The 119,628-nt window shown below is 44.9% G+C and overlaps 1 protein-coding gene, 1 non-coding gene and 1 pseudogene across 4 annotated transcripts; 1 reads left to right on the forward strand and 2 right to left on the reverse strand.

The window, feature by feature from the left end:
• Nucleotides 1-2,517: 2,517 nt before the first annotated feature.
• Nucleotides 2,518-2,711, reverse strand: LOC144499311 (U2 spliceosomal RNA). The gene has a single exon (XR_013498809.1). It is a non-coding gene; the product is annotated as a U2 spliceosomal RNA (small nuclear RNA).
• Nucleotides 2,712-3,465: 754 nt separating this feature from the next.
• Nucleotides 3,466-3,616, reverse strand: LOC144499395 (U2 spliceosomal RNA; annotated as a pseudogene).
• Nucleotides 3,617-26,053: 22,437 nt separating this feature from the next.
• On the forward strand, nt 26,054-102,973 carry ddx11 (DEAD/H (Asp-Glu-Ala-Asp/His) box helicase 11). Of its 3 annotated transcripts, none has more exons than XM_078220282.1 (27): nt 26,054-26,481; nt 27,422-27,565; nt 34,664-34,906; nt 36,461-36,547; nt 43,325-43,482; nt 44,542-44,584; nt 45,399-45,506; nt 48,119-48,206; nt 51,812-52,023; nt 54,221-54,373; nt 58,142-58,188; nt 63,758-63,837; nt 64,612-64,656; nt 66,013-66,080; nt 68,088-68,126; nt 69,829-69,958; nt 70,895-71,029; nt 74,430-74,542; nt 79,858-79,930; nt 83,895-83,998; nt 89,460-89,609; nt 91,913-91,981; nt 92,676-92,776; nt 97,142-97,226; nt 100,455-100,530; nt 101,142-101,296; nt 101,525-102,973. In XM_078220282.1, the coding sequence occupies exons 2-27, from the start codon at nt 27,425-27,427 to the stop codon at nt 101,564-101,566; spliced, it is 2,745 nt and encodes a 914-aa protein (XP_078076408.1). In that variant the 5' UTR covers nt 26,054-26,481; nt 27,422-27,424; the 3' UTR covers nt 101,567-102,973. The 3 variants fall into 3 exon arrangements, with proteins under 3 accessions (XP_078076408.1, XP_078076411.1, XP_078076410.1); XM_078220285.1 differs by having other exon boundaries at nt 26,060-26,481; nt 63,761-63,837; XM_078220284.1 differs by having other exon boundaries at nt 26,061-26,180.
• The last annotated feature ends 16,655 nt before the right edge of the window (nt 102,974-119,628 follow it).

Consider the following 119,628-nt stretch of genomic DNA (forward strand, 5'->3'; position numbering starts at 1 on the left):
AGAGATCTTGGGGTCCATGTCCTCAGATCTCTAAAGGTTGCCACTCAAGTGGATAGAGCTGTGGAGAAGGCCTATAGTGTGTTAGCTTTTATTAACAGGGGGTTGGAGTTTAAGAGCCGTGGGGTTATGCTGCAACTGTACAGGACCTTGGTGAGACCACATTTGGAATATTGTGTGCAGTTCTGGTCACCTCACTATAAGAAGGATGTGGAAGCGCTGGAAAGAGTGCAGAGGAGATTTACCAGGATGCTGCCTGGTTTGGAGGGTAGGTCTTATGAGGAAAGGTTGAGGGAGCTAGGGCTGTTCTCTCTGGAGCGGAGGAGGCTGAGGGGAGACTTAATAGAGGTTTATAAAATGATGAAGGGGATAGATAGAGTGAACGTTCAAAGACTATTTCCTCGGGTGGATGGAGCTATTACAAGGGGGCATAACTATAGGGTTCGTGGTGGGAGATATAGGAAGGATATCAGAGGTAGGTTCTTTACGCAGAGAGTGGTTGGGGTGTGGAATGGACTGCCTGCAGTGATAGTGGAGTCAGACACTTTAGGAACATTTAAGCGGTTATTGGATAGGCACATGGAGCACACCAGGATGATAGGGAGTGGGATAGCTTGATCTTGGTTTCAGATAAAGCTCAGCACAACATCGTGGGCCGAAGGGCCTGTTCTGTGCTGTACTGTTCTATGTTCTAATATTCAAGATGTTTTTCTTTGACAAAGAGAATTAAACAATGTGTTAATTCATTAGGCTTTGAGGGAAACAAACTACTGTTGGCATATGAATTACCATCGATCTAGGTAGGAATATAATTTGGATTTTAAAAACGCAGAGGTAAACTCTCTGTGGAAAAATAGTCAAGGAAACCCATAGCTTTACTGAAACTTAGCATGTGCAGAATATGGTGCCCAGCCAACTAACCAAGGACAGAGAGGGACAAGGGGCTGGGCATGACCTGCTGAATCCCGTTTTCAGGGGTTTACATAAGACCATAAGACATAGGAGCAGAATTAGGCCACTCTGCCCATCGAGTCTGCTCCGCCATTCAATCATGGCTGATATTTTCTCATCGCCATTCTCCTGCCTTTTCCCCATAACCCCTGGTCCTCTTATTAATCAAGAACCTATCTATCTCTGTCTTAAAGACATTCAATGACCTGGCCTCCACAGCCTTCTGCGGCAAAGAGTTCCACAGATTCACCACTCTCTGGCTGAAGAAATTCCTCCTCATCTCTGTTTGAAAGGATCGTCCCTTCAGCTTGAAGTTGTGCCCTCTGGTTCTAGTTTTTCCTACGACTGGAAACATCCTCTCCACGTCCACTCTATCCAAGCCTCGCAGTATCCTGTAAGTTTCAATAAAATCCCCCCTCATCCTTCTAAACTCCAACGAGTACAGACCCAGAGTCCTCAACCGTTCCTCATACGACAAGTTCTTCATGTCAGGGATCATACTTGTGAGCCTCCTCTGGACTCTTTCCAAGGCCAGCACATCCTTCCTTATTTATGGGGTCCAAAACTGCTCAGAATACTCCAATACCTGACACAGGTAATAATAGAAACACTCTCTCTTCTGTTGTAAAACTATCAGCCCTGGCTTTCATCCCCTGCTGGGCTGTAACCCCACACATTTACCATGGCTAACACACCTAACCTATACATTGTTTGAAACTAAGGGGCAATTTAGCAAAGCTAATCCACTTAACCTGCACATATCTAGTGAAGAATTTGGTTAGCTCCTCTATTATTCTACTAGTTACAAGGGTTCTTAAGGATATGGCTTCAGGGAATCAGATGGATATATCAATGATGGTGAGCAAATATTGATTTGCACTTTGTCTTCCTGCCAACAGCCCTACGCAATCGATTAGGACCTTGTGAAAAAGTTCTTCAAATGCTGGAGTCGAGAGCAAAAGCATTGGTTTGATTACTGCTTGCTGTTTCCCTATTCCCTTCAGGAGAACAGTGACCATGACACCGCACAATCCTGCCACAGCAATCTCTGCAAGACGTGCCAGATCATCGACACTGATGCCATCATCACACGTGGGAACACCATCCACCAGGTACACGGTACATACTCTTGCGACTCGGCCAACATTGTCTACCTGATACGCTGCAGGAAAGGATGTCCAGAGGTATGACACATCGGCAAGACCATGTAGTCGCTACGACAACGGATGAATGAACACCACTTGACAATCACCAGGCAGGAGTGTTCTCTTCCTGTTGGGGACCACTTCAGCAGTCATGGGCATTCAGCCTCTGATCTTCAGGTAAGCGTTCTCCAAGGTGGCCTTCACAACACATGACAACGTAGAATCGCTGAGCAAAAACTGATCGCCAAGTTTTGCACACATGAGGATGGCCTCAACTGGGATCTTGGGTTTATTTTATACTTTTCCAATTCAATCAAATCAAATCCAATTCAGAGTCTCAACAAGTTGAGACATTTCAGATCCAGGCTGACAAGACAGGGCAAGCGACCAAACCACCCTGTCCTGGGCCCGATCTACATGAGCCAAGCTGATTGGAGAAGGGGGAAGGTTCCTCCTCCAAGACTTGGGCTCATTTGCATCTTAGCCAAAAGGCCGAGATGCCGCTTTTAAAAATTGCTTCATATGAAACATATGACGCTTCAGTGTAACCTAATGACCTCAACCAAGTGCAGGCGATCCATACTACACTTGATCTTAGCCAAAAGGCCGAGAAGCGATCTTGGGTTTATGTCACACTATCTATAACCTCCATGACTTGCCTGGGCTTGCAAAATCTCACTAACTGTCCTGGCTGGAGACAATTCAAACCTCTTTAACCTGTGCTTAACCCTCTCTCCACTCGCATTGTCTGTACCTGTAAAGACTTGATTACCTGTAAAGACTCGCATTCCAACCATTATCTTGTAAATTGAGTCTGGGTCTACGTATGCCCTGTTTGTGAACACAAGTCCTCATTCACCTGAAGAAGAAGCAACACTCCGAAAGCTTCTGCTACCAAATAAACCTGTTGGACTTTAACCTGGTGTTGTGAGACTTCTTACTGTCCCTATTACCTGACAGAGGTAACAAGTTTGACAAAAGGTGACTACATCTTTGTGTACTCTGGGCCAATAAAACTGTCTTTGGATTTTGTCTTAGGTTTTCTTTATTCCGAGGTGTCCCCCTAATGGAATGTCATGAAATACCCTCAGAACCTCTTTCATGTACTCGGAAGGTAATACAATTTTGTGTACTTCTGCCCATTTGTCCTCTGCACTAACATGTGGTGAGTCACTTTCACATTAATACATGGTAACATTCAGGAATGCATTGAGTTTCCATGGTAACATTCTGTACATGGTAATATATTCAGGGATGCATTGAGTTTCCAATGCTGAGTTAGCTATCTAATAGAGATTTTTAAAATTTATTTATCCAATTCAATCAAATCAAGTCCAATTCAGAGTCTCAACTCATTCCCGATCCAAGCTGACAAGACAGGGCTCTCACCTCCTGTCTTGGAAAGGCCGAGATGCCGCTTTTAAAAATTGCTTCAAATGAAGCTAAAATGTAACCTAATGACTTCAACCAAGCACAGCATGTCGATACTACACTTGATCTTAGCCAAAAGGCCAAGAAGCGATACTCTAATTTTGAGTCACTCTGCCGCAATTCAATCAACTTCTGAGTTGAACACATCGGTCTCTTTCTCTGTGTCTGCCTCATTCTCATTTAGCTTGCTGAAAATGGTATCAGATAATTTGATCCCACTGGCCTCATCCTGGGCTCACAACTCCTCTCACTCTTGTCTTAACTGATGAGCCTGTGATTGCCTCACTATTCAATTCGGAAATGCCTCAGGATGGTGATGCGCGACAATCAAGCACGTGGAACAAGGCTTCAGCTATTGAAGGCTTTTATTAGCAAACAATGGAACTAACTAACACGAGTACACCAGTTCAGACTGGAGGGGTCCTGCCGGAGCAGAGGGTCTTATACCTCTCCCCCGGAGGCGGGGCCCGACCGGGATGTGCCATAACAACATTTACCACAGGTAAACACCCTAACCCAACAACATTATACAACCCCCACAGTGGCAACACCCTAACCCAACAGTAACATAAGAACAACCCCCAGTGGTAACCAACAATGGTTCACCACATTCACCCCTCCTTTAAAAACAAAGGCCGGCGGGGCGCAAAACAGGTCATATATGTACAAAATTCACAAGTCCAGACGGTCTGGAGGACCGCACCGTCGCTGTGATCTCCTCAACACCGGTTGCGACACCGGAGCAGGTGCTTGCGGTGACGTTCTCTCCAAAACAGCGTCTGGCTGTCCCCTCGAGGACTCCCGGGCCGGTTGACCCTGGTGAGGCGATGGTGCAGGGGATCCTGGAACCTTCTGTGGTGGCGCCGATCTCCGAGTCTCAGGCAAGCTGTACATGGGAGTATAACTGTTATGCACTGGTCCCGGTGCTGACCGCGCCACGTCTGGGGAAGAAATAAGTAATAGGGGATTCGTGACAGGGGGTATGGGAGCAACAGGAGTTGCTACGTCCCCTGCGGGCGCCAGGTCTCGAATGGAGACTGTGTCCTCTCGCCCGTCAGGATATGCCACATAGGCATACTGAGGGTTGGCGTGGAGGAGTTGGACCGGTTCGACCAAGGGGTCGGACCTGCGGGCCCTCACATGTCGCCGCAGAAGGACGGGTCCTGGGTACGTCAACCAGGCTGGTAATGAGACCCCCGAGGACGACTTCCGAGGGAATGAGAACATCCTCTCGTGGGGAGTAGCATTGGTTGCCGTACACAGGAGGGAGCAGATAGAATGAAGCGCATTTGGAAGGACCTCCTGCCAACGGGAGACTGGAAGGCACCTGGATTTCAGCGCCAGTAGGACAGCCTTCCAGACTGTAGCATTCTCCCTTTCCACCTGTCCGTTACCCCTAGGGTTGTAGCTCGTGGTTCTACTAGAGGCAATCCCGTATGAGAGCAGGAATTGCCTCAAGTCGTTGCTCATGAACGACGAGCCCCTGTCGCTATGTATGTAGCAGGGGTACCCGAACAGGGTAAAAAGCTCACTGAATGCCTTAATCACGGTGGCAGTCGACGTGTCCGCACAGGGGACAACAAACGGGAACCGGGAGTACTCATCTATTATATTGAGAAAATAGACATTCCGGTCCGTTGAGGGAAGGGGACCCTTAAAATCCACACTCAGCCTCTCGAAGGGGCGAGTGGCCTTGACCAATTGTGCCCGATCCGGTCGATAAAAGTGCGGTTTGCATTCCGCGCAAATCCGACAGCTTCTCGTCACTGACCTGACATCTTCCACCGAGTAGGGCAGGTTGCGGGCTTTTACGAAGTGGTAGAGTCGGGTGACTCCAGGATGACACAGGTCATTGTGGAGGGCCTTCAAGCGGTCCTCCTGCATGATGGCACATGTTCCGCGCGAGAGGGCATCCGAGGGCTCATTGAGCTTCCCTGGACGATACATAATATCGTAATTATAGGTGGAGAGCTCAATTCTCCACCGCAAGATCTTATCGTTCTTGATCTTGCCCCTCTGCGTGTTACTGAACATAAACGCCACGGATCGTTGATCCGTGATCAGAGTGAACCGCTTCCCCGCCAGGTAATGGCGCCAGTGTCTGACTGCCTCCACAATGGCCTGGGCCTCCTTCTCCACCGCTGAGTGCCGAATTTCGGGGCCTTGAAGGGTGCGGGAAAAAAACGCGACGGGCCTGCCTGCCTGGTTTAGTGTGGCGGCTAGGGCGAAATCAGATGCGTCACTCTCCACCTGGAAAGGGATGGATTCATCCACCGCGTGCATCGTGGCTTTCGCAATGTCGCTTTTCAAAGCCTTGAAGGCCAATTGGGCCTCCGGCGTGAGTGGGAAGGTCGTGGACTTGATAAGCGGACGGGCTTTGTCCGCGTAGTTGGGGACCCACTGCGCATAATATGAAAAGAAACCGAGGCATCTCCTCAGTGCTTTTGTGTTAGCGGGCAAGGGAAGTTCAGTAAGGGGGCGCATACGGTCTGGATCAGGGCCAATGACCCCGTTTTCCACCACGTATCCAAGGATAGCTAGCCTGCGCGTACGGAATACGCACTTCTCCCTGTTATAGGTCAGATTCAGGCGAGATGCAGTGCGCAGAAAGTGTTGGAGATTCGTGTCATGGTCCTGCTGGTCATGGCCGCAGATGGTGACGTTATCCAGGTATGGGAAGGTAGCCCGCAACCCGTTCTGGTCCACCATTCGGTCCATAGCACGCTGGAAGACCGAGACCCCATTGGTGACACCAAATGGAACCCTGAGAAAATGGTATAGACGACCATCCGCCTCAAAAGCCGTGTATTGTCGGTCCTCTGGGCGGATGGGGAGTTGATGGTAGGCGGACTTAAGGTCTATGGTAGAGAACACTCGGTACTGCGCAATCTGATTGACCATATCAGAAATGCGCGGGAGAGGATACGCATCCAGCTGCGTATAACGGTTAATGGTCTGACTGTAGTCGATGACCATCCGAGGTTTGTTCCCGCTTTTAACTACCACGACCTGCGCTCTCCACGGACTAGCACTGGCCTGTATGATCCCTTCCTTGAGGAGCCGCTGAACCTCAGATCTGATAAAGATCCGGTCTTCAGCGCTGTAACGCCTACTCTTAGTAGCGATGGGCTTGCAGCCTGGTACCAGATTCTTAAATAAAGAAGGTGTGGTGATTTTTAGTGTGGAAAGATTGCATGCGGGGCGCTTTGGGCAATTTGGAGGCTGCGGCTGATTCCCTACTGCCAGTGAAGGGAGTGGCCCACCGTACTGTAGGATCACACTCTTCATGTGGACCATAAAATTTAGTCCGAGGAGAATTGGCGCACAAAGGTGCGGTAACACAAGGAGCCTGTATTGCTCATAAATTGTGCCCTGTACCTCTAGGGTTACCATACACCGTCCTTGGATCGGTACAGACCGGGACCGTGATGCCATGGAAATTGTCTGCTTGGCAGGTAGAACCCGGAGTCCACACCTTTTTGCAGTGTCAGGGTGTATGAAACTCTCGGTGCTCCCACTGTCAAACAGACAATACACAGTACGACCATTTACCTTGATGTTCATCATGGAATTATCAAGCCTGTGGTGCTTTGTCTGGTCCAGGGAGATCGACGCCACCGTTGGCCCCTGGGCGTCACTGCATGCAGCCGATGTTGATGCTGAGGACCCCTGCTGGTCGCTCCTAGTCGTCGTTGACCATGATGGCCGCCCCCATGAATCGCACGTGGGTGAGGGCGCCAAACGTAGCGACTCCTGGTGGTCTTCCTCCTCCTCCGTCAGCCACGATGGCGCCGTCCTGGATTCGCACGTGGTCGGACCTCGTGGGTACTGCGACGCTGAAGGAGATTGTCTCTGCTCTGGAGGGTTACAAGCTGCACTGCCGTTTTTGGGCTTCGACCTGCAAACTTTAGCATAGTGGCCCTTTTTACCACATTGGCTGCAGATTGCCGTTTTTGCAGGACACTGTTGCCGTGAATGCTTGGCCCCGCCGCAAAAATAGCACCGCTGGCCGCCTGGAGCTGCCGCCGTCGTCGGATCGATATGGGAGCGTGAGCCCGTGGGGCGAGGAGGGATTTGAGCTTGCTCTTGCCACGTTGTCTCCACGTGGTCTTCGGGGTACAGAGCCAAGCTTTTCGACGCTGCTTCCAGCATCTCAGCCATCTCCATCGCTTGGGTCAAGTTGAGGTTCCCTTTCTCCAGTAACTTAAGCCGGATGTACGAGGACCCTACCCCTGCTACGAACGCATCTCGGGCGAGGTCGTACATATATTGTTCGGCTGATACATCTTTACAATCGCAACCCCTGGCAAGCTGCAGGAGCTCATTGGCGTAGTCCTCCATGGTTTCGCCCGACTGCCGACGTCGTGTAGCGAGGAGGTAACGAGCGTGTATCTCGTTGGGTGGTCTCGTGTATCGTTTCTTCAAGAGCTCGATGGCCCTCGGGTAAGTGGTGGCCGCACGAATCGCAAGATAAATCGTGTCGCTTACCCTTGCGTGGAGGACCTGGAGTTTGTCGTTGTCTGTAGTAACAGCTACAGAGGCTGCCAGGTAGTCTTCGAAACACTTCCACCAGTGGTCGAAGGTGTTAGCGGCACCGACCGCACGTGGGTCCAGCGCCAGACGTTCTGGTTTTAATATTTGTTCCATACTCCCTTTTTACTGTTGAGAGTTTTATGTTTGCTAATAAAATTGATGCGCGACAATCAAGCACGTGGAACAAGGCTTCAGCTATTGAAGGCTTTTATTAGCAAACAATGGAACTAGCTAACACGAGTACACCAGTTCAGACTGGAGGGGTCCTGCCGGAGCAGAGGGTCTTATACCTCTCCCCCGGAGGCGGGGCCCGACCGGGATGTGCCATAACAACATTTACCACAGGTAAACACCCTAACCCAACAACATTATACAACCCCCACAGTGGCAACACCCTAACCCAACAGTAACATAAGAACAACCCCCAGTGGTAACCAACAATGGTTCACCACAGATGGTCAATTTGGAATTTCTCTGTGGCTGGATCTGCTACCGGCTGTTCAGCTACAGTGGGCATCACTAGCATCTGTGATCCTACTATGTCATTCTCTAGGATGAATTGAATGTCTGCAATAGGCAAGGTTTCCACCATGCCTACCACGACTTCCCCTAAGCTCAAGCTACTCTTTAAACTCATTTTTACTAAAGGAATTTCACTCATTTCCATGTGAATGCTGCTGACCAGTACCTTTTCCTTCGTCCCTTCTGGACAACAAATATCTTGATCCCAGAGCCTCAGGGACTGACTTGGACCTCTATCTATAAAATTTTAACGTCTTTTTCCAGTCTATTCTGTGTCAGTGCGCGTGTCTGCCACCTGCTGGTCACTGTCCTTGTACAGGTGCACACAGTTTGGTCCCTATGACCTGCCCTTCCCCTTGTGCACCAATCCAACTGACTTCTCTTGTTCTCCAGTGTCAAAACTAATTTTTCCCTGTTTGAGATTGAGAACACCAACTGAGTGACTGTTTAATCTCCAGCATTGTGCTTTTGTGTGCCCAGTTTATTACAGTGAAAACATCTAACTTTTTTCATCTTTCTCACCTCTCCAAGTAGACTCAGTTTTATTTTGAGGTGAGGCCTCACTGACGTTTCTGACTTCACTTGCCTGACTGTCCTTTCTCGCAGCTACCCATTTTATATGTTTCTCCGATTTAAAAAAGGGTTGAAAGAAAGACCTTGGTTAATGGACCAGGTCAACGTTTCCTGCAAGCTCCACGACTTGTCTAGAAGTTCTAACTTTCTGTTCCTCAACTTGAGTTTGACTCATTGTAGGTAATGAATCTTTAAATTCCTCCAACTGAATTATCTCTCTAAGGGCTTCTGAGATTTCTGCTATTTATAATGCACCTATCCATCTATCAAATAACTTTGTTTAACCTTTTCAAATTCAATGCAAGTCTGTCCAGACTGTTTTCTTACAGCTCAAAACTTTTGTCTGTAAGCCTCAGTTTTATGAAAAAAGGGAAATGCTGTCAAAGCTGTTTAGCATGTGCTCGATAGCATGTCTTTTTCAGCAGTACACAGGATCTACATTGCTAAACAACTATAAATAGAAGCTCTTTCTTTGCTTCACATTTCTAAATATTAAAATCCATCTACCCGCTGTGTTCGTCTGCAGTTTTCTCAATTCTCATCACAATTTACCATGATCTCCCCATCAAATATGCTGTTTGCAAATTTAGATTTCTGTTCCCTTCATTTGTAAGTCCAGATCTTGGATATGCAAATGAGAGCAGCTGCAGAACTGATTTGTGTGAAATTGCTTTTCGATAAAGTAACATTCAGTACACTTTGCCATTATTTCATTGGCTGAAAAAAGTGGTTTTGCAATGTCTGCGGGGCGTGGAGACGCAAGAGAAAAACTAGCCTTTCTTTTAAAACCCCAACAAATATATCTTTCAATCTGAAAGAAAACATTATTGCACCTTTTGTGTTCCACCTCCCTGGCATCTCCCTGTTCATTTGAACATTTTCCTTTAATGTCATATGTCATCTTTACCACAAGACCACAACATGTGGCACCTTGGCAAATACATGTTTGAAAATAAGTATGCCACATCCGCTGCATTTTCTTTAAGTATTCTTTGTTATTTTTATAACAAATTGTGAACGAGTAAATGTCAGATTTGGTTCAGTAATATCGCACTCACCTCACAGAGTCATAGAGGTTTACAACATAGAAACAGGCCCTTCGGCCCAACTTGTCCATGCAGCTCTGTTTTAAACCCCTAAGCTAGTCCAATTGCCCACATTTGGCCCATATCCCTAACAAACAAAGAACAAAGAACAATGCATCACAGGAACAGGCCCTTCGGCCCTCCAAGCCCGTGCTGCTCCCTGGTCCAAACTAGACCATTCTTTTGTATCCCTCCATTCCCACTCCGTTCATATGGCTATCTAGATAAGTCTTAAACGTTCCCAGTGTGTCCGCCTCCACCACCTTGCCTGGCAGCGCATTCCAGGCCCCCACCACCCTCTGTGTAAAATATGTCCTTCTGATATCTGTGTTAAACCTCCCCCCCTTCACCTTGAACCTATGACCCCTCGTGAACGTCACCACCGACCTGGGGAAAAGCTTCCCACCGTTCACCCTATCTATGCCTTTCATAATTTTATACACGTCTATTAAGTCTCCCCTCATCCTCCGTCTTTCCAGGGAGAACAACCCCAGTTTACCCAATCTCTCCTCATAACTAAGCCGTTCCATACCAGCCAACATCCTGGTAAACCTCCTCTGTACTCTCTCCAAAGCCTCCACTTCCTTCTGGTAGTGTGGCGACCAGAACTGGACGCAGTATTCCAAATGCGGCCGAACCAACGTTCTATACATCTGCAACATCAGACCCCAACTTTTATACTCTATGCCCCGTCCTATAAAGGCAAGCATGCCATATGCCTTCTTGACCACCTTCTCCACCTGTGACGTCACCTTCAAGGATCTGTGGACTTGCACACCCAGGTCCCTCTGCGTATCTACACCCTTTATGGTTCTGCCATTTATCGCATAGCTCTTCCCGACATTATTTCTACCAAAATGCATCACTTCCCATTTATCAGGATTGAACTCCATCTGCCATTTCTTTGCCCAAATTTCCAGCCTATCTATATCCTTCTGTAGCTTCTGACAATGCTTCTCACTATCTGCAAGTTCTGCCAATTTTGTGTTGTCCGCAAACTTACTGATCACCCCAGTTACACCTTCTTCCAGATCGTTTATATAAATCACAAACAGCAGAGGTCCCAATACAGAGCCCTGCGGAACACCACTAGTCACAGGCCTCCAGCCGGAAAAAGACCCTTCCACTACCACCCTCTGTCTTCTGTGACCAAGCCAGTTCTCCACCCATCTAGTCACCTCCCCCTTTATCCCATGAGATCCAACCTTTTTCACCAGCCTATCATGAGGGACTTTGTCAAACGCTTTACTAAAGTCCATATAGACGACATCCACGGCCCTTCCCCCGTCAACCATTCTGGTCACTTTTTCAAAAAACTCCACCAGGTTAGTGAGGCATGACCTCCCTCTCACAAAACCATGCTGACTATCGTTAATGAGTTTATTCCTTTCTAAATGCGCATACATCCTATCTCTAAGAATCTTCTCCAACAACTTCCCCACCACGGACGTCAAGCTCACCGGCCTATAATTACGCGGGTTATCCTTCCTACCCTTCTTAAATAACGGGACCACATTAGCTGTCCTCCAATCCTCTGGGACCTCACCTGCGTCCAGTGACGAGACAAAGATTTGCGTCCGAGGCCCAGCGATTTCATCTCTCATCTCCCTGAGCAGCCTTGGATAGATTCCATCAGGCCCTGGGGATTTGTCAGTCTTTATATTCTCTAACAAACCTAACACTTCCTCCCTTGTAATGGAGATTTTCTCCAACGGTTCAACACTCCCCTCTGAGACACTCCCAGTCAACACATCCCTCTCCTTTGTGAATACCGACGCAAAGTATTCATTTAGGATCTCCCCTACTTCTTTGGGCTCCAAGCATAATTCCCCACTTTTGTCCCTGAGAGGTCCGATTTTTTCCCTGACAACCCTTTTGTTCCTAACATATGAATAAAATGCCTTGGGATTCTCCTTAATCCTGTCTGCCAAGGACATTTCATGACCCCTTTTTGCCCTTCTAATTCCCCATTTGAGTTCTCTCCTACTTTCTTTGTACTCCTCCGTTTTTAGCTGCCTGGACCGAACATACGCCTCTCTTTTCTTTTTGACCAGTCCCTCAATTTCCCTGGTTATCCACGGTTCTCGAATCCTACCCTTCCTATCCTTCTTTTTTACAGGCACATGCCTGTCCTGTAGACCTAACAACTGTTCCTTAAAAGACTCCCACATGCCAGATGTGGATTTACCCTCAAGCAGCCTCTCCCAATCAAGAGCTGCCAATTTCTGCCTAATCCCACTAAAGTTAGCCTTCCCCCAATCCAACACCTTACCCTTGGGACACCACTCATCCTTTTCCATCACTATCCTAAAGCTAACAGAATTGTGGTCATTATTTGCCGCATGTTCCCCTACCAAAACTTTGAAAACCTGACCGGGCTCATTCCCCAGTACTAGGTCCAGTATAGCCCCCTCTCTAGTCGGGCTATCTACATATTGTTCCAAAGAACCCTCCTGTACGCATTTTACAAATTCCTTCCCATTCAGAGTCCCAGCTCTCAGCGATTTCCAGTCTATACCAGGGAAATTGAAGTCTCCCACTACAACAACCCTATTTTTCCTGCACCTATCCAGTATCTCCTGACATATCCGTTCTTCCACTTCCCTTGGGCTGTTGGGGGGCCTGTAGTATACCCCCAACATAGTGACTGCGCCCTTCCTGTTTCTAAGCTCCACCCAGAGTGACTCGTTACACGACCCCTCTGAATTGTCCTCCCTCTGCACCGCAGTAATATGCTCTCCAACTAATACTGCTACTCCCCCACCTCTTTTGGCCCCTCCTCTGTCTCGCCTAAAACACTTGTACCCCGGAATATTCAGCTGCCAGTCCTGTCCCTCTTTCAACCAAGTCTCTGTCACCGCAACCACATCCAAATTCCTCGTGAGCATTAAGGCCCTAAGTTCGTCTGTCTTACCTGCTACGCTCCTTGCATTGAAGTATAAGCACTCCAGACCTCCAGGCCCAGTGGGGTCATCCTCCCCCAGAGTGCTCTTCTTCTTTGCCAGCCTTGTCCCAGCCCCAAGCTCGTCCCCAGCCTCTACACTTGTAGACCTAATATTTTGATCCCCACCCCCCTGCCATACTAGTTTAAACCCCCCCGAACTGCACTAGCAAAACTCCTAGCCAGGATATTCGTGCCCTTCCAACTTAGTTGTGTCCCGTCCTTCTTGTACAGGTGCCATCCTCTCCTGAAAACTTCCCATTGATCTAGGAAAATGAAGCCCTCCCTCCTGGACCAGTCCTTTAGCCAAGCATTCAATTGTACTAACTCCCTATTCTTAGCCTCACTGGCACGAGGCATTGGGAGCAGCCCAGAGATGGCCACCCTGGAGGCCCTACTTTTTAGTCTATTTCCCAACTCCCTGAATTGCTCTCGTAGGATCCCCCTGCTCTTCCTATCTACGTCATTTGCACCAATGTGTACAATGACATCCGTTTCTTTATCTTCCCCTTTTAAGATGCCTCCTATCCGCTCGGTGACATCCATTACCCCAGCACCAGGTAGGCAGACTACCATCCTGGAGTCCCGCTCACACCCACAGAATCACCTGTCCGTGCCTCTAACCGACGCATCCCCCACCACTATTGCTCTCCTAACCCCTCTCTTTCCTTTCCGGGCCACAGAGCCTGACTCTGTGCCAGTGACCTGGTCACTGTGGCTTACCCCTGGAGAGTCATCCTCCTCCACACTATCCAAAACAATATACTTGTTTTGGAGTGGGACAACCACAGGTGACCCCTCCACTAATTGCTCACTCCCCTCCCCTCTCACACCTGTCGCCGAGCCCTTCCTATTATGAGAGACAGCTACTGGAGAACTCTCTGGTACATTACCCTTCTGACCTTTACTCCTCCTAACTGTGACCCACGTGTCTTCCTCCCGATGCCCCGGTGTAACTCATGTCAATTATTCTCTCATTCTCCCTGCCTAGACCAAGGTCAGCAATCTGCAGCTCCAGTTCCGTGACGCGGTCCCTCAGGAGCTGCAGTTCCACGCACCTGGCGCAAATGTGGTCCTCCGGGAGGCTAGGTGTTTCCAGGAACTCCCACATCCCACACCGGAAGCACCAAACTGGTCTATCACTCATAGTTACCCTTATCCTATTTAAGTTTGGATAAAAATAACTTACCTTGCCTCGCCCTTTCTGCCTAGGCCCTGTGAGCCAAAGCCCTGACAGCTATATACCCATCTTACCCATGTAACTGCCTAAATGCTTTTTAAAAGACAAAATTATACCCACATCTACTAATACCTCTGGCAGCTTGTTCCAGACACTCACCACCCTCTGTGTGAAAAGATTGCCCCTCTGGACCCTTTTGTATCTCTCCCCTCTCACCTTAAACCTATGCCCTCTAGTTTTAGACTCCCCTACCTTTGGGAAAAGATATTGACTATCTAGCTGATCTATGCCCCTCATTATTTTATAGACTTCTATAAGATCACCCCTCAGCCTTCTGCACTCCAGAGAAAAAGGTCCCAGTCTATCCAGCCTCTCCTTATAACTCAATCCATCAAGTCCCGGTAGCATCCTAGTAAATCTTTTCTGCACTCTTTCTAATTTAATAATATTCTTTCTATAATAGGGTGACCAGAACTGTAGACAGTATTCCAAATGTGGCCTTACCAATGTCTTGTATAATGTCAACAAGACGTTCCAACTCCTGTATTCAATGTTGTGACCAATGAAACCAAGCATGCTGAATGCCTTCTTCACCACTCTGTCCACCTGTGATTCCACTTTCAAGGAGCTATGAACCTGTACCCGTAGATCTCTTTGTTCTGTAACTCTCCCCAACGCCCTACCATGAACTGAGTAAGTCCTGCCCTGGTTCAATCTACCAAAATGCATCACCTCGCATTTATCTAAATTGAACTCCATCTGCCATTCGTCAGCCCACTAGCCCAATTGATCAAGATCCCGTTGCAATCCGAGATAACCTTCTTCACTGTCCACTATGCCACTAATCTTGGTGTCATCTGCAAACTTACTCACCATGCCCCCTATATTCTCATCTAAATCATTAATATTAATGACAAATAACAGTGGAACCAGCACTGATCTCTGAGGCACACTGCTGGTCACAGGCCTCCAGTTTGAAAACCCTCTATAACTACCCTCTGGCTTCTGTCATCAAGCCAATTTTGTATCCATTTAGATACCTCACTCTGGATCCCGTGAGATTTAACCTTATGCAACAACCTATCATGCGGTACCTTGTCAAAGGCCTTGCTAAAGTCCATGTAGACAACATCAACTGCACTGCCCTCATCTACATTCTTGGTTACCCCTGCAAAAAACTCAGTCAAATTTGTGAGACATGATTTTCCACTCACAAAGCCATGCTGACTGTCCCTAATCAGTCCTTGTAGTCCCTAATCAGTCCTAAATGCCTGTAGATCCTGTCTCTCAAAATACCTTCCAACAACTTACCCACCACAGATGTGAGGCTTTTCCCTGCAGCCCTTTTTAAACAAAGGCACAACATTTGCCACCCTCCAATCTTCAGGCACCTCACCCGTGACTATCGATGATTCAAATATCTCTTCCAGGGGACCCGCAATTTCCTCCCTCGCCTTCCACAATGTCCTGGGATACACTTCATTAGGTCCGGGGAATTTATCTACCTTGATGCGCTTTAAGACTTCCAGCACCTCCTTCTCTGTAATATGTACACTCCTCAAGACATCACTATTTATTTCCCCAAGTTCCCTAATATCCATGCTTTTCTCAACAGTAAATACTGATGAGAAATATTCATTTAGGATCTCACCCATCTCTTGTGGATGCGCACATAGATGATCTTGTTGATCCTTAAGAGGCCCTACTCTCTCCCTAGTTACTCTTTTGGCCTTTATGTATTTGTAGAAGCTCTTTGGATTCTCCTTTGCCTTATCTGCCAAAACAGTCTCGTGTCTCCTTTTTGCCCTCCTGATTTCTCTCCTAACTCTACTCCTACACCCTCTATACTCTTCAAGGGATTCACTTGATCCCAGCTGCCTGTGCACATCATGTGCCTCCTTCTTCTTCTTGACCAAGGCCTCAATATCCCAAGTCATCCAGGATTCTTCAAATATGATGCTCACTGGCTTTGATTAACTCCTGCACTCAGTTATTTAATTCCATTTACCAGCATTTCATAGATTGTGAAGCTGAGACCACCTGCCCAACAGTGTCTAGTGGATTGGATGGCATTTAAAAAGATGCCAGAGCCAGCCCTCAAACACCAACAAATACAGGTCAACTCCTCATTCACATCTTCTGTGGGATCTTGCTATGTACAAAATGGATCGCATGTCTGCCGACATAACCACAGTCACCTGACTCCACATCAGTGAAAAGGCTGTGATGAAAATAGGACCATTAAGAGATAGACAGGACAGAGAGCTGGCAGAAATATTAAATAATTATTTTAGTATTTGCCAGGGAACAGGTAGACATAACACTGAGTGCTGAGATGAGCATATTTAAAATCCAAAAAAGGCAATGTGCTGAATAAACTGATCAAACTCAAGAAGGATAAAAACTCTGCTCCAGATGGATTGAGTTCACATATTTCAGAAGAATCTAGGGAAAGAGTCATTAATACACATATTTAATAATTCATGAAACAATGTATAGTACCAGAGGACTGGCAGAGCGCTAGCATAATTCCAATACTTAGGAAGGGGGATAGGATGTCTGGGGATTTATGGACTGTTCAGGTTCACATTGATGATAGGAAAAATAATAGAATCCCTACTAAAGGAGAGAATAGGAGAACATTTTGAAGCAAAAAAATCTAATAATAAATAGTCAACATGGAGTTCAAAAGGGAAAATCCTGATTGATCAACCTTATGAATTTTTTGAATAGGTAACAAAGACAATGGTAATGTAGATGCAATGTATCTGGATTTTCCAAAATACACCATAATAGACTAATGAATAAGATCATAGAATGTGAAGGCAGGAGACAAGTTACAGAATGAATTGTGTGGGACAGGGGAACTGAGCTCTGAAGGAGGTTGTCCAGGGGACCAGGAAAATTAGCACATCAGTAGCAGCACCCTCACTGTGGACTAGCAGTATATATGAAATAGGCAGCGCAGTCAAAAGGTGGATGTTTCACTATAATCTATCAACAGGACACAGCTGAATGTCCTTGCTAACAGCACCAAAACTGTAATAATGACACAATTAAGTGACCATTGTCTGAACGGACATTCCATCCATCGATCACTGAAGATTATGACATTATCAATGGGACACGATGAAACAACTATTGTCTTGGGCCCACCTCTTTGTATCATATGTAAATAAATTTACCAATGTGCGTGACTAGAAACGATTATCTTTACTAGAAGTTGTAAGAAATGCCCTATAAAAATGGTTGACTGTCCACAATAGTAAGAAGTTTAACAACACCAGGTTAAAGTCCAACAGGTTTATTTGGTAGCAAAAGCCACACAAGCTTTCGAAGCTCTAAGCCCCTTCTTCAGGTGAGTGGGAATTCTGTTCACAAACAGAGTTTACAAAGACACAGACTCAATTTACATGAATAATGGTTGGAATGCGAATACTTACAACTAATCAAGTCTTTAAGAAACAAAACAATGGGAGTGGAGAGAGCATCAAGACAGGCTAAAAAGATGTGTATTGTCTCCAGACAAGACAGCCAGTGAAACTCTGCAGGTCCACGCAACTGTGGGCGTTACAAATAGTGTGACATGAACCCAATATCCCGGTTGAGGCCGTCCGCGTGTATTTGTAACTATTTGTAACTCCCACAGTTGCGTGGACCTGCAGAGTTTCACTGGCTGTCTTGTCTGGAGACAATACACATCTTTTTAGCCTGTCTTGATGCTCTCTCCACTCCCATTGTTTTGTTTCTTAAAGACTTGATTAGTTGTAAGTATTCGCATTCCAACCATTATTCATGTAAATTGAGTCTGTGTCTTTATAAACTCTGTTTGTGAACAGAATTCCCACTCACCTGAAGAAGGGGCTTAGAGCTTCGAAAGCTTGTGTGGCTTTTGCTACCAAATAAACCTGTTGGACTTTAACCTGGTGTTGTTAAACTTCTTACTGTGTTTACCCCAGTCCAACGCCGGCATCTCCACATCATGTCCACAATAGAGCAGAGCAGACTGAAGAAGCCTTGGGAATTCTCCAGTTCTCTCCTTATCAATAAGAAGGCAATAAAGGATCCATCACTCATGAACTCTGTGTCTGAATATCTTTTTAGCTCTAACTATTGCAAGCTGGCTCCAAGGTAGAATGTGGAGATGCCGGTGTTGGACTGGGGTAAACACAGTAAGAAGTTTAACAACACCAGGTTAAAGTCCAACAGGTTTATTTGGTAGCAAAAGCCACACAAGCTTTCGGAGCTCTTAGCCCCTTCTTCAGGTGAGTGGGAATTCTGTTCACAAACAGAGCTTATAAAGACACAGACTCAAATTACATGAATAATGGTTGGAATGCGAATACTTACAACTAATCAAGTCTTTAAGAAACGAAACAATGGGAGTGGAGAGAGCATCAAGATAGGCTAAAAAGATGTGTATTGTCTCCAGACAAGACAGCCAGTGAAACTCTGCAGGTCCACGCAACTGTGGGAGTTACAAATAGTGTGACATGAACCCAATATCCCGGTTGAGTACGTCCTCGTGTGTGAGGAACTTGGCTATCAGTTTCTGCTCAGCGACTCTGCGCTGTCGTGTGTCACGAAGGCCGCCTTGGAGAACGCTTACCCGAATATCAGAGGCCGAATGCCCATGACCGCTGAAGTGCTCCCCAACAGGAAGAGAACAGTCTTGCCTGGTGATTGTCGAGCGGTGTTCATTTATCCGTTGTCGCAGCGTCTGTATAGTTTCCCCAATGTACCATGCCTCGGGACATCCTTTCTTGCAGCGTATCAGGTAGACAACGTTGGCCGAATTGCAAGAGTATGTACCGTGTACCTGGTGGATGGTGTTCTCACGTGAGATGATGGCATCTGTGTCGATGATCCGGCACGTCTTGCAGAGGTTGCTGTGGCAGGGTTGTGTGGTGTCATGGTCACTGTTCTCCTGAAGGCTGGGTAGTTTGCTGCGGACAATGGTCTGTTTGAGGTTGTGCGGTTGTTTGAAGGCAAGAAGTGGGGGTGTGGGGATGGCCTTGGCGAGATGTTCGTCTTCATCAATGACATGTTGAAGGCTCCGGAGGAGATGCCGTAGCTTCTCCGCTCCGGGGAAGTACTGGACAACGAAGGGTACTCTGTCCACTGTGTCCCGTGTTTGTCTTCTGAGGAGGTCGGTGCGGTTTTTTGCTGTGGCGCGTTGGAACTGTTGATCAATGAGTCTAGCGCCATATCCTGTTCTTATGAGGGCATCTTTCAGCGTCTGGAGGTGTCTGTTGTGATCCTCCTCATCCGAGCAGATCCTGTGTATACGGAGGGCTTGTCCGTAGGGGATGGCTTCTTTAACGTGTTTAGGGTGGAAGCTGGAGAAGTGGAGCATCGTGAGGTTATCCGTGGGCTTGCGGTACAGTGAGGTGCTGAGGTGACCGTCCTTAATGGAGATGCGTGTGTCCAAGAATGCAACTGATTCCGGAGAGTAGTCTATGGTGAGCCTGATGGTGGGATGGAACTTGTTGATGTCATCATAGAGTTGTTTCAGTGATTGTTCACCATGAGTCCAAAGGAAGAAAATGTCATCGATGTATCTAGTGTATAGCATCGGTTGAAGGTCCCGTGCGGTGAAGAAGTCTTGTTCGAACCTGTGCATGAAGATGTTGGCATATTGAGGTGCGAATTTGGTCCCCATGGCTGTTCCGTGTGTCTGGATGAAGAACTGGTTGTTGAAGGTGAAGATATTGTGGTCCAGGATGAGATGTAAAATTGCATCTGGAAACTGGCCTTCAGGAGAACAGTGACCATGACACCACACAACCCTGCCACAGCAACCTCTGCAAGACATGCCGGATCATCGACACAGATGCCATCATCTCACGTGAGAACACCATCCACCAGGTACACGGTACATACTCTTGCAATTCGGCCAACGTTGTCTACCTGATACGCTGCAAGAAAGGATGTCCCGAGGCATGGTACATTGGGGAAACTATGCAGACGCTGCGACAATGGATGAATGAACACCACTCGACAATCACCAGGCAAGACTGTTCTCTTCCTGTTGGGGAGCACTTCAACGGTCACGGGCATTCGGCCTCTGATATTCGGGTAAGCGTTCTCCAAGGCGGCCTTCGTGACACACGACAGCGCAGAGTCGCTGAGCAGAAACTGATAGCCAAGTTCCGCACACACGAGGATGGCCTCAACCGGGATATTGGGTTCATATCACACTATTTGTAACTCCCACAGTTGCGTGGACCTGCAGAGTTTCACTGGCTGTCTTGTCTGGAGACAATACACATCTTTTTAGCCTGTCTTGATGCTCTCTCCACTCACATTGTTTCGTTTCTTAAAGACTTGATTAGTTGTAAGTATTCGCATTCCAACCATTATTCATGTAATTTGAGTCTGTGTCTTTATAAGCTCTGTTTGTGAACAGAATTCCCACTCACCTGAAGAAGGGGCTAAGAGCTCTGAAAGCTTGTGTGGCTTTTGCTACCAAATAAACCTGTTGGACTTTAACCTGGTGTTGTTAAACTTCTTACTGTCCAAGGTAGAAAGCAGAGAGTGTGAAGTACACCAAATTGGGAAGGAGTTGGATAGTCATTGATAGCAACAAATTACAGGAGGACATTAATAAACTTGCAGAATGGATAACTAATTTCAAAATTAAGTTCAGCACAGATAAATGTGAGGTTGTACATTTTGGTAGGAATAGGGAAGTCACTTATTAGCTGAAAAGTGCAAGTCTAGATGGGGTAGAGGAACACAGAGAGATCTTTGAATACAAAATACATCAATCACTAAGATAAAAAGCAAAACATTGTGGATGGTGGAATCTGAAACAAACACAGAAAACGCTGAAAAATCTCAGGTCTGACAGAATCTGTGGAGAGAGAATGTTGTCTCTATTTTTTCTCCACAGATGCTGTCAGATCTACTGAGATTTTCCAGCATTTTCTGTTTTTGTTTCAATCACTAAGAGGAGTGCCACAGGTTAACAATATCATAAAAAAAACACTAGGCTTTATCTCTAGAGGGATAGAACTTGAAAGTCACAAAGTGAAGTGAACCCTGTATCAAATCTTGGTTAGAGCACGGTTGTCGGGAAACAAATTGCGCCCTGGTTATGGATATCCATTTCTAATAAAATACAACAGAGACCCCACAGCCAGGGACAAACCCACCAATAACACTGTATGGCTAGAATCAGCAAACAGAGAACACACAGACACTGAAAGCAGGCATCTAGTAGCTACAGTATTCAAACCATCAAAGACCAGGGAGTGATATTCATAACCCATAGATAGGGACGACACGCACATCAGCAACACCCTGCTGTTTCCATGAACACTGCCCATGTGATCCGCCAGTGAGTAAAAAAATGATTGCCTACAGAATAAAGAATGCTCACTGGATGAGAACATGGAGGTCCAACTTCAAACACTCTAGGTTGAATATTAATGTATCTTGGAGCCCTTGCAGCCAGAATCAAAAGGACAATTATCAGTTTCAGTAGGTCAGGAAGGTGTGAACCTGTACTATTGTACCTGGCCGAGCCATTTCCGGATAGAGCTGAATGTGTGAACTAGCATCATTGCATGAGGCCAGACCATCTCCTGATCAAAACTTGAGAATGTATACTATTGTATTAAACAAAACGGTTGCAAGAGGTGTAAAGTGTGTAAATCCTACAGGAACATACAAATAATTAGGAGTTTCTGGCACTTGGGGAAGCATGATGTGGAGATGCTGGCGTTGGACTGGGGTAAACACAGTAAGAAGTTTAACAACACCAGGTTAAAGTCCAACAGGTTTATTTGGTAGCAAATGCCACTAGCTTTCGAAAGACACTGGGGACAGCCTGTTTCGAAAGCTAGTGGCATTTGCTACCAAATAAACCTGTTGGACTTTAACCTGGGGGTGTTGTTAAACTTCTTACTTGGGGAAGCATCAGAGTAAGACTTGTAAAAGTGTGAGGTGATTCACTTTGGAAGGAGTAACAGGAATACAGAGTACTGGGCTAATGGTAAGATACTTGGTAGTGTGGATGAACAGAGGGATCTGGGTGTCCATGTGCATAGATCCCTGAAAGTTGGCACCCAGGTTGATAGGGTTGTTAAGAAGGCGTACGGTGTGTTAGCTTTTATTGGTAGAGGGATTGAGTTTCGGAGCCAGGAGGTCATGCTGCAACTGTACAAAACTCTGGTCATAGAAATCATAGAAACCCTACAGTACAGAAAGAGGCCATTCGGCCCATCGAGTCTGCACCGACCACAATCCCACCCAGGCCCTACCCCCATATCCCTACATATTTTACCTACTAATCCCTCTAACCTACGCATCTCAGGACACTAAGGGGCAATTTTTAGCATGGCCAATTAACCTAACCCGCACATCTTTGGACTGTGGGAGGAAACCGGAGCGCCCGGAGGAAACCCACGCAGACATGAGGAGAATGTGCAAACTCCACACAGACCCAAGTCGGGAATCGAACCCAGGTCCCTGGAGCTGTGAAGCAGCAGTGCTAACCACTGTGCTGCCGTGCCGCCCCTGTGCTACCGTGCCGTGTGGAGGACGGAGAAGATCTGCAGAGAGATTTGGACAGGCTGAGTGAGTGGGCGAGGATATGGCAAATGGAGTATAACGTTGAGAAATGCGAGGTTATACACTTTGGAGGAAATAATAACAAATGGGATTACTATCTCAATGGAAACAAATTAAAACATGCTACCGTGCAAAGGGACCTGGGGGTCCTTGTGCATGAGACGCAAAAGCCCAGTCTGCAGGTACAACAGGTGATCAAGAAGGCAAATGGGATGTTGGCCTATATTGCGAGGGGGATAGAATATAAAAGCAGGGATGTCTTGATGCACCTGTACAGGGCATTGGTGAGGCCGCAGCTGGAATACTGTGTGCAGTATTGGTCCCCTTATATGAGGAAGGATATATTGGCATTGGAGGGAGTGCAGAGAAGGTTCACCAGGTTGATACCGGAGATGAGGGGTTTGGATTATGAGGAGAGGCTGAGGAGATTGGGTTTGTACTCGTTGGAGTTTAGAAGGATGAGGGGAGATCTTATGGAGACTTATAAGATAATGCGGGGGCTGGATAGGGTGGAGGCGGAGAGATTCTTTCCACTTAGTAAGGAAGTTAAAACTAGAGGACACAGCCTCAAAATAAAGGGGGGTCGGTTTAAGACAGAGTTGAGGAGGAACTTCTTCTCCCAGAGGGTGGTGAATCTCTGGAATTCTCTGCCCACTGAGGTGGTGGAGGCTACCTCGCTGAATATGTTTAAAGCGCGGATGGATGGATTCCTGAGCGGTAAGGGAATTAAGGGTTATGGGGATCAGGCGGGTAAGTGGTACTGATCCACGTCAGATCAGCCATGATCTTATTGAATGGCGGGGCAGGCTCGAGGGGCTAGATGGCCTACTCCTGCTCCTATTTCTTATGTTCTTATGTTCTTATTTGGAGTATTGTGTACAGTTCTGGTCGCCGTATTATAGGAAAGATGTGGAAGTGTTGGAAAGGGTGCAGAGGAGATTTACCAGGATGCTGCCTGGTATGGTGGGAAAATCGTATGAGGAAAGGCTGAGGGGCTTGAGGTTGTTTTCGTTAGAGAGAAGAAGGTTAAGAGGTGACTTAATAGAGGCATACAAGATGATCAGACGATTAGATAGGATGGATAGAGGGAGCCTTTTTCCTCGGATGGTGATGGCTAGCACGAGGGGACATAGCTTTAAATTGAGGGGTGAGAGATATAGGACATACAAATAATTAGGAGTTTCTGGCACTTGGGGAAGCATGATGTGGAGATGCCGGCGTTGGACTGGGGTAAACACAGTAAGGGTGGCACGGTAGCGCAGTGGTTAGCACTGCTGCTTCACAGCTCCAGGGTCCCGGGTTCGATTCCCGGCTCGGGTCACTGTTTGTGTGGAGTTTGCACATTCTCCTCGTGTCTGCGTGGGTTTCCTCCGGGTGCTCCGGTTTCCTCCCACAGTCCAAAGATGTGCGGGTTAGGTTGATTGGCCAGGTTAAAAAAAAAAAATTGCCCCTTAGAATCCTGAGATCCGTAGGTTAGAGGGCTTAGTGGATAAATATGTGGGGGGAGGGCCTGGGTGGGATTGTGGTCGGTGCAGACTCGATGGGCCAAATGGCCTCCTTCTGCACTGTAGGGTTTCTCTGATTCTCTGACAGATGTTAGAGGTAGGTTCTTTACTCAGAGAGTAGTAAGGGCGTGGAATGCCCTGCCTGCAGCAGTAGTGGACTCGTCAACATTAAGAGCATTCAAATGGTTATTGGATAAACATATGGATGATATTGGAATAGTGTAGATTAGAGGAGCTTTAGATTGTTTCCACTGGTCGGCGCAACATCGAGGGCCGAAGGGCTTGTACTGCGCTGTAATGTTCTATGTTCTATGTTCTATGTAACCAAAAGAGAAAATGCTGGAAAATCTCAACAAGTCTGGCAGCATCTGTAAAGAGAGAAAAGAGCTGATGTTTCGAGTCCAGATGACCCTTTGTCAAAGCTAAAAGGCATAGAAAGTGGAAGATATTTATACTGCAGGGTGAGGGAATGAAAGGTGAGTCATAGCCACAGAAACCAGGGGAAAACACTGCTAATGGCTGTCCACAGAGAGAATAAAGGGTGAGAATGGCCAAAGACCTGTGTTGCCTTCCTGCTGGCGTAATAAAGCTACCTTGATTGCTGAACCATGGCTCTGGGCATGAAGTGAATTGTCGTGTCTTTCATTCCCGCCAACAGCACACACACACCCCACTGCCATTGGTTGCTCCAGCTCATAGAATCATAGAAACCCTACAGTGCAGAAAGAGGCCATCTGGTCCATCGAGTCTGCACCGACCACAATCCCACCCAGGCCCTATCCCCATATCCCTGTCTATTTACCTGCTAATCCCTTTAACCTACGCATCTCAGGACACTAAGGCGCAATTTTTTAGCATAGCCAATCAACCTAACCCGCACATCTTTGGACTGTGGGAGGAAACCGGAGCACCTGGAGGAAACCCACGCAGACACGAGGAGAATGTGCAAACTCCACACAGACAGTGACCCGAGCCGGGAATCGAACCCGGGACCCTGGAGCTGTGAAGCAGCAGTGCTAACCACTGTGCTATCGTGTCGCCCGTCCCACCATCCCACTGCCATTGGCTGCTCCAGTTAACTATCCTACTGCCATTGGCTGCTCCAGAAAATCCTCTCACTGCCATTGGCTGCTCCAGTTAACCATCCTACTGCCATTGGCTGCTCCAGAAAATCCTCGCACTGCCATTGGCTGCTCCAGTTAACCATCCTACTGCCATTGGCTGCTCCAGAAAATCCTCGCACTGCCATTGGCTGCTCCGATTAACCATCCCACTGCCATTGGCTGCTCCGATTAACCATCCTACTGCCATTGGCTGCTCCGATTAACCATCCTACTGCCATTGGCTGCTCCAGTTAACCATCCCACTGCCATTGGCTGCTCCAGAAAATTCTCTCAATGCCATTGGTCGCTGCCTGTGGCGGAAGTGTATTCTGATTGGCTACTTGCCTGGAATATTCCGATTGGCTAACACAGGAAAGGTGAGCTGTGATTGGTTAATTGTAGTGAGGCGGGTTCACTCCCTCACTCTCCTAACCATTGATTGGTTTTCGGGCCAGGAGATGTGATTGGTTCTTTCCCACCCTGGCGGCCGATGATTGGCCAGGCGGTACTGTCACTCACCCTGAGGAAGCCCCGCCTCGAGACCGCATCACTCGCGCGCTCTTTGAAGCAGCGGAGCCAGGCCCAAGCCGGGGCCTCGATTAACCTATCAACCGGCTAAGGCCCCGCACAAAGCAAGGTGGGCTGCTGCTACTGCTGACGGCCTGCGTCCTTGGGTTGACACTGGTAACATACGCTCTGCTGCCGGATCAGGAGCGGAAGAGACACCCCTTCTTCGTTGGTGGATCTCAGTGTTGAGGAGTGGATCACTTTGGGGTGGAATTCATTGAATGGATCTCCGCATTAAGGAGCAGATCTCATTGGGATGGATAATATTGAGGATGCATTTGATCGAGTAGATCTCCTTGTGAAAGGTGGATCTCCTTGTTGATGGTTTAATTGAAGAAGTGGATCTCTGCAGGAACATCCATTATTGAAAGGTAGATCCCATGGTTTGGATCTCCTTATTGATTGGCTGAATTTCCTTTTGAAAGGTGGACCTCCTTCATGATAGGCTGGATCTCCTTACAGAAACATAGCAACTAGAAGCCAGAATAAGTCCTTCGATCCTTCGAACCTGCTCCACCATTCATCTTGACCATGGCTGATTATCAAATTCAATATCCTGATCCCCCTTCCTCCCATATCCCTTGATCCCTTTAGTCCCAATCGCTATATCTAATTTCTTCTTGAAATCAGACAACGTTTTGGCCTCAACCACATTCTGTTATTGATTGGCTGGATCTCCTTGAGGGGCTGGATCTCCTTGTGAGGAATGGGTCTCCTTATTGGGGATAAATCTCCTGCTTAATGAAGGGTAGATCACATGGGATGAATCTCCTGCTTAATGCAAGGATCAATTAAGAACCTGCTCCTGGGCCTGGCGAAACGCGCCATTTACCGGTCCAGGCAGCGGGCGATCGAGGGGGCCGTCCATCCTGACTATCTTCCCCTCTACCGCGGCTACGTTCACGGCCAGGTGTCCCTGGAGAGGGAGCATGCGGTGTCCACGGGCGCGGTTGACGCTTTCCGTGCCCGCTGGGCACCGCAGGGGTTGGGGTGCATTATTGACCCCAATAATCACATTTTAATTTGATGTTTTTAAGTTTCCTTTGTACTTTGATTTCTGTTCTGGCTGTTTCCCCTCCTTTTTGGGGAGCTGCCCCTTTTACTTTGTCCTGATTTAATCTGACTTTGTTTATTTGGTTTGATCTAAAAAGAGGGCAAGGATCAATTAATTTATTTCTTGACTTATCATGTGTGATTTGAATTTGCAAGTGTAACTAATCCAGAACCATTACCAGTGAGCTATTGTCGCTGGACTTAAGTTGGCAATTGTCATTTAACAGTTACTGCACACTCTGTCTATCTCCCTTATAGGATATGGCTGAAGAGAAGTTGCAAGCTTCCTCTAGATTTCTATTTCCCTTTAAACCCTACTCTATTCAGGAGGAATTCATGACTGCACTATACAATGTGCTTGAAGCAGGGAAGATTGGAATATTTGAGAGTCCCACTGGAACGGTATGTTTCAATTTTATGTCAGTTACAGATAAGGTTATCTCTGATCACTTGTTTGTGTTGTTTCCTGCATTTATCCCTTTTGCCTCTCCCAGTGGGGCACCATGGTGGTACAGTGTGGAGCACATTCCTCCGGGTGCTCTGGTTTCCTCCCACAGTCCAGCAATGTGCGGGTTAGGTTGATTGGCTATGTTAAATTGACGCTTAGGCTGCGATCTTACCATTTCGTCCTATCGGCCGATGGGTGGGGTGAGCCGGTAAGATCATGCGAGGCATGAAATCAGGCGCAAACCGGATATCCGGTGAGATTGTAACATTTAATCCACATTAATATAGGATTTAAATATTACAGGTGAGCCCGGGTCAGAATTGCCTGGGCTCACTTGCCTCTGCGGCCTCACTGGTGAAGGTTCTCATCGGTGAGGCCATCATGACATGTCTCCCTTGATGGGGACCATATGTGATCCTCGCTGTCGAGAACCTTAGGACCGTGGGGGCAGTGTGAGGGGTGCCCCTTGGGCAGTGCCAAGGGGGTGAGGCTGAGGGGGCAGGGCCAACTGGATGAGGTGCCAATCAAGTGAGGTGCTTTGTCTTGGATTGTGTTGAGCTTGTTGAGCTGCACTCATCCAGGCATGTGGAGAGTATTCCATCACACTCCTGACGTTTGTCTTGTAAATGGTAGACAGGGTTTGAGGAACCAGCAGGTGAGTTACTCTGCCGAATTCCCTGCCTCTAACCTGCTCTTGTAGCCACTATTTTAGTTGTTGGTCCAGTTAACCCCACGATGTTGATAATGGCAGATTCAGCATTGATAATACAGTTAAACATCAAGAGATATCTAGATTTCTTATTGGAGATAGTCATTGCCTGGCATTTACCACTTATCAGCCAAAAAGTTAGTTTATTTAATTATTAGTACATGTAAGGCTTACATTAACACCAATAAATTTACTGTGAAATTCCCCTACTCGCCACACTCTGGCGCCTGTTCAGGTCAATGCACCTAACCAGCATGTCTTCCAGACTGTGGGAGGAAACTGGAGCACCAGGAGGAAACCCATGCAGACACTGGGAGAATGTGCAAACTCCACACAGACAGTGACCCAAGCCGGGAATCAAACAGAGGTCCCTGGAGCTGTGAGGCAGCTGTGCTAACCACTGTGCCACCCACGTGATATAGCATCATTGAGCTTTATAGTACAGAAAGATGTGCTTATTGTGTCTGTGTCAGCCATTAAAAACACCTATCTATTTTAATCCTATTTCGCAGCACTTGATCTGTAGCCTTGTATGCTGTGGCATTAGTGCTCCTCTAAATGCTTCTTGAATGTTATGAGGATTTCCGCCTCTACCATCCTTTCAAGGCAGTGAGTTCCAGATTCCCGTCACCCTCTGAGTGAAAAATATTTTCCTCAAATCCTCTCTGAATCTCCTGTTCCTTACTTTTTAAGGGTTGCATAGTGGCAAAAGTGGTTCACACTGCTGCTTCACAGTGGCAGGGACCCAGGTTCAATTCCAGCCTTGGGGGGCTGTGTGGAGTTTGCACATTCTTTCCATGTCTGCGTAGGTTTCTTCTGGGTGCTCCACTTTCCTCCCACAGTCCAGAGATGTGTAGGTTAGATGGATTAGCTATCTAAGTGGTAAATATGTGGGGATAGGGTGGGGGTATGATACTCTGTCAGAGAGTCTGTGTAGATTCAATGGGCCAAATGGCCTCCTTATGCACTGTAGGGATTCTATGATTAAATCTATGCCTATGCTCCCTGGTTATTGGCCCTCTACTAATGAGGAAAAGTCTCTTCCGATCTAGCCTAACTATGTCCCTAATAATTTTGTACACTTCAATCACTCCTCTTTGCTCCAAGAGAAACAACCCCAGCCTATCTGTCTTCTCTTCAAAGCTGAAATGCTCCAGCCCAGGCTGCACAGAAGACATGAGCTGTGGCCTAACAAGTGTTTTATACAGCTCCATCCTAACTTCCCTGCTCAATGTTCAATGTTTCGGCTAATAAAGGCAGGTGTCCCTTTTGCATTTTTACCACCTATCTACCTATCCTGCTGCCTTCACTGATCTATGGACATACACCCAAGTTCCCTCTGGTCCTCTGTACTTCCTAGAATCTTACCTTTCCTCCTTGCTATTTACCTCATCGTCAATTTTCATGTCACCTTTGAAATTACTGATCATATCCCCCCCATTTTCATGTCTAGATCTTTAATGTACACTACAAACTTCAAGGGACCTAGCACTGATCGCTGCAGAACATCACTGGACACAGTCACGAAAACAACCTTCAACCATCACCCTTTGGGATTGGGAGAATGGGATTGAGGGGTTGGAATTGGGTAAATGGGATTTGAAGATTGGGATTGGACAGTTGGGATTAGGTAGATGGGATTCAGAGGGTAGAACTGGGTGATTGAGATTCAGAGGTTGGGATTGGATGAATGGGATTGGGATGTTGGGATTGGAGAATGAGATTGGGAGAATGGGATTGGACAGTTGGGATTGGGAGAATGGGATTGGACAGTTGGGATTGGGAGAATGGGATTGGACAGTTGGGATTGGGATAATTGGATTGGGAGAATAGGATTGGGATGTTGGGATTGGACAATTGGGATTGAGGGGTTGGAATTGGGTAAATGGGATTTGAAGATTGGGATTGGACAGTTGGGATTAGGTAGATGGGATTTGGAGGGTAGAATTGGGTGATTGGAATTGGGTGAATGGGATTCAGAGGTTGGGATTGGGTGAATGGAATTGGGATGTTGGGATTGAGAGGTTGGGGCTGAGGGGTTGGGATTGGGAGGATGGGATTGGGTGATTGGGATTGCAGGTTTTTGGATTGGGTGAATGGGATTGGGATTGAGGGGTTGGGATTGGACGAATGGAATTGGGAGGATAGAAGGGCGGCATGGTGGCACAGTGGTTAGCACTGCTGCTTCACAGCTCCAGGGTCCTGGGTTCGATTCCTGGCTCGGGTCACTGTCTGTGTGGAGTTTGCACATTCTCCTCGTGTCTGCGTGGGTTTCCTCCGGGTGCTCCGGTTTCCTCCCACAGTCCAAAGATGTGTGGGTTAGGTTGATTGGCCAGGTTACAAATTGTCCCTGAGATGCGTAGTTAGAGGGATTAGCGGGTAAATATGTGGGGGTAGGGCCTGGGTGGGATTGTGGTCGGTGCAGACTCGATGGGCCAAATGGCCTCCTTCTGCACTGTAGGGTTTCTATGATTTTCTTTGCCTCCTATTACTAAGCCAATTTTAGATCCAGTTTGCCAAATTGCCCTGGATCCCATGGACTCTTACCTTCTTGATCAGTCTCCTATGCGGGACCTTGTCAAAGGTCTTAATGAAGTCCATGTAGACTACATTAACTGCACTGCCCTCATCTACACATGTCATCACCTCCTTGAAAAATTCAGTCAAATTTGTAAAGCGTCATCTGCCCCCTGACAAAGCCATGCTGATTATTCCTGTTTTATCCTGCCTATCCAAGTGGAGATTAATTCTGTCCCTCAGAATATTTTCCAATAATTTCCCTACCACTGAAGTTAGACTCACTGGGCTGTAATTACACTGGAGCCCCGTTGTAACGCGATGGTTGGGGTCCATAAAATGTTATCGCGAATGTTATTGGGGTCGCGCTAAATCACTAAACCGGAAAGAGCAAAAAAAGGGTCCAACGATTCATCGCGTCATATCCGATTTTGCGCTAAAGCGTTACAACGGGGCTCCACTGTATCTGGTTTATCCCTACTTCCCCTCTTGAATAATGGTACCCCATTAGCTGTCCTCCAGTCCTCTGGCACATCTCCTGTGATGTGGAGATGCCGGCGTTGGACTGGCGTAAACACAGTAAGAAGTTTAACAACACCAGTTTAAAGTCCAACAGGTTTATTTGATAGCAAAAGCCACAAGCTTTCGGAGCCTTCAAGGCTCCGAAAGCTTGTGGCTTTTGCTACCAAATAAACCTGTTGGACTTTAACCTGGTGTTGTTAAACTTCTTACGACATCTCCTGTGGCCAGAGAGTTTTTGAAAATTAGCTGCAGATCTCCTGCAATCTCCTCCCTTGCCTCACACAGCAGCCAAGGATCCATCTCGCCTGGGCCTGCGGATTTATCCACTTTTAAACTTACTAAAGCTGTTAATACTTCCTCCCTTTTGATGCTAATCTGCTGAATTATATCACAGCCTGATTTCTACACCTACATCGTCCTTCTCCGTATTGAACACAGATGTACTATATTTATTTAATACCTCTCCTAGGTTTTCTGGCTCCACACACAAATTGCCTTTGGTCCTTAGTGGGCCCTACTCTTTCCCTGGTTACCTTCTTGCTCTTAATATACTTATAAAACACCATAGGATTTTCCTTTACTTTGCCTGCCAGTGTTTTGTCATGCCCCCTCTTCGTTCTTCCATTTTGTTTTTAAGTACTTTCTGCACTGTCTATATTCCTCTAAGGCATCCACTGGTTTGAGGCCTCTTTATCTAACATGAGCCTCACTTTTTCTCCTTATCCAATCCTGCAAATCCCTTTACATCGAGGGTTCTCTGGACTTTTTGGTGCCACCCTTTACCTTTACAGGGACATGTTGACCCTGTACACTCTCTCTTTCCTTTTTGAATGACTCCCACTGCTCTGATGTGGATTTTCCTACAAGTAGCTGCTCCCACTTTGACCATAGAATCATAGAAATCCTACAGTGCAGAAAGAGGCCATCTGGCCCATCGAGTCTGCACCGACCACAATCCCACCCAGGCCCTACCCCCATATCCCTACACATTTACCCGCTAATCTCTCTAACCTATGCATCTCAGGACACTAAGAGGCAATTTTAGCATGGCCAATCAGCCTAACCCGCACATCTTTGGAGCAGATCCCCCCCCCCCCCCCCCCCCCAACTATCCTAATTAACATTGGAGAAGTTGAAATCCCCTACTATTTGGGTCACTGTGTGGAATTTACACATTCTCCCTGTGTCTGCGTGGGTTGCTCCGGTTTCCTCCCACAGTCCAAAGATGTGCAGGTTTGGTGCATTGGCCATAAATTCTCCTGATGTGAAGATGCTGGCGTTGGACTGGGGTAAACACAGTAAGAAGTCTCACAACACCAGGTTAAAGTCCAACAGGTTTATTTAAATAAACCTGTTGGACTTTAACCTGATGTTGTGAGACTACATTAATTCTCCCCCAGTGTACCCGAACAGGCGCCGGAGTGTGGCGACTAAGGGATTTTCACAGTAACTTGCAGTGTGAGTGTAAGTCTACTTGTGACTAATAAATAAAATAAATTTTAAAAATATTATTACCCTATTATTTTTACACTTGAGATTTGCTTACGTATCTGCTCTTCTACCTCTCCCAGACTCTCTAGTTGCCTGTATACACTCCCAGCAAAGTGTTTGCCCCTTCTTTGTTTTTAGGTTCTACCCACATGAGAAGGATTGAGGAGCCTGCTAAGATATCATCCTTTCTCGCTGCAGAATTGACCCCTTGATCAATACTGCAACACCACCTCCTCTTTCACGCCCCCCATCCCAACCCCCCAATCCCAGTCTTGTCTGAAGATTTAAAATCCAGAATATTGAGCTGCTAGTCCTACCCTCCCTCAACCATGTATAGTAGTAATATCAGACTCCTATGTGTTAATCAACAGCCTCAATTCATCAGCCTTACTCGTAAGACTCTGCATTAAAATAAATGCCACCCAGCCATGCCATAATCGCTTGTGCCTTATCGTGTCTATCTTTGCCACCTTCCCAAGAAATGGACCCAGTGATCCAGGAAACTAAAGCCCTCCCTCATGCACTATCTGTTCAGCCATGCATTTGTCTGCTATATCCTATTCCTATATTCACTAGCACTGGCATGGGGAGTAATGCAGAGATTACAACCTTTAAGGTCCTACTTTTCAATCTGCTACCTAGCTCCCTAAATTCTTCTTGCAGGATCTCATCCCTCTTTTTACCTATGCCATTGGTACCAATATTAACCACAACCTCAGACTCTTCACCTTCCCTCTTCAGAATTCCCTGTAGCTGTTCAGTGACCTTGGCATCAGGGAGGCAACACACTGTCCTGGAGTCACGTCTGCAGCCGCAGAAATGCCTGTCTGCAACCTTCACTAATAAGTTTCCTACCACCATTGCTCTTCCATTCTTACTCCTTCCTCCTTGTGCAGCTGAGCCTCCCACAGTGCTGTGAACCTAGATCTGGCTTCACTCCCCAAAGGAACAGTCACCATTTTCCATCACAGAAAAACAGTTCTTGTGTGAGATGTACTCTGGGGTCTTCCTGACTTCCTGCCCTGCCCCCTTCCTCTGACTGGTGGTCACCCATTCTGCAGGGGGGACCATGTCAAAGATCCTACTATTCACGAACCTCACAAATGTGCCTCCAGCCGACGCTCAAGCTCCGAAACCTGGCTTTTAAGCTAGTCAAACTGGTGGCATTTCTAACAAATATGATCATCCAAAGTGCAAGGAGTGTGGAAGAATTCCCACATGCTGCAAGCCATGCAAAACAAGGGACTGAGCTCTCCAGTCATATCTTTACTTAAAACACACTTACCTTAAATTTATGCCAAATAGAAAAGCCAAAGCCTGAATGTCTTCTAAGTCCTCCTTCATGTTGGCAGGGGCTGCTTACTGAACACTGCAGTGAACATCCCTACCTCTGACCTTCTGTTTATGGCAAAGTTAGCTTGAATTAAGGACAAAAAAAACAGCAAGTCTTAGTTAATGATTGAAATAATAAGACCAGTTTCGCCATTGGCCGCAGAGTACTTGTGGTTGCTAAACTTTATTTAGGAGCTTGCGTTTATAAGTGTAGATATAGGAATATATAATGGGAGAAAAGTTGAGACAGGTGTGACAAATTTAGTAATGTATTACTGATATCCCTCACCACTATTCACAGGTATGTTGGTTTGTTTGCTGTTTTATAAGAGTAGAATGTAATATTTTACTGCAATCTGGGTCCATTTAAACTAATTTAAAGTCTAATTGTTACATGAGTTGGTCAAGCTATTTAGAGTTTAGATGCTCAGTCAAGCAACTTTGCAAATGCCCTGAATTACAACTGCCCTCACTTCCTCAGGGGAAGTCGCTGAGTCTCATCTGCGGAGCACTCACTTGGCTCAGAGACTTTGAAGAGAAGAAAAAACTGGAAGCGGCTCAGCTTTTAGAAGATCGTGCACCACAGCAAGGGCTATCCCAGGATCTCCAGAATTCCACAGCTGTTAACAGCAAGGAGTCAGGAGCTAAGGCCTCTGGTGAATTAGACTGGATTACTGAATTTGTGCAGAAGAAGGCTGAGCGGGATCTGGTCGATAAGTTAAAGGTCAGTTGAGTCATAATTTTGAGGTGAGATCATTTGATGACCTTTAATTGCTAATGCCACCCATGCAATTTGTATTTCCCAACTTAACAAACCTAACTTAAAAAATAGTGGGGCTTTTTAAAGAATAACTTCATGGGATGTGGGCATTTGTTGCCCATCCCTAATTGCCCTTGAACCGAGTGATTTGCTAGGCCATTTAAGAGTCAACCACATTGCTGTGGGTCTGGTGTCACATGTAGGCCAGACCAGGTAAGGATGGCAGATTACAGAAAATGCTGGAAAATCTCAGCAGGTCCGACAGCATCTGTGGAGAGAGAATAGAGCCAACGTTTCAAGTCTAGCTGATCCTTTGTCAGAGCTTTGACTTCAGCTGTGATGAAGGTTCTCCAGACTCAAAACCGTTAGCATCTGTGGAGAGAGAACAGAGCTGTCAGACCTGCTGAAATTTTCCAGCGTTTTCTGTTTTTGTTTCAGATTCCAGCATCTATAGTATTTTTCTTTTTATATATAGATATAAGATTTCCTTCCCTAAAGGACATGAATGACTCAGATGGGTTTTTACAACAATAGTTGCATGGTCTTCATTAGAATCTTTTGTTGAATTCAAATTTTACCATTTGCTATGGTGCAATTCGAATCCTAGTCTCTGGATTCTAATCCAGTGACAATACCACTGCTGTCTGGTCCTCGAAGTCTGTCATATGGATATAGGAATTCTGGTGGATTGAGGAATATCAATCGGTGAAGAATCCAGTAAAGACAGGAGATGGGAACAGGGGTTTCAACAAGAAGCACAACAAAACTGTTCTAACGATACGATGTTCAGAACTTTATCAGATGCCGTGGAGGAAATCAAATTGTAAAGATTCAAATATCACAGAGAAAGAAACTGATGATTATAAGAGTGGGTTTGGCACCTTACGGTTAGGTAAGGCTGAATGATTAATAGAAGTCACTGACCTGAGGACACTTGGGGCATGGGGTAGAAGAAAGAGAGGAAGAGCAAAATATTGATGAATAAAAACCCGTGTCTGCATGGGTTTCCTTCGGGTGCTCTGGTTTCCTCCCACGGTTTGAAAGACGTGCTGGTTCGGTGCATTAACCCGAACAGGCGATGGACTGTGGCGACTAGGGGAATTTCACAGTCACTTCATTGCAATGTTAATGTAAGCCTTACTTGTGACTAATAAATAAACTTTAAAATACTGTGGAAGAATTATTCAAAAGTCCAGATATTATCCTTCACTAGCTCCTTGCTGAGAACCAAGGGGAATAAAATTCCTGTCTCAATTAGTCTGAATGAGAAAGCCCATGAACAAAAATTTGGACTTTTCCTATTTTTTATAATTACACTTCCCCTGAACATTGTGGAGAGGAATTATGAGTTTGACTCGCCTGGAAACAAATGATTTACTTACTCTGTGAACTGTTGTAGGGACTATGGATTAGTTCCCTGCAATTTGAAGTATATGGGGGGGGGGGGTGAACAAATTGCTATCTTCAGTCAGAGCTTATCCTAAAAGCATGTGGATATCTCCAAACTTACTTTTGTAGGATGAAGAATTGAAAAGAAAGAAGAGAGAAGAACGTTTGGAGCAAATACGTAACAATGTGCAGCTTAAATATGCTTCAAAACGCAAGGTACAGATTCTTTAAGCTAGAGGTGTGGAAGGAAGTGTTTGGATTTGTGGGGATGGAAGTGCTGTGTGTTGAAATGTTATTTTCATTTGCAACATTGCTTATGAGGGTTTGGTTGAAGAAGATCCTTTGTCCTCTCTACTGCCTTCCCATTGCACCATCTTGTTTTTCCTTTCTGAAGTCAGTATGATATACTTACCCATCCTCAATTATGTAATCTTGGTGTAGCAAAAGAAAACATTGCATTTCTAGAGTGCCTTTCACAACCAGCAAAATACTTTTAGATATGTAGGAAACTCGACAGTCACTTTACACACAGGTTCCGCAAACACACATAGATAATAACCAATTTCTTTTTCAGTGGTCTCAATCAATATTGATCGAGATATTGACAAGACCTCATTGCTGTGGGAGGTAGCTGGGGTCTTGATACTTCCCGTTCTGTCATATTTCCCATACATCCTATCACTCTGTTAGGTAGCAATTCTCCATTTCAGCCTACCTGCCATTTTGAAATAAGATTTTATACGATTGTTTTGGGACTTCTTTAATTTTAGGATAAAAAGAAGGCCGGGTATAGAACTTGTGATGTGTTCTGAATTCTGCTGACAGTAAACATGGCTGGTTTGTTTGTTAAAGATTTAAGAGGAGCCCAGGTTGTTTTACTGGGAAGACCATGCAAGGTACTTACGTTGTGGTCAATACTGGAAGCATCTGTGCTAAAAGTGGATAAACTGTTTGTCTTCCAAGTCCAGGAAGATGTTGAGAATCGCAAATTGTGGCTGGTTATACTTCAAACAGGTTATTCGATTCCACGATAGGAATAGAATTGAAGTCTAAATTGGTGGCATGGTGGCATAGTGGTTAGCATTGCTGCCTCACAGCACCAGGGACCCGGGTTCAGTTCTGGCCTCAGGCCACTATCTGTGTGAAGATTTGCACATTCCCCTTGTGTCTGCGTGGGTTTCCTCCGGGTGCTCCAGTTTCCTCCCACACTCCAAAGATGTGCAGGTTAGGTTGATTGGCCATGCTAAATTGCCCCTTGGTGTCAGCGAGATTATCAGGGTAAACATGTGGGGTTATGGTGCTAAGGCCCAGGTGGATTATGGTCAGTGCAGACTCGATGGGCCAAATAGCCCTCTTCTGCACTGTAGGGACTCTATGATGACTCGTCAGCCTTTCTACCTGGATACAAGGCTCATGTGACCTTCTCTTGTAGCCACTGTGTTTATATGGCTAGTCCAATTGAATTTTTGGTCAATGGTAACCCCTAGGATGTTGATAGTGGCGGATTCAGCGATGGTAGTGCATTAAGTGTCAAGGGGCAATGGTTAGATCCTCTCTTGCTGGAAATGATCATTACCTGGCATGAATGTTAATTGCTACCAATATCCAAGCCTGGATATTGTCCAGGTCTTGCTGTACATGAACTGCCTCAGTATCTGAGGAGTCACGAATGATGCTGAACATTGTGCAGTCATCTGCAAACATCCCCACTGCTGACGTTATGATGGAAGGAAGATCACTAATGAAGCAGCTGAAGATGGTTGAGCCTAAGACACTACCATGAGGAACTCCTGCTGTGATGTTCTAGAGCTGAGATGATTGATCCCCAACCACCACAGCCATCTTCCTATGTGGCAGTATTAATCCAACCAGTTTTATTCTTGATTCCCATTGACTCCAGTTTTGTTAGCTTTTGTTAATGCCATATTTCACCAACTGCTTCCTTGATGTCAAAGACTGTTACTCTCACATCACCTCACCTCTGGAGTTTAGCCCTTTTGTCCAAGTTTGAACCAAGGCTATGTGAGGTCAGTAACTGAGTGATCCCAAGTGATGGAACCCAAACTGAGCATCAGTGAGCAGGTTATTGCTGAGTGAGTGCTGCTCGAGAGTGCTATTGATGACCCTTTCAATCATTTTACTGATGATAGAGAGTAGACTGATGGGGGTGGTAATTGGTCGGGTTGGATTTATCCTGTCTTTTGTGTACAGGACATACCGGGCAATCTTTCACGTTGTCAGATAGATGTCAATGTTGTAGCTGTACTGGAACAGCTTGGCTAGGGGCATGGCAGGTTCTGGTGTACAAATCTTCAGGACTATTTGTCATAAACCCCAGAAGCTTAGAGGCAAAATTTTGGAAATCTGAGGAAGAGGCAAAATGAAGACTTTTGTGAGACTTTTCTCAATAGAGAAAAAGAAATTATTTTTGATCGATGATATTAGGTGGATGCTTGATCAAGATTTTGAAAACTTTAGAGCTCTTTTGTTCACAGTGGGTGTAGATCAAAACATGAGAGTTTTATATTTGAAGTAGTATTTTTGTCTGATAAAGGGGCCAAAAAGATAGTTATTCTTAGAGACATGAGGTTGAGGTACAGGGTTGACTCTAACACAAATGTTAGCAGAAGAGGTGAATTTCTCTATAGAGAAAAAAAACGCTATTTTTGACCTATTCCACTGTGTAGAATGCATTGAAACTGTGCTTTAGTTTGTGATTCTGTTGTTGTAGGGGTGGTATCCAAATTGCCTCTTGACAATGCTGACTTTATTTTGGAAAAGGATTTAATAGGAGACCATGTGCTGCCTCCAGACACTTCCATAAAATCCTTTGTAATTGTGGAAAAGGGTGTTTTTTGGCATGATTAATGGATCTTGGAAAATGTATGCCTGTATCTGAGTCAGTTGTTAAGAGCAATGGTTTAACTTGAGTGGAGAACTTCTCTGGAGCGGAGAAGCTACAGCATCTCCTCCGGAGCCTTCAACATGTCATTGATGAAGACAAACATCTCGCCAAGGCCATCCCCACACCCCCACTTCTTGCCTTCAAACAACCGCACAACCTCAAACAGACCATTGTCCGCAGCAAACTACCCAGGCTTCAGGAGAACAGTGACCACGACACCACACAACCCTGCCGCAGCAACCTCTGCAAGACCTGCCAGATCGTCGACACTGATGCCATCATCTCACGTGAGAACACCATCTACCAGGTACACGGTACCTACTCTTGCAACTCGGCCAACGTTGTCTACCTGATACGCTGCAGGAAAGGATGTCCCGAGGCATGGTACATTGGGGAAACCATGCAGACGCTACAACAACGGGTGAATGAACACCGCTCGACAATCACCAGGCAAGACTTCCTGTGGGGGAGCACTTCAGCGGTCACGGGCATTCAGCCTCTGATCTTCGGGTAAACGTTCTCCAAGGCGGCCTTCACGACACATGACAGCGCAGAGTCGCTGAGCAGAAACTGATAGCCAAGTTCCGCACACATGAGGACGGCCTAAACCGGGATGTTGGGTTTATGTCACACTATCAGTAACCCCCACAGCTTGCCTGCTGGACTTGCAGAATCTCACTGGCTGTCCTGTCTGGAGACAATACACATCTCTTTAACCTGTGCTTAATGCTCCCTCCACTCACATTGTCTGTATCTATAAGACCTGATTGGCTGTAGAGATTTGCATTCTAATCAGTATTCTGTAACTTGATTTTGTGTCTCTGTGCCCTGTTTGAGAGCAGATATCCACTCCATCTGACGAAGGAGCAGCGCTCCGAAAGCTAGTGGTGTTTGCTACCAAATAAACCTGTTGGACTTTAACCTGGTGTTGTTAGACTCCTGACTTAACTTGAGGTGCCCAGAGAGTCAAATGCTCAGACCCCTGAGGTTGCAAAGACATTGAAACCTGGTGCTGACAATAAAGGGTTAACAACACATGGAAATGAATTGACTCTGTCTGAATCAAACTTGCCTGCAGACTCCAAGTCGCAGCTGCAAGTGTGGTCGATGAACAATCTACAAGACTATTAAAAAGAAAGCTTTGCATGATTTATACAACGCTTTTCATGAGCACTGGACATCTCGAAGCACTGTACAGCCAAAGGTGTACTTTTGGAGTACAGTCACTGTTGTAATGTGGGAAACATGGTGGGCAATATGCGCACAGCAAGCTCCCACAAACAATTATCAATAATGATCAGATGTTTTTTGTATGATGTTGATTGAGGGACAAATATTGGCTGGGACACCAGGGAGAGCTCTGCTCTTCTTCAAAATAGTGCTATGGGATCTTTCTCTCCACGCAGCAGGCCGATGTGGCTTCAGTTTAACATTATCTGACAGTTCAGTGCTCCTTCAATCCTGCAGGTTGTTGCATCTAAAGGTATGGGATAAGGAGAGAAGTATTTTCATTCTTCACTTCAGATCTGGCGACCAGACTTGCTCTTTCTACAATAATATGTAATGAGGACAAAGGAGTTATTATAAACAAAATCATGGGGAATGGTTAGGTACTGAACTTGGAACATCGGTGTAGTTTCTAATGGAAGTCCCTGGTCCTGCATCAACACTGGAACACCTAGATAACAAGGACACCTGTGTCAGACTCCTATTTATTGACTGCAGCTCAGCTTTTTGCACCATTATTCCTATGAAACTCATCTCCAAACTCCATGGCCTGGGCCTCAGCTCCTCCCTCTGCGACTGGATCCTGAACTTCCTAACTCATAGACCACAATCAGTAAGGATAGGCAACAACGCCTCCTCCATGATCATCCTCAACACTGGTGCCCCACAAGGCTGTGTTCTCAGCCCCATACTATACTCCTTATACACCTAAAACTGGTGGCCAAGTTCCCCTCCAACTCGCTTTTCAAGTTTGCTGACGACACCACCTTAGTGGGTCAGATCTCAAACAATGACGAGACAGAGTCCAGGAATGAGATAAAGAATCTGGTGAACTGGTGTGGCAACAATAATCTCTCCCTCAATGCCAACAAAATGAAGGAGATTGTCATTGACTTCAGGAAGCATAGTGGAGAACATGCCCCTGTCTACACCAATGGGAGCGAAGTAGAAATGGTCGAGAGCTTCAAGGTTTTGGGTGTCCAGATCACCAACAACCTGTCCTGGTCCCCCCATGCCAACACTATAGTTAAGAAAGCCCACCAACACCTCTACTTTCTTAGAAGACTAAGGAAATTTGGCATGTCAGCTACGACTCTCACCAGCTTTTACAGATGCACCATAGAAAGCATGTTTTCTGGTTGTATCACAGCTTGGTATGGCTCCTACTCTGCCCAAGACCACAAGAAACTACAAAAGGTTGTGAATGTAGCCCAATCCATCATGCAAACTAGCTTCCCATCCATTGACTCTGTCTACACTTCCCGCTGCCTCGGCAAAGCAGCCAGTATAATCAAGGACCCCACGCACCCTGGACATTCTTTCTTCCACCTTCTGTTGGGAAAAAGATACAAAAGTTTGAGGTCACGTACCAACCGACTCAAGAGTAGCTTCTTCCCTGCTGCCATCAGACTTTTGAATGGACCTACCTTGCATTAAGTTGATTTTTCTCTGCACCCTAGCTAAAACTGTAACACTAGGGCGGCATGGTGGCACAGTGGTTAGCACTGTGCCAGGGACCCGGATTCGATTCCCGGCTTGGGTCACTGTGTGTGGTGTTTGCACATTCTCTCCGTGTCTGCGTAGGTTTCCTCCGGGTGCTCCTGTTTCCTCCCACACTCCAAAGATGTGCAGGTTATGTGGATTGACCATGCTAAATTGCCCCTTAGGGTCAGGGGGGCGAGCTAAGGTAAATGCACGAGGTTCTGGGGATAGGGCCTGGGTGGGATTGTGGTTGGTGAAGACCTGATGGGCTGAATGGCCTCCTTATGCACTGTAGAGACTCTATGACTACATTCTGCACTCTCGTTTCCTTCTCTAAGAACGGCACGCTTTGTCTGTATAGCGCGCAAGAAACAATTTTCACTATGTTAATACATGCGACAATAATGAATCAAATCAAATGATGAGCTTGGAGACCTGTGTTAAAGTATGAACATCATGGTCATGAACACTGCAGCTGAGAATGGAGTTTGAAAGGAACCCTGCGGTGATTGACGGAATGCTGCATAAGAAGGGCGTAAGAAAAGGTTACAGATTTACCTTGCTGGCTTGAAAGGAATGCTGGAGAGAAAGGAAATCTATAAACTTGAGTGAATGGGTGGATGAAAGTCATCAAGTGTCAAGATACAAGTAGGATGAAACTGGTAGATTTAGGGAAGGGGTGTCCCGCTTCGTACAGAATATCGAGGTCTCTGACTGAACTCTGTTTTGAAATATTGGTAAATATAAACTCTAATTTTATTTAGGGAGAATATATTAACTGTGTCGGTAGTGGACACTACCTGGAGATTCGTTTGTGCCCCTATGATTAGGAACAGACTGAAACAGTGTGGTTGTTGTGTTAGGAGATCCTTGTGATATGTATCCCTGTAAATAAAAACTTGTAAAAGTATGTTAAAGATTGGCTCTGGCTATAGTTCTATCCTTCACCAGCTGGCTTACTGAATTATAACTCTGCTCTCTGAATCTAATGTTCTGAACATTATTGTTACCCTCTGCACAGTTTGATTACTCCATTAGCTGTGGGCCTTGCAGCCAGTTTTCAGTACACAGTTCAGCAGGGGCTTAAATACAGGAGAGGAGAGAATGGCCTCTGTTCATTGAAAGAAAAACCCATTGGCCAGAATTTTACTGTCACGCCTGCCCCGATTCCGGGGGCGGGTGAGGTTCAGAGAACGGCATTCTCTGTTGGCTTTGGGCGGGATCGTACGAACCTCAGACGGACGTGCTGGTAAAATTCCACCCATTGTCTCCACACACAGTACCCTAGCACTTCGTCTGCTCTGTGGGATATGCTAAATATTTTCCCTCTGACGAAAAATTGCCAGAATATTCTCCATTTAACCTGTGCTTGTTCGCAGCGAGATGACGATGATGACACTGAACGTCTCATTCAGTTGAGTGGAGAAGTGGTGACTCCTGAGCAGGCGTCGAGCGCAGAGATTCTGGACAGGGAGGACGAGAGCTTCATTCTGGCAGATTATGAGAGCGATGATGAAAAGAAACCAAAGGGTTCCAAGTATGTGGAAGTTCTGGTGTTATCTCTTTCAGGGAAAGATAATGTACATTTATCTAGCACCTTTCATGACCCCAGGATGTCTCTGAAAAGTGCTTTACAGCTAAATTTGAAGTGTACTCAAGTGGTGAAAAGTGACAACCAATGTGTTCATTGCTACTCATGGGATATTGCTATGTACTAATGTTTTAAGGTGGACTGATAAATATTGATCACTGTACTGGGAGGAATCCCCTGCTCTTCAGATGCTCTTAGTTCTTTTACATCCACCTGAGCAAGCAGCTGGACTGTCAGCCTGGATAACATGAGTGAGATCTACAACTTCCTGACTTGGGCAGAAGTACAGTCACTGAACCGCAGCTAGGAGAATTGACCTTGATGCTGCTGAACTTTTCAGCTCGGAGGGGAGGGGAGGGGGGTGCGTGTTTCTCCTGTTGCTTTGTTTTGAACAAGAAAACCTGAACTCAATGATGACAGTGTTGCAACATTAGTAAGTACACTGGCCTGAATTTTAAACTTAGAAGAACATTGGGGAAAGCTGTGAGGAAAGCACCAATAAAAATGGTAATCACAAAGCTGCATGCTTGAGAAGTTCCCAGTTTCAATCCCTGGTCGTGTTCAGTTAACTAATCTCAGCCAGGCTGCATCTGAAGCTACAACTGACTATCCTGCTTGTGGGCGAGAGAAGAATGAGGAGCCCAGGTACCTGTTTCTGACCTCTATCCCATAAGTGCTACTGGACAGTCTATGTTGCAGATATTGGTCATGAGCAGATTGTCCTTGTGTAAAAATGGCCATCTCTACGGAAGCATGTGTCGGCTGCCCATCTCCCTGGAACATATCCATGCAAAGAGATGCATCTTGAGAAAAGAAGGAAGAAAGCAAACCAGAAGAAAACTGGGAGACTAGAGAGTAAAATTGTGCAGACTGGAATAGCTCAGTCCACAATAAGGGAATTAGGAAAGTCTGTGGAGAACTAATACCTGTTGTGTTGCTCAATGTAAACTGATATTTCTATGATGCTTTATGAGTGCTTCATCCCTTTTTTCTACTCTTTTCCAGCCTGTCTGATGAGGATGATTTGGAGGAAGAGCACGTGACAAAGGTTTGGAGCACAAATTTTGCTTAATCCAGTTGTTTTAGTGATTTGTGCCCAATGTGGATCGTCACAAAGGGCTCCCTGTCCTGGAGTCTTATAACAAGTTCCAATGATTAATTTGAAACCATTCGCTTGAGCCACTTGAATTCAAATAGTTTCAGTAGTTACTAACACATTAAATCTACAGAAGTAGGTCTTGTATTTAAATACAGTCGCACATTCTCCTTTTTATGTAGAAAGTAAATGGGTACTTGGAGTTAGGATTGGGCTATAATTAATTGAGAGGTTAGGGTAAAATTGCTAAGTATATTTAATTATTTTTAGAGGACAGGAGCTTTTGGGTGAGTCTGATTCTGTTATGGCTGGATACCTCCCACCAGCAGACGTAATCAAAAGTTGATTATTGTTTGTTAACCCACCCTACCCTCCCGGACACTTGAGGCCAACTGTAGCATCCCGACTATTTCTCTTACTGAGATCAGCTAACTCAACAGGAGACTGGGAATTTAACTTCTATATCTTTTAGTCAAGAGGGCTTTGTACCTTGTGAAGTATCCCCACCGTGTCATAGAGAGTACCTAGACATGCGGATTTTAGAAAATAATTTATTAGTGGGGTGCAGTTTTATCTTTGTCCCCATAGAGAATGAGGTTGTCCCACTGTGGTGCTAACTCACCTCCTCAGACAGGGTCAGATGCAAGGTAATTTGGGTGAGATCATGCTGCAGTGAACTAAGAGGCAGACAGTGAGCACCAAGAGCATTTGGGTGTGAGCACCCTTGTGAGTTTGAGCTGACCTCACTCAATTTCTCTCTTCCCAGATTTACTATTGCAGCCGTACACACTCCCAGCTTGCTCAATTCATACATGAGGTTCAGAAAAGTCCATTTGGCAAAGAGATCCGGCTGGTGTCGCTTGGCTCTCGGCAGGTATGTAATGAAAGGGGTGAATCAAGGACCCAAATGCTGTAGTGATTGTTTAGAAAGAAAGCCTACAGTGCAGAAACAGGCCATTCGGCCCATCGAATCTGCACCGACCACAATCCCACCCAGGCCTTACCCCCATATCCCTACCCATTTACCCGCTAATCCCTCTAACCTACACATCTCGGGACACTAAGGGGCAATTTTAGCATGGCCAATCAACCTAACCTGCACATCTTTGGACTGTGGGAGGAAACCGGAGCACCTGGAGGAAACCCACGCAGACATGAGGAGAATGTGCAAACTCCACACAGACAGTGACCCAAGCCGGGAATCGAACCCAGGTCCCTGGAGCCGCGAAGCAGCAGTGCTAATCACTGTGCTACTGTGCCGTGTCTTTGAAACCTGTTACTGCATCATGTCCAGACTGGAAATTGTACTAGGCTGCTCCTGGTGGGTCAGTTTTGCTTTTTATTTTAAATGGAAGGCACGGTGGTACAGTGGTTAGCACTGCTGCCTCACAAGGCCAGGGACCTGGGTTCGATTCCCTTCTTGGGTCACTGTCCGTGTGGAGTTTGCACGCTCTCCGCGTGTCTGTGTGGGTTTCCTCCGGGTGCTCCGGTTTCCTCCCATAGTCTGAAAGACATCTAGTTAGTTGCGTTGACCCAAACAGGCGCAGGAGTGTGGCGACTAGAGGAATTTCACAGTAACTTCATTGCAGTGTTAATGTAAGCCTTACTTGTGACTAATAAATAAACTTTATTTTGTTTTAATTATGAGGCCAAGTTGAAAGGCAGAAGACCAGAGTACAGGACACTGCCAGGGCTGAGAATAATAGGAGAAGAATGGGATAAATCAGCCAGTAGTGTGTTGATGTTGCTGGCGATTGAGGAAGGATGGGAAAACCCAGGGATTCCACAATTTCATTGCTATTGAGGTCCTGGGAAAAGGGACATTTGAGTTTGAGGTGATTCTGAGGCTTGACTTGAGTAGTTAAATACTGTTTGCTGCTTGGGAGCAACAAGAATCTTAAGTTGAGAGGAGAATGAACAAAGCCATATTGATCAACATTGTCCATGCCATCTCTCCATGCTTTCACCTTGACTCTCACTCTTGCTTTCCTGGTTAAGGGAGGTACTAAAAATGGGAAATGTGGTGAATCTCCGTGCAGAAACACAAAATCCAGGACTTTTTTTGTGCTGCTTTTTTAATGGAGCTGGCACTTTCTAGGGTACGGATTACAGAAACCCAGCAACCTGTTCCACCATTGATAGTATCGCAGCTAAAACTCAAGCCTCGCTTGATCTGATGCAAACACACAAAACGGTGGCACAGTGGTTAGCGCTGCTGCCTCACAGTGCCAGGGACCCAGGTTCGATTCCCAGCTTGGGTCACTGTCTATGCAGTTTGCACCGCCTCCCCGTGTCTGCATGGGATTCCTCTGGGTGCTCCGGTTTCCTCCCACAGTCCGAAAGACGCGCTGGTTAGGTGCATTGGCCACGCTAAATTCTCCCTCACTGTACCTAAAATGGGCCGAATGTGGCGACTAGAGGATTTTCACAGTAACCTCATTACTGATGTAAGCCCACTTGTGACACTAATAAATAAACTTAAACATGTAACTTCCAGCTGGCATCGTTGGCTACATTTGTATGAACATACAAATTAGAAGCGGGAGTTGGCTGATCATCATCATGGCTAATCTGATGTGGTATTAGCGCTGCTGCCTCACAGCGCCAGGGACCCAGGTTCGATTCCCAGCTTGGGTCACTGTCTGTGTGGAGTTTGCATGTTCTCCCATCCTTCCTCAATCGCCACCAACCTTTAAAATCAGCAACATTAAAGTTCTCCCCGTACCTGCAAGGGTTTCCTCCAGGCGCGCTGGTTTCCTGCCACACTCCAAAAGACATGCTGGTTAGGTGCATTGGCCATGCTAAATTCTCCCTCACTGTACCTGAGCAGGCGCCGGAGTGTGGGATTTTCAGACTAGGGAATTTTCACAGTAACTTAATTGCAGTGTTAATGTGAGGCTACTTGTGACATTAAAAAATAAACATTAAAAAATTCCTGCCTATCCCCCTTTAGCTCCCTTGTCAATCAGGAACCTATCTAACTCAACCTTAAAACTATTCAATGATTGAGCCTCCACTTCTTACTAGAAAACAGAATTCCACACACAAATGACACCCAAGAGAAAATATTTCCCCTCCTCTCCAGCTTAAATGGGAGAGCTCTTATTTTTAAACGTTTTCCCCTCGCTCTAGTCTCTCCCGAATAGAGATGAAGTAAAGAGCAGGAATCCTGAATGGGGTGTAGGTTGCTTCCCTGCTCACTAACAATGGGGGAGCTGAGGCCAGTTGCAGCAGAGAGCCTAGACAAAAGTTGAAGCTGGCCCACTGAGCATTGCCCTGTCAGAGCAAGCTTTGCTGAAACACTGGATTCCTATATTTTTGAATAAACTCTGTTTTACCATGTTTTGCTGCTGTGCACAAGTAGTGTTTCGGAATTCTAGCACGTGAACTCCAGTTGGTAATGACTAATGTGTAAAAGTAACCAGATAAGAGAACCTGCACCTTTGATTTTTCGGTTCTTCCTTCTCTCTTCCCCTCATCCTGAAGAACATGTGTGTAAATGATGAGGTAAGGCATCTCAGGTCACTCCAGATGATGAATGATAGGTGCCTGGAAATGCAGAAGAACAAACGCGGTGAGTGGAACCTGTATTTCTCTCCTTTTAAAACCCTGTGTGTCGTCTTTCAGTCTGATCTTGAAGCAACAATTTTCCCTTCTCAGAAAAGGAGCTGTTTCTAGCGATTATTTTAGGCTTCATCTCTGCCTTAGACTTATAAAATGAGTGCTAATCTGTCTCTATCCTGCTCCTCCTGACAGATTTTTCTCTCTCCTCCCTCCAGTATGTTCTTTTGGACATCTGAACTCTCCTCTCTCGCCCCTCCTTCGCTGCAGATGCACACTCTGTCCCACATTCCCTTTGTCCTCCTTGTTCAAGCCAAGACTTGGAGGAATCCATTGGATAAGAAAAGGTCGCTCTAAGCTATTGAGTTCATTCAAAAATTCAGATGTCCCTTACTTTGTTTTCTCTTGTATCTCGCCATCTCTCCACAATGTTATTCAGTTCCTATTGCATTTGATGACATTTTGGGCTGGACTTTACTCAGCGGTGGTGTGTTCTATGCTGTTTGCTGGGTTTCAGAGGGTTGGCTTATTTTACCCATCCTATTCTTGGTGCAATCTTTTTGGATGTTGCTTCTCTTTGAGGCTGCTCCCGATTGCTGCCAGTTGCACCATCTGAGACATTGCTGGGAATCGAACAGCTCAACAGTTTTCCGTTAATATGTTCCTTTCCCGAGCATGGTGTTTTTATAATTCAGGAGCTTTAACCATGTAAATTCACCTTATCTGGTTGTGTTTAATGCCATCAGGAGTTGGGCATAATGTGACGGGTCTGTCAACAACAACAAATATTTATAAGGCACCTTTAATGGAATAAAGCATCCCATACTTCATAGGAACATTATGAACCAAAATGTGACAAAGCGACACAGGGAGAAATGAGGTCAGATGACCAAAAGCTTGAGTCAAAGACATAGGTTTTAAAGAGTGTCTTAAAGGAGGAGAGCGAGGTATAGAGACAGAGAGGTGTAGAGAATGAATTTCAGAGCTTAGGGCATAGGCAGCTGAAAACCTGGCCACCAATGGTGGAATGATTAAGATCAGGGATGCTGAAGAGATTAAGAATTAGTGCAGATACCTCAGAGGATTGTGGGTGAAGGAGATTACAGAGATGGGGACGAACATGGTCAGGAAGGAATTGGAAACAAGAGTGAGAATTTTAAAATTACGATGTTGCTGACAGGGGGCCAATAAAGGTCCGCAAGTATGGAGGCAGTAATCGAATGAACTTGATGCAAGTTTTAAGCCAATTTTGTTTAAACAGCCAAGTTTTTAGATGACCTCAGGTTTACAGTATGTGGGGCAGACCAGCCAGGAGCACGTTGGAATAGTCAAGTCTAGCGGTAACAATGTATCAATGAGAGTTTCAGCAGTAGATGAGCCGAGGTGGACGGAATTGGGTGATGTTACAGAGATGGAAGTAGACGGCCATAGAGATGGTATAAGTATGTGGTTATTCTAGAACCTTCCATCTGATGTGGTTACTGAGCAACACTGTCTGTGTGGAGTTTGCACATTCTCCTCGTGTCTGCGTGGGTTTCCTCCGGGTGCTCCGGTTTCCTCCCACAGTCTAAAGATGTGCGGGTTAGGTTGATTGGCCAGGTTAAAAATTGCCCCTTAGAGTCCTGGGATGCGTGGATTAGCGGGTAAATATGTGGGGGTAGGGCCTGGGTGGGATTGTGGTCGGTGCAGACTTGATGGGCCGAATGGCCTCCTTCTGCACTGTAGGGTTTCTATGATTTCTATGATTTCTAGATGGACTTTTAAAGATCTGCTAACAGCTTGGAAATCAAACCTGAAATCTGGTTTACATGCTTTCGGTGCCTTGCTGGGCATATTTACACTCGCATGGAACCCATCTCCATTAAACAGAAAGAGAAAAAAAAGCTTTAAATCCAGGAGATGCGAGTAAAAATGGAATGCAGTGATTAGAAATACACAAAGAAGGATGCTCACTGTGTGAGGGAAAAAAGGCATTTTCTGTGCTTGGATTTATTGTCTGACTAATCAAAGTGTAGTCCAATAGGGGGCAGCAGTGCCACACATCCCACAATAACACTGATTTTTCTGCTCTCCTTCCCTGTCCGGGGAGGGAGGTTTGTCGGAACCACATTGACGAGGGTGGGTATGGTGTGTGGTGAGCAGGTAGTGGGAGATGTGCTGGCAGCTCAGGCTCCTGCAGTAGGAGACTTCCTTTATAGATTTACATCTGCCTAGATGCATTGTGACCAGGTGACCATGTCATAGAAATCATAGAAACCCTACAGTACAGAAAGAGGCCATTCGGCCCATCGAGTCTGCACCGACCACAATCCCACCCAGGCGGAACCTCTGTGATATCCTCACCATGCTGAGAATCGTGTAACCATGATTTTGTCCTTGCCTGACATCCACATATCAATGTTCTGTGGCAGGTCTCGGGTGTAGGGCCCAAACCAGACATATCTAGTATTGTCCCTAGCCCAAGGGTGCTGAGGCCAAGGTCCCACCACAACCTGCTGCTGAGATTGGCTGACTCAAAATGACACTGGGCATGAACTTTGACCTTCTTGTCTGACGAATGGTCCCCTGTTCTATATCAGGCAGTGCTAAAGTTTAACTAAAGGTATTAATAGATATGGTGCAAAGGTGTTTGGGGTTTGGTTGCAGATCCATCAATGACACGATGAAGAGACTTGAGGGGTAAACTGCCTGACCTGTGTTCCAATATTAACAGTGGCTATGGAAGAATGTTCGATGGAGTTCACGGGGCGGCACGGTAGCACAGTGGTTAGCACTGCTGCTTCACAGCTCCAGGGTCCCGGGTTCGATTCCCGGCTCGGGTCACTGTCTGTGTGGAGTTTGCACATTCTCCTCGTGTCTGCGTGGGTTTCCTCCAGGTGCTCCGGTTTCCTCCCACAGTCCAAAGATGTGTGGGTTAGGTTGATTGGCCAGGTTAAAAAAAAAAATTGCCCCTTAGAGTCCTGAGATGCGTGGGTAAATATGTGGGGGTAGGGCCTGGGTGGGATTGTGGTCGGTGCAGACTCGATGGGCCGAATGGCCTCCTTCTGCACTGTAGGGTTTCTATGATTTCAATGGGTTGATAATCGGCTCAAGAATCCTTTCGCCACTCTTTCCCCCCCCCCCCCCCCCGCCCCCCACACTATTGTGCCAAAAAAGGGTAAATGAAACAGCGTGACTGCGAAGATATGCCTTAAAAAAATAGAAAGAGAGAAATTCCAGTATTTATCTGGCATCTCTGATGACTAGCAAGTCCCAGAGTGCTTCATGGCCAGCTAAATACTGAAGTATAGTCAATTTAAGATAGGGAATGTGACTGCCCATTTCTGCACACTAAGGTCCCACAAACAGCAGCAAGGTAAATCACCAGGTAATATATTACAAATATTCAGGTGTCTTTTTATGGCAGCGACTTTGTGTGTTTTTATACAGACAATATTGACGATGATAATTCCACTTATTTTGTGGAACCTCAGGTTTGTTTTATGTAATGAGAATTCTAATTCATTGAATGTTGCCAGAGACATGGAGACCGTGACCATTGGCTCCAACAAGCTTTGAGCAGTAGATACGTGGTCAGACAGAAGTGAGAGCTGACATTCAAATTATATTTTCTAAAAGCTGAAAGAAAGCACAGTGGGGATGAGAAGAAGAGTCCAAAGCGGAAACGCAAGAGTCAAGTGACTTGCCCATTCTACAGCCACCAGCAGATGCAGTTTCTGCGCGATGAGTTGCTGGTGGAGGTGAAGGACATTGAACAGATGGTGTTGCTGGGGAAGGAGATGAAGGCATGTCCGTACTATGCCAGTCGCTATGCCATTCCACCAGCCCAGGTAAGAAGGAGGTTCATCTTGTCAATGAGTGTTTGGCAACAAAATTCAAACCCAGATAGTTAAAAATGTGTTCTCGGGTTGTTCTCACACCTGGAGTATTGTGTGCAGTTTTGGTGTCCTTATCTAAGGAAGGATGTCCATGCTATAGAGGGAGTACAGCGAAGGTTTACCAGGCTGATTCCTGGGATAGCAGGTTTGTCATATGAGGAGAGACTAAATCGGTTAGGATTATATTCATTGGAGTTTAGAAGAGTGAGAGGGGATCTCAAAGAAACTTATAAAATTCTAACAGGGTAGATTCAGAAAGAAAATTCCCAATGGTGCGGGAATCCACAACTAGGGGTCATAGGTTGAAGGGGTAAACCTTTTAGGACTAGGTGAAGAGAAATTTCTTCACCTCGAGGTTGGTAAATGTGTGGAATTCACTATCCCAGAATGTAGTTGGGGCCAAAATGTTGTCTGATTTCAAGAAGAAATTAGATATAGCTCTAGAGGCTAAAGAGATTGAGGGTACAGGTGCCGGAATGTGGCGACTAGGGGATTTTCACAGTAACTTTATTACAATGTTAATGTAAGCCTACTTGCAACAAATAAATAAACTTTAAAACTTCAAAAAATATGGGGGGAAGGAAGGATCAGGATATTGATTTCAATGATCAGCCAAAATGAATGATGGAGGACCGAATGGCCTACTTCTGCTTCTAATTTCTATGTTTGAGCCATTGGAACAGTTGGCATTTATTGCCCATCCTTATGAAAGTTTTGATGGGTTTTCTGCTTGAACCCAGTGCACTCCGTGTGGTGAAGGTATACTCACAATGCTGTTAGACAGGGTGTTACTTATCCTGACCCAGGAACAACGAAGGACCAGTGATACATGTCCAAATTGGGGTGGTGTGTGAACTGCTTTGAGCTGTTGAGCTTCAAGTGCTGAAGCACCTGTACTGTTTTGGTTATATTGAGTATTCCATCTCATTGTTGACTTGAACTGTTAGCTGGTGGAGAGCTTTGAAGGATCAGGAGGTGAGCCACTCATCAGAGAATCCATCTTCTGGTCTGATCCCTCCTTTAGTCTATCTCACTCAACTCAGTGCTGGTTGTGGGGAGAGTTTGTCTACTTATGGATGTGCAGAAAGGTGAGTTGGTGAGGATGAGGTTAGGTAGGTTACTTCCTCATGTTGGTTCTTCATTGCCTACCACACATCTTGTCTGCCTGATTTTTATAACTTGGCTGGACTGGTCTGTTGTACTACCCAGTTATTGGTGAAATACTTTGTAGTATCTCACGCACAACACATTTTGTGCCACCCTCAATGCTTCCTTCAACTAGTATTCAATATTGCGAAGTAACATGTCATCAGTTGATGGAGAGAGAGGTGTAGGAAGTATCAACAATATCTTTTCTGACCTTGATGTATCTGAAACCATGAGGCTTCAATTTTGAGCACTTCCAGGACCATTCCCACCAGCTCTGATGAAGGGTCATCCAGACTCGAAACATTGGCTCTATTCTCTCTTCACAGATGCTGTCAGACCTGCTGAGATTTTCCAGTATTTTCTGTTTTCATTCCCACCCAGCTGTATGTGATATCTGGTTGCTGTTGCTCAACAATTGTTTCTCATAGAAACATGGAAGATAGGAGCAGGATTAGACCATTTGACCCTTTGAACCTACTCCGCCATTCAATATGACCATGACTGGTCCTCTTGTCTTGATGACACACTCCCCACCCTCTCCCTATTCCTCTTGACACCTTTAGAGTCTAGAAATCTATCTTTTTCCTCCTTAAATATATCCAGTGATTTTTGTCTCCATAGTCTTCTGAGGTAGATAATTCCACAGGTTCGCCACCCTTTGAGTGAAGAAGTTTCTCCTCATCTCAGTTCTAAATGGGCTACCCTGTATCCTGAGACTGTGATCCCTTGTTCTAGAACCCTTCCCAGCCAGAGGAAACAACATCCCTGCATCCAGGCTGTCCAACCCTGTCAGAATTCTATGTTGCGATGAGATCCCCCCTCGTTCTTCTAAGTTACAGTGAATACAGGCCCAGCCGACCCAATCTCTCAATTTTGGTGTTTTATGAAGTTGTGAAATGACTGTTGGGTGACAGGTACTTTGACTAGTTGAAGTGTGCAGTGAATGAACACTGTCTCTCTCTCTCTGATGAATTTCCTTGGTTCTATCTACTCCTGACAGCTGGTGGTGATGCCGTACCAGACGCTGCTTCACAGCTCGACCAGGCTGGCATCTGGCATCAAACTGAAGGGACAGGTATTGGTGATTGACGAGGCACACAACCTGATCGATACCATCACTAGCATTCACAGCTACAAGGTGACAGGATCACAGGTGGGTACCACCTCGGTGAAACTAGGGTTTTGTCATTTAGAATCAGTGTATGACCCAGCACGGTAGTCCGTTTGTCCCAATGTACCTGTGCTATTTTTGGTAGAGCTTTGCAATCAATCCAAATCCACAGTCATTCCCCAAATTCCTACACATTTTTAATATTAGAAATAGGAGCAAGAGTGAGACATTCAGCCCCTTCAGCCTATTGTTACATTCAGAACCACAGCTGAACTGTGACCCAAACTTAATTTCCTATCTGATCCCCACATCCTCTTAAGAGTCCAAATTACATGTTATTGCTGTCTTGAATATACTCATTAACTGAGCATTCACAATTCTTTGAGAATTCCAAAGAATTATAACCTTCTAAATGAAGGAATTTATTCTCCATCCTGAATGGTCAACCGTCAATCCTGAGATTCTGCCCCTTAATTTTAGGTTCTCCAGCCAGGAGGACTGCTTCTCAACATCTACCACGTGAAGCCCTTTCAAAATCTTCCCTGCTTCAAAGACACCACCCCTCATTCTTCTGAACCACACAGAGCATAGGGCCATTGTGCTGAATCTCACATAGAATCACCCTCCCATCTCAGGAATCAATCCAATGCACCCGCTTCTCTAAGGCAAACATATCTTCCTTGGGTATGAAGACCAAAACCACATTGTGCCACATTACCAAAGCCCAGCACAATTGCAGTGAGACCTACAATGCTACAGTGTCCCAGTGAAGCCCAACACAAACTGGAGGAACAGCATCTCAGCTTCTCATTCGGTACTTTATAGCCTTCTGGACTCAACACTGAGTTCAACAGCTTCAGATCATCAGCGCTGCCCCATTTTGATGATGCCCCCACCCCCAAGTGCCAGTCTGTTCTCATGTATTTTTCTTTCAGGCTGACTTCTCCCCTCTAACGTATCCATTATGGGGCGGCACGGTGGCACAGTGGTTAGCACTGTTGCCTCACAGCACCAGGGACCCAGGTTTGATTCCCGGCTTGGGTTACCCTCTGTGTGGAATTTGCGTGGGTTTCCTCCAGGTGCTCCGGTTTCCTCCCACAGTCCAAAGATGTGCGGGTGAGGTGAATTGGCCGTGCTAAATTCACCCAAACAGGTGCCAGAGCGTGGCGACTAGGAGATTTTTTACAGTAACTTCATTACAGTGTGAATGTAAGCCTACTTATGACAAATAAATAAACTTTAGCTTTAACTTTTTTAACTTTATCCCTGACCTTGTCTAATGTTCCACCTACCGATTTTTTTTTTCTCCCCTTTTCAACACTAAACCGCATCACATTTCCACTTCTCAGTTCCAAAAAAGAGTCATATTGGACTCGAAACATTAACTCTGTTTCTCCGTCCATGGGTACTGCCAGACCTGTTGAGTTTTTCCATTTTTTTTACTTGCTTTTTTTCTGGTTGTTTTCTGTTTTTTATTTCAGATTTCTAGCATCCTGTGTATTTTGCTTTTATTTTTGAGGTTATGCTGAACATGAGTCAGACACAAGTTCGGCTTCAGCTGGAGTATTGTGTCCATTATGGGGCACTGCACTTTAGGAAGGATGTGAAGGCATTAGAGAGAGAGAGAGAGAGCAGAAAAATTTCACAGGAATGGTTTCAGGATTGAGGAGCTTCAGATATGGAGTTCAGGTTTTGTGAGCTGAGTCAACAGGGGAGGTTAGTGGGTAAATATGTAGGGATATGTGGATAGGGCCTGGGTGGGATTGTGTTTGGTGCAGACTCGATGGGCCGAATGGCCTCTTTCTGCACTGTAGGATTCTATGATTCTAGGTATTAGCTTTCTGAGCTATTGATGTGGCAGTATCTGGAATTAAAATTCATTAAATACTGGAGCCTCTTAAAGAAGTGATGTGAATAATTGGCAGCTATTTAAAATCAAATTGTAGTTAGGTATGGCAAGCTTGTGTTTTAACATTTATAGATTGTAGAGAATTGGGAAATCGCGCTTTTTAAAATATTCATTCATTCATGGGACCTGAGCTGGTTCAGCTCACAAAACCTAAGCTGAGTGGGATACCAACAGTGGGAAGGGATGGAGAGTGTGATTAGGGTGGGTGAAATGTTAAGGGTGGAGAGTGATGAGGAGTTGGGGGAGGATGATGAGAATAAATAATTTGAGCTGCCTTCTTTGGTGAGCTGCCTTTTGAACTACTGCAGTCTGTGTTGTGTAGATCTGCCCACAGACTTGTTAGATACAGATTCCAGGACTTTGACTCAGCAATGATGAAGGAACAGTGATATATTTCCAAGTCAGAGTGGTGTGGTACTAGGAGGGGAACTGGCAGCTCCCCATGTTGCCATGCACTTGCTGCTTTTGTTCTTTGAGTTGGTAAAGGTCATGGGTTTTAGAGGCACTGTCAAAGAATTTGACAAGTTGCTGCAGTGCATCTTTTGCATGATACACAACAACTGTGGTACACTAATAGAGGAAGTAAATGTTTAAGGTGGTGATGCTGAACAAATGGATTGTTTAGTCCTGCATGTTGTCAAACTTGTTGGACAACATTCAGGCCTGTACTGATATGTGGCAAGTATCATTCATACCAATAGTAGGTATTGACTAACTGCAAAAAGAGAGTCCAATCACCTCAATTTGATACTCAGTAGCATTAACATCACTTAATAACCGAGCCCCCCATGTGTAGTGAATCAAATTGGCTTAAGACTGCTTTCTGTGATGCTGGGACTTTGAGGCGGCTAAGATGGATGATAAACTCGCCACTTCTGGCTGAAAATATTTGCAAATGCTTCAGCCTTTTCTTTTGTGTTGGATGTGCTGCCACTGTCATTGATGAAGGGGATATTCATGAACTTCTCCTCCAGCACCACTGTGCAATCACCTTTGCTGTTTTTGTCTTGTCGGTGAGACGGAAACATACCCAGGGATGGTGATGGAGTAGTCTGGGATTACGGTTCAATATCATGCTTGCCAGGATACAGAGAATGAGGCGATTGAATCTTTGGGTTTAAGTACTTACAGATTGTAGAGAATGAGGTTATTCTAGTCTTTGGCTTTAAAACACAATGAGGAGGCAGAGCATGTGAGTAGAGAAGATTTCAGAGGTTCACTGACCGTAGATAGCATCAATAAGTTAGAGGAGAGCAGGTGTGGGGCCTCGGACAGCTCATCTGAAAAATAGCATCTGAGTGCTGCACTGGGGGTGTCTGCCTAAATTATACTCTCAAATCCTTCGAGTGGGGCTTGAACCCACACCCTTCTGAGGTGAGAATGCCATGGCACGGCTGACACCTAATGACCAGTTTCCCTTTCTTTATCATAGATTTACTACAGTACAGAAGGAGGCCGTTTGGCCCATCGAGTCTGTACCGACCGCAATCCCACCTAGGCCCTACTCCCGTAACCCGCATTTACCCTGCTAATCCCCCTGACACTAGGGTCAATTTAACATGGCCAATGCACCTAACCCACACATCTTTGGACTGTGGAGGAAACCCACGCAGACACGGGGAGAAAGTGCAAAATCCACACAGACAGTGACCCGAGGCCAGAATCGAACCGGGTCCCTGGCCCTGTGAGGCTGCAGTGCTAACCACTCACTGTGCCACCGTGCTGCCTTTGTACCCTGTCCAGGAGATTTTTGCTTTCAATCTGTATTTGGTTTCTAGATGTGTTTTGCTTGTAAAAGTGCCACCGGGAAGGAGTTGGGTAAATAGGAGTATTGTATAGGAATCTCTGGTCCTCAAGATGAGAAGTGAGCTTCTTCATGCTTTGTTGTGTTCTTTTCTCAGTTGTGTTGCGCTCACTCTCAGCTCTCGCAGTACATGGAGCGGTACAGGTAAGGTCCAGTTCTACCTTTGCGAAGCACGGTTCCATCTTCTCCATTATGGCCTGTGTACGGTTAAGGGTCAGTGATTTGATTTGGTCCTTGGTCTCTGCTGAGTTGGCTGACCACCTCAACTGGCCTTTCCTTGCACAGAGAGTGCAGAGAGTAGAAAGAGACAAAGCAAATCAGCCTGAAAGAGAGGCATTGGTTGCTTATTTAAACCTGAGCAATCAACTCTCCATGAACTCCTGGGTTCAAAACCCATCACGACAGCTATTCGACTAATGAAATTCAATTATTGATGGAATAAGTATGGAAAGGAGACTATACTGCAGTGAGAGAGACATCGACAGTGTTAATTGGGCATTTGGTTCTGGAGGGAATTCGGTGCAGAGGGCCAAGGAGTTGTTCTTTTCTCCATCTTCAATAATTAGTGACTGTTTTTCCTTGTTTCCAGGTTAGGTGAGTGCAACTTTCTATTTTGTTTATGCAAATTATTAACTAATTGACCAATTAAATAAGTACGGTTGGACAGAAATGGCAGGGTTGGTGGGGTGCCAGATTGCAGCATGTGGGGAAACTGGGATACATGGCAATACTGGATAACCATATCTGCAGAGAGCGTCTGCAGCTTGGACAACTTTGGCTCCAAGTTGCTGAGCTGAGTCTGAGTTCTAGATGTTGCAGGACGTCAGGGAGGGGGAAGTTTTGCCTTTTTCCAAGAGACAGTCACACCGCCTGCATTAGACAAAATCTTAGAGATGGTCAGGGACAGGAGAGTGTGACTGCAAGTCAAGTATAGGAAACAGCATGTAATCTTGGAGGAGCCCCGACCCCTGGCTTTGTCCAACAGGCATGAGGTGTTGCTACCGATCTAGGTGAAAGAAGAACTGAAAGGTGGATGAGTGGACTGGTACAAGATCAAAGATGCCATTCAAATGGGGGTTTAGTTGGAGGGGGAATAGATACAGTTCTCTGCAGTCACAGCCAGGATCTCCAAAGATCATGCTGCCTACCTGGTGCCAGGGTTGAAGATATCTCCTCGCAGCTGAAGAGGAATGTCGGGTGCAACAGGGAAATCCAGTCGTTGTGCATACTGACTACGTAAAACCGGGAATGAGGTTTTGCTCAGAGAATATGAGGAGTGTGGGACTAAATTAAAACGCAGAACATCTCTGGATTATCACCTGAACTGAATGCAAATTGGCATAGGGTCACACAGATTAGAGAATTAAATTGTGTCTGAAAGAGTGGTATGGGAAGAAGGGATTTTAATTCATGGGGCATGAGCACGAGTACTCGAGGAAGAGGTGAGCTATTCCGTTGGGATGAGCTCCATTTAAACCAGGCTGGGACCAGTGTCCTGGCCAACCATTTAACCAGAGATTTAAATGAAAATTGTACATCAGAGAATAAAGGTTTAAAGTTTACTTATTAGTGTCACATATAGACTTACAATAACATTACGATGAAGTTACTGTGAAATCCCCTATTTGCCGCACTCCAGCGCCTGTCCAGGTAGACCGAGGGAGAATTTGGTATGGGCAATGCATCTAACCTGCACATCTTTTGGACTGTGGGAGGAAACCGGAGCACCCGGAAGAATCCCACGCAGACAAAGGGAGAACGTGCAGACTCTGCAGAGACGGTGACCCAAGCTGGGATTCGAACCCGGTCTCTGGCGCTGTGAGGCAGTAGTGCTAACCACTGTGTCACTGTGCCGCCTTAGGGTATTGCAGGGAATAAATGTAAAAAAACTAAATGGAAGGTTCTTTATAGTAATGCACAAAGCATTTGCAGTAAGCTAGATGAACTAGTGGCACAAATGGAGGTAAATGTTTTAGATTTAATTGCCATTACGGAGACATGGTTAAATGGTGATCAGGGATGGGCAATAAATATTCCAGAGTACACAATATTTTGTAAAGGACAGATAGAATGTCAAAGGAGGAGGAGTAGCCCTGATAGTGAAAGAGGTCATAAGCACATTAGTGTGAAAGAATCTGGCCTCACAGGATCATGAAGTAGAATCAGTTTGGGTGGAAATTGGGAATAACAAGAATTAGAAGACACTGTGGGATAATTTATAAGCTCCCCGACAGCAGTTTTATCATTGGACAGAGCACTAAACAAGACATTGGAGCATGTAACAAAGGCAATATAATAATCATGAAGGACTTTAAACCTTCATTATAGACTGGGACGATCAAATTGGCAAGGGTGGCCCAAAAGATTAGTTTATAGATGTTTTCGTGACAGTTTCTGGAGCAATATGTTCCACACAAAAAGGTTTAAGAGGTTCTTGGAACTAACTAGCAATAAAGCTGTCTTGGATCGAGTATGGTATAATGAAATAGGGTTAATTAATAGTAGACGAGTGATCATAATACCATTGAATTCCATGTTAAGTTTGAAATTGACACACTCCAAATGCAAACAAAAATGTTAATCTTAAACAGAGCTTTGTAGCTGGCTATGATGGGAGAACTGGCTACGGTTAATTGGGTAAAGAGACTAAAAAAGTCATCGAGGCAAATGAACAGTGGGAAACATTTAAAGAAATAATCCAAAATCTTCAAAAAATGGATTCCACTGAAAAACAAAAACTCAGCAAGAAAGACCCATCTGTCCCTTACTCAGGAAGTTAAGGTTGGTATTAGATTGAAAAAGGAGATTTACGATGTTGGAAAAACAGCAGCAAATCAGGATTAGGAGTGTTTTAGAAACCAGCAGAGGGTCAACCAACAAGTTGATTTTAAAAAGGGGGAAAATAGAACGTGAGTAAACTAGCTTGAGATATACAAACGGATTGTCAAGGCTTTTATTAGTATATTTAAAAAAAAGCGAAAGTAAATGTTGGTCTTTTACCAGTAGAGGCAGGAGAAACTATCATGGGGAATGAGGAAGTGGAGCAAATATTTTGTGTCTGGTCTTCAAAAATAGAAGACACAGGTTTCATATCAGTAACCTAGACCTTAAAAAGAATGAGAAATGAGAAAAGGTATTGATGAAAATTAAGGAGCTAAAATCAACTTTTTGGCTGGCCTCTGCTGGTTTCCCCCTTTATCCAACTATCCTGGAATAAAATCTCCAATACATTTGTTAAACAGGAATTCCCTTTAGTAGAACCATGTTGACTTGGATTACACTTAAATGTGTTGTTAAGTCTTCCTTGACAGGCGATTCAAGAATTTTCCCAACAACTGATGTTAGGTAACTGACTATTTTCTCTTTCCTTCCTTTCTTGAAAAGAGTGCAACAATTGCCAACTTCTAATCTAATGGGACTATTCTCAGATCTAAGGAATTTAAAAAAATCATGGCTGACCTCCACTATTCCTGCAGCTATCTCTTAAAATCCAAGGGCGTAGGCCATCAGGTTCCAGTGAGCTGTCGGATTTTTGCTGCCTGCATAATTGCATGTAGGCAAGGGAAGGAGATTGTGATGAAGGTGCCAAACCTGCCAAAGGGAGGAGCAAAACTCTCAATGCCACGGGTCAGCTGGGTATATCCACCCCCTGAATTCCCCCGCGTCCTGCTCCCCCCCCCCCCCCCCCCCTCCCCCTGTAGTTAGACCTCCCCTCCCACAGGCCCCACTCCTTTGGCGTTTCCCCTGGCACACTGGTCATGCCCAAGTGGCTCTGCCGGGATGTCTGGTGGCCATTGCCAAGGTGTCTGATGGGAACTGCCTATTGGGCACTGGCCATGCCCCCGACCACCCGGGGCTTCAATGGCCTCTGAGCCCCCGGCGTGGCCATTGTGCCCATGATTTACGCACCATGCGTAAAGACGAGAAGATCCCGTGCACTGGGAGGTGAATAGGCTACGCATATTTAAATGCTATTTTAAATATGTTAATCCGCCTCATGTCCTTTCTGGAAATGATCAGGTTTGTGCCATTGGAAATGGACTGGGATGATTGCAAACCGTTTGATGCCAGTCGTGAAGCTGGTTTTTAGGCCTGCATACTATTTTCCAGGATCATTGCCAGGCCCGGCGAATTGGGAAAATCATCTCTCGGACTGAACAACTGAATCCAGGGCCTGTAACGCACAGCAGCGACTTTGTCATTGGCAGAGAGGCCATTGGCTACTTGGCTGAGGTTCCGATGAAAGAAAGTAGAGATAATTAGTGCATGGCAGGCGACTCCAGAACAAAGCGCTCGTGGCATGGTTGAGAGATGGGCTGATGTAGGATCCTCGTGAGTGCCGCAGCCACCGTCCACTTCCTCTCCAGACAGCTCAGCCGTTCGGTCCTTGAACTGCGAGAGGAACTTAGCACTCCACTTCCAGTCTGAGACCTCTCCCTGCGATTCTTGTACTTCACAGATGGAGAGAGTGTGGGTGTGACACATGCAAGGGCAGATGATGAGGATGTGTAGATAAGGGGGATGGGTCATGCTAAAGGAGCAGGGTTAAAATGATTGAGGAGGGGTGGGGGGGGGGGGGGGGGAAGAAATGGACCTGGAGAAGATGTTGTTTTGGAGAGTTGGTGCAGTCAATGGGCTGAATGTCCTCCTCCTGCACTGTAGGGATTCTATGGGATTCAGTTCCCTGGTATGGGTAATGAGGGAAGCTGTGGATGGGATGAGGAAGCAATGTCCTGAGGCCAGATGGAGATGTGAAGAAGTGTGTGAGATTTGTGCCCTAGTTGAGCTCATTCATCCTCTTTCTTCACTGGGTGCCTGATCTCTCTGTGCACTGACCACTGCTGGTGGGTCAGCGCCAGAACCCTTCAGTTCCTTAATAGGAGTTTGATATCTCATAGCAATGTTGGGATTGGGATCATAGCTCTGCGTCAACATCCTATTTATAATTGGGATGTGTATTTTCTAAAGGATTCCTGCACCTCACCAGGTGGCCACAGTTCAGAGGTATGTCCTTTTATATTATTGACCTGATATTGTTTATCCTTTCCTTGGGAGGCCTCCGCCTCGCAAGCTGGATTGGTGAGCTTGCTGGGTATCCTGCGGCCAGAACAAAAGTGGAGGACATTACATCAGATCTCGACTGCATCCAAAAAGTGTTCCAAAGAGGCAGCGGTGAATTTGGGGCTGCCACCTTCTCTTCGTTTTCAGAGCAGTATCTTCAGTCTTGGGCTGTTGACACTGCTGTGTGGCTGTGCTTAGTGCCAGGAGTGAGGAAACTGGGCGGTGAGTCAGAGACTGCCTGCCTGCAATCTGGCCTGTTTCCCATGTGTGCATATTTAATATGATAGGAAGTGACGATACGGTGGGAAAACCCGTCACTGCGGCCGATGGGTAAAACGCTAATTTTTCACACCCTCTCTCGCACTGAGGGGAAAATCCCATCATTAGCTTCCGGTTTGCTTCCATTTTCTGTCTTTGTCCTGAGCACTGTTGCCTGGACTTATTCACTCAGTATTTTACCCCCAAACCCCATGACCTAACAAGTATTTACTCCTTTCATTCATTTCACAATACTTATCCCTTTAATATTTGTATGTTTTTATCAACCTGGATCCTGTTGTAACCAATGAAACTAACTTCTTATATCATGGGCACTGTGCAGAGTTAAAATGGTTTTGTGGACCTGATTACATGTTTTTCTTTTGATGCACAGAAGCAGACTGAAAGCAAAAAATCTGATGTATATCAAACAGATCCTTTACATCCTTGTTAATCTTCTCCAAGTTTTAGGAGGTGAGCATTGTTTGTGCTTTTCTTTAGTTTAATAATTTCTTTCCTGTCAGACCTGTGCTCATCAGTGTGAAAGATGTTGGTGTTGGGGAATGGAACACTTTTTCCATTTCAGTCACCCAGACTAATTATTCAAATCAGTGAGGGCAGGTTGAGTGCACTTGATCACAGTGCAAAGTTCCCTGTATGCTGTCCCTTCGAACACTCCCAGGACAGGTACAGCACGTGATTAGATACAGAGTAAAGCTCACTGTACACTCTCCCTATCAAACACTCCCAGCAAAGGGTTAGATACAGAGTAAAACTTCCTCTACACAGTGCCATGAACATGCCTCAACCCAGAAGATGACCCCATTCTTCAGTGCTTACCACTCCAGGAACCTTCGTTCCAAAGCAAAATACTGGAAATCCTGAAATAAAAGCAGAAAATTCTGGAAATACTCAAACTTGTCTGTTTATGAAAATAAAGTTGATGTTTCAGGTCTGTGATCTTTCATTAGAACTGAGAAAAGTTAGAAATAGAATATGGTTTGAGCCCTGGTTAGTGCCTGATACCAGATAATGTAGTCATGTTAGCCTGTGACCTCCAGGTATGGGATTGAGGCTGTCCAAACTAATTTCACTTGGGGCCTTCCAGTCAGCAGAGACTTTATCTCATCAGTCTGAATTGAACCCAGTGTCCCAGCCACTGAATCATCGGGTCTTTATAGTTTTTTATTGTTTGTACTTTCTTGATGGGCTTGATTTCTTTAATGCTCTTATTTCATGATTAACCAGGAAAAGTTGGACAAAATCCGAACACACAGAAGATTTTTCAGGGAGGTAGGTGACCAGGCACTTTCACACTTTGGAATGTTTTAAGTTGCTTACTTTGAATATATAAACAGCCCTCTCTTCACTCTCTATCCACTGTCTTGGGCCCGCTGGTGTTTTGGTAGTGTAGGAACTAGACTTGATACCAATAGAATGATTATAAATGGGAACAACCGTGGGAGATTTTCTAGGAAGTAAAAGTATACTGTATTTTGGCTTGCTGGTGTACTTGTGAGTGGAGGATGTTCTGACATAGAACTAGGTGTGCACTGGGGGATATGTGTGTTGGAGAAGTGACATAATCCATTGTCTTGTTGAAGGGGATGGGGAACTTTACCTGACTTGTGCTGCTGTTGGATGCGTAAGTGGCCCTTTTGTTTAAGGCATCACTGCTCCTGGCCGATTGCTCTTTTCAGAAGTGCTTTGGTGTTGTACAGAGCCTTGGTTAGGTTCCATCTGGAATAAGCTTCATAGCACCAGGGACCCGGGTTCGATTCCCGGCTTGGGTCACTGTCTGTGTGGAGTTTGCACATTCTCCCCGTGTCTGCGTGGGTTTCCTCCGGGTGCTCCAGTTTCCTCCCACAGTCCAAAGATGTGCAGGTTAAGTTGATCGGCCATGCTAAATTGTCCCTTAATGTCAGAGGTTTAGCAGCGTAAATGCATGGGGTTACGGGGATACGGCCTGGGTGGGATTGTGGTCTGTGCAGACTCGATGGGTCGAATGACCTCGTTCTGCACTGTAGGATTCTATAACTGCTCAGACCTGAACGCTGCACCTTAGAAAGATTATCTTAACCTTGGAAATAGGTGCTGTCCAGATTCACCAAATGACACCAGGGCTAAAGTGGTTAAGTTGCGAGGATTGATTGCATAAACTTGACTTGTTTTCCCTTTAATTTAGAAGCTTCAGGGATGCCCTAATTGTGGTGTTTAAAATAATTGAAGGATTCAGTAGGCTAGACAGAGAGAAACTATTTTCTCTGTTAGAGTAATCCAAAACATGGGGCTATTATTGTAAGATTAGGAACAAAATAAGGAAGCACTTTATCTAATCAGTTCCATTGCAGAAGATAATGGAACTCTGAATGTCCTTCCCCCAACATAGGGACAGTTGGAACTTTCAGGACTGAGATTGATAGATTTTTTAAAGTAAGGATATTAAGGGGTATGAAGCAATGAAATTGAGGTACAGCTCCATTTCATTTTCAGAGTGGAGCTTCTCTTTATTTTTGGAGTACGCAGCCGACCCTTGGCAATGCTAATTATTCTCTATATATAATGTGATCTATATAATTACTCTGATTTTTGTTTCAAAAAATACATGGACCTCAAATCTCATTGTACTTTTGCCCTTACTTCCTGAAGGAACTGAGTTGCAGTCTATCAATGACTTCTGCTTCCGTGCGCAGTTTGACAACATCAACCTATTCAAAGTAAGTTGTTTTTAAGTTTAGTGCAGTGTGGAGGACCCGTTAAGGTTCTACACTGCCCCCCACCACCCCCCATATTTACTGCTCCTAATGCTGTTGACATTTGCATCCCAAGAGTGATCTGGCTGAGACTGGGCTCTGATGCTGGCACTCTGTGGGTTTCAGCATATGGTGTCAGCAGGCCTTTTTGCCCACTTCTCCAAAAGCACCTTTCAACATCCTGCTGAGAAGATGTTGGTAAAGATCTGGCACTGCCCACATATGGGATGGGCTGGGTGGACCAACTAGTTTTCTTTGTCCATCAACTTGTACGTTTGTGAATGTCTCTCACTATCACAAAGCTGGACTTTCTCTCCCACCAAACTCCACTCTAAAGGACTCAATTATCCATACACCCAAGCTCTCATGGGAATGATGACTAGTATTGCAAAGCCTACAAATTTAGAGAGTTGTGGAAGCAAATTCATTTGTAACTTTTGAAAGGGAATTGACTGTAGACCTGAAGAGGAGGAAAGTAAATGCCTAAGGGGATAGATCACAGGAAATGGACTAATTAAAAAGCTTTTTCAGGGAACCAGCATCGTCACAATGGGCCAAATGGCGGCCTCCTTGTGCTGTAAGATTTTATTATTCTAAGATGTCAGCCCCTTTGGTTGAGGAAGGAAAGAATAGTTTTGCTGGTGGTAAGGCCTTTGACAAGACTCATGGCAGACTGGTGCAGAAGGTGAAGTCGCATGGGATCAGAGGTGAGCTGGCAAGGTGGATACAAAACTGGCTCGGTCAAAGAAGACAGAGAGTAGCACTGGAAGGGTGCGTTTCTGAATGGAGGGCTGTGACAAGTGGTGTTCCTCAGGGATCAGTGCTGGGACCTTTGCTGTTTGTAATATATATAAATAATTTGGAGGAAAATGTAACTGGATTGATTAGTAAGTTTGCGGACGACACAAAGGTTGGTGGATTTGCGGATAGCGATGAGGACCATTTTGAGGATACAGCAGGATATAGATCAGTTGGAGATTTGGGCGGAGAGATGGCAGATGGAGTTTAATCCGGACAAATGTGAGGTAATGCATTTTGGAAGGTCTAATACAGATAGGAAATATACAGTAAATGGCAGAAGCCTTAGGAGTATTGATAGGCAAAGGGATCTGGGTGTACAGGTACACAGGTCACTGAAAGTGGCAATGCAGGTGGAGAAGGTAGTCAAGAAGGCATACGGCATGCTTGCCTTCATTGGCTGGGGTATTGAGTTTAAAAATTGGCAAGTCATGTTGCAGCTTTATAGAACCTTAGTTAGGCTGCACTTGGAACGTAGTGTTCTATTCTGGTCGTCACACTACCAGAAGGATGTGGAGGCTTTGGAGAGGGTACAGAAAAGATTTACCAGGATGTTGCCTGGTATGGAGGGCATTAGCTATGAGGAGAGATTGGAGAAACTTGGTTTGTTCTCACTAGAACGACGGAGGTTGAGGGGAGACCTGATAGAAGTCTACAAGATTATGAGAGGCTTGGACAGAGTGTATAGTCAGAAGCTTTTTCCCAGGGTGGAAGAGTCAATTACTCAGGGGCACAGATTTAAGGTGCGAGGGGCAAGTTTTAAAAGAGATGTACGAAGTAGATTTTTTACACAGAGAGTGGTGGGTGCCTGGAACCCTTTGCCGGGGGAGGTAGTGGAAGCGGATACGGTAGTGACTTTTAAGAGGCGTCTTGACAAGTACATGAATGAGATGGGAATAGAGGGATACGGTCCCCGGAAGCGTAGGGGGTTTTAGTTAAGTCAGGCAGCGTGGTCGGTGCAGGCTTGGAGGGCCGAAGGGCCTGTTCCTGTGCTGTAATGTTCTTTGTGATAGTGATTGTGTTCTAAATGGTGGTTAGGGCTGAGATCTCAGCACCAACTGCAGATCATTCCCCACCTCTTACTTCTATATCACTGACTTGCTGTGAATGGCAAGTGGCTGGCTATGTGTTTATTCAATTTGCACACTCGCTCTCTCTCTCTCTTTAAACCAGGTGCAGCGTTACTATGCGAAGAGTATGCTCAGTCAAAAGGTAAGTCTGGTGGTTTCCGCAGTATTAGAGTTTGGAGTGGATTTTTAAAAATCCCTCTCATTCTGTCAAGGCCTGAGCAGAAATGCATGGCACACCACCTTTGGAATATTGTACTTTTTCCCTGTGCTACACTAGCTCATCTTTGGATGTTGGCTGGATGTTTGACGGGTTTGAGAATATCATCTAGCCCTGCTGGGGTAGGGCTACAGTACAGAAAGGCTCCCCAACTGGCAAAATATGGTGAATCTCGCACCGCAAATCATGAGTATGGCTACTATGAACATGGGGGCAAATATTACATTGTTACTGTGGGATCACATATTGAGGTTAAAGATGATGTTGTTTGGGTTAGCATAGAAGGAAATTTACTCTGTCGAGATTTGTGTACCTGTCCTGCAAGTGTCTGATGGGGGAGTGTGGGGGTGGGAGGGTTACTTTGTATTCAGTAATTTCTACAAAAAAGCTCAAGATTTGAAATACAAATGACGCGTTGCAGTTAGTTTAAACATGGACCAAAATAGAAGTAAAACTGAAAAGAAGGATACAATATTGTCTAAAAGATTTTTTTTATTTCTGCGTAATCTCCTGTCAAATAATAATGGCATCACAATTAAATGACCTTATTTTCCCTCTGGTTGGGGAATGATCTGCAGTTAGTGCTGAGATCTCATCTTCAGGCACCACTTAGAACACAATTGACCATTCCGAAAAAAAATTCTTTCCTTCTGCACCTAAAGGGGCCGACACCTTTAGAATAATAGAATCTTCACTCTTGGGAAACGCAGTATGAAAATTCAGGCTGTGAATATAAACAGATTCCAGCTTCAGGGAGCCAGTGCGGTTTATACTGAAACAAGTCAGTGGAGATGGAAAGCCTTGCCGAATGCTAAATCCACAAACAGTTTTCCTGCTTTGAGCCTTACAAATCTTTCATTAACCTGCCACAGTCAAATATAGCCATTCAGAGAAAGTGAACAAAGACTATCCGAAGTTTTGCAGTCTTTAAAGCCCATGTGAGCCTGATCACTGGAGAGATTATTTTGAAAAGGCTGGCCTAACCTCCAATGGTCCGCAGGTCTCAGTTTGTGAATCGCTGCATTCCAGACTGGTGATTTGCATTGGATGATCCTCATTGTCAGCCAGAACATGGCAAGAACTGCCATTCAGTAAACTTTGGAAAAATACTTTTCCCCCTTTAATGGGCACATGTGTGTGTTTAGAAAAGAAACAGAACTGCCAGGTCAGATGGTCCTGCCTCGAATCGTGAGCAGTGCTTATAAGTCATGTATTGTGCGATAAATTTATGTGAGGCCAGTTTGTGTATTTAACTTGTTCTGAATGTGGTTGCCATTATATAGAGGGAACTTTAGGTTGCATTGGTCCCATGTTGTACCTGCATACGCAGTCACTCACTTTTCCTATATAAGTTGAACTTCCTAGTAACCATTATAAGGTCAGTGAGCACCTGTTGAAGAGAGGGTACATATTAGAAACTAGCAGGTACTGCCAGTTCTCTAAACCTTTGCATGCACTACACTAAATGTTGCTCTGTATGTGAAAAGCTTTGAGATGCGTGTGAGAGGATTAAGGGTGTTCATTTTTTAAAATACTAATCTTGTTTCTTTATCTCCAGTAATGATTTCTTTTTACATGTACCATTGTTTATACCACAGATATTTTACTGGCTCCCTTCATTCCACAGCTCTTTGGGTTTGTGGAGAAATACCAAGTTGCAGCCTCACAACCAAATGACACACTGAATCAGAAAGGATCCAAAACAGCAGCTCTTGAGAATTTTCTTCAGAAACTGAATGAGAAACCTATTGGACAAGGTGTGTGTCTGCTTATGGTGTTTTGTCTCCTGGTGAGCTATCCTGTAACTTGGGTCTAGTTGCCGTTGACAATTCATAAATTTGATTAGTTGCCATTGACGATACATAAACCATGAGTGGCTCCTTTTGTAAATGAACTTGAGATTAGTTGAAAGTGGACCATGTTGTCTGGTTCAGCCAGGATAAAGTTGTGTAGAACCGGTGTTAAATCAAGCCTAAAGAATGTCTGTTCACTCACTAACAAAACTGGCTGTTACAATCTATCAATGATTGCATGGCCTTGATAGAAACTTTGATGATGCCACCTTATCCTTTGCTGAAATTTCAGCCTGGCTATGCCTACTACTATCAGTACCCCTGTGGCAGTGCAGCCTATACGCCCAAACCACACATTGGTCCGTCCCCCACTACTTCTTTAGCACCTTCTGCTATGAGCAGCTCACCTTGATCCATCTGCTCTATCCTCTCATTTAAGATTCTTTCTTTCACAATGCCACTCTACTCAATCTTCCCAATTACAAAAAAGACCATCCTTGATCACTTGTTTGCCATTCCCATCTCTTCCCAACCTTCTTTCTTTCTGTGTCTGTCCCTGGAATAAAACACTGTCTGCTAATCATTACAGTTGCACTATCAAATTCCCAAAAGTCTAGCCTTTGGCCTCCATTCACCACTACATTTCTGCAAGTACTAGGGCCTGTGGGAATGACCTGTGTGCTAGTCAGTATCTTCAGAACAGCAGTGGAGCAAACTGGGGAAAAAAGTCAGACTGGCCCAGTGAAAGGCAAAAAGGATTAGAAGTGAAGAGCAAAATTGATACGATTGGGGTTTATCTTGTACAATATTGCAATAAGTTTCTGAATTTGATATCTGCCCGAAGATATTAAAGTTCCTGTTTTATATTTTTACCAATTTTTGACTTTGTTTATTTTGCAGTTGCACCCCATGAGCAGGAGGAGGACCTAGAAAAGGAGCAGCCTGTCATGGCATCACCAATGATGCAGGTTGAGGGGTTTCTCTTTGCCCTTACGAGCACCAATCAGGATGGGAGAGTGGTTATTCAGCGACAAGGTGGGGATGAGTGCCATGTAAAAATTCCACATCTTTTATCGTTTGGCTTATTATTAGTAAGATGAGCAAAATGGGCAGGCTATCTGCTTTTTGCTGCTTGCTTACCTTCTACTCAGTTCACTCCACTTCTGCTGTGTTTGGAACTCATTCCGTTGACTGTCCCTCCACAAAATTGGTATCTCCCAATATCATAGCTCAGCAGGTGGCCTCCAAGTCAGAGAGTTGTTCGTTTAAGTCCAACTCCAAGACTGGAGCCAATAATCCAGGCTGTACTGAGGGAGTGGTGCACTATTGGAAGAGCTTTTTTCAGATGAGAGGTTAAACTGAGGCCTCTTCAGATGCATGTGAAAGATCCCATGACAGTATTTTGAAGAAGAGCAGGGGCATTATCTCAGGTGTCCCGACCAATATTTTGTCCCTCAGTCATCACAAAAAACAGATTACCTGGTCATAATTGTACTGTTGTTTGTGGGAGTTTGCAGTATTCATGTTGGCAGCTGCATTTCTGACTTATAATGGTGGCTACACTTCAAAAGTGCTTCTTTGGCTGCAAAGTGTGCTTTGATCCCACGCCAGATCCCAAAGTTGCTGGTTAGTCTGGTTAGCGACCAATAATGTTTTGTTTAAAGTAGACAAAGTTGGAGATTCAAGATGTTTGCTAATAGAATAAAGCCGCAGAATTCCATGGGTTTTGAATAAACAAAAATAAACTTCACTGTATAAGATCTGGAAAATAAAACAATTTATACTCTAACATTCAAGGTTAATATGAGGTCGATATGAATTAATAGTCAAACTATGGCCTAACACACCAGAGTAAGCACCAGCACAAAGTACTCATTACATATTCTAGCCTTGCCGGTGTCTCTAAACATATAATCACTCCCTGTGTCTCTAATACGCCATCCCTCTTCATTACAATCCGATGGAAGATCTTTTGGGTTAATTGCAGTTCTATTCCCACATGCTCTCTCTGACTGTTTTATTGTCCTTTGTTTGTTGGTATTACCAGTCTCTCTCTCTCTCCTGTGGTCTGTTATCACATTTCCTTTGCTAAAGTTGCCTTCAAGAACTTCTCATTAGCACCAAACACTTGTTCCTCATCAAAAGTTCATAGTGTATGAAGCCCAAATCCTTCCTGGATTTCGAAACTGCTACTTTATTTACGGAGGCTCTTCTAATGTTTCCCACAACCCTGGGAAAAGCTTCTCATCCAATGGTGGATAATTTTCCCACTCCAATTCCTCTCTGTTATTTTTTTGTTCTCTCTCTCTGTCTCCTCACTTACATTAATGCTGCTATAATTGTTGGTTCTCTGCTTCCATTGTTCATTGATTACAACATTTTTATCTCATGTTCCCTTTCTCCTCCCTGCACCCCACTTTGTTGAAACTTTCTCTCTTTCTTTCTCATTAGTACTTCAAACACATGCTGCTCCCCACTTCCTTCTTCCTACAATCCACAGGCTTTCAAAGATATACTTGGTATTCCTATGTTATGAGAGTTTTGCTGTCTATTTTACCATTGTCATTGATAACACTGGCATGGGCGGCATGGTGGCACAGTGGTTAGCACTGCTGCCTCACAGCACCAGGGACCCGGGTTCAGTTCCAGCCTTAGGTGATTGTCTGTGTGTGGAGTTTGCACGTCCTCCCTGTGTCTGCGTGAGTTTCCTCCGGATGCTCCAATTCCTTCCCAAACTCCAAAGATATGTGGGTTAGGTTGATTGGCCATGCTAAATTGACTCTCGTGTCAGGGGGATTAGCAGGGTAAATATGTGGGTTTACAGGGATAGGGCCTGGGTCGGTGCAGACCCGATGGGCCAAATGGCCTTCTTCTGCACTGTAGGGATTCTATGATCCTTCACGGACTTTGTGGTTTCTAATGATGCTTTTTAGTACGAGTGCCAGAAGGATGCAGTGGTTAAATGTTTCTGCTACTATGCATTAATCATTCTATTGAAGAATGTGGGGAATTAGTGTGCACTTTCCCTCTGGTGAGTTCATGGATTTAACGTCATTCATAACTGGGGAGATTGAGCGCGGTATATTCAAATGCTGGGTTTGGGAAGCTAAATGGCACTTTCTGTGTGCGCTCATATTTTCATCGCCCCTTTTTCTTGTTAAAGGCACCATCTTTTCCATGAGATGTTAAGTTGAGGCCTACCCGCTCCCTCAGGTGGATGTAAGAGTTATCTTGGCATTGTTTTAAAGAACAGGAGGCACCCTATGTCCTGACCAACATTTATCAATCAACACCCAAAACAGATTATCTGGCCATTATCTCATGAAAGAATGGGACTAACTGGAATGCTCTACAGAGAGTAGCATCAACCTAATGGGCCAAATAGCCGCCTTTTATGCCACAATGACATGCTGTTCGTGGGACCTTGCTGTGCACTAATTAGCTGTTGTGTTTCCTACATTGCAACAGTGGTTGCACTTCAAAAGTAAATAATTGGCTGTAAAGCACTGAGGTGACAAAGTGTTATAAAAATGTAAAAGTATTGACCCTGCGGGACCATGTAAAGTTCTAGGGATGTTTGTCATCTTGGTCAACAATACAATACCTTGGTCAACTCTCACGTGAGGTTAGGCAGTAAGTGTTGGCAAGCTTTTGTATTACTTGGTCTGTTCTCATCTAGAAAGTATTTTCCATCAAGGCTCAGAAGATCGAGATCAGGAACAGAAGCCACCATCCTCTTCCCACCCACTTGCTGTGCTAATTGTAGTACCCCAACTATAACATTGACTGGGAATTCCATCTATGGTTTGTTCAGGTCAGTACCTCTTGCCTCTGAGCCAAAAGGTCAAACATTCCAGAATCACATGCATGGTTTGAGGATAGTCTAGACTTGCACTCTAGCACAGGATTAAGGGAGTATTGCATTATTATTTAGATGGCCTTTGTCTGTTCACGAATTCACTGACATGATGTGGAGAAGAGAGTTCTGGTGTTTTAGCCAGCAATTCTACCTAAACCAGTACGGCCAACAACAGTTCAACTGGTCATTCATCTTGAATGGTCTCACCTTGCTGCGTGGGGGTAGGCATTTGCCTGTCTTAACACTTGTCGACATACTTCAGTAACCTATTCAATGTGGAACACTTGCCTGCACTTCTTAAATTCATGTCTTTCAAGTTTTTCTTAATGGCCGGAAGGCCTATGTTTCTCCAAGGTTTGCTTTTCCAATTTTGCACTCCCTTATGGTAACAAGGGCAAGAAAAGAATGGCCATGCTCACCAGGTCCATCGATACCTGGAAAAAAAAAGCTAAATCAATGTGTTGGGTCGGGTCTCTTCAACAGAACTGAATAACAAGCATTGAGCCTTGAACTGATCGGTACAAAGTATTGTCTTGAGCTTGGCTTATGCTAAATCTTAGCTCCGCTGCCCTGCAGGTACAGTGTCTCAGAGCAGCATGAAGTTTCTACTGTTGAATCCAGCAGTCCACTTTGCTGAGGTAGTGAAGGAATGTCGAGCAGTGGTCATCGCTGGAGGCACAATGCAGCCGGTAAGGGATTCTTAGTGCTACATGACAATGTTTTGAGTTGGAAAGAGGCCAATACAGAGTGATGCCTGCTTCAAAATTGTACATGTCTTTGTGCATGTGAGGACATCAAGTGAGGTTATCGTCAAGTTTGTAGTGCAGTTCGGGGCATACATGAAATACCAATGGAAGTGCCTGTGGAGCTTTCTCAAGGGCAAATGCTGGTCTTGTCTGTGGCATTCACATTCCATGAAAAAAATCATAAAAACATCCTAGTACCTTCAGAAAGGGAAGGGTTATGATGTTGTGTACTGCTGTCTCTCAATCCTAAATCTTCCCACTCTCCTATCACATAAAAATAAAACCCTTTGAAACCAGCGTGCAAATCCTTTTGGATATTGGGCCCAATGGCTGCCTTCTGCACTGTAGGGATTCTATGATTCTTCTATGATTCCACCCAGAATATACTGTCCGTCCTATTCAAGTCAAGCTAAGCTTCAAAGAACTTTTATAGGCCCAATGAGCTCTATGATTCAGTGTTTTTTGTTAGCATTAGGCCCGATTCCCGCAATTACCGCTGCAGAAATCTGGACATTCACCAATATAAGAACATAAGAAATAGGAGCAGGAGTAGGCCATCCAGCCCCTCGAGCCTGCCCCGCCATTCAATAAGATCATGGCTGATCTGAAGTGGATCAGTTCCACTTACCCGCCATCAGTTCCACTTACCCGCCATGAACTGAGTGACTTGTAATTTGCCTATGTTATGTCTTATCCTAAATGATTTGTATAGGTTCCCATTCTACTTTAAAATCTTCATCCTCCTCAAGTGCCTCCATATTTTCACCTCTTGCGCGACCTCTGCCGCCCCAGCAAGTTTCTTTCAGTGCTGCCCTATTCCTCATCCCATCACCCCCAAACCATGTTGCATTGCTTTCTTGATGTGTATATTTCTACTTTTGTCCTTGACAATACCGTGATGTCGGATATAATGGTGTTCCGGTGTCTCTCCCCATGGGTTCAGTCCACCAAGCTGATCCTAGCAATTTGCAGCTTGCTCTGGCTCTGAGTTAAACTTCTGATTTAAGGACCTGTGTAACAGTGAAGGAAGGACTTCTACCTCTATACCCAAGTACATTGACCCACTGAGACATCCAAGAAAAGAGTTGTTGGAATTTCCTTTATCTGTGGGTATTGTAAAAAATATAAGGAGGATTGTTTTTCACTGACACTAGCTGCAGCTGAAAGGGCAGAGATTGGTGGTCTGGGAGGTATTCTGGAGAGTGAGAGCCAGCTATTTGGATGGAGATAGTTTACTTGTACCAACAAAGAGCAGATTCAAACACCTCCTGTGAGTGGAAGCCTAACCTCATTCCTATAATCAGTGGGCTGTTTTCCACCTCAGGGTTAGAACATAGAACAGTACAGCACAGAACAGGCCCTTCGGCCCACGATGTTGTGCCGAGTTTTATCTGAAAACAAGATCAAGCTATCTATAACTTCAAATCTGGATTGTATTGGGAATAGCCAAAAGAAACAACAGTCATGGACTCCATTTGGAAAATCCCAACTACCTTATGACAGCCTAACTGGAAAGATATATACAGAACAATTTGAAACAGGAATGATTCCAGCGTCTGTCACTGAACCTTTGTAAAGGATCAGAATGCACAGTGGAAAACACCACCAATATTGCAAAAAGTAGGAAAGGCAACAGGATATAATGAAAGTTATAGCTTGGTAACAAAAAGGTTGAGTTTTAGAAACCATCTGAGGAGCATAGGAGGGAAGGCAAGCTGAGGGAGATGAGGATTTTCACGGTATTGAAGTGCTGCTAAAGGGAGGGGTAATGTCACTGGACAAGTAAACCAGAGGGCTACTGTAATAATTCAGCCAAACGCCAGTTTCCTGTAACCAACACCCTTTATGATGCACTGAAGGAAAGGGCTGCCCCTACGGTCAGGTTGTTGTCATCTCGGAACCCACAAGAACAGGTTTAAACCAGGCAGGGAAGGTTTTCCAGAGGGAGTGTCACAGGGTTACCCATGTGGGTTCCTCCTCAGGTTCCGCTTCAGCCCAGAGGCTGACTTCTTCAGCTTCCATCTCTGAGTCTGTACCCTCACTATCCAGAGGGGCCAATGCGAAGTCAGCTTTGAGTTGAGGGCTGGCACTGGCAGTGGCTATTAGATAAGGTTGGATCTCTTTGGATCTAGGCTTTAATCTACGTTGCAGGCTCTAGCAAGGTCTCCAAAAAGTCAGAATCATCATAACCTTTTAATCAAACCATAGCCCAGGTTTGATTCCAGCCTTGGTGACTGTCTATGTGGAGTTTACTCCGGGTGCTCCAGTTTCCTCCCACTCTCCAATGATATGCACATTAGGTTGATTGGTCATGCTAAATTGCCCCTTATATGTTAGGGGGATTAGCCATGGTAAATGCATGGGATTACGGGGGTGGGGTGGGCCCGGGTAAGATGCTCTGTCGAAGAGCCGGTGCAGACTTGATGGGCCAAATGGCCTCTCTGCACTATAGGGATTCTACGATTTTCATAGGCCACCAATAACGAGGCCCACTGTTGTCTCTGAGCAGAGATGATGGGGGGAATTACCTTGTCTTCTCTGAATAGACCCAGTAGGGTTTATGGTCGCTAACTATAGAAAACTGTTGATGTTGGAGGTATTGATGGAACTTCTTCACACAAAATACCACCGCCAACCTTTCCTTCTCAGTTGAGAATACCTTTGCTCCGCATCCAAAAGGATCTTGGAGGCTTTTCTGTCGCATCTTTCTGACAGCACTGCACCAACCCCAAGCAGGGAAGTTTAAACTAATTTCTTTCTTAGGATTGAAATGAGCCAGAAAGTTGGATGACAGTAACTGACATTTAACTTTAGAAAAAGCCTCTGCCTGTGGAGCTTCCTAGAACCATCTCTGGTATTTTCGTAGCAGAGCATGCAAGGGGGCCAGTATGGAAGCCAAATTCAGGAAAGTTTTCCATAATAATTGACTAACCCCAGGAAAGATTTTAACTCCATGGTGTTCCTTGGGGTTGGTGTTTCCATGATGGCCTTTACCTTATCCTCTGCAGGATGTAACCCCTTGCCATTTACTCAGTAGTTTAAATAGTTACTTCGACCGCTTGGAAAACATATTTCTCCCTCTTCAAGCGAACTCCCGCTCTGGAAAATCTCAGCAAGACTTCTTCCAGGTTGGTCAGGCATTTCTGTTCTGAAGCCTCGCCAACCAAGATATCAGTTAAGTAATACGGCTCCCTTGGGTAACCTTTGAAGAATGTTCCCCATAACTCTGGAAAATGCACATGCTGATGAGACCTGAAAGGACTTATCAAGTCCTTTATATACATTGATCATTGCATATTTATGGGAGGACTCATCCAATTCAATCTGAAGAAAGGTGTGGTTCATATCCAACATGGCGGACATCCTGCCACCTGTTAACTTAGTGAACGAATCTTCTATTCGAGGCATGGGTTACCAATCAAGTTTGGAGACCCGATTGACTGTTGCTTTATAGCCCCCAGAAAGATAACCTTGTTTGTCGGGTTTAAGAACAGGGACTATGGGCAGGATCCATTCTGCAAATTGCATGGGCCTTATTATATCTAAACTTTCAAGGCATCCTAGTTCAGTTTCCATCTTCTCCAGCATGGTCTTGCTCTGAAATACCTAGTAGTAGCGTCAGGGTCAATGGAGATCTTGGCCTTGGCTCCACTTACTTTTCCCAAACCCTCTTGAAAAACTCCAAGATATCTACCAATAACTTCATACAGTACTCTCCATGCTTAGCCTAAAGATCTACAACCAGTTCAGCCAGATCTGCTGGAACCAATCTCTCCCCATGAGGCTTGGCCGTGCCCCCATACAACAATGAACAGGAGACAAGCTGATTGCTACCTGGAGGTTACTGGGGCCATTGTGCTGCCTTTTATTTGTAAAGGTTCCCCCATGTAGGTGGCTAGTCCGGCTTCTTTCAACGTCAGGAATTGGATGCCAGATTGGAGGTGCTTATAGGTCTGTTCTCTGATAATGGAGACTGCAGCTCCTGTGTCCAGCTCCTGGGATGGACATTCACTAGTAATTCTACCACTATCGGGACAACTTTCGTCGTAATAACACGATTCAGTTGTAGCATTTCTGTCTCTGGAAGTGGAGGTGTGGCCTCTGCTTTCATCTTAGGGCAACACATGTTTTGCCTATTCCTGAAACATCGTCATGGCTGTGTCTTTTGACAGTGCTTGCAATATTCCGCATCTGGCAACTGCACCATTCTAGAGTATGTTCTCCAATACTCTTGGGGTCATCACTGCCTTTCCTTGACTGTCTGGTGACATTAGGGTTCCTATGTCGAAAGCGGACCTTTAAAACCAGATTTGCACAAGCACTCTCCTTTGAAGACTACTTACACCAAGTCTCTCGAGGTTGGTGGATATTGCTGCCTGATGCCCCTGTAGTTCCTGAGCCCCTTTCTCATTGTTCTCAGTGCCAAAGTTTTTTTTGTCCAAATTGGATTCTGCTAACAGCTTATTTTTGTGTGGTTGGGTCATTTATGCCACGTATCAATCTGTCTCACAACATTTCATTAAGAGGCAATGCAAATTCACAATATGCAGCTAATTTCCTCAACTTGCCAACTCAGATAAATACCTTTCTCCTTGTCGCCAATGTAGAAATTCAGCCAAACATCAGTTTCTCGACTCCAAACACCCTTTATTGTGCACCTAAGAGAAGGGTTGCGCCTGCGGCGTATTACAATCTACACCTTGGGACCTACAAGAATGGCCCAGGTAGAATAACAGGTTTAAAAAATCCCGCTGACGCCTTCCCATTAGGCAAGCCTCTGCTCGCTCAGTAAAGCAGCTCACACTCCATGAAGCAAGGGAGATCGACTGATGATCTCCTATGGCCTTCATGGCCATCAGAACACCTCGGCTAATACTTTGGGGGCATGGGTTCAAACCCACCAGGGAAAATGGTGGAATTTCAACTCCATTGATAGATTCGGAGGTGAAGGTAGCATCAGTGATTGTGACCATGACAACTATCATCAAATATTGTAAAAACCCATCTAGTTCACTAATGTCCTTTAGGGAAGGAAATCTGCTGTCCTTACCTCATCTGGCTTCCATGTCCGTCCAGTGTTTTTGACTCACCATTGCCCTCTGAAGTAGCAGTTAGGGATGGGCAACAAATGCTGGCCTTGCCAGTGATGCCGGTATCCCATGAGAGAATAAAGGGGGAAAAAGCCCATCATTGCAATGTAGTGGAGCTGAGTGAGCTAATGCACATAATACATATGGTATTTCTGATTCTGCTGCTAGGTAGAAGACTTCAAAGCACAGCTGCTGTTAGCATCGGGAGTTTCTGCAGACAGACTGGCCGAGTTTTCATGTGGTAAGTCCAGGCTGGTCTGTGTCATTCTCTTTGTAATGAGGACGGATCTGTGTCATTCTCTGTAATGAAGATGGATCTGTGTCATTCTCTCTGTAATGGGGACGGATCTGTGTCATTCTCTGTAATGGGGACGGATCTCATAGAAATCATAGAAAAAGTACAGAAAGAGGCCATTCGGCCCATCGAGTCTGCACCGACCACAATTCCACCCAGGCCCTACTCTCATATCCCTACATATTTACCCACTAATCCCTCTAACCTACACATCTAAGGGCAATTTTTAGCATGGCCAATCAACCTAACCCGCACATCTTTGGACTGTGGGAGGAAACCCATGCAGACACAAGGAGAATGTGCAAACTCTACACAGACAGTGACCCAAGCCAGGAATCGAACCCAGGTCCCTGGAGATGTGAAGCAGCAGTGCTAAACACTGTGCTACCGTGCCGCCCCTGTGTCATTCTATGTAATGGGGACGAATCTGTGTCATTCTCTAATGGGGACGAATCTGTGTCATTCTCTGTAATGGGGACGGATCTGTGTCATTCTCTGTAATGGGGACGGATCCATGTCATTCTCTGTAATGGCGACGAATCTGTGTCATTCTCTCTGTAATGAGGACAAAGAACAAAGAAGAACAATGCAGCACAGGAAACAGGCCCTTCGGCCCTCCAAGTCCGCACTGCTCCCTGGTCCAAACTAGACCATTATTTTGTATCCCTCCATTCCCACTCCGTTCATGTGGCTATCTAGATAAGTCTTAAACGTTCCCAGTGTGTCTGCCTCCATCACCTTGCCCGGCAGCGCATTCCAAGCCCCCACCACCCTCTGTGTAAAATACGTCCTTCTGATATCAGTGTTAAACCTCTCCCCCCCCCCTCACCTTGAACCTATGACCCCTCGTGAACGTCACCACCGACCTGGGAAAAAGCTTCCCACCGTTCACCCTATCTATGCCTTTCATAATTTTATACACCTCTATCGGGTCACCCCTCATCCTCTGTCTTTCCAGTGAGAACAACCCCAGTTTACTCAATCTCTCCTCATAACTAAGCCCTTCCATACCAGGCAACATCCTGGTAAACCTCCTCTGCACTCTCTCTAAAGCCTCCACGTCCTTCTCGTAGTGTGGCGACCAGAACTGGGCGCAGTATTCCAAATGCGGCCGAACCAACGTTCTATACAACTGCAACATCAGACCCCAACTTTTATACTCTATGCCCCGTCCTATAAAGGCAAGCATGCCAGATGCCTTATTCACTACCTTCTCCATCTGTGACGTCACCTTCAAGGATCTGTGGACTTGCACACCCAGGTCCCTCTGCGTATCTACACCCTTTATGGTTCTGCCATTTATTGTATAGCTCCCCCGTACGTTAGTTCTACCAAAATGCATCACTTCGCATTTATCTGGATTGAACTCCATCTGCCATTTCTTTGCCCAAATTTCCAGCCTAACTATATCCTTCTGTAGCCTCTGACAATGTTCCTCACTATCTTCAAGTCCAGCCAATTTTGTGCCGTCCGCAAACTTACTGATCACCCCAGTTACACCTTCTTCCAGATTGTTTATATAAATCACAAACAGCAGAGGTCCCAATACAGAGGGACAAATCTGTGTCATTCTCTCTGTAATGGGGACAAATCTGTGTCATTCCCTCTGTAATGGGGACAGATCTGTGTCCCTCTCTGTAACGGGGACGGATCTATGTCATTCTCTCTGTAATGGGGGCGGATCTGTGTCATTCTCTGTGACGGGGACGGATCTGTGTCATTCTCTGTGACGGGGACGGATCTATGTCATTCTCTCTGTAACGGGGACAGATCTGTGTCATTCTCTCTGTGACAGGGACAGATCTGTGTCATTCTCTCTGTAATGGGGACGGATCTGTGTCTCCGTGATGGAGACGGATCTGTGTCATTCTCTCTGTAATGGGGACGGATCTGTGTCATTCTTTCTGTAACGCGGACAGATCTGTGTCATGCTCTCTGTGACAGGGACAGATCTGTGTCATTCTCTCTGTAATGGGGACGGATCTGTGTCATTCTCTCTGTAACGGGGACGGATCTGTGTCATGCTCTCTGTGACAGGGACAGATCTGTGTCATTCTCTCTGTAACGGGGACGGATCTGTGTCATTCTCTCTGTAACGGGGACAGATCTGTGTCATGCTCTCTGTGACAGGGACAGATCTGTGTCATTCTCTCTGTAACGGGGACGGATCTGTGTCATGCTCTCTGACAGGGACGGATCTGTGTCATTCTCTCTGTAATGGGGACGGATCTGTGTCATTCTCTCTGTAATGGGGACGGATCTGTGTCATTCTCTCTGTAACGGGGACGGATCTGTGTCATGCTCTCTGTGACAGGGACAGATCTGTGTCATTCTCTCTGTAATGGGGACGAATCTGTGTCATTCTCTGAACAGTTGATGTTACACTGGGTAATTTGTTGCCTAGTCAGTTGATCTTCCTTTCATTATAGTAGGGACATTCATTAATGACTGCTCAATGTTTAACATATTCACAACTCCTCAGTTACTGAAGCAATCCATGTCCAAGCGCAGCAAGTCCCTGACAATATCCAGGCTTGGGCTAACAAATGACAAGTAACATGTGCAGCATGCAAGTGCTTAGGCAATGATTATCTCCAACAAGAGAGGATCTAACCATTGCCCCTTGACATTCAATGTCATTACCTTTACTGAATCCCCCAACTATCAACATCCCGGGGGTTACAATTGACCAGAAAATGAACTGAACTAGCCATATAAGTACTGTGACCACCAGAGCAGGTCAAAGGCTCAGAATTCTGTGCCAACTAATTCACCTCCTGAGTCCCTCGATGTCCACCATCTGCAAGGCACTAGCCGGGGGGGGTGATGGAATACTCTCCACTTGCTTGGCTGAGTGCAGCTCCAACATCGTAAGCTTGACACCATCCAGGGCAAAGGAGCCACCTGAATACTACCCCTTCCACAAACATTCAATCTCTCCCCCACCGACAAGTGGTGGCAGCCGTGTGTGCCGTTTACAAGTTGCACATAGGAACTCACCAAGATTCCTTAGGCAGCACCTTCCAAACCCACAACCAAGAGCAGCAGATACCTGGGAACACCACCACCTGGATTATACTCTCCACGTCACTCACCATCCCGACTTGGAGATATATCGCCGTTCCTTCCCTGTTGCTGGGTCAAAATCCTGGAACTCCCTCCCTAATAGCACTGTGGTTGTACCTATACCTCAGCGACTGCCGCGGTTCAAGAAGGCAGCTCACCACCACCTTCTGAAGAGCAACTAGAGAGGAGCAATAAATCCTGGCCCAGCCAGCAATGCCCACATCCCGTATAACGAATTTAAAAAAGTTGATTCACCCAGACACTTTGAGCAGCCATTCCGTATCCTGTTGTACATGTTCTCGACCTGAAACTAACCTGTTTAGAGGTTGATTCTGTGCTGATTATGCTGCTAGTTGGAGTCTGATGCTCCTTTTATGTGTTGGATGTTTGGAGGAGGCTGGTGCCCTTTTTGTCAAATGGAGTTTTTGAGGGATATGGGTTGGTGGTTGATGCACCCTGTTAGACAGATTATATTTAGAATCAAAGTAACACCCAGTCTCTTGTTCAGGGTTCTCAGTGTTCTGATTAAATCACATGCCTTGCATCATTGAAATGTGAATTTTATTGTTTTGTATCAATTTTATGGATGAGCAGCACTGTGAAGATGTTGTGTTTTGAAATTTTGCTTACAGATTTTCTGAGAACTTTGGCTCGGTTTTCTTGTTGACCTTGGCTTAACTACAAGTTTGGAGTTGACCTGCCAGCAGTGCTAATTGCTGCAAATCTTCAAACAAAGAGAAAATGAGGCAACGGATAACCAGTTTCTTTATATGAGCTGGCTGTTCTTGAACGCAGTTTAGGGTTAAACTGTCTGTTTGATTGTTCTTCTCCCCTAACCTCTTAGGTCACGTCATTCCACCAGAAAATATTTTGCCCATCATTGTCTGCAGTGGTCCCTCGGGGCAGCAGCTTGAATTCACTTACCAGAAGAGGGACAAGCCGCAACTGGTGAGTGTTTCAGTCCAAACAGCATTCCTGCTTCTGACTCCAAAATCTGAAATAAATCAGCAAATCTCAATGAAGCATGGTTTTAGATTTTTTCAGTCTGTACTTGCTCAAAAGTTAAATTACTCCAATTCATAAATGCTTGTACATAACCCAATTAAATATATTATTGGTTCTTTGTAGATCTTACTCGGTAAGATAAAAGAAAAAATCCATGAGAAAACAAAGCAAAGAAAGGTTATACATACTAGAACAGAACAGAACAGACCTTTATGATTTTTGACAGGTGATCAAGCAGAAGAAGCTATAACCTGCTTGTACCATTCCTCAATTGTCTTGGAGACCTCCAGTAAAGAGCTAGTGACAAGTCTGCCTCCATCATGGGTATTTATCAATGTCAGAGGTCTTCACCCAGGTGGGCTTAGGTTGTTCCATTACTAGCTAAATGAGCTCTCAGAAATTATTCATTAGACCTCCAGATATTTGTGTAACTGTCCCTGATAATAGAACAGCAGAGTGTTCAACATTACTCCCTTAATCTCATTTGTACACATAACTTCTATATTTTGTATAGCTTCTTACAAACTTAGTTGCCAAGCTTGTTTTAATCAAGCCTAGGAAGGTCAGTTACTGCTTATCTGATCACAAGTGTCTTCGTGTCAAGTTTCCTGCTTTCATTTTGTATTAAAGACTTATAAGTCAATAATCCTAGCGGTAAGTATGATGACATTCTCTCTTCCACCTTCTTCCATTGGGAAAAAGATACAAACGTCTGAGGTCACGTACCAACCGACTCAAGAACAGCTTCTTCCCTGCTGCCATCAGACTTTTGAATGGACCTACCTTACATTAAGTTGATCTTTCTCTACACCTAGCTATGACTGTAACACTACATTCTGCACTGTCTCATTTCCTTCTCTATGTACGGTATGCTTTGTCTGTATAGTGCACAAGAAACAATACTTTTCACTGTATACTAATACATGTGACAATAATAGATCAAATAAAAAAAAAAAGGCTTTTAAGACTACCTTTAGTATATAAGAACATAAGAAATAGGAGCAGGAGTAGGCCATCTAGCCCCTCGAGCCTGCCCCGCCATTCAATAAGATCATGGCTGATCTGATAGTGGTTTAGTTCCACTTACCCGCCCGCTCCCCATAACCCTTAATTCCCTTATTGATCAGAAATCTATCTACCTGTGACTTAAACATATTTAATGAGGTAGCCTTCACTGCTTCAATGGGCAGAGAATTCCAGAGATTCATTACCCTCTGAGAGAAGAAGTTCCTCCTCAACTCTGTCCTAAACTGACTCCCCCTTATTTTGAGGCTGTGTCCTCTAGTTCTTGTTTCCTTTCTAAGTGGAAAGAATCTCTCTGCCTCTACCCTGTCTAGCCCCTTCATTATCTTATATGTCTCTATAAGATCTCCGCTCAGCCTTCTAAACTCCAACGAGTACAGGCCCAATCTAATCAATCTCTCCTCATAAGCTAACCCGCTCATCTCCGGTATCAACCTGGTGAACCTTCTCTGTACTCCCTCCAAGGCCAATATATCCTTTCGCAAATAAGGAGACCAAAATTGCACACAGTACTCTAGTCGCAGCCTCACCAGTACCTTGTACAATTGCAGCAAGACCTCCCTGCTTTTATACTCCATCCCCTTCGCGATAAAGGCCAACATTCCATTCGCCTTCTTGATCACCTGCTGCACCTGCAAACTGAGACTTTGCGATTCATGCACAAGGACCCCCAGGTCCCTCTGCACAGTAGCATGTTGTAATTTTTCACCATTTAAATAATAGTGCATTTTACTATTATTCCTTCCAAAGTGGATAACCTCACACTTGTCAACGTTATACTCCATCTGCCAGATCCTTGCCCACTCACTTAGCCTATCCAAATCTCTCTGCAGACTTTCCGCATCCTCCACGCAATTCGCTTTCCCACTCATCTTTGTGTCATCCGCAAACTTTGTTACCCTACACTCGGTCCCCTCCTCCAGATCGTCTATGTATATGGTAAACAGTTGAGGCCCCAGCACCGATCCCTGCGGCATGCCACTAGTCACCAATTGCAAACCAGAAAAGCACCCATTTATTCCAACTCTCTGCTTCCTGTTAGATAGCCAATCCTCAATCCACGCTAACACTTTACCCCCAACTCCGTGTACCCTAATCTTCTGCAGCAACCTTTTGTGAGGCACCTTATCGAACACCTTCTGGAAATCCAAAAACACCACATCCACCAGTTCCCCTCTGTCAACTGCACTCGTTACATCTTCATAAAAATCCAGTAAATTCGTCAAACACGACTTTCCCTTCATGAATCCATGCTGTGTCTGCTTGATCAAACCATTTTTTTCAGGTGTCCTGCTATTTCTTCTTTAATGATGGATTCCAGCAATTTCCTAACTACGGACGTTAAGCTAACCGGCCTGTAGTTACCCGCCTTTTGTCTACCTCCTTTTTTAAACAGTGGCGTCACATTAGCTGTTTTTCGATCAGCCGGCACTTCCCCAGAGTCCAGCGAATTTTGATAAATTACAACCAACGCATCTGCTATTACTTCTGCCATTTCTTTCAGTACCCTGGGATGCATTCCATCCGGGCCTGGGGATTTGTCTACCTTTAGTCCCATTAGCCTACCAAGCACTACCTCTTTAGTAATAGTAATCGTTTTAAGGACCTCACCCCCTACAGCCCCACGACCATCAATTTTTGGTAAGCTATTTGTGTCCTCTACCGTGAAGACCGACACAAAAAACTTGTTTAAGGCCTCGGCCATTTCCTCGTTTCCCATTATTAAATCCCCCTTCTCGTCTTCGAAGGGTCCAACATTTACTTTAGCAACTCTTTTCCTTTTTATATATTTGTAAAAACTTTTACTATCAGTTTTTATATTTTGTGCTAGTTTAGTTTCATAATCTATCTTTCCTTTCTTTATCGCTTTCTTAGTAGTTCTTTGTTGTTTTTTAAAGGTTTCCCAATCTTCTAATTCCCCAGAGGATTGGGAAAGCTTTAAAAAAAAAACATCTCCAATATAAAACATATCCAATATAAAAATGTGAATTTAAAACCATCGTGATCCGATGAAGGTCACGACTGAGCCCCAAACTAACCTCACACTATATACTCTAACTGGATTAGCTGGATTGGAATCATGATATTGCAGTGACAGGGCATGGCCAGCATCGTGGCATGGGGGGACGCGGCTATAAAGAAAAGTAAGATGGATTATGAGAGTAAACTAGCTCAGAATATAAAAACAGACAGCAAAAGTTTCTACAAATATATAAAATGAAAAAGAGTGGCTAAAGTAAACATTGGCCCTTTAGAGGATGAGAAGGGGGATGTAATAACTGGAAATGAGAAAATGGCTGAGGCATTGAACAGGTATTTTGTGTCGGTCTTCACAGTGGAAGACACAAACAACATGCCAAAAATTGATGACAGGAAGGCTATGGCAGCTGAGAACCTAGAAACTATCATTATCACGAAAGAGGTAGTGTTGGGCAAGTTAATGAGGCTAAAGGTAGACACGTCTCCTGGTCCTGATGGAATGCATCCCAGGGTACTAAAAGAGATGGCAGGAGAAATAGCAAATGCACTAGTGGTAATTTACCAAAATTCGCTGGACTCTGGGGTGGTTCCCGCAGATTGGAATCAGCAAATGTGACGCCACTGTTTAAAAAAGGCAGGTAACTATAGGACGGTTAGCTTAATTTTTGTAGTAGGGAAAATGCTTGAATCTATCATCAAGGATGAAATAGCGAGACATCTGGATATAAATTGTCCCATTGGTAAGACGCAGCATGAGTTCATGAAGGGCAGGTCATGTTTGACTAATTTGGTGGAATTCTTTGAGAACATTACATGTGCAGTGGACAATGGGGAACCTGTGAATGTGGTGTATCTGGATTTTCAGAAGGCATTTGGCATGGTGCTGCGCCAAAGACTGCTTCATAAGATAAAGGTGCACAGTGTTACGGGTAATGTATTAGCCTGGATAGAGGATTGGTTAACTAACAGAAAGCAAAGAGTGGGGGTAAATGGGTGTTTTTCTGGTTGGTGATCAGTGACTAGTGGTGTGCCTCAGGAATCAGTGTTGGGACCGCAATTGTTTACAATTTACATAGATGATTTGGAGTTAGGGACCAAGTGTAGTGTGTCAAAATGACACTAAGATGGGTGGAAGAGCAAAGTGTGCAGAGGACGCTGAAAGTCTGCAAAGGGATATAGATAGTCTTAAGTGAGTGGGCGAGGGTCTGGCAGATGGAGTACAATGTTGGTAAATGTGAGGTCATCCATTTTGATAGGAATAACAGCAAAATGGACTATTATTTAAATGGTTAAAAATTGCTGCTGTGCAGAGGGACCTGGGTGTCCTTGTGCAGGAATTTCAAGGAGTTGGTTTGCAGGTGCAGCAGGTAATTAAGGAGGCAAATGGAATTTTGTCCTTCATTGCTAGAGGGATGGAGTTTAAAAACAGCGGGGTTATGTTGCAGCTGTATAAGGTGCTGGTGAGGCCACACCTGGAGTACTGTGTACAGTTTTGGTCTCCTTACTTGAGAAAGGATTTACTGGCACTGGAGGGGGTGCAGAGATTCACAAGGTTGATTCCAGAGTTGAGAGGGTTGGCTATTGAGGAGAGACTGAGTAGACTGGGGCTATACTCATTGGAATTCAGAAGAATGAGGAGAGATCTTGTAGAAACATATAAGATTATGAAGGGAATAGATAAGATAGAGGCAGGGAAGTTGTTTCCACTGGTGGGTGAAACTAGAACTAGGGGGCATAGCCTCAAAATAAGGGGAAGCAGATTTGGGACTGAGTTGAGGAGGAACTTCTTCACACAAAGGGTTGTGAATCTGTGGAATTCCCTGCCCAGTGAAGCAGTTTGAGGCTACCTCACTGAATGTTTTTAAGGCAAGGATAGATAAATTTTTGAACAGTAAAGGAATTGAGGGTTATGGTGAGCGGGCGGTAAGTGGAGCTGAGTCCACAAAAAGATCAGCCATGATCTTATTGATTGGCAGAGCAGGCTCGAGATGGCCTACTCCTGCTCCTAGTCCTTTTGTTCTATGTCACGGTGTGGGTGAATCACGGTATGATGTATTATGGTGTGGCAGCATGGGACTGTGACAAGTATCATTGAGGAGTGAGTCACGATGCGGTGAGTGTCATGCTGTGGTGAGTGTGGCAGCGCCAGGACAAGGCAGGGCACTGGACATTTCAGTTGATGGCAGCATTTTTGAATTTAACTATTGTTCACCTCCAAGTATTTTTTTGAAGTTTCTGCTTAAAAATGGATGTCTGCCAAACGAGTCAGCTGTGATGTGTACAGCTCAGCTTGTTCTAAGGGGTCTGTAATTGCTGTGTATCTTCCAGTCCTGTGCAATGCTGATCAATGAAGGAAGCCCATATACTGCTCTGTTTTTAATATTAAATCTTATTTTTGTAGCTGGATGAATGTGGCCGGGTGCTGGTCAATCTGTGTAAAGTGGTCCCTGGCGGCGTTGTGTGCTTCTTTCCATCATATGAATATGAAAAACAGGCATACACACACTGGGAAAAAACTGGCCTTCTGGCACAGCTAGAGGCTAAAAAAAAGGTAACGTGATCGTTTTATACCTGAGGAGATATCTTAGAACCATTTTCCTTCTCTTTTGATTGGAATTGTGCAGTTTGAAAGCTCTTTTTGCAAAAAAAATTCATTCCTCCCCTCACATCCTTACTTGTAATTCGCTGTGTTTCATTATGGGCAAGTGCACACACATTCACACTCACACACACACTAATTGAGTTGTTACATCCTGCTTTGTGCTCATGTCCTGACCGGCCTATATCCTCGCTCAGCACCAAGCTGGCACTGTTGCTGTTGATGTGATCATGATGTGTTATCTACAGACTTTCTGAATGTGTTTGGTACTATTGACCATATCACCATCTTACATTATCTTTCCCCTGTTGACCAGCTTATGGGGTTCCACTTCAACAGTCTGAACAAGACCAATGTATCTTCAACAACAACTCCTCCAGTTTCCAGGATCCCCCAAGGATCTGTCTTCAACCTCCTCTTCCTCATCTTCTCCTCCATAATATTATTCATTAACATAGGATTAGCCTCCGAATGTACATTGGTAATAGGAAACTTCCCCTTGTCCATTACTTCTCTCACCCCATGACCAACTCCTTGCTTTGTCAGACTGCCCAACCAACATGGATTCATGGGTAAATCACAGCTTACTCCAACTGAATGGCTTGGAGACCAAACTCTTCGACTTGAATTAGAAACATAGAAACCCTACAGTGCAGAAGGAGGCCATTCGGCCCATCGAGTCTGCACCGACCACAATCCCACCCAGGCCCTACCCCCACATATTTACCCGCTAATCCCTCTAACCTACACATCCCAGGACTCTAAGGGGCAATTTTTAACCTGGCCAATCAACCTAACCCGCACATCTTTGGACTGTGGGAGGAAACCGGAGCACCCGGAGGAAACCCACGCAGACACGAGGAGAATGTGTAAACTCCACACAGACAGTGACCCGAGCCGGGAATCGAACCCAGGACCCTGGAGCTGTGAAGCAGCAGTGCTAACCACTGTGCTACCGTCCCACCTTAAACTCTGCACCATTCACACTGACTTCATCCTCTTCATAAAACATATTCAGGCTGAGTCAGCTCATCCTACACCTTCCTTGATCCATAACTGGACATCACATGCAACATCTTTTGTAAAGTTTATTTATTAGTGTCATAAGTAGGCTTACATCAACACTACAATGAGGTTACTGTGAAAATCCCCTAGTTGCCACACTCCGGCACCTACTCGGGTACACTGAGGGAGAATTTAGCATAGCCAATACACCTGACTAGCGCGTCTTTCGGACTGTGGGAGGAAACCAGAGCACCCGGAGGAAACCCGGAGCAGACACGAGGAGAATGTGCAAACTCCACACGGACAGTGCCTCAAGCCAGGAATTGAACCCGGGTCCCTGGCACTATGAGGCAGCAGTACTAACCACTGTGCCCCTGTATCCACCACAGGGAAGGTTGATTCAATTCTGAAGTGTTACTCGTATTGGTCTCTCCTCTGTTGAAACCCTGATGCATGTTGTCTTTCTAGACTCAATTCCCTTGATGCCCTGCTGGCTGGTCTCAATGCCTGGAGCCTCTAATAAGTTCTGACCTGCCCAGATCAAGACTGTTTGTATCATGTCCCATTCACCCAACACCCCTACCCTCACTGACCAACGCTGACTTCCTGTCCCCCCAAAATTGAATTCAAAATCCTCCTCTTCATTTCCCTCCATTGACCCATCCTGCACTCTCTTCTCCACCCTCACAGTCTTTGGTCCTTTAACTCTGACCTTTAATGCAACACCACCCATTCAGGAGCCCTCCCCTGCATTGATGGTCTGGAATTCTCTTCCTGAACCCCGACTCCCTCCTTCACTTTCCACCGTTAGAAACTGCACCAAGGACCATCTTTCAATCCTCCAACCTCTCCCTGCCCTGCCCCCAGTAGCTGCAAATGCAGCCCTTTTACCTATTTCTACTTATTGGATGGAGGTGGACTGGGGATGGAGGTGGCAATGTGACGATGGGGCAGGGAAGCGTGTGCGAATGTTACCGTGGGAGGAGGGGAGTGTATCTGATCTTCTACCACCCGTCCTACCCCTGGGCCTAATCTAAATTTGACTCCTGTTGCTCTGTTTGTTCCTACACTCTGTCTGCAATCTGCTGAGTGAATTACTTCTCTTTAATGCCAGAAGATCACTGGATGAATGCTTGACTTCATAGGTGATTTCTGTAATTCTGTGTAAAGCATGCAAGAAACAATACTTTTCACTGTACATGTGACAATAAATCAAATCAAACCTAAATTTCTTTTATTTGATGCCATAGATTTTCCAGGAGCCTAAGAAAGCCAATCAAGTGGAGCAGGTGCTGTCTGAGTACTCCAGGTGTGTCCAGGTACGTAGCAGGGAGTGCCTGAAAACTGTCAATGTCTTAATTGTTCAAGAATGGGCTGACACCCCATTCCATTTCACTGTCAGAGGGTGGATAAAACAGCCTGAGTTACTGAGTTTAACATCACCTCTTGGATAAGATTTGTTGCACTTCAGGTAGTTCAGAACAAAATTCAATGTTGGATCATAGTGGCTGAATCTAGGCATTGGCTGCAGTATGTGTGAAGTTGGTATGTTAGAACTGTACTTCCAACCGTTAGAAATGGGCAATAAATACTGTTGTGCCTACACCCCATGAAAGAATGATTTGTTTAAAAAAAGCTCTGGACTAGGGAGTAGGGAAATAGTCTTGAGACCCATTTCTGATTCTACGCACCAATTCCTGTTGGGTGAGGACAAGGTTCGGTCAGCATTATTGCTGTCACGATTGAGTAGCCTGGGTAAAGTACCAGTGGACTGATTTGGATCCCAGGGAGAGTCAACACCTTCAAACAAAGAACATGGATTATTGAAGAACATCTCAGTCATAGTTAGAGGTGCTTGAGGTGATAAGATTTCAAGTTTTGATATGATTGGATGGGAACAGAGACTAAGAAGAGGCTTATTGATCTGTTTTGTTAGTGAGAGGAAAGTGAATCTCAAAGTTGAATTTCAGAACTTTGGCCGCAGTAGTTACTTTATTTTCTGGTGATCTACAGCATTCGAGTCGATCGCCAGGCCTGGTCACTGGGGGTCTGCTCTTCTCTGTGGTTGGGGGAAAGATGAGCGAAGGCATCAACTTCTCAGATGACCTGGGCAGGTAGGAATTAATAATCTGATTGCTCCAGTTCCTACCGCTCAATTTTGTTTGTTTTTCTCCAAACATCAGAAATGTAAGTGATACAATATTGGATTTTGTTTCCCCCCTCCTTGGAATGAAGTCCGGGCACTAGAATCTGTCTTCCAAGATTAACCATTGTGGGATCCAATAAAAATGCTGGTTAATGAAACAATAGATTTGTAGGATTTCCATCAATCTTGAGTATCTGAACGTGAACCACAACGCTTACCCGAATATCAGAGGCCGAATGCCCGTGACCGCTGAAGTGCTCCCCAGCAGGAAGAGAACAGTCTTGCCTGGTGATTGTCGAGCGGTGTTCATTCATCCGTTGTCGCAGCGTCTGGTAAGCGGGTAAGCGTTCGGGTAAGCGTTCTCCAAGGCGGCCTTCGCGACACACGACAGCGCAGAGTCGCTGAGCGGAAACTGATGGCCAAGTTCCGCACACGAGGACGGCCTCAACCAGGATATTGGGTTCATGTCACACTATTTGTAACTCCCACAGTTGCGTGGACCTGCAGAGTTTCACTGGCTGTCTTGTCTGGAGACAATACACATCTTTTTAGCCTGTCTTGATGCTCTCTCCATTCACATTGTTTTGTTTCTTAAAGACTTGATTAGTTGTAAGTATTCGCATTCCAACCATTATTCATGTAAATTGAGTCTGTGTCTTTATAAGCTCTGTTTGTGAACAGAATTCCCACTCACCTGAAGAAGGGGCTAAGAGCTCCGAAAGCTTGTGTGGCTTTTGCTACCAAATAAACCTGTTGGACTTTAACCTGGTGTTGTCAAACTTCTTACTGGGTGTACCTATGCCTCAGGGACTGCAATGGTTCAAGAAGGCAGCTCACCACAACCTTCTCAAGGGGCAATTGGGGATGGGCAAGAAATGTTGGCTTAACCAGCGATGCTCACATCCCATGAAATCTCTTTTTAAGAAGCATTGGGCCTGATATCGTGGTAAAGTTGGGCGTTGGGCCTTTAACGTGATCTGCACCCGAATCCGAGCAGATTGTGCCTTTACCGACACCTGGTTTGGGCGCAGGTCCGGCATGCAAATGCATTTAAATCGACTTGATGAACCGCGCGCCCAAGTCTACCGCCAAATCCCACTTTACCGTCTTCTGGCTCGATCCCCGTCCGCGCTGTAACTGACCTGCAAAATAAAAGTCTGAAGTCGCCGCTGCAGCCTCCGAAGAGCGGGGTCAGAGACTGCAACGGCTCTCTGACCCAGGTCATCCTCTGGTCGGGGCGGGAGGGGGGTGGGAGGAGGAGAGGGGGTGTGACGTCTCATCCCCTGGGGGGGCGGGTAGGAGGGGAGGGGGTGTGACGTCTCATCCTCTGGAGGGGGGGGAGGGGGGGGGTGGGAGGAGAGGGGGTGTGACCGATCATCCCCTGGGGGGTGGGGAAGGAGAGGGGGTGTGACCGATTTCCCCTGGGGGTGGAGGCGAGAGGGTGTGATGTTTCATCCTCTGGTCGGGGGGGGGTTCCGCTGCCTGTCTGCGGCCGATCCCTCCTGGCACCATCACTGGTACGCTACCAGCCACAACCATCTCTCTCGCACCTGCAGGGAAGAGTAATCTGTGGATGATACGTCACACCCGCTCTTCTCTCCTCTTCCCCCCCCCCCCGCCCCCCCAGGGGATGATCGGTCACCACCCCCCCCCCCCCCCCCCCCCCCCCGACCAGAGGATCTTTCTGCTCTCTGCTTTTTTTTCCGCGCCCGGGCGCACTGTCAGATTTTTTTCGAACTGCGCATGTGCAGTTCAGAGCTCCGATCGGTCCGCCAGCACTAAGCCCCGCACACAGCGCGGATCGGGCCGGAGCCAGCAAAACACATGTGGGCCCGCTGGAAAGAGGATTCCAGGCGTGGATCTATTTGACGCCCAAATTCGGCACTTTGGCTCAAAATGGTAAAATTCCCCCCATTGTAACATAAGGTTGTTTTTATTGTGAAGGTTTAATACTGTGGTGTTCTTGTCCAATAGTATACACCATTAATAGTCCCAGATGACCATAGGCAGCTCTCCTCTTTAAGGAGGAGAGCTGATTGGTGGAGATTTAACCTGAGGATCACCACACCTCAGGTGAGGGGCAAGGTTGAGAAGTACATCACAAACCAACTGTTCTGTCAACTGAGCTAACTGACCCCCTTATCTGTGCACGGTGGCACTGCTGCCTCACAGCACCAGGGACTCTCGTTCGATTCCCGGCTTGGGTCGTCACACTGTCTGTGTGATGTCTGCACATTCTTCCCGTGTCTGTGTGGCTTTCCACCGGGTGCTCCGGTTTCCTCCCACAGTCCAAATGATGTGCAGATTGGGTGAATTGGCCATGCTAACTTCTCCCTCAGTGTACCCGAACAGATGTTGGAGTGTGGCGACTCGGGTATTTTCACAGTAACTTCAATGCAGTGTTAATGTAAGCCTACTTGTGACACTAATAAATAAACTTTTTTAAAAAACCATGAGAGCTCAGATCTCACATTCCCAGCTTTCCTAGTGAAGTTCCACTCTCTCTGCTCATCTGCCCCTCCAATCCACTAACTCTCCAACTGATTGCTCCTTCCTAGCTCCCAACTCTTCTGTTGAAACCTGAGATTAATAAGTAAAAATGTAGAGGGGAGCAGAAAGTTGTAACAGGGCATAAACAAGTATTAATTGATATTAGCCATGGCAGGTAAGTGTTTATTTGTTTGGAAGTGTGAAGTCTACCACTTTGGAGCTAAGGAAACTAGAGTATTTTCTAACTTTTGAGAAGTCAAAGGTTGTGGAGGAGCAAAGATTTAGGAGTTCCAAAATCATGAATTGAGTGGAAAGTTACAAAAATAATGAAACAACCTTAATGGAATGTTAACCTTTGTCTCAAGAGAATTTGAATCAGAAAGATTGAAAATTATGCTAGTTTTATAAAGCACTGGCTTGTCTCCTATGTAGGAGGGCTGCATTCAGTTCTGGGCATCATAGGAAGGACATATTCGCCTTGGAGGGGCTGCAGTGCAAATACACCTGAGCAAAACCAGGGCTAAAAGGGTTAAATTATGAGGACAAGTTGCAGAGGCTAGGTTTATGTTCTCTTGAATACAGAAGATTAAGGGGTGATCTAATTGATGTATTTAAAATGATTTTAAAAATTGATGGACCAGACAGAGGAGAAACTAGTTGTTTTGGTGGACAGATTCAGAATATGGGGGTTATAACCTTAAGTTAGACCTGGACCATTCCAGGGAGTGTCAGGGAAGGATACTGGTCATATGTCTGCCAAAATGCCAGGGGTCTATTGAAATTAAACTGTGGTTGATAGATATGTGTTAATTGATGTGAAGTAAAGGTAGGCAGATGGAGTTAGGACACAGATAACCATGGTCTAGCTGAATGGTAGAACAAACTCGAGGGGCTGAATAGCTTCCTTTCTGCCCTTAGCACCCAGCTGTCTGCCTGGTGTCTGTGTCTCCCCATCCTGTCTAGAGATTATTCATGACATTTCTCATTGAGCAAATCTTTTAACTGATTTAAATAAATGTCCTTTGGTCCCACTGATCTGACTTACCCTCAAGGAAAATTCTGAGTTCACTTGACCATTTAGCCATTTCTTAACCTTCACAAGATCCCTTGTTGTGTGTCTTTGCTTCAGACTAACTGACGCCTCTGAAATCCCCTTTACGCTTGGAAAAGTTCTTGTTGCTGTTTTGTCAGTACACAGCCTTATTCTAATGTGGCCTGATCAGAGTTCAATGGTGGAGAGAAATCTAACTAATGCCTCACCATGTCTAGGCATAACTCCAGAAACAGTTTATCAAGTGACTGCACAGTTCACTGCCAGAGTACAATTCTTTGCATTTATTACCAGGAAATATCATTGGCATTTGTTCATTTGCATTGCAATAATAACTTGTATTTGTATAGCACCTTTAATGTAGGCACTTCATAAGCACATTATCAGACAAAATTTGGTACCGTGACATAGAGTTACTGGGAGAGACAATAGAAACACCAAGATCTTGAAGGCTGAAGGAGGTTAACAGATAGTTAGGGGTAAGATCAGATTTAAAAATGAGGATGAGAATTTTTACATTGCACCTTTGCCAGTGAACACGAGGGAAATTTTTGGGTGAGATTTGGTGCTTAAATGATCTTAATTGTGAAATGCATCCTTTATCATGATTGCCGACCTTCTTCTGGCCTTGCTCTGGTCTCTACCAATTTGGAAAGCTCACACAGTTTCAGCATCCAAAGTCATTCATGTAGATTAGAAACACCCAATCTCGGCTCACTGGAATGTTCTCTGAACTGTACCTGCCTTTGAAGCAGTTTTTATTCCTGCCCTCACAAGAGTGTTGTATTACAGGTGTGTTGTAATGGTCGGAATGCCCTTCCCCAATATGAAGTCGCCGGAGCTGCTGGAGAAGATGGCTTATTTGGATAAGATCCTGGTATGTTATGGCTGGGTCTAAGCACAAATTCCGTTATCACCCAGGAGTTGGGAGTACTTGTTTATAGTTTCTCAGGTGCAGTGTGGGAACCCATACTGGATCCAACATCACCCAAAATCACCACTCTGTTTGTTTTGTGTGTGGTATTCATGTTGCTGAATAGCACGTGGTTCAGAATGACAGCAATAGCATGGGTTTTATTCCCATTCCAGCCGAGGAACACTTGGAGCCTGAATCCTTGTCTGCTCCTGATGGTGGGAGGCAATGACAACATTCCAGGAACACAGCTCAGGATGACGTTTCAGCAGACAAACAGCCTAGGACCGGCCTCCAGGCAGAGCGCACATGATGATATTTATTTTGTCTCGTTAACTTGTGTTTTCAGTTTGAAGTGTGGGCCCATGATCCTCTGAAAGCGAACCTCAAACACGACCGAGCGTCTGTTCCCATATTGAAACTGTCGCGCAATTTACTTTGAGTTGAATTTGTTTTGAAATTTTAATACTCAATATAATTATATATTCCTTTCTACTACCCCCATTCCTGAAGGTGCTGACTTTCTTCCCTCCCTCCTCTCCCCCGAAGGTGCTGGCTCTCTTTCCCTCCCCTGAAGGTGCTGACTCTCTCTCTCTCTCTCCCCCTCCCCTGAAGGCGCTGACACTCTCCTCCCCTGAAGGCCATAAGACATAGGAGCAGAATTAGGCCACTCAGCCCATCAAGTCTGCTTCATCAGTCAATCATGGCTGATACTTCTCTCATCCCCATTCTCCTGCCTTTTTCCCATAAGCCCTGATCCTCTTATTAATCAAGAACCTATCTATCTCTGTCTTAAAGACACTCAATGACTTGGCCTCCACAGCCTTCTGCGGCAAAGAGTTCCACAGATTCACCACTCTCTGGCTGAAGAATTCCTCCTCATCTCTGTTTTAAAGGATCATCCCTTCAGCCTGAGGTTGTGCCCTCTGGTTCTAGTCTTTCCTACTGGTGGAAATATCCTCTCCATGTCCACCCTATCCAGGCCTCGCAGTATCCTGTAAGTTTCAATAAGATCCCCGCTCATTCTTTTAAACTCCAACAAGTACAGACCCAGAGCCCTCAACCAGTTCCTCATACAACAAGCTCTTCATTCCAGGGATCATTCTTGTGAACTTCCTCTGGACCCTTTCCAAGGCCAGCACATCCTTCCTTAGATACGGGGCCCAAAACTGCTCACGGTACTCCAAATGGGGTCTGACCAGAGCCTTGTACAGCCTCAGAAGTACATCCCTACTCTTGTATTCTAGCCCTCTCGACATGAATGCTAACATTGCATTTGCCTTCCTAAGTGCTGACTTGAACCTGCATGTTAACCTTAAGAGAATCTTGAATAAGGACTTCCAAGTCCCTTTATGTTTCTGATTTCCTAATCATTTCTCCATTTAGAAAATAGTCTATGCCTCCATTCCTCCTTCCAAAGTGCATAACCTCGCACTTTTCCACATTGTATTCCATCTGCCACTTCTTTGCCCACTCTCCTAACCTGTCCAAGTCCTCCTGTGCCCCCCACCCCCCCCGCTTCCTCAATAGTACCTGTCCCTCTGTATATCTTTGTATCATCTGCAAATGTAGCAATAATTCAAGATGCTGACTCTACTTGCCTGAAGGTGCTGGCTCTCACTCTTGCTCTCTCTTCCCCCTCCCCTGAAGATGCTGACTCTCTCTCTCTCTCCTCCCTCCCCTGAAGGTGTTGACTCTTTCTCCTCCCTAGGTTTCAGGTTCTGCTTAGTTTCTGCTGACATTGATTTGTTGACTGTTTGATTCCTGACAAAATATTTGTGGTCAAAAAAACATTTGGTGAACAAAAGGCTGAACCACAGTCTCCCATCATGTCACCTCTCAGCTGTTTTTAACCAGGATTAAAATCTAGTTCAATGCCATTGTTATCTTACCACAGCAAGCGAAGATTCAAATTTGTAATCTGTCAGTAATAGTATTTAAGTTATCTCGCAGTAATTAGTAAGAAACCCAGATGTAGAGATTTCCCAAGATTCTTAAATACATTTTTCATCAGATACTCACCTCGTGAAGGATTGGCATTTGAATTATTGCTATGGATCTGCAGGGAGATCTGAAATGAAGTGAACATTTAAAGAGTAACAATGTAAATCAAGCAAATCCCATTGTCAGTGTAGCCATATTGTAAGGATTAAGAAACTGAATGAGCTGTTTAATAGACGATGGTTTCTGGGGGGGTGATGGGTGATAGTGCTGATGGACAACACGGTAGCACAGTGTTTAGCACTGCTGCCTCACAGCACCACAGACCCGGGTTCAATTCCAACTTTGAGTGACCGTGAGTTTGTACGTTCTCCCCATGTCTGCATGCATTTCATCCGGGTGCTTTGGTTTCCTCCCACAGTCCAAAAATCTGTAGATTAGATGGATTGACCATGGTAAAATTGCCACTTAGTGTCCCAATATGTGTGAATTAGGGGGATTAGCGGGGTAAATACTTGGGGTTATAGGGATAGGGTGTGGGTAAGATACTCTGTCGGAGTGTTAGTGCAGACTCGATGGGCCGAATGGCCTGCTTCTGCGCTTAGGGATTCTATGATTCTGTGGCTTTAAACCTACCCTCACGAATTTGAACCAATAAGAGGATTGTCACCTTCATCCTCTTCACCTCCGGTTCCAGATAATAGCACCTTCGTATCCTCCATCATAGACTGAACATATCTATTTATTTATTAGTGTCACAAGTAGGCTTACATTAACACTGCAATGAAGTTATTGTGAAAATCCCCCGGTCACCACACTCCGGCGCCTGCTCAAGGATATGGAGAGAATTTAACATGGCCAATCCACCTAACCTGTACATCTTTCGGACTGTGGGAGGAAACCAGAGCACCGGGAGGAAATGCACGTAGACGTGGGGAGAACGTGCAAACTCCGCACAGACAGTGACCCAAGCTGGTAATCGAACCCTGGTGCTGTGAGGCAGCAGTGCTAACCACTGTGCCACCCTAGTAGCCACTTGCCTTCTATTTAAAACATGGACGAGGTTTAAGTTGATATTTGTAATATGACCTAGAACGAGGGTGTGGTTTGTAATGTAGCCTAAACAGATGGGGGATTGTAATGTGGCCTAAACTGGGGAGCAGAAGGTGACGGTTGAGGTTTGTAATGTGGAATGGAGTTGTGAAGAAATAAATGGTATCTTCCTTGTTCACTTTTATTTTAATTCTACAGCCAAAGACTGATGGGAATAGTCCAGGAAAACTACTTGTGGAAAATCTCTGCATGAAAGCTGTAAATCAGTCTATAGGTAGGTGACTGTATAACATGGACACTGAGCAAGGATAACCCAGTTATCTACTAGAATGCATCAAATAGCACTGGGAGGGTCACAGAATGATGTAGACTGTTGACTGTATGATGGTAATTTCAGGTACACATAGTCATTGTGACACCTGCATTACCCACAACAGCCTGGACTCCCATCCCTGCACTGTTGCTTTTAGAATCCCCCAAGGATTTATCCTTGGTTTCCTTCTTTACTTGAGGGGCAGCAGCAACATCAGCCAACACGGGTCAGTCTCCACGTGTGCATTGATAGCACTTGGCTCTATCAATCCATCACTATCTCAACCCCTTCGCTGCCCCTGTGTAGTCTGACTGTTTCTTTGACTTGGCCTTCAAAGAGCCATGATTACCTCCAGCTAAACGTTGAGAAGACCGAATCCACTGACTTTTGACCCTTCGGTCAATCTCACAGTCCTTTATTTCGGCTGGCAACCTATTGAAATGATTTACTGGTTTGAAAGAAACCTGTGAGGGTGGGAGTGGTTTGTGTTGCCTCATTTTTCCCAGAGGCTGAAATTTGTAATGAAACCATGAGTGAGCATTCCTGTTCTTCATGCAATGTATTGTTGCCAGGGCGAGCCATCCGTCACCGAGAGGACTATGCTACTATTGTGCTACTGGATCATCGCTACACCCGGCCCAGCATTCTTAGCAAGTTACCAACTTGGATTAGAGGACAAACACATGCAGAAGCTTCTTTCGGACCCGTCCTTAAAGCCATTGGAAAGGTGGGTTAACTGAGATGTTACATTTAGCACCAGTCAGCCTGTGTAGATACCATAGAGATAAGTAGCTGAGGTTATTATTACCAATGTATAGTTCAGCAAATGAATAATATAACTCATTGGTTTCAAAAATTATGTCCCCTTAATGCAATCACTTGATTGGAGGAAGAATCCAGAATAGTATGACATTAAATATTTAACAAGTCTCCCTGATTTATTTTTGTCTTGCAGTTCTTCAGAGACAAGAAGACCTGTGGCGATGCTATAAAGTAGCTGAAAGTGAACATTGCTTTGTTAACAGAGGTTTTACTCATGAATTTTAGCTGCTTCAAGCCATTTCCTCAGTTACAAAGGCCTTTCCCAGTTGTATAAAAATGAAGTAAAGTTGATTCTAATCATTTTTTTTTACTACTGTAGGCTGCCTTGTGACTGTTTGATATTTATCAGTTGAGTACTTATTCATACTTGTGCGAAATGTTTGCATTCTCTTTGTTGCATCTCTCAAAAATTAAAGGTACAGATGCCTTGTTTGTGTGGTAATCCTGTCTCCCAGCCTCTGAAGGATTATGTCAGCCGTTCAGGTATAGCCTGAGGTAACTGGCTATGTGTCCAAATCCTGATGGTGAAAGCATGTGGGCAAAGCCTACAGAGTCCAGGAGCGAGAGAGAAAATCAAAGTAGTAAACTTCAGAACACAGCCCGAAAAGGACAAACACAAAACCATGGGACGTGACACGGAGAGGGGCATTGAATGTGGGTTCAGATTTTCAGGTTTTGTGTAATAATTAAGGATATTAGTTGGAACACAGATCATTTTTTCAAACTTCCGATTCCTCTTAAGAGAAGCAAAATACTGCAGTAAAGTAGAAAGTGCTGAGTATTTCCAGCATAGTGGTTAGCACTGCTGCCTCACAGCGCCAGGAATCCCAGTTCAATTCCAGCCTTGGGTGACTGTGTGGAGCTTGCAAGTTCTCCCCGTGTCGATGTGGGTTTCCTCTGAGTGCTCCAGTTTCCTCCCACAGTCCAAAGATGTGCAGTTTGGGTTGTTATTCGGCTTTTAATTTAAACACCTTGCAAACATTCTAGTTTAATGAGACAAACAAGAACAGTAATCGACTCTTTAATTCATTCAACTATTTCTTTCTTCATTTAACACTTTCAGTACCAACTCAAACTTATACAGTTGCAACTCGTTAACTCTTTTACTGAACTTTAACTCTTAACTGAACATCAACTCTCACCTGAACTTTAACTCTTAACTACACATTAACTTTAAGTGAACATTAAATTTAATTATTGAACTGAAAATAGATACTACCAAGTTTAGGAAAAAAACTTGGTCAAGAAATATCGCCTATGTAGAATCTATCTTTGAGGAAAATTCCTTGAGGGCATACTTTTATCTACAAATCCTCCACTTGCTTCCAGAAGATTCTCTGTCATCTCGCCGACTGTGTAACTAAAAACAGATCATATGACTTGAACATCCAATTAAATTATTTGTGAACGATGCCATTACGCTTAGTTCAGACTGCATGTTCCACACATAACAGCAATATAATTTGAGGCCACAACTTACCTTATTTGACCAACACAGGAAGCTTCAGATCATGGTTCCCAGACCAGAGCAACTTTACGACCTGTATCTGGTTTTAATTATAAGTTGACCAAAAATCCCAGCATGCTTAACTTAAATGGCCAGAGTAGCCTTTTTTGCCATTGTTGTTAAATCATTGTTGTAGCTGTTCTTTCTCCATCTACAGGATGGATTAGCCATGGTACATGCGCAAGGTTATGAGGATAGGGTGGATGGAGGGCCTGGGTAAGATGTTCTTTCAGAGAATTACTGCAGCTCAGTGGGCCAAGTGGCCTCCTTCTGCACTGTAGGTATTCTGTGGTTAAGAGAACTAACTGAAAAATGACTATGTCTGGCATGAGGTGCAAGCTACTGAGGGATTTCTTGCTTTCCACTCTCCTCAACCTTCCCTCTCAATTTCTGCCTGCAGACACCCAAGAAGTTCCAACTACCCAGCCGAAGGAAGAGAGAGAGAGAACGATAACACAGCATTAGAATACAGAATAAAATTGCCAATTATGCCAAACGTGGATAAAACAAAATACTGTAGATGCTGGAAATCTGAAATAAAAACAGAAAATGGTGGAAATACTCAGGAGGTCAGGCAGCATCTGTGGAAAGAGAAACAGAATTAAGTTGCCCAAACTGAACTGACTTAAAATTTTAATGTGGAGATGCTGGCGTTGGACTGGGGTAAACACAGTAAGAAGTTTAACAACACCAGGTTAAAGTCCAACAGGTTTATTTGGTAGCAAAAGCCACACCTTTTGCTACCAAATAAACCTGTTGGACTTTAACCTGGTGTTGTTAAACTTCTTACTATTAAAATTTAATGCATTCTCTCCACAGATGCTGTCATACCAGCTGAATATTTCCAGCAATTTCTATTTTTTTAAACCAAATTTGGAGATAAACTGAGGACTCCCCCCTCTGAGAACTAACACCTAACTACTCAAAGTGGAGTACCTTACCTCATAATCTGTAAAAGTGAGTGTGAAGTGGTATGATCTGCTCTTCAGCAAATCAAAATAACTACCGAAACTCTAAAGTCAACAAGTAACAATTTATTGATCTAACCAACAGTGAACAAGTTAACTATTAAACTGAATAAAACTATTCTAATGGAATATTGTTTAGATAAATACAATTCCCACTCATTAACAAAATAAAATTTAGTCACTCTCATAACTATAACCAGAGTTGGCATTTTCTGGAATAATCTGGGCCTTTTCTGTTGATTTGTCTGTATGGAGCTTCTTTCTTCTTCGGTGCCTTTTATTATCAAGATGGTGCTTCTCTTAAGACATAAATGAAGCTGTGAGAGCTGGCAATTCTCTCTAGAGCTGAACTAAGAGTTGTTACTCTGACAGATGACAGTTGCTCTCTGCTTTTGCCCCACTGCCACCCTTCTTTTATACCTATGATGACATATCGATATCCCCCACAATATGATTGGTCTTAGGTTGTCAACGCCATCAAATTTGGTTTGTGGTATCTAAGTGTCGAGTTCAAATTGATAGGCTGAATTCAAAAAATTCAGAAGCCTGGCAACAGCCTTGGTAACCCTGCTGCTTAGCCTTTCGATACAAATGTTTCAGTTTGGGCACTATATGTGTATTGCATTTTGTTTAACTTTCTAAGCACAGAAAAAGCACCACCTTTTAAAGGGACTATACAGTGCTTTCTCTCCAGCAATTTTGCAAACACCAATCTACAATTACTCTACAATGGGTAGACAAGTGGCAGATGGAATTTAATGCTCAAGTATGCGGTGTAGCCTTTTGACAGAAGGCAGAATGAGTGACAATATAGACGTAATGGCAAAGTTCTAAAATGTGTGCTGAGGCAGAGGACCTGGGGTTTCATGTGCAGAAATCCTCATAGAGTCATAGAGGTTTACAGCATGGAAACAGGCCCTTCGGCCCAACTTGTGCATGCCGCCCCTTTTTTTTTTACACCCCTAAGCTAGTCCCAATTGCCCGCATTTGGCCCATATCCCTCCATACCCATCTTACCCAGGTAATTGTCTAAACGCTTTTTAAAAGACAAAATTGTACCTGCCTCCACTACTACCCCTGGCAGCTTGTTCCAGGCACTCACCACCCTCTGTGAAAAAATTGCCCCTCTGGACCCTTTTGTATCTCCCATCTCACCTTAAACCTATGCCCTCTAGTTTTAGACTTCCCTACCTTTAGGAAAAGATATTGACTATCTAGCTGATCTGTGCCCCTCATTACTTTATAGACCTCTAAAAGATCACCCCTCAGCCTCCTACGCTCCAGAGAAAGGAGTCCCAGTCTAACCAGCCTCTCTTTATAACTCAAACCATCAAGTCCCGGTAGCATACTAGTAAATCTCTTCTGCACTCTTTCTAGTTTAATAATGTCCTTTCTATAATGGGGTGACCAGAACTGTACACAGTATTCCAAGTGTGGCCTTACCAATGTCTTGTACAACTTCAAAAAGATGTCCCAACTCCTGTATTCAATGTTCTGACCAATGAAACCAAGCATGCTGAATGCCTTCTTCACCACTCTGTCCACATGTGACTCCACTTTCAAGGAGCTATGAACCTGTAACCCCGAGATCTCTTTGTTCTGTAACTCTCCCCAACGCCCTACCATTAACTGAGTAAATCTTGCCCTGGTTCAATCTACCAAAATGCATCACGTCACATTTATCTAAATTAAACTCCATCTGCCATTCGTCAGCCCACTGGCCCAATTGATCAAGATCCCGTTGCAATCCGAGATAACCTTCTTCACTGTCCACTGAAAATTTACTAGCCATGCCTCCTAAATTCTCATCCAAACCATGCCTCCTAAATTCTCATCCGAGAAAGTGACAGGACACGTTGAGAGCATGGTTAGCAAAGCATACTAGGTCATGGGCTTCATGGGTGACAAAAACGGTTGATGAAGGAAGGGCCGTGGATGTCGTCTATATGGATTTCAGTAAGGCATTTGACAAAGTCCCACATGGCAGGTTGGTTAAGAAGATTAAGGCTCATGGGATACAAGGAGAAGTGGCTCGATGGGTGGAGAACTGGCTTGGCCATAGGAGACAGGGTAGTGGTCGAAGGGTCTTTTTCCGGCTGGAGGTCTGTGACCAGTGGTGTTCCGCAGGGCTCTGTACTGGGACCTCTGCTATTTGTGATATATATAAATGATTTGGAAGAAGGTGTAACTGGTGTAATCAGCAAGTTTGCGGATGACACGAAGATGGCTGGACTTGCGGATAGCGAAGAGCATTGTCGGGCAATACAGCAGGATATAGATAGGCTGGAAAATTGGGCGGAGAGGTGGCAGATGGAGTTTAATCTGGATAAATGCGAAGTGATGCATTTTGGAAGAAATAATGTAGGGAGGAGTTATACAATAAATGGCAGAGTCATCAGGAGTATAGAAACACAGCGGGACCTAGGTGTGCAAGTCCACAAATCCTTGAAGGTGGCAACACAGGTGGAGAAGGTGGTGAAGAAGGCATATGGTATGCTTGCCTTTATAGGACGGGGTATAGAGTATAAAAGCTGGAGTCTGATGATGCAGCTGCATAGAACGCTGGTTAGGCCACATTTGGAGTACTGCGTCCAGTTCTGGTCGCCGCACTACCAGAAGGATGTGGAGGCGTTAGAGAGAGTGCAGAGAAGGTTTACCAGGATGTTGCCTGGTATGGAGGGTCTTAGCTATGAGGAGAGATTGGGTAAACTGGGGTTGTTCTCCCTGGAAAGACGGAGAATGAGGGGAGATCTAATAGAGGTGTACAATATTATGAAGGGTATAGATAGGGTCAACAGTGGGAAGTTTTTTCCCAGGTTGGAGGTGACGATCACGAGGGGTCACGGGCTCAAGGTGAGAGGGGCGAAGTATAACTCAGATATCAGAGGGACGTTTTTTACACAGAGGGTGGTGGGGGCCTGGAATGCGCTGCCAAGTAGGGTGGTGGAGGCAGGCACGCTGACATCGTTTAAGACTTACCTGGATAGTCACATGAGCAGCCTGGGAATGGAGGGATACAAACGATTGGTCTAGTTGGACCAAGGAGCGGCACAGTCTTGGAGGGCCGAAGGGCCTGTTTCCTGTGCTGTATTGTTCTTTGTTCTTTGTTCATGACTGGAGGCATTGAGTCCAAAAGCAGAGAAGTTATGTTGAACCTTTATAAATATTGGGTTAGGCCTTAGCTAGAATATTGCTTCCTGTTCTGGTTGCCACATTTTAGGAAGGATGTGAGGCTCCTTGAAAGGGTACAGAGGGAGATTTACCAGAATGGTTCCAGCGATGAGGGATTTTAGCCACAAGGTTAGGCCGGAGAAGCTGGGGTTGTTCTCCCTGGAGTAAAAGAGATTGAGGAGAGATTTGATAGAGGTGTACAAGATTGACAGATTTGGATCAGGTAAGCATTGAAAAGCTGTTCCCATTAGCTGTCATAATCATACTGTCAATATCCCAGACACCATCATTGTCAGGACAAACCCAGGAGTTGGCACAGTTGTGAGGAAGTTGCCATGGAGTCCATTACATTGTCCCTGGACCTCATGAAGTCTCATGGAGCCAGGTAAAACATGGCTGATTATCACAAAAACCTACCCACAACCCTTCAGCTGCTAAATCAGTACCTTGCCATGTTGAACACCACTGGAAGGAAGCTCTGAAAGTGGTATGGGTACAGAATGTACTCTGGGTGGGGGACTCCAATGCCAATTACCAAGAGTGGCTCAGTAGCACTGACTGAGCTGGTCAAGTCCTAAAGGGCAGGGCTGGATCTGGTAGGTGGTGAGGGAGGGAACCAACAAGAGGGAGAAACATACTTGACCTCATTCTCACCAGCCTGCCGGTCATAGATGCACCTGCCCAGGGCAGTATTAGTAGGAGTGATCACCACACAGCCCTTGTGGAGACAAAGTCCCGTTTTCACATTGAGGATACTCTCCATTATGTTGTCTGCCACTACCGCCATGCTAAACAGGATAATCTCATAGCTCAAGGCTGAGTATCCATGAGGTGTTGTGGGCCATCAGCAGAATTGTACTCAATCACAATCTGTCACCTTGTGTGTTGCACATCCCCCACTCTAATATTATCACCAAGCCAGGGGATTAACACTGGTTCAATGAGGAGTGCAGGAGGGCATGCTAGGAGCAACATCAGGCATATCTAAAAATGAGGTGTTGACGACGTAGGACTACTTGTATGTCAAACAGCATAAGCAGCAAGTAATAGACAGATACACATCCAACAGATCAGATCTAAGCTCTGCCGTCCTACCACATCCAGCTGTGAATAATGGTAGACAATTAAACAACTCACAAATGTCCCATCCTCAATGAAGATCTGAGCACAAAGTGCAAAAGACAAGGTTGAAGCAACAATGTTGAGCCAGAAGTGCCAAAGGACGATCCATCTCTGCCTCCTCCAGAAGTCCCTAACATCACAGATGCCAGTCTTCAGCCAATTCAATTTGCTCCATGTAATATCAAAAAATGGCTGGAGGCACTGGATATTGCAAAAAAAAGGGCCCTGACAATAGTCCAGCAATATTACTGAAGGCTTTGCTTTTTAACTTGGCGCTCCTGTAGCTAAGCTGTTCCAGTACAGCTACAACACTGGCACCTACCTGGCAATGGGAAAATTGCCTGGGCATGCCCTGTACACAAAAGGCAGGACAAATCCAACTTGGCCAGTGACTGCCCCATCAATGTGTATACTCTCGATCATCAGTAAAGTGATGGAGGGGGTCATCCACAGTGCTATCAATTGGCATTTACGCAGCAAAAACCTCTTCATAGTTGCTCAGTTTGGGTTCCGCCAGGGTCACTCAGCTCCTGACCTCATTACAGCCTTGGTTCAAACATGGATAAAAGAGCTGAATGCCAGAGGTGACGTGAGAGTGAATGCCCTTGATATAAAGGCCAAACTTGACTGTGTGGCATCAAAGAGCCCTAGCAAAATGTGTCAATGGGAATCAGAGGGGAACCTCTCCACTTGTTGGAGTCATACCTGATACAAAGGAAGATGATGCTGATTGTTAGTGGTCAGTTATCTCAGGATCGTTGCAGGAGTCCCTCAGGGTAGTGTCTGAAGCTCAACCATCTTCAGCTGCTTTATCAATGACCTTCCCTCCATAAGGTCAGAAGTGGGGATATTCACTGATGATTGTGCAGCATTGTGCAATATCCAGTACCATTCATGACTCCTCGGATACAGAAGCAAGACCCAGAACAATATCCAAGTTCAGGCTAATAAGTGGCACATATCATTCACACCACATGAGCACCAAGGAATGACCATCTCCAACAAGAGAGACATTCAATGGCATTATCATCACTGAATCCCCCTATCAACATCCTGTGGGTTACCATTGATCAGAAACTAAACTGAACCAGCCATATTAATACTATTGTTACAAGAGTAGGTCAGAGGCTGGGAATTCTGTGGAGAGTACTCCCAAAGACTCTACTTCATTTACAAGGCTCAAGCCAGGACTGCAATGGAATACTCTCCACTTGCCTGGATGAATGCAGTTCCAACAATACTCAAGAATCCTGACGCATCCAGGACAAAGCAGCCCTGCTAAATTGGCACCCCATTCACAAACATTCACCCCCTCCACCACCGATGCATAGTGTGCCCCATCTACAAGGTGCACTGCATGAACGCTCCAAGCCTCCTTAGCACCATCCAAACCCACAACCACTACCATCTAGAAGGGCAACGGTAGCAGATGCATGGGACACCACCACCTGGATATTTACCTCCAAGTCATTCACCATCCTGACTTGGAAATATATTGATTGATGTTCCTTCACTGTCACTAGGTAAAAATCCTAAAACTCCCTCCCTAATGTCACTGTGGGTGCAACGGTTCAAGAAGACAGTTCATCACCACCTTCTCAAAGGCAGTTAGGGATGGGTAGCGACTGTTGGCCAAGCCCACATCCCTTGAATGATTTTTTTAAAAAGTTCATATATTACTTGATTCTATAGAATATTGTCCACGCTGAATGAGTGATTGTTGTTATTCTGTGAAATAGTGTTCATATTGAGTGATTTGTTATTCTGAAATGCTGCCCATATTGAGTGAGTGACTCTTTTTACACTGATGAATACCGTCTATCACTGAATGACTCCTGTCCTCCACCCGATCATAGATGTTTCCCCTTTCCATTCCTAACCCTATCAGCCTGTCTTTACACTAGCTCGGCACTTGTTTAAAATATGTTCATCTTCCGGTTCTGATAAAGATCATTGACCTGAAATATTAGGCTCAATTTTATCTGTAACCGAATGGGTTTTGAGTGAGTTAAAATCAGATCCGTTAACTCGGCCTGAAAGGGTGGATGCTGGGATAAAGTTTCCTCTTCTGGAGGAATCTAGAACTAGAGGGTACAGTTTCAAAATAAACCGTCTCCCATTTAAAACAAAGATGTGGAGGAGTCTCTTAGATAGTCATTGGTCTTTGGACTTCTCTTCGACAGAGGGCAATGGTGTTGGGTCATTGAATATATTCAAGGTTGAGTTGTGGATTTTTGATCTTCAAAGAAGTCAAAGATTTTAGGGGCAGACAAGAAAGAGGATCAAAGCTGCCATGATCTTACTGAATTGCAGAACAGGCTCAAGGGGCCAAACGGCCTAACATCTGATGTCATTTCCTATAATCTTGTGCTTCTCTTACCCCACAGATGTTGTAGGAGCTGTTCTGAAATTGTCTGTCTTGATTTCAGATTTCCAGCAGTCTAGGTTTCTCTAGGTAATTCAACTCTTCGTACAAAACTCAGCAATTTCCACCAGCCTGGGGAGTTGCACACATTCCCATCAAACCACTCAATCATCAAACACGCTTTGACCTAACCAACGCAACATACAGTGGTTGCTGGAAGTCAGAAACCAAAACAGAAAATGCTGGAAACACAGTAGTGTTGCCTCACCCCACTGACGTGTGATTAAAGAACAGCTTATTCTGACTATTTAAAAGAGGGAGGACAATAGGCACCTGACACATTGCTCAGAATATCATTTGATCCAACCATTGTAAGGCCAGCAACTGATTCCAGAGCACACAACATCATTAATATTCCCGAGTTCAGACAATGCTGACACTATCAAGTTCAGGAAATGCACAGCACTGACATTGAGTTACGAGAATGTACAGCATTACCAGTATGTAGATCAAAAAGTACACAAAGCGGGGAAACTGGAGTTCAGAGAATGTACAGCACAAATGCTATCAAATTAAGGTCACCCACAGCACTGGCACTGTTGAGTTAAAGTGACCACATATAGCTGACACTGGAGTTCAGACAATATATGTTAATATTTCTAAGTCAACATAACAGTGGAAAAGACCATTTTCCCCAGTTTTTCTGTTAGTGTTTATACTACACAAGAATTATTTTCATTTTCTTTCCATCCCCCTATCTCAGCCTTTCAATACATTTTTCTATTCCCTTTCCTCTCATCCATTCATCTAATTTCATTTCAAAAGCATCCGAGCCATTTGCCTCATCTACATTCTGTGGTAATGAATTCCACTTTCGAATCACTGAGTAAAGAAATGTCTCCTTATTTGCCTGTTTGGATTTATTAGTGATTATTTGGTATTTATGACCCACCTAGTATTGTAGTTTCCTACAAGTTTCCTACAATCCCTCCACACCCAACCTGTGCATCTATTCAGAATTTTAAAAATTCTATAAAATATCTCTGTTTTCTCTCTTCTAAAGAGAATACAAAGTCTCAACCTTGTTCTTGACGTCTGTAATCACTTTGTTCCGATACCATCTTTGAAAGTCATTTTCAAACTTTCTCCTTATGGCATGGAGACCAGAACCATGCACAGTAGTCTTCTGATCAGAGTTCTTTACAAATTTAACATAACTTCACTACTTCAGAATTAAATATCCTTAGAGACAATTTGTTAGCATGTTTAATTGCTTTGTCTTCGTCGTGTAGCTATCCATGCACCACCCCTCCCCTCCACCTGTCCAGTTTGGTATCTGAAAAATTTTGCCATTGAGTTACTTTTTCTTAAATCTAAATTATTAATGCAAATGATCATTAATCATGGCCCCAACACTAATACTTGTGAAAAACTGATTACTACCTTCCTCCTGAGTAACTCAGCTGTAATTCTCTGATTCCTACATTTGCTACTCAGTCAATGAATTGACACTTGTCGGCATGGTGGCACAGTGGGGGTGGCACAGTGGAGGCGGCACGCTGGCACAGTAGTTAGCACTGCTGCCTCACAGTGCCAGGGACCTGGGTTCAATTCCGGCCTTGGGTCACTGTCTGTGTGGAGTTTGCACATTCTCCCCGTGTCTACGTGGGTTTCCTCCGGGTGCTCCAATTTCCTCCCACAGTCCAAAGATGTGCGGATTAGGTGGATTGGCCATGGAAAATTGACCCTAGTGTCGGGGATTAGCAGGGTAAATATGTGGGGCTACGGGAATAGGGTCTGGGTGGGATTGTTGTCAGTGCAGGCTCAATGGGCCAAATGGCTTCTTTCCGCACTGTAGGGATTCTATGATTCTTTTCTCCACACATCTGACCCTTCCTCGTCAATTGACTGCAGGTTAAAGTGCTTGGCTTTGGTTGAGTGATACCTTTATACAGTTATAGAAAGTTATTACTTCTTTGATCTGTTTTTAAGGTCTGCATGTTTCTTTGGATAAAATTAAGAGTTATGAAGTGAAGTGAAATGCCTTTTGTTCAAACTATATTGATTCTGTCTGACAGTTTTTTAGGGTTGTAAGAACAATGGTTTATTTCAATGCAGATTTCTGACTGGGTGTTTTCTTCATCAGCATTTCAGGAATTGCCATTGTTACCATATAGCTCTGGTTCTGTACATAATGCATTCTGAGTGAATGGGCATAGAGGGAAAATATTTATGACCTCTTAAACTTATCTTTCAGAATCTCCCTGAATTCAGACTATGGATGACAATTCCGCTGATAGACTGTGGCCTGACCCCATGAACATTGCGTACGGGTATGAGATGCCTACTTCCCCCAATTGCATCTGACCAGCTTGGGACTGGAAGGTATGGGCTCGCTGCCCACACCCTGATCCAGCACTGGTGAAAATTTCTGGCACTGGGACTAGGGTTGGGAATCTCTGAATCACATTCTACCTACCATTTGTAAAGGACTCCAGAGTCAACCAGACCAACATTATAATCACACAATAACCAGTCTTTCCAAACAGAGAATCATTCACTGTCTCACACATATGGCTGCAACCCAAAGCAAATTCAATTGTTTGCAAGGAAACAGAGTTGAATGTTTTATCACTGTTGCCAAGAATTTGGTTTAATCTTTCTCCATCACAAATAATTCCAGTAAAAATTTTCTATTTCTTGCCAGTATATCTTGACTCTTACGCAGCGGACACACACTGGAAATTTCCCCACCACCTTGTTTGTCATTGAATCCTCATTTGGATGCTTTTACAGTTTCCAGATTTTATCATATTCTAGAAGTTATTTCACTGTTTACTAAAGAAGATTTTGTTTTTTTAACAGACCATGATGCATATATTCATCAGTTGTTCATTAAAGCTGATAAACCTCCAAGACCTGATAATTCACAGATTGGTAAGGTTCAAAATTATAGTGAAAAGATGGATTTAAATCATAACTCACATAAATTAAAGAGCAAATTCATCTCTTAACAGGAGGTTCAAACAGGAACAGTGTGTTCATAGTGATGGACGTGCAAGGGCTAAAATGTGATGGACAAATATTTATCAGATCTGCCAGGGCCAATGGGCTCCAGACCTCATTACATCCTAACCTAGACATGGACAACCAGACTGAACTCCACAGGTGAAATAGGAATCACTGCCCTTTACATCAAGGTTGCATTTGACTGAGAAGAGCATCAAGGAGCCCTAACAAAATGAAAACTAATGGGAATCAGGAAGAAATCTCCAATCTCGTTAAAGTCACATTGAGCACAAAGGAAGATGGTTGTGGTGGCTGGAGGTCAATGATCTCAGCTCCAGGACATTGACGCAAGTGTTCCTCAGGGGAGTGTCCTAGGCTCGATCACCTTCATTAATGATCTTCATTAATGAAGATGGTTGCTTCATTAATGACCTTCCCTCCATCATAAGATTGCTGATGATTACACAGAATTCAGTACTATTTGTGACTTCTCACTTACTGAAGTAATCCCTGTCCACATGTAGCAAGGACTGAAAAACATTCAGGCTTGAGCTGATAAATGGCAGGTAGTAGTCATGTTACACAAGTGCCAGGCAATGACCATCTCCAACAAGAGAGAATCCAGCCCTCCCCCATTGCCGTTCTGCGACATTCCAACCATCAACATTCTGAGAGTTACCATTGGCCATAAACTGAATTGGAGCATCATAAAAATAGTGTAGCTACAAGAGCAGGTCAGACACTGGGAATATCATGGTTAGCAACTCGCTTCCTGACTCCCCAAAGCCTGTTCACCCTTTGCAAGGCACAAGTCAGGAACCTGGATGAGTCCAGCTCCAACAACACAAGACTGCTTAACACAATTCAGAACAAAGCAGACCATTGATTTGTACACCAGCTCCACCTTAAACATTCACTCCCTTCATCACTGACGAATAGTGGCAGCTGTATGTATCATCCACAAGATGCACTGCAGGTTCTTTCAACAGCCCTTTCGAAACCCATGACCACTGCTTTCTAGAAGGACAAGGGCAGCAGATACCTGGGAACACCACCACCCGGAGGTTTCCCTCCAAGCCATTTACCATCCTGACTTGGAAATATATCACCATTCCTTCACTGTCACTGGATCAAAATCCTGGAATTCTCTCCTTAGCAGCACTGTGGGTGTACTTACACCTCAGGGACTGCAGTGATTCAAGAAGGCAGCTCACGACACCTTCTCAAGGGCAATTACAGATAGGCAATAGATGCAGGGCTAGCAAGCGAGGCCCACATTCCATAAGTAAATAAGAAAATTAAAACATGATTGCCAAGTGGATTACACTGTCTTTCAGAATATATTGTGGAAATCTAGAATATTTGTCCATTTTGGGTCCTAATATCCGTGTCTTTGTCTCAATCACATGTCAATGAATTCAAAAGTGCCAAGGTATGTTGGTGAGACTACATTAGGTCATAAATAAATGTTCACACAATTGTCCAGCACAAAAAGAAGCCATTCTGCCTATCATGACTATTCCTGCTCTTTGAAAGAGCTATCCAATTAGTCCCACACCCAGTTCATTCTCCATAGCTCTGCAAGTATTCTCTCCTTCCAGCATACTATCATTTTCTTGCTTTTGAACTCTAAAATTAAAAAGATTAACTTCTTAAAACCCACTCACTTACTGAGAGTTAAAATCAAGTCCATGTAAAACCTTTCTGTTATAACTCGTACAACTAGCACCTCATGTAATTGAAGTTGATCAGTGATAAGCTAGCCCACAGTCAGTTGTACTATCACCGCAGAGAACGTCAAGACAATATACCCTCGGTAAAAATGCTGTATGAATCTGAAGTTAGCAGCCTTCATTTCTTGGATTTTTCCAGTGCTTAATTCTTTCAGAGTTGTTGTGCACATCAACAAATAATAGAGAATTATAAATGAGTTTTTTAGTCAGGAGTAAATGTCAATGACCATAAATAATGGGTCGCATGTCATTCTCCCGCTGTCAATCAGTCCCTAGTTGAAATGTGTGCTTCATGAAGGCAATGGGTTTGATGGCATCAGAATGTCACATTGTACCAGTCAGAAGGTGCCCAAGGGATATTATTTAAGCAGTTAAAATAATTCATTGTATGAAAGTTCTCTTGGTGGCAGGTAATATAGTCACAAGGCAGAACCACAGAAATTCCTGCATCATGAGAACTATTCCCTTTGCAAAATATCCATGTAGCCTGGATTTTGTCAGGGTCACCCTCATTGCTTCTGCCAAGCTGACAGCAACTTGTCAAGCCCACACACTTTGTGGAAGTTCAGAAGCTGTTTCTTCATGAGGTGCTTTGTTGATGTGCCCTGCGCCTGTAATTAAAAATCAATGGGCTGATGAGAAACTGTATTTTAGGCTATTAATCTTGCTGTAAATACATATCTGAACCATATAGAATTATTTCTGTTTTTTAATAGCATTCTAAGTTTATAATTCTGTTGAATTCCTGCTGAACTAATTTTGTCTTTGTGAAATGTTGAATGTGAGGTAATGCATTTTGGAAGGTCTAATACAGATAGGAAATATACAGTAAATGGCAGAACCCTTAGGAGTATTGATAGGCAAAGGGATCTGGGTGTACAGGTACACAGGTCACTGAAAGTGGCAATGTAGGTGGAGAAGGTAGTCAAGAAGGCATACGGCATGTTTGCCTTCATCAGCCGGGGTATTGAGTTTAAAAATTGGTAAGTCATGTTGCGGCTTTATCGAACCTTAGTTAGGCCGCACTTGGAATATAGTGTTCAATTCTGGTCGCCACACTACCAGAAGGATGTGGAGGCTTTGGAGAGGGTACAGAAAAGATTTACCAGGATGTTGCCTGGTATGGAGGGCATTAGCTATGAGGAGAGATTGGAGAAACTTGGTTTGTTCTCACTGGAGTGACGGAGGTTGAGGGGAGACCTGATAGAAGTCTACAAGATTATGAGAGGCATGGACAGAGTGGATAGTCAGAAGCTTTTTCCCAGGGTGGAAGAGTCAATTACTAGGGGGCATAGATTTAAGGTGCGAGGGGCAAGTTTTAAAAGAGATGTACGAGGCAGATTTTTTACACAGAGAGTGGTGGGTGCCTGGAACCCGTTGCCGGGGGAGGTAGTGGAAGCAGATACGGTAGTGACTTTTAAGGGGCGTCTTGACAAGTACATGAATGAGATGGGAATAGAGGGATATGATCCCCGGAAGCGTAGGGGGTTTTAGTTAAGTTGGGCAGCATGGTCGGTGCAGGCTTGGAGGGCCGAAGGGCCTGTTCCTGTGCTGTAATTTTCTTTGTTCTCTGTTCTTTGTGTGTATTTGTGAATTTCTCCATTCTGATAAAAAATTCCACAGATTTTTAAAATAGTTAAATATTGTTTGAAGTTTATGATAATCCAGCTTTTACCTTAGCGCCATATGTATATTACGATCATTATTAAATTCTCTGTCATATGAAAAAGTGATGCGGTATGATGGCACAGTAGTTAGCATTACTGACTCACAGCAGCAGGGACCCGGGTTCAATTCTAGCCTTGGGTGACTGTGTAGAGTTTTCACATTCTTCCCATGTCTGCGTGGGTTTCCTCCAGCTGTTCCGATTTTCTCCCACAGTTCAAAGATGTGCAGGTTAGGTGGATTGGCCATGCTAAATTGCCACTTAGTGTCAGGAATTAACAGGATAAATGCGCAAGGTTACAGGTATAGGGCCTCAGTAGCATTGTTGTTGGTGCAGTTTCGGTTGGCTGAATGGCTTCCTTCTAGACTGTAGGGATTCTATGAAGGATGCTTTTACATATGAACAGCAAGCAGGCGTAGGCCATTCAACCTCTCAAGCATGTTCCACCATTTATAAGATTACCTCAAATCTACATCATGCCTACCCCCAATAACCTTTCACCCTCACCACTGCCTTAAAAATATTCAAAGATTCTGCTTCCACCGCCTTTTGAGAAAGAGATTTCCAAAGGCTCACCACCCTCTGAGGGAAAAGATTTCACCTCATCTTCATTTTAAATGAGTGACCCTTTATTTTTGAACAGTGGCCCCTAATTCTAGATTCTCCCACAAGAGGAAACATTCTCTCCACATCCACACTGTCAATACCCCTCAGAATCTTATATGTTTCAATCAAGCCACCTCTTACTCTTCTAAACTCCAGAGGATATAAGCCTAGCCTATCCAAACTTTCCTCATAAGACAACTTGTCCATTTCAAATATTAGTCTCGTAAATGTATACATCTTTCCTTAAATAAGGTGATCAATACTGTACAAAATATTCCAAATGTGGTCTCACTAATGCTCTGTATAACTGAAGCATAACCTCCCTACTTTTATAACCAATTCCCCTTACAATAAATTATAACATTCTATTAGCTTTCCTAATTACGTGCTGTACCTGCATACTAACCTTTTGTTATTCATGCACTAAGTTACCCAGATCCCTTTGTACCTCAGAGCTGTGCAATCTCTCACCTTTATGATAATGTAGAATTATAGAATTTTACAGCACATAGAATGTAGAATTATAGAATTTTACTGCCCATCGTAACTCCCAAAAGAGCTACCCAGTTAGTCCCATTCCCCTGCTCCATTTCAGGAGCCCTCTAAATTCATCACTTTCAAATATGTATCCAGCTCTTTTTTGAAACCTCCGAGGAATCCATCTCCACTGCTCTCCCAGGGAGGGCATTCCAAATCCCAACAACTCTCTGAGTAAAGAAGTTTCTCCTCATCTCACTCCTAGTTCTCTTGCTGACTATCTTGAAATTATGACCCCTAGTAACTGACATACCAATGAGTAGAAACAGAATATCCTTCTTTACTCTGTCAAAATTGTTCATAATTTTGAACACCTCAGTAAGGTCATCTCTCAAACTTCTCTACTCCAAGGAGAATAAGCCCAATTTCTCTAATCTTTCTAATCTTTCCTCAAATCTAAAATTCCTCATTCTTGGTATCATTCTAGAAAATCTCCTATGCACTCTCTCTTGGGCTTTAACATCTTTACTTAAATAAGGTGCCCAGAGCTGAACACAATACTCCAAATGTGGTCAATGATTTATAGAGGTGTAGCATCACTTCCTTTTGCCTCTATTTATATACCCAAGCCTTCTTAACAATTGTTTCAACATACCTAACCACCTTCAGAGCATTATGCACTTGAACCCCAAGGTCCCTCTGCTCCTGTACTCCACTCAAAGTTGAACCATTGCCCATCTATACCAACCCTCCGTTCCTATCTCTTAGCCAACTTCTAATTCATCCTGGCAAAGATTCATCAATCCCAAACATTTCTAATTTGCTAACCAACCTACTATGTGGCATCATATCAAATGCTTTCTGAAAGTCCAAATACGGCACTGACCTCATCCACAGCCTGTGTCACCTCGTTAAAGAACTCAATTCAATTTATCAGACATAAGACCATAAGACCATAAGACATAGGAGTGGAAGTAAGGCCATTCGGCCCATCGAGTCCACTCCACCATTCAATCATGGTTGATTTCAACTCCATTTACCCGCTCTCTCCCCATAGCCCTTAATTCCTCGAGAAATCAAGAATTTATCAATTTCTGTCTTGAAGACGCTCAACGTCTCGGCCTCCACAGCCCTCTGTGGCAATGAATTCCACAGACCCACCACTCTCTGGCTGAAGAAATTTCTCCTCATCTCTGTTCTAAAGTGACTCCCTTTTATTCTAAGGCTGTGCCCCCGCGTCCTAGTCTCCCCTGTTAATGGAAACAACTTCCCTACGTCCATCCTATCTAAGCCGTTCATTATCTTGTAAGTTTCTATCAGATCTCCCCTCAACCTCCTAAACTCCAATGAATATAATCCCACGATCCTCAGACGTTCATCGTATGTCAGGCCTACCATTCCTGGGATCATCCGTGTGAATCTCCGCTGGACCCGCTCCAGTGCCAGTATGTCCTTCCTGAGGTGTGGGGCCCAAAATTGCTCACAGTACTCCAAATGGGGCCTAACCAGTGCTTTATAAAGCCTCAGAAGTACATCCCTGCTTTTGTATTCCAAGCCTCTTGAGATAAATGACAACATTACATTTGCTTTCTTAATTACGGACTCAACCTGCA

This window comes from Mustelus asterias, chromosome 9 (genome assembly GCF_964213995.1).
Source record: "Mustelus asterias chromosome 9, sMusAst1.hap1.1, whole genome shotgun sequence".
Taxonomy (NCBI): Eukaryota; Metazoa; Chordata; class Chondrichthyes; order Carcharhiniformes; family Triakidae; genus Mustelus; species Mustelus asterias.

Coding starts and splice junctions, on each gene's coding strand:
- ddx11 (XM_078220282.1), top strand. CDS start 27,425: ATGGCTGAAGAGAAGTTGCAAGCTTCCTCTAGATTTCTATTTCCCTTT. Junction 54,374..58,141: donor ACAAGGTGACAGGATCACAG/GTGGGTACCACC, acceptor TTCTTTTCTCAG/TTGTGTTGCGCTCACTCTCA. Junction 64,657..66,012: donor ACAGAAGATTTTTCAGGGAG/GTAGGTGACCAG, acceptor TACTTCCTGAAG/GAACTGAGTTGCAGTCTATC.